This window comes from Cornus florida, unplaced genomic scaffold (assembly GCF_030987335.1).
Source record: "Cornus florida cultivar Cherokee Brave unplaced genomic scaffold, ASM3098733v1 CherokeeBrave_3.0.0_Hap2_Chr01, whole genome shotgun sequence".
NCBI classification, from domain to species: Eukaryota; Viridiplantae; Streptophyta; class Magnoliopsida; order Cornales; family Cornaceae; genus Cornus; species Cornus florida.
In genome coordinates this window covers 104,124,454-104,268,632 of record NW_026775571.1, presented here as the reverse complement: position 1 = coordinate 104,268,632, position 144,179 = coordinate 104,124,454, and the positions used below count along the sequence as shown (strand labels likewise).

General features: G+C 34.6%; 15 protein-coding genes, 1 non-coding gene and 4 pseudogenes across 24 annotated transcripts in view; 8 read left to right on the top strand and 12 right to left on the bottom strand.

The window, feature by feature from the left end:
• Positions 1–393, bottom strand: part of LOC132279542 (agamous-like MADS-box protein AGL62) — an 813-nt gene extending 420 nt beyond the window's left edge. Inside the window, exon 1 of the mRNA XM_059781545.1 lies at positions 1–393. This exon is cut by the window's left edge and continues 420 nt beyond it. Within this exon, the coding sequence (XP_059637528.1) occupies positions 1–393 (393 nt within the window).
• A 1,823-nt stretch (positions 394–2,216) lies between these two features.
• Positions 2,217–3,293, bottom strand: LOC132312534 (agamous-like MADS-box protein AGL62). Its single transcript, XM_059810963.1, has one exon. The coding sequence runs from the start codon at positions 3,146–3,148 to the stop codon at positions 2,441–2,443; it is 708 nt and encodes a 235-aa protein (XP_059666946.1). The 5' UTR covers positions 3,149–3,293; the 3' UTR covers positions 2,217–2,440.
• A 5,322-nt stretch (positions 3,294–8,615) lies between these two features.
• LOC132311230 (chlorophyll a-b binding protein of LHCII type 1-like) lies at positions 8,616–9,629 on the top strand. Its single transcript, XM_059809058.1, has one exon. The coding sequence runs from the start codon at positions 8,703–8,705 to the stop codon at positions 9,495–9,497; it is 795 nt and encodes a 264-aa protein (XP_059665041.1). The 5' UTR covers positions 8,616–8,702; the 3' UTR covers positions 9,498–9,629.
• A 13,511-nt stretch (positions 9,630–23,140) lies between these two features.
• Positions 23,141–23,764, bottom strand: LOC132279535 (agamous-like MADS-box protein AGL29). The gene has a single exon (XM_059781534.1). It carries the CDS (start codon positions 23,762–23,764, stop codon positions 23,141–23,143), a length of 624 nt encoding a protein of 207 aa, XP_059637517.1.
• Positions 23,765–28,028: 4,264 nt separating this feature from the next.
• On the bottom strand, positions 28,029–33,153 carry LOC132311248 (mitochondrial ATP-independent inner membrane protease subunit 1a-like). The gene is made up of 5 exons (XM_059809079.1): positions 32,956–33,153; positions 32,650–32,874; positions 32,446–32,556; positions 31,142–31,204; positions 28,029–28,257 (listed from the first exon to the last, which is right to left on the bottom strand). Exons 1-4 carry the CDS (start codon positions 33,121–33,123, stop codon positions 31,157–31,159), a joined length of 552 nt encoding a protein of 183 aa, XP_059665062.1. The 5' UTR covers positions 33,124–33,153; the 3' UTR covers positions 28,029–28,257; positions 31,142–31,156.
• Positions 29,436–30,512, top strand: LOC132311236 (chlorophyll a-b binding protein of LHCII type 1-like). Its single transcript, XM_059809068.1, has one exon. It carries the CDS (start codon positions 29,531–29,533, stop codon positions 30,323–30,325), a length of 795 nt encoding a protein of 264 aa, XP_059665051.1. The 5' UTR covers positions 29,436–29,530; the 3' UTR covers positions 30,326–30,512.
• A 1,582-nt stretch (positions 33,154–34,735) lies between the features above and the next one.
• On the top strand, positions 34,736–38,838 carry LOC132311203 (transcription factor bHLH144-like). Of its 6 annotated transcripts, none has more exons than XM_059809041.1 (4): positions 34,736–34,889; positions 35,414–35,489; positions 36,029–36,213; positions 37,376–38,838. In XM_059809041.1, the coding sequence occupies exon 4, from the start codon at positions 37,698–37,700 to the stop codon at positions 38,415–38,417; it is 720 nt and encodes a 239-aa protein (XP_059665024.1). In that variant the 5' UTR covers positions 34,736–34,889; positions 35,414–35,489; positions 36,029–36,213; positions 37,376–37,697; the 3' UTR covers positions 38,418–38,838. The 6 variants fall into 6 exon arrangements, with proteins under 6 accessions (XP_059665024.1, XP_059665016.1, XP_059664997.1 ...); XM_059809033.1 differs by having other exon boundaries at positions 35,414–35,502; XM_059809014.1 differs by having other exon boundaries at positions 35,414–35,525.
• A 5,128-nt stretch (positions 38,839–43,966) lies between these two features.
• On the top strand, positions 43,967–44,046 carry TRNAL-UAG (transfer RNA leucine (anticodon UAG)). The gene has a single exon. It is a non-coding gene; the product is annotated as a tRNA-Leu (tRNA).
• A 2,889-nt stretch (positions 44,047–46,935) lies between these two features.
• Positions 46,936–47,987, bottom strand: LOC132311182 (chlorophyll a-b binding protein of LHCII type 1-like). The gene has a single exon (XM_059808968.1). It carries the CDS (start codon positions 47,896–47,898, stop codon positions 47,107–47,109), a length of 792 nt encoding a protein of 263 aa, XP_059664951.1. The 5' UTR covers positions 47,899–47,987; the 3' UTR covers positions 46,936–47,106.
• A 2,826-nt stretch (positions 47,988–50,813) lies between these two features.
• Positions 50,814–51,597, bottom strand: LOC132311188 (chlorophyll a-b binding protein of LHCII type 1-like; annotated as a pseudogene).
• Positions 51,598–51,650: 53 nt separating this feature from the next.
• Positions 51,651–52,692, bottom strand: LOC132311196 (chlorophyll a-b binding protein 21, chloroplastic-like; annotated as a pseudogene).
• An 840-nt stretch (positions 52,693–53,532) lies between these two features.
• LOC132279524 (uncharacterized) lies at positions 53,533–58,124 on the bottom strand. The gene is made up of 2 exons (XM_059781521.1): positions 57,254–58,124; positions 53,533–54,517 (listed from the first exon to the last, which is right to left on the bottom strand). Exons 1-2 carry the CDS (start codon positions 58,040–58,042, stop codon positions 53,693–53,695), a joined length of 1,614 nt encoding a protein of 537 aa, XP_059637504.1. The 5' UTR covers positions 58,043–58,124; the 3' UTR covers positions 53,533–53,692.
• A 3,275-nt stretch (positions 58,125–61,399) lies between these two features.
• LOC132311179 (chlorophyll a-b binding protein of LHCII type 1-like) lies at positions 61,400–62,399 on the top strand. Its single transcript, XM_059808954.1, has one exon. It carries the CDS (start codon positions 61,467–61,469, stop codon positions 62,259–62,261), a length of 795 nt encoding a protein of 264 aa, XP_059664937.1. The 5' UTR covers positions 61,400–61,466; the 3' UTR covers positions 62,262–62,399.
• Positions 62,400–63,355: 956 nt separating this feature from the next.
• LOC132311167 (probable starch synthase 4, chloroplastic/amyloplastic) lies at positions 63,356–86,863 on the bottom strand. Of its 2 annotated transcripts, XM_059808935.1 has the most exons (16): positions 86,583–86,863; positions 81,403–81,640; positions 80,647–80,728; positions 79,473–80,526; positions 79,297–79,348; positions 73,856–73,978; positions 73,695–73,770; positions 73,395–73,579; positions 73,092–73,286; positions 72,921–72,992; positions 70,399–70,608; positions 69,087–69,212; positions 64,505–64,654; positions 64,272–64,333; positions 64,103–64,178; positions 63,356–63,915 (listed from the first exon to the last, which is right to left on the bottom strand). In XM_059808935.1, exons 1-16 carry the CDS (start codon positions 86,726–86,728, stop codon positions 63,739–63,741), a joined length of 3,024 nt encoding a protein of 1,007 aa, XP_059664918.1. In that variant the 5' UTR covers positions 86,729–86,863; the 3' UTR covers positions 63,356–63,738. The 2 variants fall into 2 exon arrangements, with proteins under 2 accessions (XP_059664918.1, XP_059664925.1); XM_059808942.1 differs by lacking the exon at positions 86,583–86,863 and having other exon boundaries at positions 63,401–63,915; positions 80,647–80,771; positions 81,403–81,484.
• A 1,033-nt stretch (positions 86,864–87,896) lies between these two features.
• LOC132311159 (pentatricopeptide repeat-containing protein At3g14730-like) lies at positions 87,897–97,687 on the top strand (annotated as a pseudogene).
• A 1,104-nt stretch (positions 97,688–98,791) lies between these two features.
• On the bottom strand, positions 98,792–101,191 carry LOC132311150 (probable purine permease 10; annotated as a pseudogene).
• A 3,372-nt stretch (positions 101,192–104,563) lies between these two features.
• LOC132311139 (protein REDUCED WALL ACETYLATION 1) lies at positions 104,564–114,817 on the bottom strand. 3 transcript variants are annotated; one of them, XM_059808883.1, is made up of 18 exons: positions 114,472–114,817; positions 114,275–114,330; positions 112,076–112,167; positions 109,584–109,724; positions 109,431–109,487; positions 109,271–109,343; positions 108,530–108,688; positions 107,873–108,022; positions 107,494–107,749; positions 106,897–107,012; positions 106,726–106,812; positions 106,540–106,628; positions 106,290–106,352; positions 106,085–106,141; positions 105,612–105,708; positions 105,340–105,498; positions 105,141–105,220; positions 104,564–105,021 (listed from the first exon to the last, which is right to left on the bottom strand). In XM_059808883.1, exons 2-16 carry the CDS (start codon positions 114,305–114,307, stop codon positions 105,343–105,345), a joined length of 1,626 nt encoding a protein of 541 aa, XP_059664866.1. In that variant the 5' UTR covers positions 114,308–114,330; positions 114,472–114,817; the 3' UTR covers positions 104,564–105,021; positions 105,141–105,220; positions 105,340–105,342. The 3 variants fall into 3 exon arrangements, with proteins under 3 accessions (XP_059664866.1, XP_059664875.1, XP_059664883.1); XM_059808892.1 differs by having other exon boundaries at positions 109,584–109,721; XM_059808900.1 differs by lacking the exon at positions 112,076–112,167 and having other exon boundaries at positions 109,584–109,721; positions 114,449–114,816.
• Positions 114,818–119,475: 4,658 nt separating this feature from the next.
• On the top strand, positions 119,476–120,507 carry LOC132279515 (uncharacterized). Its single transcript, XM_059781511.1, has 2 exons — positions 119,476–119,853; positions 119,941–120,507. The coding sequence occupies exons 1-2, from the start codon at positions 119,476–119,478 to the stop codon at positions 120,505–120,507; spliced, it is 945 nt and encodes a 314-aa protein (XP_059637494.1).
• Positions 120,508–120,950: 443 nt separating this feature from the next.
• Positions 120,951–122,140, top strand: LOC132279507 (protein ALP1-like). Its single transcript, XM_059781504.1, has 3 exons — positions 120,951–121,683; positions 121,765–121,789; positions 121,933–122,140. The coding sequence occupies exons 1-3, from the start codon at positions 120,951–120,953 to the stop codon at positions 122,138–122,140; spliced, it is 966 nt and encodes a 321-aa protein (XP_059637487.1).
• Positions 122,141–140,597: 18,457 nt separating this feature from the next.
• Positions 140,598–142,954, bottom strand: LOC132311128 (WRKY transcription factor 71-like). Its single transcript, XM_059808872.1, has 3 exons — positions 142,182–142,954; positions 141,921–142,064; positions 140,598–141,204 (listed from the first exon to the last, which is right to left on the bottom strand). Exons 1-3 carry the CDS (start codon positions 142,643–142,645, stop codon positions 140,844–140,846), a joined length of 969 nt encoding a protein of 322 aa, XP_059664855.1. The 5' UTR covers positions 142,646–142,954; the 3' UTR covers positions 140,598–140,843.
• Positions 142,955–144,179: the final 1,225 nt, after the last annotated feature.

Genomic DNA, 144,179 nt, shown 5'->3' with positions numbered 1-144,179 from the left:
CCCGGTTTCACTCGGTTTTCCTTGCTTTGTCTTGGCTTCTAACTCACCCAAAGCCTCCAAATATTTGTTCTTGCTAAGTTGCACTCTGAGCTTATTATCATCATGATCATATGGTGACACTGTGGAAGAATTAGGGTTAGGGTTAGGGTATTGGGCGAGGAAGCGATCGATGACTGGTTCGGCGGCCGGGCTGCCGAAGGTGTAGATCTTTTTGGCAGGTGACACGACTACAACGGCAACCTCCGCACCACACAGGACGCTCAGTTCACCGGCCTTCTTCATGAGACCTTTCCGGCGCTTCGAGAAGGTCACGTGTAGGTTGTTTTTGCTCGGTATTTTCTTCATCGGGATTATTTGTCGTCCCTTGCTCTGTCTCTTTGCCTTGTTCTCCATTGCTGATCGAACCCAAGTTTTAGTGATCGATCTTCAAATCCAAACCCTAGCTCCTCCCGAGGAAAACACTCTCTTTCTTTCCCTGTATGTATAATGAAATCTCGATCTTCTTTCTATAATAGTGTATTATATGTATATATATATATAGGCTTAGCCCAGCAAGGCCCAAAGCCGAACAAAGAAAAACAAAACAATCCGGTCTTAATAAGGATTTTCGTTTCTTTGGAACAAGAATTGACATCAACCCGAGAAACAAAACTAAACAGTATAGCATTAAGTCTCTGCTCAACATATAAATTTGATCATGTAAACATTATTTTTCCACAAAAAGGATCTTGTAAATAACAGTCAATTTCTATATTTATAAATATTAACGATTGTATAAAATTTCATCATTTTACTCAATGTTAAATTTACTTTACTTTATCTTTGAGACAAAAAAAAAAAAAATGATGTATATATTTAAAATAAAATAGATAGATAATACATTAATGATATTTATATTAACAAATGGACAATCAAAGATGTCTCCTTCAGACTTTTTGCCATAGTCCACATTTTTTTGACCCTTCTAACTTAGCATCCTTGTGCTAACTAAATAAACAGACAAAATGTAACCATTATTAGATAAATTCATGTGAGATTTATATAATTTTTATCTTTTTATTTTCTCTTCTCTCATTCACTTCAAATGGTTAAAATTTTCACATGTAAAATCACTTAAAATATAGTTTTTTTTTCATTCATTTATTATTAACCCACCATTGCAGAAGACTGACTATTGAAAAAAGAATCATTCAGCAATTCAGCAAAAGGATGATATATTAGAGCAATATAGTCGAAGGGGTGGACTCTTAAGGCAATGAGGAAGAAGCACTACACCGATGCATACTACCTGTGCCTCTCTGGATATGAGTCACCTGATAATCTTTTCTTCAAATGCAGTTTCAGTACATGGAATCCACTACAGTTCAATGTTCACAAGCTTCTCTTTAATGCCGCAGTTTACTTCCTATGGTTGGAAAGAAATACAAGGGCATTTAGGAACAAAGCAGCATCGCCACAAAATATCATTTGCCTCATCAAAGGTTGTATTTGCTGCAGTCAGTTATTCTTGCAGGGATGTGCTTTTGTAGTTGTTATATATATGTACTATGGAATTCCAATCCTTCATTTGGGAAGTTTTTAATTTCTTTCTTGTTATGTTTAATTGATTTCATTATGAAAATATTGAACATTTTTGTTTGATATATATAACTATTATAGCTTGACCATTGAAGATTTTGGAAAGAATTTGATTAGATAAAATTGGATTGCCTAATGTGGGAAAGGCCAATAGATTGAAAAAAAATTATTTGGTAGATTTTTCTTAATGAAGCTTATTGATCTGTTGAAATTAATTTGGCAAAAACTCATCCCATTTTTGCACAATTTCAGTCAAGTTATTTTAAAGTTAAATATTCGGATTTGTTATTAGATCCAGCAGAAAGTTTAATTTAAAAAAAAAAAAAATCAGAATTGGAAAAACGCACAACTAGATTAGTAAGTAATATAAAGAAATTGATTTTTTATTTTTTTTCCTAATTAGAAGAAATTGATTTGAAAAAAACAGAATTTCAAAAAGTGTAAGGACAAGAACTTTGTTCAAAATAATGTCGAATATTTCGTCTATCTCGGGTGTTTCATGTTGTGTAACCATGACTAACCACAACAATGTCATATATACATTTTGTAAAACATTAATTAGGACAACAAAAGGCAGAAAATAATGGAGGAATTAATTAAAGTCCATCATAAGACTGCAATAGATATATCCTCTTAAATTTATATGACACGCCTACTCATGAAAGGTGTGCTAATGGTGGGATACAAAGATCAAACCCTAGATTTCATCAATTTTCCCAATTAACATCTTGAACACAAAACAATAAATCTAGGGTTCATTCTCACATCATAAGCAACTTCAAACCATAACACAAACTTAAATAACTATGGTAGTATAAAAACCTTATTTAGTTCATTTGTTCAGAAATCACTGGATGCCACCTTAGTCATAGTCATAGCTTGGAGGAGCAGCAGAAGGACCCTGGCTTGGACCTGAAATTACCGGATAACCTGCACGAGCCGAGGACGAAGACGAAGTCCCCATCCCTACAGCCAACTCATTCCCTCTGTTGTAGCACATCATCTGCACCTCCAAAAAACGTGCAATCAATCTATCAACCTCTTCTTTGTTCAACCCATCCAAAATGGATGCATCAAACCAGTTCCGGTTTCCGCGACCTCTTGCAATGTGTTCTAGCATCTTCTCTCTCTCCTTTTCACCATCTGCCCTAGCTGTCTGATCATTGAGCTTCTCGTTGAGCTCGTTGACTCTAGCCCTGCGGTGAGCCTCAAAGAGCTGAGAAGCACTCTCATTTGGCTGAGGGTTGCGGCTCAAGAACTGGTTCGCGATGGACTCTATACTGGGATGAGCAAATGAGAATTGTTTCCCAGTTGGAGAAAAGATAACAACGCCAATGTCTGCGTCGCAGAGAATACAGAGCTCACTCGCCTTCTTGTAAAGGCCAGCTCGGCGCTTTGAGAAGGTTATGAGGCGGTCTTCTTCGTTCTCTCTCTTCTTCATGTCAATCTTTTGGCGACCTCTAGTTCTCCATGGCAATAGTTTTGATGGAAAATGCAGAAGAAAGGAAATGAAGTGAGAACTTATTTTTTGGGCAAGTGAAATGAAGTGATAATTGGCTCTCATACACATATTTATATATATTATTTAAGTAACGCTCCTCATCTAACAAAAATGAAAAATAACCAATAATCATATTCACATGGGTCGCAAGGAGTTAATCTCATTATTACAGACAAGTTCAAAATATATCGAACACACGTTTAAGATATATTACACATGTTTTCAAAAGTATATCGATTCTAAGATGAAGTGGATATTCAATAAGTGTAGCTCATGTATCGCATGTCAAAAAGTAATAATTTTTACAAAATATAAATTTGTTCAACATATAACATACAAGTGTTCAAATATATCTTAAAACCATTGATTCTAACATGAAAAAAACACGTCGTTATTAGAAGTATTGTCCGCACTTTTTTTTTGTCCATGGACAAGTTCAAAATATATCGAACACATGTTCAAGATACATATATTACACACGTTTTCAGGAATATATCGATTTTAACATGAAGTGGATATAGCTCCTGTATCACTGTGTCAAAAAATAATCATTTTTACAGATTATAAACATGTTTAACATAGATCAGACATCCAAAAATATCTTAAAACCATTGATTCTGAAATGAAAAAAAAATAAACACGGCATTATTAGAAGTAGCGTCCATACTTATATCAACCCCCAGTTGAACAATCGTATATTGCAAGGCAAGTGATCGATATTTATTAGATCTTTTCGTATAAAGGAATATCTTAGATCTTTACGTATAGAGGATGATCTATTCATATCGAACAACTCTTTTCCATTTTCAACCATTACTAGGTTGTGACATTATCTAACATGAACAAAATTCACTCCTCTGTATTCATTTTGTATAAATATTTACAACAGCTATGTCACCAAATGTAACTCCATGAAAAACTATGTAAGGTAATTGTTACAAAGTGATGTAAAGTTGTTATGTTATTGATGATAAGTTGTTGCATAAGCGATGTAAAAGTACATATCAAATATGAAAAAGACATAGGAGAGGATCCAAGTTCAAACATATATTGGACAATAAAAAGTTTCAATTTGTTCTAAATCTCTACCAACCAATGTCTCACAATTCCTTTCCTATTATTTAAGGAATAAACCTTGAAGAATTTATTTGAAATCCATATCTATATTTCAAATCAAATGATTTATGCAAATGCAGTTTAATTTCAGATCTTCCAGTTAGTTTGAACATATATTAAAATCAAACCTCTAAACTAGCCTTTTAATTTTTTTTCTTAAATGTCATGACTACTCTATAATTCTTTTAATTAATAATTTAATTATCTTTCTTTTTTGGATAGATAATAATAAATTCTCTAGTCATGACTCATGACTACTCTTTTGATTGATTATCTTTCTCTAAAATTTCAAATTTCATAATAATTACTATTACCGTATAAATACATATCGGATAATGTTAGATAAAAATTACTACTTTCCATCCCGAGGAATATAATGATTACACACAACTCATCAATGTTTATAACATTATAACATTTTCCCTCATCAATTTAATAAAGAGAATTGGAAAGATGCACATTAATAAGAAATTATATGAAAAAAATATGTTGAACCCCCACGTGGCAGATAGTTCTGAAGATTATAATAATACCTCTGAAATTAAAGCCGTTGACTAAGTTATTCTAAGTTGAATTCCTTACAGCTTGACACGCGACATTTAAAATATATCTACTGATGGGGTTAAACTATATCAACTAATTTAAAGAAAGTTTGAAAATTGCATTGTTTTGATATAAGAAAAATTTACCAAAGTTTTAAAACTATATCATTTTGAATTAAGGAAAATTCACCATACTCTAACAACATTTAACGTCGTTATCTCTCCCTCATCTTTTAAAAAAAAAATCCTCCCCCTATCTCCCCTTGGTCATTCCCATGATTGGGGGAATATTTCGTACAAAAAATGAATGTTCTTTGCCATGGAATTAAGACGGACGAAAATGTGATTGCAAGACATGCAACTTTTACTACAATAGTAATGATTGGAAGAGAATATATATATATATATATATATATATATATAAGCATAGATAATGATGGAGTTATGAAAATACAACCAAAAGTCCTATATATATATAGAAAAGATGAGAGAGAACGTGTGGTTAAAAGAGAAACTGAGACCATCGCGACTGGTTTAAGATAGGAATAAAGAAGAGAGAGAAGGAGGATCTTTTTTTGGAAAAGATGAGAGAGAGATAACGATGTTAAAAGTAGTTAGAGTATGGTAAATTTTTCTTAATTCAAAATGGTGCAGTTTTTAAACTTTGATAAATTTTTCTTATATCAAAACAGTGCAGTTTTCAAACTTTCTTTAAATTAGTTGACATGTTTTAATACCTCAATCAGTAAGGATTAGAGAATTCAACTTAGGATAACTTGGAGAATATTTAAGTTAGAGGATCCAAGTCCTTTTTTTATTTAACACTTATTGATGGGATAGCCAAAAAAACTTATTTTTCTTGAAACATCTTCGAAGAGGGAAATAAATTTATTTGTTTAAGAATTGGAAATGTAGCTTGTAAAGCATACGTCCAAGTAGGATATCAACTGGGCGGCTTAATATAATTTGACCTTGCAAAATAAATAAAGTGGTCTTTTATGTTAGAATATTCTCATTTGATGTTATATAATTTTTAAATTTAATTGGCACTCAGTTTTTTTCAATCTTTAGTTTTATTATTAGCTAATTGAATATTACTTTGAATTAAATAACTTGCCACAAAAGACAAAACACTATATCCAAATCTTTTGAATACACGTGACATTTTCTATAATGTTTCTTTCCATTAGTAATTTTCAAATATAATATGTACGTAGTTGAAAAATGCCTAAAATTTTCATCTTTAGGATAATTAAATCATTATATCTAATTTGACCATTTTTTACTAATAAATCTCTTATCAATATTTTTTCATTGTCCGAGGTCATAGATATTTTTGGGAATAGAATATGATTTTTTATTTCACTTTCTTCTTTTTTTTCTTTTTTTGTTGCTGTTTTTCATAAAGATTTTTCTTATCACATATTTAGTCACTAATATCTTTTTCTTTCATTAATGTATAATTACTCTTCTAATTCCTCTACAAAACTTGGTTGTTCATTTATTAATTTTTCAGATTTAATTAGTCTTTCTAATTTTCTCTTCTTTTTAAGTTTTTCATATTCAGATTCATACTTTTTAATAAACATATTCAACAATAATTATAAAAAAATTATTACAACTCACAAACAAAATATAAGATTTTATGATAACAAAAATGAATAAAACTATAAAATAATTTAAGTTATAGAACAATAGAATCTGATTTTGAAAAATTTGATCCAAGGCTTCAACAAATTATTCAATAGAATAAAGTCTGCACAAAATTTTCTCACAGGTGAAATATTGAGAAAATATGTGAGGAATAAGAAAAATGAAAAACAAAAGAGAAGATAAAAATAAATATGTAGTAGGAGTCTTGGAAGAATATGGAAGGTTTCATCAATTCACACTACAACGTTAAATATATATGGGTGAAATGATCATTGGGAAATATATATATATATTAAAGGAGAATGTGAAATAAGAATAAAATTTTTTTAGGCCAACTATTAAATCTTTCTAGTTGTTAAGATCTAATAGAAATAAAATTTTTAGAAGAGTTTTAATATATAAAGGAGAAAAAATAATAATAAAAAAATAAAAAAATAAAGGTGAGAATGGATAGAGTTTTTTAAGCCCACTATTAAATGTCTCTATTTAACACAAATAAAAAATAAATTTTTTAAAAAGATTATAATATATAAGGAAGTAAAAAAATTTAGAGGCCTTCCTATTGGCTGGGGCCTCAGACGATCACTAACTCGCATAAAGCTCCAGCCGGTTTAAGTTGGAACACCCCTATTTCAAAAACATGTCACGCATATAAAAAGCTAGGTTGAGGTCAGTCCAACATATATTTATCTTGAAAAAAAAAATCAAATTTGAATAAATTTAAGATATATATATATTTTTTTTACAAAATTTAAGTATCATTTTTTTTGGAAAAAGAAAAACTATAATTAATAAAAAATATTTAGTTACATATTTATTATTAATTGGGGGTACAGGGCAGGATTGGTTTAAAGTATCTTCCCCAACTCCCCTAATCCTATTAAAAAGATCCCAAACCCGTCCCAATGGGGTGAGGTGGAGCGGGTTATATTGAATCCCGTCCCAAGAAGTCTGGAAATAATTGGTTGCTTTTCTTGTAATTAGTGTTAGATGTAAAAAAGAAACAAAAATAACACATTCATGTTGTAAAAATGAGAATGTTATTTTTGAAAAAGGAAAAAGAAAAAAAGAAATGGGAATGGTAAATATTAGTTAACAGAAAAGAAAGATTTACTAATAAAAGTGATAAAAAATAAAAATAAAAATAAAATAAAGAATTAACACACCACCTATTAGTGACAAAATAAGATAAGACTTAAATAGTATGACCACATAGAATGTAAACCATATGACGCGCCAATAAGAAAAATAAGATATATTTACATAAAAGGTAAACGACAACAAGATCGATCAAAACTAACATGGAATAAGATAATAAAAAATTATTTCAAAAAAATAAATATTATAGTCATGGCTATAATAAAATAAATAAAAAAAGAGAATTCATGTAGCTCACTCTATTCATGTAAAAAAAGGCCAAACCCAAATCGAGACCAAACTAAAGGAAATCAAACTTGAGAGAGCTTTAATTGAGTCAGCTGAGCTTTTATCACTGTACCAACCAATGACCCTTAGTTTTTTTTTTTCTCAAATCCTTCTCCAGTTTACCCACACATACACACGGATTCAAATTACTGCACTTTGATTCATTTATAACCCCATACTTAACAATCACCTTTTCCACTTAAAAAATTTACCCTGAAAAGCCTAACCCTTCCTACATCAAAGTTTCAAACCAACAACCCAAGGACAAGGATTAACCCATTTTTAATGTCTCTTTCCTTCTATTTCGGATTCTTTTTCTCATAAGCAGGTTTTAACCTTTTCATAGTCTATTGCTGTCAGTACTCAGTAATAACTTGAATCTACTATCAAATCTCATCATTTATCAATATATCACTTACATTTTCATAGTCCCTAGCTACCACATATGTAAGTGGGGTCTTAATCCATTTGTCATATTCATTTGCTGAATTGACAGTATCAATCGCAATGCTGCTGCGAATTATTGATTCTTTATCCATGAAGATGTAGCAAATATCCAACAGCATGCATAGTGGTGAAGTCCCATTGGTTGATGCAGAAACTTGAAATATTTCATGAGATTTTTGCTACATTGTGTGAACAAGTCCAAAGGGTGGTAAGTGGTGGAGAGAGTGCCAAGTGACAACTAGAGATCCAATGTCAAGCTTTCAAAATGCAACCAGCCAATAAGAGTAAAGATAAAGATCTCCAGAGATAAGGACCCTTGTGGCCTCAAGTTATATTAATACAGTGCTTGTAGCCCCATCAAACTCAACCCACAGCTAAACTACCCATAAGCTTTCATTTCTAGTGTTGTTTCTTTCAAAACTTTTTATTTTATTTCTTCAATGGCTGCTTCCACAATGGCTCTCTCTTCACCTTCTTTTGCCGGAAAGGCAGTAAAACTCTCTCCATCCACCCCGGAGCTTCTTGGTGGTGGAAGGATCACCATGAGAAAGACTACCAAGCCAGTCCCATCTGGAAGCCCATGGTACGGCCCTGACCGAGTCTTGTATTTGGGCCCACTCTCTGGTGAGCCTCCATCCTACCTCAAAGGTGAATTCCCAGGTGACTATGGTTGGGACACTGCTGGGCTATCGGCAGACCCAGAAACATTTGCCAAGAACCGTGAACTTGAGGTGATCCATTGCAGATGGGCCATGCTTGGAGCTCTTGGGTGTGTATTCCCCGAGCTCTTGGCCCGCAACGGTGTCAAGTTCGGCGAGGCTGTGTGGTTCAAGGCTGGAGCCCAAATCTTTAGCGAGGGTGGACTTGACTACTTGGGCAACCCAAGCTTGATCCATGCCCAAAGCATTTTGGCCATCTGGGCTACACAAGTCATCTTGATGGGCGCCATTGAGGGTTACCGTATTGCTGGTGGGCCGCTCGGTGAGGTGACCGACCCACTCTACCCCGGTGGAAGCTTTGACCCATTGGGCCTTGCTGATGATCCAGAGGCATTTGCTGAGCTTAAAGTAAAGGAAATCAAGAATGGCAGACTTGCCATGTTTTCTATGTTTGGGTTCTTTGTTCAGGCAATTGTGACTGGAAAAGGCCCATTGGAGAACCTCGCGGACCACCTTGCTGACCCAGTTAACAACAATGCCTGGGCCTATGCCACAAACTTTGTCCCCGGAAAGTAAGAGAAAAAGAAAAAATCTGGGTAGGGAGCTCATGAAGTGGGAAATTATTTAACTCAATTCAAGAAGAATACGAAGACTAGTGTGTAACGTAAATTGATGTGGATGAAATCTTAAATTCTAAATTTTGTGCAATATTCCTAATTTTTTACATTTTACTTTTTTTCATCTTCTGGCACTCAATTCTATGGTTGGCTTTTACATTTACTGCTGTAAGTTGTGAGGAATATGTGACTTACCACTAACTTGTAACCTTTTTAAAGGGTGACAATTTCAATCCCTCTAATCTAAAAAGTCTACAACCCTTTCTACCCACAATGAACTTCAAACTTAACAAACTTTCCATAATGTAAGCCACCATCAAATCAACAGCATGTAGCCTTATTGTTTTAAGTTATTTGCTATCGCATAATTTTATCAAGTAGAAGGCAAACTAACCAAAACAACAAACCAATTACATTCCATTAATCAAAAAGATAATCAATATGTCTTTTTTAATAGGACATTTCAAGAAAGGAAAAGAAATTAACATATTTGTATGCCTGGAGACATACAAAATTGAATACTAAAACAATGAATATTCATTTCTTGCTGCTACATTTCCTTTAACATATAACAATAAGATAACATTGCCTCTAGGTCATAGTTTCCACATTTTGGACACACAGCAATAGCAAAAAGTGAAGTAAAGAATATTCAACATCCAGAAATGGGAACTTAATGAAATCGATTGTGCGAAAAGTGTACCTTAAAAGATAAAATCACTGCATTCTTTGGGCTACTGATCCAAAAGCATTAGGTGGCCTAATCTGTACAAAGAATCTGTTAAGTTTAGAAATTATATTGAATTTGAAAAACAAATGATTTTGAACAAAAAAATAAAATATAAATGATAGAGATATTAACAAAATATTTATAGAATATGACTTTTTATGAGTTCCATTTCATTCAAGAGTAATACAACCCTATTTGCAAGCTCTTGAGTTACAACTCAAGTCTTTAATAAACCATAATCATAGTCCTATAGGGTTTATTGAATCAAACTAATCATCAACCATGCGAGATTGCATATAATAAATAAGATTAGATACGGTATTGGGATTGGTCTAACCGCTAAAGAGGCCAAAACAAATTGGAACGTAAGATTGACAATAACTATACAAGACAGTCAACTCAACTTGAATAATTTGGACTACTACTTGTTGGTTAATAACTCCCAAATGTCAATCCAAATGATTTCAATTATATCAATTGCTAATTGCTCAGTGTGTAAAATTAGTGAAATTAATAAATGAACTTGATTTACTAGTATTTTGTAGTATTTTGATAAGTTGGTATTTGACAAGCTCTGGGATGGATCATTGGCTGGGAAATTGGATTAGAACAGAGGAAGAGTACGCGAATTAGCGCACTATGGCTTAAGGATCAGATAAGAACGCAAGCCATTTTGTATGTTTTGCACTCAACTTCCTTTGTGACTGGAGATACTTCGAGGCTTGATGATCAGAATAAAGAATAAAAACTCGAGGTAATAAATAATAACGCCACTACAGCTCTTGATCTCATGAGAAAGAATGTGTCCTTCTATTTATGAGGATTGAGAACATCATCCTAGCACTAACATAGCATTATATAAAGAGTTAAGCTCCTCTTTGGTGTTCGCCTGATGAAATGCACGAAAGTCCAGCAGTCAAAATCTACAATACCACTACTTCAAGATATTATCACGAGAATTGGCATCCACCTAGTAAAGAGTAACAATTATAACCAAGTAACAAGCTTGCCAGTTGTGACCAAATATTTTGGGGACCTCCAATTGATTCATAGAACAAGTAGTAAATTAATTAAAGGTTTTAAAAGCCTAGTTCATTCAGTTGTAGAGCTCACATGACTTCCTAATCGAATGTTAGCAACCAATTGATAATAAGCTAGTTAGCCAATAACACTCAATAATTATAAGACAAAACAGGGCATTGGCTTAATAAGAAATAAAGTAATGCTATTTAGACTTATTTTTCAGATGAGTTTAGCTGAAGGGTTTTAATCCATTTCATGAATTGGATTTTTCACTCCATTAAAGGAATAAAAACCCCTTCAGCCACACAACACGGCTTAAAAAATCGATTAAAAATATAATTATCCTAAGAAATAATAAGTTATTTGTCCAAGGAATGAATTATGACATGAACTTACATTTATCACATTATTAGAAAATTAAACAAGATAATTTAACCTTTATAAGCTTTAAATGAGATGAGTTAAAGATAGAGACACGCACTCTCCAAAAGACTTTTCCTTGAAGAAGACCGCAAGGAACAGCTCCAAGTTATATATCCTTCGACCCAAACATGTCCCTTTGGAACTTTCAAACAAACAAGTGGTATGCATAGAGTGATTAGTACAGAAATGGAAATCATTAACATAATGCCCAAAACCAGAATATGAAAGTAAACTCTGGCATTGATCATACAACACTAGTTTCGCATCTATCACAGCTATTGGGGTCCACAACGTAAGTAATACGATCATCCTCCATGTCCTTCACGCGCTTGGTGACAATCTTTCTAGGGTTTTCAGTTGGCCGGATGAGGGCGACACCTCCGGTACCAACTTTACCAAATCGGGTCGAGATTCATTCGACCAGAATCAGATCACCGGTGAGATTGAAGGTAAGGAGCATACTGGACCGTACACCTGCAACACTAGATTATTTCCATTCTCACAATTTGTTTGATTTATTTTATTTTTTGTTTTGTTTTCTTTTGGAAGAAAGTGTGAAAAAATAGTTACCAGCTTGTTCCAGTGCCTTCTTTGTCTATGTTAGCCCGTTTTCGGGGTGGATGTGATCATTTTAGGTTAATAAAAAAAAAAAAAAAAATTTGTATGAGAGATTGAGTTTGTATAATTCACTATTTGAGATAGTGAATTGATTTGTCCCCAACCCCAAGTGTCTTATTTTATTTTTGTTTTTCAGGTAAAAAATACTAGGGCTATTATATATTTATTATTGTATTACTTTGTGCCATTATATACTAAATTTATTTAAAAATTAATAAAAAAGGGAGCAAGTTACACCACAGCGCAACTCTCTATGTTGAATTTTGAAAACATAATAGGAATTAATTTAACATGTATGTATATTCATTGCCAATTTGACTAGTACACATTTTTTATTTATTTTTTGGCCACGAGCAGCAATGAAGAAGAAGCCTTCATCTCATTAATATTCCTTTTTAACTCCTTATGGAGCTCCACCATTGATTCCTTCAATTTCTTAAGCTCATGCAAGACAAGCTTTAGTTAAGTTGATTCGATCACTTTAGCCTCCTAGAGATCGAGACTCATATATCAAACTCAAGAGTGCCACCATTAGGTTGTTGAATTTGATACAAAAAGCGTTGAACGACAAACTCGATATTAGGGTTTTCATATGAGATGGACGCAAAAAAAGGAGTAGATCGAAGGCTCGCTTGCTTTCTTGTAAAGTCCAGTTCTTCGCTTTGAAAACGTGACTTGCCTCGAGTTGTTCTTAGTTATCGTCTTCATTTTAACTTTTTATCGATCGGGTCATTCTCTGTCTCCTTCCTTCTCTACGACCATAAACTTAGGAGGTCAGAGGAATGTAATTTTTAAATTTGGTTTTGATTTGGACATATAAGGAGGATCTTAGGAGAAGAAGAAAGCAATGTTTTGAACATACATACATGGTAGTTGCCACACAATTCACAAATAGGTGTACAATAATTAATAGTTCGATGGTATTCCAATCCACAATTTGGGAAGTTTTTAATATATTTCTTGTTATGCTTAATTGAATGCATTATGAAAAATTGAATTTTTTTTGTTTGATATAACTAATATTGCTTGACCATTGACGATTTTGGAAAGAGTTTTGAATTTGAAATAATCTTAATTATCTACCATGCATGCATCTACAAAAGAATTGTTGCTATTTTGTTACTCCTCAACCTCAATATTACATGGCGCCCTAGCTATTTTAGACATCAGCAATGATTCTCAGTGTATATATAGAGTAATTTTATTTATTTTAATTAAAGTAAAAAAATAAAATTTTAAAATAGACTAAGTGTTGTTTTCCTTTTTGCTTTTCATATAAATATGTTTAAATGTGAAGTATTGTAGTCAACAACATTACGGGCCCATTTACTGACGCTTTCATTTTTTTACTTTTGCTTTCTTCAAAAGTAAAATCATACTTTTCATTCCTAAAATTGAAATATAAAGAAAAATTATGTTTACTAACTTTTTATAGTTTCAATATTTTCAAAGTAAAAAATTAAAAAGTAAGTTTAATATAATTATAATTTTGATTTTGCTTTCTATTTCACCCCAACCGCATCTCATCCACAAACCCACCTCACCCCAACCCCATCTCAGTCTCTCTCGTCACCCTCCTCTTCGACTCTCTCTCTCTCATCTCACCCCACAAGACCCCAAAACCTGGTTCCTCTCTCTCCCCACCACTCTCCACCACCACTACTCCACCGGTCGAACCATCACGGTCCAGACCACCTAAATCACCCCCCAATTGAAGTCTTCGCCATCCAAAAACTTAGAAGTGAATGCATATGGTTCTTACAATTATCATTGGGCATCAGTTGAGAGCAGAAACTGATGAAGTCAAAGACGATTAACAGAGTTAATATACCAACAGCTAGAGAGTGCCACATCCAGAAGTTGCATTACGTTTATCTATAAAGATCAGAGAGAACCAAAAAATAAGTGTTGATGCAAATTTTATAGCAAAATTGAGAAAATTTGTTACCGAAGGCATGTTAGAAAGATTAGATTATCGGGAAATGAATTATCCAAAACAAGTTGAATGGCAAATTGGCAGCGGCCTTGCTGCAACTAGAGGGAGCCCTAGGACTATAGCTAAACGCTAGCAATACATCAAAAAATGATTTGAGCATAATGTCACGCCCCGCCTATGGAGGTTGTGCCACGCAGGCGACACGCAAACGCTGAGGAGGACGCTGCATGGCAAGTGGAGTTTCTAGAGTCTTCCGGAATAGTCTAGAGTTATGTGGAAGATTCTAGATATGTGTAGAAATGTGTAGAAGTGTGTGGAAGGTTCTAGAGTTCTCCAGAGTTTTGTGGAGTAGTATGGAGAATTCTAGAATGTTGTAGATACTAGTAGATAAGTATGTAATTGTGAAGAAGGTGGGAGAAGATTCTAGATAATCAATCTCCACCGTTGGTTAGAATGCATCCTAGCCGTCCATTAGGGATGGGGATGCCTATAAATAGAGGTAGGACTTCATTTTGTAGGGAACAAGTCCTAGAGTGAGTCTTGAGAGCCTTGTAGAGAGCTTGAGTGCTAGCCTTGTACAAAGCATTCTTTGAAGTAATAGAAGTGTTCTTTCCTTGCCAACTTAAGTGTCTTAGTGTGTGTGAGTGTGCAAGCCAAGTGAGGAGAGGGCGAGTGCAACTACAACACTAGTAAGCGCACGAGGGGAGTGTGTTGGCTAAGGTGTGCACGGGAATTAGGCTGACCAAGTACTTGCGAGAGTGGGAGCAACGTCTTGGTGCCGCACGGGAGCAACTAGAGTGGTGCTGAAACTCTAAGCCCGTGACAGTTGGTATCAGAGCCAGGTTCGTCAAGGGAGCTTTGTTGGAGTAGACATGGCTAGCGGAGGAGACCACCAAGTCCACATCTTAGAGCAGAGCTTGGAGGAGAAGCTTGCCATACACTTGGTCTACACGGAGACTAAGTTTAATAGGCTCGAGAGAAGGATGGCGGAGCTCTACGAGCTGATTGATGGCATCGCCAACAAGGCGCAAGAGAAGGAAAGGGACTTGCATGATCTGGTAGACGACTTGCGCGTGGAGATTGCCGAGTGCAAGAAGGAATTCTCCCAGGCGCGCGAGGTCGTGGTGAAGCCAAGGAAGAAGAAGGCGCCGGAGCCCAAGGAGTACGATGGGGCGAGGAATGCGCGCCAGATTGACAACTTCTTCTGGCACATGGAGCGGTACTTCGAGTGCATGGAGATCGAGGATGATGAGGAGAAGGTGCAGATAGGCACTATGTACCTCACAGTCACCGCCGCTCTATGGTGGAGGCAGCGTTTCACCGGTAGGGGCGCAAGAGCAGTTGATACATGGGAGGAGTTCAAAAGGCAGCTCAAGAGGCAGTTCTACCCTGAGTGCGTTGAGGACCTCGCCATGATCAACCTAAGGCGCCTGAAGCAGAAGGGCAGCATAAGGGAGTATGTGAAGGAGTACTTCAACTTGATGCTGGAGATCCCAGAGATGCCGGAGCGGCAACGCGTGTGCTTGTTCATTGATGGGTTGCAGTCTTGGGTAGCCACAGAGCTGAGAAGGAGGGAGCCTAGAGACTTGGCATCCGCAATGGCTATAGCGGAGCGCCTTGAAGACTTTAGGCACGATGACAAGAGGGCCACGTCTCCCAGGAGGGACCACGGTAAAGGTGGGGGAGACCGTCGCTTCAAGAAAAGGGGCTCGCCCAAGTCAAGTGATGATGAGCACAGCGATGAGGAGAGACGCCCACGCCATGATAAAGGCAAGGACCATGGAGAGAGGTCTAAGGCTAGTGGCAAAGGGGAGCGCCGCGATAAGGGCAAGTGGGAGCCGAAGTGCTACTTGTGCGAAGGGCCGCACATATTGCGACACTGCCCCAATAAGAAGACCATGAGCGCCCTTGTGAAGGATAAGGGCAAGGGCAGGGTGGACGATGTGGGTAGTGATGAAGATAGGTGCATGGGGGCTATGCAGATGCTGAGTAGCATGGCGCATGACACCAAGAAGAAGGGCAAGGCAAAGAAGGTAGCTGGGGTGCGCTATGTGGATGCGCAGGTTGGTGGCAAAACCGTGCAAGCGTTGGTAGACACGGGCGCTACACACAACTTCATTACCCCAGAGGAGGCGCAACGACTTGGCTTGGAGATGCGCAAGACGGAAGGATGGATCAAGGCCGTCAACTCCGAGGAGGCACGCGTGAGTAGAGTGTGCAAAGAGGTGGAGCTATGCATGCAAGGATGGAAGGGCAAGGCCGACTTCCAAGTTGCGGAGATGGACGACCATGACATGGTGCTGGGGCTGGAGTTCATGGACAGGAACAACGCCGCGCCACTACCATGCCTTAGTGCGTTGATGATACTTGGAGGCGAGGAAGGCAAGGCCGCATGCATGGTGCCGCTCGTGGGCAGGAAGGAGAGTCCAGAGGTGGCAATCAACACGATGGAGCTCGTGAGGACCTCACATCTCCCGAAGGGCGCTCGTACGTTTGGGCCAAGGACATATGCGCAAGTGCTGATGACCTGCGAGAGGCTGGGTCAGCTGAAGAAACCGTGACGAGGGCGTCACGGAAATGGGTGGGGGAGAATGTCACGCCCCGCCTATGGAGGTTGTACCACGTAGGCGACACGCAAACGCTGAGGAGGACGCTGCATGGCAAGTGGAGTTTTTAGAGTCTTCCGGAATAGTCTAGAGTTATGTGGAAGATTCTAGATATGTGTAGAAATGTGTAGAAGTGTGTGGAAGGTTCTAGAGTTCTCCAGAGTTTTGTGGAGTAGTATGGAGAATTCTAGAATGTTGTAGATACTAGTAGATAAGTATGGAATTGTGAAGAAGGTGGGAGAAGATTCTAGATAATCAATCTCCACCGTTGGTTAGAATGCATCCTAGCCGTCCATTAGGGATGGGGATGCCTATAAATAGAGGTAGGACTTCATTTTGTAGGGAACAAGTCCTATAGTGAGTCTTGAGAGCCTTGTAGAGAGCTTGAGTGCTAGCCTTGTACAAAGCATTCTTTGAAGTAATAGAAGTGTTCTTTCCTTGCCAACTTAAGTGTCTTAGTGTGTGTGAGTGTGCAAGCCAAGTGAGGAGAGGGCGAGTGCAACTACAACACTAGTAAGCGCACGAGGGGAGTGTGTTGGCTAAGGTGTGCACGGGAATTAGGCTGACCAAGTACTTGCGAGAGTGGGAGCAACGTCTTGGTGCCGCACGGGAGCAACTAGAGTAGTGCTGAAACTCTAAGCCCGTGACAATAAGCTACGTATATGTGTGTATGTATGTATTTATATATATATATATATATATATATATATATATATATATATATGAAGAATCATGTTCTCTCTCTATAGATCATCACTCTGCAAAACAAAATTTTCCAAAGAACCAGACCCAACAACCCCAACCAAACACCAACTCAACCCCACTCATCCACAAACCCACCTCACCCCAACCCCATCTCAGTCTCTCTCATCACCCTTCTCTTCGTCTCTCTCTCTCATCTCACCCCACAAGACCTAAGTCCCTTTCATTGCCGAAAACAGAGGGAGGAAGAGAGGGGATTTTGTCCTAAGGATGAGAGAGAGAAAAAAAATTCAGATTTGAGGAAAGCATAACTTACCTAAGTCCCTTCATCGCCGATATGGTGTCGCCGGCGATGCCAATCGGCGAATCGTCCTTGTCGGAGTTGCGCATCTGGTGGCCATCATCGTGTGGTACTTGGGAAAAACAAACAGTGGGTATTGTTATAAACGAGCCGAACACAGCGTCTTTTTAAGTTCCGCTACAGTAGCAAAAGTAATTCCTCTGCTACAGTGGAGAAAACAAGAAAGTGAAGAATTTTTGTTTCCTTTTTCTTTTTTAAAATGTGAAAGTACTTCCTTAAAGTAAAAAAGTAAAAATATGTTAATAAACATAATTTTTATTTTTATTTTTTATTTTCAGGAATTGACAGTAAAAATCAGAAAGTAAAAACGTTACTAAATAGGCCCTATGTGAATCCAAAATAGCATGATAACTATACTGAAGTACTTTCTAAATGTGTTTGTTTTTTTACTTAGGCGGATTATTTTTATTGATTAGGATCATATGATAATTAATTTCTCCTCAATAAATGCCTTTAAAAAATTTGTCAATCATTTTTTGCTTTTCTTGATAAAAATATGTCCAGTTTCCTTATCTTCCAATCTTATCAAACAATGGAATTTATCACCTCCTTCTATTTCTTTCCACTCTCAACCAAATAAAAAAAAAAGAAGAGAAAAACATGCATCTTCTCCTTTTTAAGAATATTTGATTCATCCTTCCAATATTTCTTTACACTTAAAAGAGAATAAGCTCCTCGTTCAACTCTTTGACTAAATATTTTGAAACGTTTCCTAATTAAGAGATTGATTTTAAAAACACAAAATTTCAATAAGTGTGAGTTTTAGAGAGAGAGAGAGAGATAAATTGATTTTATCAGTCAATTGCTTGGTAATGAGTCAATTTAGACACATGGTGTTGTTTGATTGGAGGAGAAGATATGTACCGTGTTATTAAATAGGACTCCTATATAAAATTAGAGTCTAAAGTCAATAAATTGCCTACGGCAATTTTATTCCATAATACGATTTATTTGGATAAATTTAAGACAAAAGGCAAAAGGTGGATAAGATTAAGACAATGGTAGTTTTTATAATTCAAATGATGATGGATAAGATTAAGACAAGGATAATTTTTATAATTCAAATGATATTTGAATTTAAAAAGAAAACTGATGCTATAAGGTTTCTCTATAAATAGAAACAGTAGGAGTCTGTGCAAAAGGTCCCCGACCAACACAACGCATTTTCTTACAATGTGGTATTTTCTTTATCCATATTTTTCATTCTCTACAATTTCATACAGTTCTTTAATTGTATTTTACTTCATAGGAGTAGCCTCTAGTGTTAGAATTCCACTTTTTGTACTCTATATAAGAATTTTACTTATGAAATAAAAGTCGACGCTTGGCATTAGTCCCCTCTACTTTTATTTTCTAAGTCTCTTAGAATAGATGAATGCTCGTATAATTTATTTTGCTCACTTCATCCATTCTACTTATAGTGCTGAAAGTCCTCTTTATTAAGGCGTTGAAGAATCTGAAGGAAGAGGTCATCCTTACCTTCCAACAATCGCCTGATTCACTAAAAGCCAATTTTATATTCGTTTAGCACCAAGGATAGTTTGGCTATCCAACCCCTTGGATCGAAAGACTTTGGCACGCCCTTAAAAAAAAAGCCAAACAATTTGGCACGCCCGGTGGGACACCGAAAGCGTCTAAATCTATGCCATTTACTCGGTCTCAGTTGTAAAATTTGCCTGAGAAACAGCCTCAACATTAGGAATAAGAGGCTGAAATCGAAGTAAATCAATAGCCAAGTAATCAGATGTTGGCTGAAAATATTAATAATTTAGTGCAACGGATGAAAATTTCCAGCCGTACCTTTTATGGAGCACCCGAGCCAATCTATAACACATTGGTTAATTTGAATAACTCTTTGACTGTCCTATCAATACGGTTTGATCAACACCTTATGGCACGGTCAAATACTACGAATACTTTGTTGCATGCACAACAACAAGTTCCAGTGCTTGTTGGGGTTCAACAGAATTACGACCAACAACAGCGGCAAGGGTTACAGCTGTTGCATGGACAGTATCCACCCTACGCTAATCAATCGCAGGCTAATCAGCCGCAACATCAGACACCAGCGGAGTACCAACTAATTGGATGGGGCAATCAGAATGTGAAATGGCCACCACTTAATCTGATTTATCAATACCAACCGCAGGTATGTCAGCCTCAAGAAGGGCGAGATAATTTTAATGTTGGTTTTAATTTTTCAGCGCCTCAGCCTCAGGCGTCGTATATGTCTCAGCCTCAGACGCCGAATGTGTCTCAACCTCAGGCGCCGAATGTGCCTCAGCCTCAGGTGTCGTATGTGCCTCATCCTCTGGCACCTTATATGCATCAGCCTCAAGCACAACAGCTAAACCATCAATCCCTTATGGTTGATAGAGATCAATTGGCCAATTTAATTCAAGAAACTTATGAACCATCCCCAAGAAGAGTTGGTCGCCTTACATATAGGAAGTCATATCCGGGTTATATAGACCGATATGAGTTTCCAAGAGGCTATAAAGTTCCTGATTTCGTTACCTTTTCGGGAGAAGACTCCACTTCGACCATAGAACATATTAGTCGGTTTAACATTCAATGTGGTGAAGCTAGAGTAAATGAATTTTTAAAATTAAGGTTATTTGCTAATTCCTTAAAGGGACCGCATTTTCTTGGTATATAAGTTTACCGGCAAATTCGGTCTATACTTGGCAACAATTAGAAGAAATGTTTCATACCCAATTTTATAAGACCGAACCAAAGGCATCGATGGCTGACTTATCTAGGCTGTCCCAAATGCCTGGAGAGACGGCTAAAGCCTTTATTAGTAGGTTAAAAAGTGCGAGAAATAAATGCCAAGTAGCCCTTTCAGAAACAGAATATGTGAGTCTAGCTTTGAATGGTTTAGACTTTGAATTACGAAGGAAATTCGAGGGAATGCAATTTCGGGATTTGTTCTAACTAGCTTCTAGTGCTACAAGATATGAAAAGGTTCCGAAAGAAGAACAAGATAAAAGGAATGCCTCTAGGGGTACCTATTATAGGGACCCAAACTATGAAATTCATGTGACAGAGGTATCGAATAATAATTATGTCAAAGATCCTACTTATAAGAATCATTTGACAAAAGCTGAAAGTGGCATTAAAGTTGAAGCTGCAGAATTGATAAAAATCAAGCGTTACATATGTCGAGTGTTGAAAAAGCCTCTGAAAAGGGTTAATGGTGTTCAGGTGTTGAATTCAATAATCATAAGGACACCAAAAGAGGCTGAAAAACAAAATAATTTTGAACCAAGGCTTACTTGGACTTGGGGGGCAACTCGTTCGGCCCTAAGAAATCCCAAGAGGCCGAAAGAATTTCCGTACAATCCGGGAGGACTCATTAGGTTGTTCAACCACTTGGGGTACCAAAGAAGAATTGGTTATTGTAACCAATTAAAATTATGAGTTGTTGATTGATAGCCAAATATATACATCTTGGTTGCAAATGTCAACAATTTAGTGCTGAGATTGGAAATTACCCGGGGGCTAAACACAATCAGCCTCTACATAATTCAATCTTGCACCTAGACCACTTACTAGTCACGTTGATAGTAAGGTTTGATCAGTCCCTCAATCGATTAAGTACTCAAAACGATTGTATAGTGAATGTGTCGTAGTTAGGATATGGTTGAAAGATTGCTTATAAGCGAAATAAAAAAAGGGGCTGACGGCAATAAGGTGCTGATCGGAAAAGCAATCGAAGAATTGCTAGAAGATATAGGGACTGGTTAGTTATGCAAAGGGCCGAATAAGAGTGACTGATTTAAATTGTGATCCTTCAATTTAACTCTTTAAAATTTCAGTCTGCCCTTATTTCAAAGAGCTGGGGGGGGGGGGGGGGGGGGGGGTCGGGGGGCATTGTTTGCACCATAAAAATAAATTTTTTAATTTAGACACATGGTATTGTTTGATTGGAGAAGAAGATATGTACCGTGTTATTAAATAGGACTCCTATATAAAATTGGAGTCTAAAGTCAATAAATTGTCTACGTCAATTTTATTTCACAATACGATTTATTTGGATAAATTTAAGATAAAAGGTAAAAGGTGGATAAGATTAAGACAATGGTAGTTTTTATAATTCAAATAATGGTGGATAAGATTAAGACAAAGGTAGTTTTTATAATTCAAATGATATTTGAATTTAAAAAGAAAACTGTTGCTACAAGGTTTCTCTATAAATAGAGACAGAAGGAGTCTGTGCAAAAAGTCCCCGACCAACACAACGCATTTTCTTACAATGTAGTATTTTCTTTATCAATTTTTTTCATTCTCTGCAATTTCATACAATTCTTTAATTGTATTTTACTTCTGTTCATAGAAGTAGCCTTTGTGTTAGAATTCCACTTCTTGTACTCTGTATAAGAATTTTACTTATGAAATAAAAGTCCACGCTTGACATTAGTCCCCTCTACTTTTATTTTCTAAGTCTCTTAAAATAAATGAATACTCGTATAATTTGTTTTACTCCTTTCATCTATTCTACTTATAGTGATGAAAGTCCTCTTTATTGAGGCGTTGAAGAACCTGAAGGAATGGGTCATCCTTACCTTCCAATAATCGTCTAATTCACTAAGGGTTGATTTTATATTCGGTCAATACCAAGGATAGTTTGGCTATCCAACACAACAGTAACTTGTGTTTTCTTTTCGGTGCCAAAGCATATAAACTTCCTGACGTCTATTTTAGAATATTTAATTGAGACATTTTATTAGTATTGAAAAGTATAGCATAGTACAAAAATAATCACTTTGTTCAAAATAATATATATTACATATATGTTTAATTTCATGTTGTGTAACCCACCCTAACTAACGACAACATCACAGAATTTGTAAAACATTAATTATGGAGAACAAAAAGCAAAAAATCAAAGAGGAATTAATTAAACAGGACTGCAGTAAATATACTTTCTTTTTTTTTTTTTTTTAAATTTATATAGCATACCTAGCTACTAAGTAAAGAAGTAGGTTAAAGGTGTGCTAATGGAGATACATAGATCAAACCCTAGATTTCATTAATTTTCCCTATTAACATCTTGAACACAACGTACAATAAATCTAGGGTTCATTTTCACATCATAAGCGCAACTTCAAACCATTTAACTGATAACACAAACTTAAATAACTATGGTCATATAAAAACCTTATTTACTTCTACATTCATTAATATATTCATTCAGAAGTCACTGCATGCCACCATAGCCATAGCCATAGCTTGGAGGAGCAGTAGAAGGACCCTGGCTTGGTCCGGCAATTCCCGGAGCAGCAGAGGACGAAGACGAGGCCCCCATCCCTGCAGCCAACTCATTCCCTCTGTTGTTGCACATCATCTTCACCTCCAAAAAACGTGCACTCAATCTATCAACCTCTTCTTTGTTCAACCCATCCATAATGGATGCATCAAACCAGTCCCGGTTTCCGCGAGCTCTTGCACTGTGTTCTAGCACCGTCTCTCTCTCCTTTTCAGCATCCGCCCTGGCTGTCTGATCAATGAGCTTTTCGTTGAGCTCGTTGACTCTAGCCCTGCGGTGAGCCTCAAAGAGCTGAGAGGCATTCTCATTTGGCTGAGGGTTGCGGTTCAAGAACCGGTTCGCGATGGACTCCATACTGGGATGAGCAAATGAGAATGGTTTCCCAGTTGGAGAGAAAATGACCACTCCAATGTCTGCGTCACAGAGACTGCAGAGCTCACTCGCCTTCTTGTAAAGGCCGGCTCGGCGCTTTGAGAAGGTTATGAGGCGATCTTCTTCGTTTTCTCTCTTCTTCATGTCAATCTTTTGACGACCTCTCGTTCGCTTGTTCTCCATGACAAAAAATTTTGATGGAAAATGCAGAAGAAAGGAAATGGAATGATAAATAGCTTTCACAAGCACATATTTATATATATGATCATTTTTGTAACGCTGATCAAATAACAAAGACAAGAAATAACCAATTCACATATTCACGTGTAATCTCATTAATGCTTATGGATTATTTTCATGTGAACCTTATATGCCAGTCAAATATTGGATGGAGTTACCTATTGGAGTGGTCTCCCTACCATGTATGATTATACTTCCTAATAAAGATTTCAAAATGACATTTTTTACCTATGATAAAGTACAGTTGATCGAACACAAGTTTGAGACATGAGTAAGAAATATGTAACAAACACTTTTAATTAGACATGTACTAAAAGATATATTTAATAATTTAATTTTATTAATAATATAAATATTTAGCATTGTGCATGTTTCTTTCTATTTAGAGATTTAAAATGTCTAATGCATTGATACAGACTCATATTCATCACATGCAACATCAAAGTGCATGAATATGACACAATATGAATAAGTTAACAATAAAAATCTTACAGAAAAAAAAATAAAAAATAAAATAATAATAATAATAAATTGACTACCCATAAAAGGTGTGTCTATTATGTACAACAAATATTATTTCATACCAAGTAGAATTCATAAAATGTTACTCTAAAATGAAATAATCTTGTTGTGCAGGAAAATATATATTAAGAGCACCAAATATATTTGTATGTCAGATATGTGTGTATATATACACACATAAAATTTTATACTTCCGCCGTTCTAAATTAAGTGTCGTCACTGTGAACTAAATGTGAGTCACGGTTCTCAATGACGACACTTAATTTGAAATGAAAGAATTATCTTTTTCTTTAAATGAGAGAGTTATTATCATTAGCATGGAAGTAAATATAGAGCGTTACTCATGTAAAGTAATCATTTTTACAAATTATAAATACGTTCAAGATTTATTAGACAAGTGTTCAAAATTATATCTAAGCATCGATCATAACATGAAGTGGATATCCAATAAGTGTAGTCACGTGTGATCAAAAAGTAATCATTTTTACAAATTATAAACACATTCAAGTTATATTAATTAGACACGAGTTCAGAACTATAACTAAAGCATTGATTCTAATATGATTAAAGTGGATATTCAATAACTGTAGCTCATGTATCACGTGTCAGAAAGTAATCATATTTAAAAAATATTAACATGTTCAACATATAACAGAAATATGTTCTAATATATCTTACAACTATCTATTCTGAAATGAAAAAAACGTGACGTTAGTACTAATATTTTTGTCTATTAATTATGGACAAGCTCAAAATATGTCGGACACATGTTCGAGATACATTAGCTACATTTTCAAAAGTATATAGATTCTAACATGATGCGGATATATTTAATAAGTATGGCTCATGTACCACTTGTCAAAAAATAATTATTTTTACAAATTATAAACATGTTCAACATATATCAGACACGTGTTTAAAAATATCTTAAAACCATTGATTCTAACATGAAAAAATAAACGTCATTATTAGAAGTAGCATCCATACTAATATCTCCTGAGTGAAGAATGATATATTTGCAAGGCAAGTGATTGATATTTCTTAGATATTTAGGTACATATAATGATATATTGATATTGATCAAAGTCTTCTCCATTTTCGACTATTACTAGGTTGTGACATTATCTGTACTCATCTTGTATCAGTAATGTAAGACGACATCATAATAGGACCTAAATCGATTCATTCAAATCCTTCAACACAAATGAATCCTATACATTAGAAGAAAAGGAAAGTACTCGTGAGACATTGATTGGTTGAGATTTAGAACAAATTGAAACATTTTTTGTTGACAAATGTATGTTTGAATTTGGATCTTCCCCTATGTCATTTTTAGTTGTATCTGTTGTGTACTTTTTTACATCACTTATGCAACAACTTTACATTGTTATGCAATGATTACATTAATTCAAGAAGTCATTTGAAATCTTAAAGGAAATCATTTGAATTATAATACATATGTTCATTTCAAATCCAATGATTTATGCAAATGCAGTGTTAATTTATGATCTTCCAACTTAGTTTGTGTTGGGATATGTGAATGAAATTTGCATGCACATGCATATGGCTTTGATTATCTGTGTATTACGTTATATTACAACGTGAATGCCAGCCTATGCCGTATTGTTAATATATTAAATTAATAAAGGTTTTAGTATTCACTACTGATCCTTTAACTTATCATTTATGTCAGCCTATGCAATGTAAATATATTAAATTACTAAAGGATGTGTTCACTATCGATCCTTTAACTTATCCTTTAGTTGATGATTGAGAATGTTGAATCATGTTCACCTTGTGAGTTTGGCTACGGAGGTACATGTTTAGAATAAACTCATGCATTACGTTGGTTGGTAACTGGTAGTAAATCAACCATGGATGCGGTGGATAGGTGCATTTGTGAATGGTTGTGTGTTCAATCAATAAGCATAGTTGCAACTTATTAGAGAGGATGTGTCTGGTAATGAAGAGACACATGCAACTTTATAAATACCCTCAGGTTGTCATTTGTAAAATCGTTCAATTCTTTTTTCTTCTCTTCCTTTCTAGATTTGAATCCATTCCAAATGGATTCAAATCATATGTCAAATGGTCCGAGTCACTTAGATTTTAATCCAATTTCATTAAGTCATAGTAAAATCGGTCTGAGCCATTTGGTTTGGATTGCACCCAATTCATTATTTATATAGTATAGATACATTTTTTAGTAAGAGATAATGTTACACAAAGAGGTTCACCATATCCACGAGTTTGAAATGCTGCTATTGGTGGATGTAAATCATTGTATCCCGAAAGACAAACACCAAGGAGTTCGCTACTGATGGACGTAGACCATTGTATCCTTATAAACAAACACCAAGTAGTACATCAACACTATATGGGGTGTAAATTGTCTTAAAGAACATAATATCAAGTACTAGCCTTAGTTCAGGTTCTTTATTTTAATATTGTTAATTTTATTGCATTATTTTGCATGTTTAATTAAATATTAAGTTAAATATTTAATTTAATTATTTCTTTAACATATTATTAATTATTACATGACATATATTAGTCTAAGATTTGTTATATATTAAATATTAAATATCACATGAAACCTATATATTTCCAACAGTTTATTCATATATTAAAAATCAAACCTCTAAACTAGCCTTTTATTTTTTTTACTTAAATGTGATGACTATTCTGTAATTCTTTTAATTAATTATTTAATTATCTTCCTTCTTTTTGTATAGATAATGATAAATTCTATAGTCATGACTCATGACTACTCTTCTGATTAGTTATCTTTCTCTAAAATTTCAAATTTCATAATAGTTACTATTATCATATAAATACGTCCTTAGATATTGTTAGATGAAAATTACTCCTTTCCATCCCAAGATGGAAAATAATTAATACACACAACTCATCAATTTAATAAGAGAATTGGAAAGATGTACATTAATAAGAAATTAAGAACTGACATTACGTTGAAATTACTACTTTCCATCGCCCTCCAATCTTGTGCTACTGCAGAGTCGTGGGTTCTGAACACTCCGTTGTACATATATGGTGGAAAAAATGCAAACAAACTTCAACAAATTTAAAATAAGTTTTTGTCAAAAAAAAATTGTTAAAATTTAAAATTATCAAAAAAAAAAAAATATTTATTTATATATTTATTATTAATTAGGGGTTGGGGTGGGAAGAGTTTTAAATTATCTTCCCAAACTCATCCCTAACCTTATTATAAGGTTCCCAAACCCATAAACCCATCCCAATAACAAGGGAGAGTGGGTTAAATTGACACTCCTCTATCCCAGGAAGCCAGGAAAACAATGGGTTGTTTTTTAATTTACATTTTGATACCACATTCTTGAATGGGTGTGTTAGATATTAAAAAACAAAAACAAAAACAACACATTCGTGTAATAGAAATGAAAATGTTACTTTTGGTAAAAAAAAAAAATGATATTATTGAATAGAAGTTACAAGAAATGATAATCTTCGAAAAACAGATTATCAGAGGCAATATTTACACACCCAAAAAAAAAAAAAAAAACCACTGTGATGAAAAATTAAGAACACCGCCTTAAAATAAACTTAGCCGGTATGAACAAATAAAGTAAACTTTTTAATGTGCCCGTGAGAAAAGGAAGATTAACTTGCATAAAAGGTAAAAGACAACGAGACCAACCAAAACTAACCTGAAGATAATCAAAAATAAATTCAAAAGATTAAATAATATTGATGTATACAGAATATAAAAGAAAAAGAGAATTTATGTGACTCGCTCCATTCATGTGAGAAAAAGGCAAACCCAACACGAGACCAAAATAAAGAAAGTCAAGCTTGAGAGTCATCTCAAATTAAGTCAGAGCGGAGAAAGCTCGAGCATCCACATGTTTAGCTCCTCTCTGGTTGTCTGCAGCCTATTTCGGAACATGTTACGGTAAAGTATTAAGCCATCAAATGAATTTGATCATAGAACATGTAAAGTTTTTAAATCTCATATGAAAATTCACAAGAAATTGATAATATTCAGAATAACATGTTGTTTTGAGCTCGTTTTCCTCAGAAGGATGTGTCAATTGATCGACAGCCCCTGCTTCTGCTCCATTCATAAATAATATATACCGTGGAAGCATAAACGTTTAAATAATTGAACATCGTAAAAGCTTCCATAGTGATGAGAAGTGAGGGTATGAGTCAAAGGACAGCACCAAGTAATAGATCTGACCTTCAAATTGAATAGAGACAGACCTAACATCAAACATAATGCTACATAAAGTTAACTCTCAAATTGAACTGATTTACTGAAGAATTTTTGAAAAATGACTTGCATCATCATTGTGTCAGCACGAGCTTTTATCATTGCACCAAGCAATGACCCCTATTCGCCCCCCCAACAAATCCTTCTCCAAACACCACACTTTAGACCATTATTCAAATTACTGCACTTTGATTCATTTATAACCCCAAACTTAACAATCACCTTTTTCCAAAGTTGAAAATTTTACCCTGATAAAACTAACCCTTCATACATCAAAGATTCAAACCAACAATCCAAGGACAACTATTAACCTATTTTAGTGTCCCTTTCCTTCTATTTCGGATTCTCTTTCTCATAAGCAGGTTTCTACCTTTCGTAGTCTATAGGTGTCGGTACTCAGTGATAACTTGAATCTCCTCTATCAAATGGTTTTGGGTTCCAATCTCACCATTTATCAATATATATCACTCTATAGGTGTCTGTGGCTAACAGTCCATCACAAGATTTGGAGGATAACTCCCTACCACATATATAACTGGGTCTTAATCCATTTGACAATATCAATCACAATGCTGCTGCGAGTTATTGATTCTTTATCCATTAAGATGTAGCAAATATCCGATAACATAATGGCAGAGCCTCCATTGGTTGATGCAAAAACTTGTAATATTTCATGGCATCTCTGAAGAAGTCCAAAGGTTGGTGAGTGGTGTAGAGACTGCCAAGTGCCAACCAGACATCCAATGTCAACCTTTCAAAATGCAACCAACCAATAAGAGTAAAGATAAAGATCTCCGAAGATAAGGACCCTTGGGGCCTCCAAGTTATATTAATACAGAGCTTGAAACCCATCAAACTCAAGCCACAACTACCTATCCATAAACTTTCATTGTACTGTTGTTTCTTTCAAAACTTTTTATTTCATTTCTTTAATGGCTGCTTCAACAATGGCTCTGTCTTCACCATCTTTTGCCGGAAAGGCAGTAAAACTTTCTCCATCCACCCCGGAACTTCTTGGCGGTGGAAGGATCACCATGAGAAAGACTACCAGGCCAGTCCCATCCGGAAGCGCATGGTACGGCCCAAACCGAGTCTTGTATTTGGGCCCACTCTCTGGTGAGCCTCCATCCTACCTCACTGGTGAATTCCCAGGTGACTATGGTTGGGACACCGCTGGACTATCGGCAGACCCAGAAACATTTGCCAAGAACCGTGAACTCGAGGTGATCCACTCCAGATGGGCCATGCTTGGAGCTCTTGGGTGTGTATTCCCTGAGCTCTTGGCCCGCAACGGTGTCAAGTTCGGTGAGGCTGTGTGGTTCAAGGCTGGAGCCCAAATCTTTAGCGAGGGTGGACTCGACTACTTGGGCAACCCCAGCTTGATCCATGCCCAAAGCATTCTGGCCATCTGGGCTACACAAGTCATATTGATGGGTGCGGTTGAGGGCTACCGTATTGCCGGTGGGCCGCTCGGTGAGGTGACCGACCCACTCTACCCCGGTGGAAGCTTTGACCCATTGGGCCTTGCTGATGATCCAGAGGCTTTTGCTGAACTTAAAGTAAAGGAAATCAAGAATGGCAGACTTGCCATGTTCTCCATGTTTGGGTTCTTTGTTCAGGCAATTGTGACCGGAAAAGGCCCATTGGAGAACCTCGCAGACCACCTTGCTGACCCAGTTAACAACAATGCCTGGGCATATGCCACAAACTTTGTCCCCGGAAAGTAAGAGAAAAAGAAAAAGTCGGAGCTCATGAAGTGGGAAATTAATTAATTTAATTCCAGAAGAATCTGAGACTAGTGTGCCATGTAAATTGATGTGGATGAAATCTGAAAATCTGAATTTTGTGCACTACTATCTGAGTGAATGTTCCTAATTATTTTAAATTTTACTTTTTTCATCTTCTTGCCCTCAATTCTTATTGTTAGCTTTTACATTTAGTGTTGTACGTTGTAAGGAATATGGACTTGACTTACCACTAACTTGTAACCTTTTAAAGGGTGACAATTTCAATCCCTCTAATCTAAAAAGTCTACAACCCTGTCTTCCCACAATGAACTTCAACTTAACAAACTTCCCATAATGTAAGCCACCATCAAATCAACAGCATGTGGTCTTATTGTTTTAAGTTTATTTGCTATCGCATAATTTTATCAAGTAGAAGACAAACAAACCAAAACAGCAAATGTGAGATAAAATTGCTTTGCTTAGATACTGCAAAAGTCGTAGTACCAACAAACCAATTACATTCCACTAATAAAAAGAGAATCTATCTGTATTTTTCAATAGGAGTAATAGGACATTTCAAGAAAGGAAAAGAAATTAACATATTTGTGTGCTGGGAGACATACAAAATTGAATACTAAAACAATGAAAATTTATTTCTTGTTTCTATATTTCCTTTAACATTGAACAATAACATAGCATTGCCTTTAGGTCATAGTTTCCACATTTTGGACACAAGGCTATAGCAAAAGGTCATGTAAAGAATTTTCAAGACCCGGAAATGGAAACTTAATGAAATCAATTGTCCCAAAAATGTACCTTAGAAGATAAAAATCACTCCAATCTGTGGGCTACTGATCCAAACGCATCAGGTGGCCATATCTGTAGAAAGAATCTGTTTTTAGAAATTATATTGAATTTGAAAAACAGACATGATATTTTGAACAAACCAAATATACATATGATAGAGATATTAACAATACATTTATAGAATATGACTTTTTATGAAATCCATTTCATTCAAGAGTAATACAACCCTATTTGCAAGCTCTTGAGTTACAACTCAAGTCTTTAATAAACCATGATGAAAGTCCTATAGGGCCTATTTAATCAAACTAATCATCATGTGATTCCCTTCAATTTGAATATAATAAATAAGATTCACTACGGTATGGGATTGGCCTAGCCGCTAAAGAGGCCAAAACAAATTGGAAAGTAAAATTGACATCGCATATTGTAGGATTAGGACAACTATATAAGACACTCAACTCAACTTGAATAATTTGTACTATATGTTATTGATTAATAACTCCCAAATGTCAATCCAAATGATTCCAATTATGTCAATTAGTTAATTGCTCGGTGTGTAAATTTGATGAAATTAATAAATAAACTCCAGGTTTAATAACTTCTACAGTTCTCGATCTCATGAGAAAGAACGTGTCCTAATTATGAGGGGATTGAGAAAGGCATCCTAACACTAACATAGCATTATATAAAGAGTCAAGCTACTCTTTGGTGTTTGCCTTGTGAAATGCACGAAATTCTAGCAGTCAAAATCTACAATACTACTACTTCAAGATGGTATCAAGAGAATTGGCATCCATCTAGTTAATTCAAGTAACAATTATTATCAAGTAAAAAGCTTGTCAGTTGTGACCAAATATTTTGTTGACCTCCAACTGATTTATAATTTTATAGAACTAGTAGCAAGTTACTTAAAAGTTTTGAAAGCCTTGTGCATTCAGTTGTAGAGCCCACATGACTTCCTAATTGAATGTTAGCAACTTATTAGTAAGAAGCTAGTTAGCCAATGACACTCAATAATTATAAGACAAAATCCCCCTAAGTAAGCTTTCATTAAACAAACCAAAAGAAAGAATACAAGGCTAAGGTAGAGGGCATAACCTCAAATTACAATTGAATAACACTATTCCAGAAACCAGAAATGAGAAAGAAAATCAAGAGTATGACATAAACTATGAAAGGTTGTTTAACTGTGACAGACATTTATATCGAAGATCACATCGAAGATCACAAAATTAGAAAAGTAAACCAAGATACCGAGTAATTTAACACTTGTAAGCTTTTAACGAGATGAGCTAAAGATGAGAGACACTCACTCTCCAAAAGACTCGGCCTTGAAGAAGACCATAAGGAACAGCTCCAAATATTCTGGAATCGCGGGAAGCATATGAATTATCTCCTTCAACCCAAATATGTCCCTTTGGAACCTTCAAACAAACAAGTGGTGTGCAAAAAGGGATTAGTACAGAAATGAAAATCATAAACAAAAAGATCAAAATAAACTATGTGATTGATCATACGACAACAGTTTCGCATCTATCGCCGAAATTGGGGTCCAAAACGTAAGAGACACTATCACCCTCCATGGCCGTCACGCGCTTGGTGACAATTTTTCTAGGGTTTTCAGGTGATCGGATGAGGACGACATCGCCGGCACCCACTTTACCAAATCGGGTCGAGATTCGTTCGGCCAGGACCAGATCACCGATGAGATTGAAGGTAGGGAGCATACTGGGACCGTATACCTGCAACACCGGATTATTTCCATTTCCACCAATTTGATTAACTTTTTATATTGAAGAAAAGTGTGTGAAGGTTGTAGTTACCATAGCAGTGGTGCACAGGTAGGTGTTTGTGATGTGAAGACCACAGAAGAACTTTGCTACCAATACTGTTTGGTCCAATGCTTCTTTGGCTATGTTAGCCCATTGCTTCAGATTTCCCACACCCATCTCTCTCTCTCTCTCTACAAAACAGAGGCAACTGTGTGGCATTGTTTCAAGCTTTTGCCTCTATAAAGATTGGAACTTTTTTTTTTTTTCAAAGGGTAAGAGGAATTAAAAGATATGTGAATAGTCTGTTTTAGACCTAGAAAGAAATTAGAATTTTAAGATACTAAAATAGAGGAAGAGCTGAGTAAATGGAAATTTTACTATCCAAAAAATTGGAAATTTTACTTAATCAAAGCCTTTGGTGAAAATTTACTTTAATTAAATTTAGAATGATGTTGCCTTTCAGGTCTAAGAAACACTGGATACGAATATAATACAATATAAATAAGAAATACTTCTCAATAGCATACAAATTCCAAGAGGTATCTCCACCCATTTTTTTTATTTTTTTTTTTACATCTCCTCTTTTACTAATTTGGCTTATATTTTTTATATGAGAAATGAGAATAATGCTTCTGGCAAAAGAACGATAATATAAATATAAATAAATGCATTTATGTTGTTGTTGTGCTTTTAAACTTACTTTTTATTTAGATTTTAAAAATTCTAGTCAAACCCTACAATTAAAAATATATATATATATATTTACAATTGACCTACCATGACTTTGTGTAGCTTGACTTTTGCATATTAGAGCCTTGTCCTAAAAAATAATTATTAATTATTTAAAAATGTAGAAACGTCCAATCGTTTAGTTGTTCATCCAGAATTGATAAGGACTTCCCATTTTTAGAAAAATAAGACATTTGACTAACGCTAAATTTTAGATTTTTTTAAATAATATTGCCCTTATCTTTCATAATTATTGCAAGTCTTCCAAAAAAAAAAAAAAAAGAGAAAAAAAGAAAAACAAAATGTGAAGGCAACAGTGTTGGAGGGTGACGCTAATGCAGGTCAATGAAATAGTGATTACGGTGGAAGGCGACGACAACAAAAAAGCGGTAAAAAATACTTTGAAAGAAAATACCAACATATTTTCTTTTGCATTGAGTAACTCATGCTTCTTAATTAGTGTCACATTTGGACGATTGCAAAAGGTTTGCAAATTGGATCAAAATTTTCTGCAGTTGATTTCCTATATTCTCCTTTTGGGCATATTTATCATATTTATTTTTGTAATTTTATCATGATAATAGATTAAAAATATATATATATATATATTATCTTTTAAAGTAATAAAATTAAAAAATGACATCACAATAATAAATGGATAGTGTAATGCTTGGTGCGTAATTAAATTTTTAGAGAATACAATTTAAAAATGAAAAATAATTTTAAGTCTTGGAAATTAAAATAAATTGTCCAATCTAAAAATTTTACTTGATCATGTATACAAAAATATAAAATCATGTCCCAATCATTTTCCAATACAATAGGCTTACTATCATTTTAGATTTTTAAATGTATCTTTTATTTCTAAAAGTTTTGATTGATCATGTCTTCCCTGTATAATGGCAAAACTGAGCAATCAAAACTAATTGCCAATTCACTAAAAGAACTGTAGACACCCTATTGTCAAACACAGGTGAGTTGTGAGCCCCACACTCCATCACGCGCGCCAGATCCAACGGTGATAAATCGGTGACAGAAACAATACCCCATCTAACGGCTCCAAATCTCCTTGTTTGACTCCACCATGTCGTAGCCTTGGCACATCCTCCTATAAGTCAATAACAAAAGAGCCAGAGAGGGAGAAAGTAACATCCAGGACCTCCACTTCCCAATCTCTCTCTCTCTGTTCCGGAAATCTAGCGTATTCGAAAGCCTGTGGTCTTCAAGTTTTCATCTTCTGAGAAACCCTAATTTGAGTATGTGTTTTCTCTCCTAGTCACTGTGCTTCTAATTTATTTATTCCAATTGCAGCATTTTATTCTTTACTTTTCTTTTAATTTTATATATACACGCATAGTACGTTTGTTTCTAATGGATAGGAACTTTATTTTTTAGATAATTTCTTGTTGATTTCCTCCAAGATCGTGTATATTCATATTCTGGTTCGTTGATTATTTACATGATCTGTTCTTTTCGTGCAATCCAGAAAATTGGTATAATATCTGCAGTGTATTGTTCTCGATTATGTTCATCATGTATAGCTATGCATACAGTTGTTTTAGGATTCTGACTTGATAATGACTGTAGAGTTGTGGATTTCTTTAAGAATCAATTGTTTTAGTTTGTGCCATTTAAAGTTTTTTTTTTTTTTTTTTTGTCTTCTTCAGTTTATTTGTCTTTTGAGGGTTTGATTTTTTGTGAATGTTGTTGATTTTTCTATTTTATGTATGAAACAGTTGTATTCGTACTGATTATTGGGATTTAATTGTATTGTTTGAAGACAGCATTTCTAGTAATTTGGGACTGGAGGAGTCTTTCAACATGCCGTGGTCTTCGTCTGTGAATTATTGCTGGAAGTGCGTCCTCTTGGTGGTGTTCTTTCGTGTGATACTGTAATTTGATTTGTTCTGGTGAGAAATGTCCTCCGTTTAGGTGTTCAGTGTTCTATTCCAAATTTCAGCTTCATAATTTCATAAATTACTTAAGCATTTTGACAAATGTCATGATTTAATTAAGGGGAAAACTACTTACCAAAGATATGAATAAATAAGGGGAAAACACTAAATCATATTGATGCTTTTCCTTTTATGCCCTGTTTGATTGCTGAGAATCCATTGAGAGATAGAAAGAGAGAGAGAGAGAGAGAGGAGAAGAAGAAGAAGAAGAAGAAGAAGAAGAAGAAGAAGAAAAAAGAAAAAAAGGAAAAAGAAGAAGAGAATTTCGTGGACATTCTGATTCTCGAACACCAAAAATTGATTAATATGCTGTTTGTGATCAGAATTAGCCCTCCAACAGTGGGGTGCGCTGTTACCCAAAGAAACTATAAAAATATATATATATATATATTCAACAGATTGGTAATTGCTTATGAGGGTTTTTGTGCTTACTTTTGTAGGTCAATCAATCCCTTTGATCTGTGAAGGCATTCTGTGATTTTATCTTTCCCATCTAATATCGGTTGGAGGAGTGAGAATGTACATTGCGGTCACACTAAAGAGATATAGAGCAGTGAAAGAAGTTGGGAAGATTAAAATGAGAGTTGGGTTCATTGCTTATTACCAATTGATGCAAGTTTGTCAGGTGAGTACTAAGAAATATTCTCATTTTCATGTACTCATGTACTAATGTGATTATTATTTTTTAAATGGCTTATGTAAAATAGGTTTCATATTTCTAGTTAAGCAACCTAGAATGTTAGGTCCTGCCTGCTATCTTTCTGGAAACTATTTTTTATTCTCGTTTTTGTTTTTTTGTTTTGTTTTTTTTTTTTATTTTATTTTTTATTTTATTAAAATGAAGATAGGAGAAATATGTTTAATGATTTATTTTTGGGGAGAGAGAAAAAAGAATTCAATACACTTGTCAATATGTAGTGAATTATTTTATATAATTTTCTCCATTTTTAAAAATGTAGATTAGTAGTTACTGAAAATAACCTCTATTTTTATCTAATTTTCAAAAACAACTTCTTCTTGTTTTAGAACCTTTAGTTTCAGTGTGTAAATGAGGTACTATAGTAGTAATATTTTTATTCATTTATGGACACGATAGCAGACACTTTGTGCAAAAGTTAAGTCTATTTCCAGTTCACTGTAACTCTGTACCTATTCACCCCTTAGTTGGGATGAACAATGAGTGATGGCCTATAGGTGAGATGGAAGAAGTTGCAATAAGGATTTATATTCAGCAGCAACCTTTTCTTCTATCTGTTTGTCAATTTTTTTGTTGGTGGTGTGTTCTAACTTCCATCCTTGTATAACTTGAGGATTTTGTGCAACTTTCTGTTCTTTTAAAGTGTGCCATTTCATTGTCTAACAGCTATTGATAGAATTTATTTTTGCATTAATTTGCAATCTTACTCCTTGTAATCAAAATGAATCTCATTGCTTGAAAAGTCTTGAAATTGCATATGTTGTGTCTGATTGAAATTAAATTTAGAATTCTGCGAATATCACTCCAGCATAAAGATCCTAGCTCAATTTGGAAACACAAATTGATTTCAATTAGGTTATACCTTGTTGACAAACATGCCTACATGCTTTGGATGTCCTTTATCAGTGAGCGCTATGTCTTTATAATTTGATAAGATGGTGTTGAAATCGAAGTTTTCGTTCAGTTTGCATCTTGGTGTTTCTCATTCATCACTTCCAAGATGTAAATTCATATTATGAACTCTCTCTCTCTCTCTCTATCGTCTTGATGGCATGTCAGTAATACTCATGGCTTGTCATTTGCTTTGCAGGCTGAGTATTTCCGCCAGTTGCTGAAACCTGTTACGTAGTCTAGTATAAAAAGCCTTGGGACATTGGGGCTCACTATCCCTGGTTTTCTTCATACATTAGAAGGCGGTATTAAGTAATGAAACATTAATTTGATAAATGTGAACTTGCAGTAGACACCTCTGCCACAGACACCACTATTATTCTGTAATGGAAACAGCTTAGGTGTATTATTTAGTGTTCTCATTGCTACAAGAACTTTTATTTAATTGAATCTTGAATAATCCGGTCCCAGAAGCCATAGATTTGTCTTTCAGCAAACTTGGTTATTCAGTAGGACTAGTCATGCACTGTGACCAACAAGTTCTCCATCAGGAGCCAGTGGTCCCTCTTTCAAATCAAGTGAGAGGTAGTTACATGGATAATGAACCCATTATGTCCACCTTTGGTGGGATAGATTTACCTTCAGGTGTAAAGCACCCAAGGCCCTTCCATGGAGTTGAATTTCAGCCCTTTGAGTTCTGCCCAAAGAATTTCATTATCGTTGATCAGAGTGATAAGAGAAGCCAGATTATGTTCCACCCAGCAGCTGCTCCCAAATTCTGTTATCCTGGTTTAAATCTTCATTCCTCTTGCTTCCAAGATAATGGTGATAGGAATGATGCACATAATGAGGTGAGAGAAATCTCCTCATTGCTGAAAGAAGATTCAGATGATATTGATGCTTTGTTGAGCTTGGAAGAGGTAGAAGAGGAAGAATATGATGAGGAAGAGGTCAGCACGGCACGGAGTCATGAAAACTGTGAACTGGATTCTGCTGATTCTTGCTCCACTTATGGTTCAAAAACCAGAAAGAGTAGGCTATCATCTTTAGAGAATTTCTCTAGCAGTGGTAGGAGCTTTAACAGTGAAAGGAAGCGCCAGAACATGAGGAAGACAATGAAGCTACTGAGAGGAATCATACCTGGTGGTGGCAATCGAATGAGCACCGTTGCTGTTCTTGATGAAGCTGTTAGGTACCTCAAGTCTCTTAAGGTAGAAGCACAAAAGGTTGGAGGCAATTAGAATAAATATGCATCCCTGCTGAGTTAACACAAATTGAACTCTCCTTGTATTACTAGTATACCATATGAGTTGTCCTTCAAAGGATTGGTCTCTCTTTCTCTCAACAGGTTGGTCATAAGAGAATAATGTTGCCTAGTGTTCTGCGTGTGGTTTTGGTAGAAATTCTGGGTATTGCTGCTGAATGGTGAATTTGGGCAAAAAAATATGAATTCTGAGAGTACGGTTTATGGGGGAATTTGGGGGGAAGGGTGGGAGTTGATGTGTGCCATGCATACTCTATCCTAGTTGATGGTTGTAATGACTAAATTTCTGGCCTGTTTCCTACCGCTGCTTTAAATTTTTTTATTAATGCACTCTCCTGTCATGTACTCATGTACTCATGTACATTTAATTAATTAATTAATTTATATTTTGTTGTTAATCATGGGTAGTTATTATTTCGTTCTGGACTCATAAATAGTTTATAATCTTATTGGATACTGATTACTGCATATCCAACCATGTCTTGATCAAATCTTTCAGTATTTCCTTTTCTTTCTAATGTTTTAGTATCTTCTGAATGCTGAGGATTTTGAGACATTAAAGTTATTATTGTGCATGCATCATGTTCCCTGGCCCCATTTTCCACTGCGGCCCCAATAAGTAGTGGTGCACTACTGATTCTTTTCAACTGCTTGCCCCAATTGTTAGGGTTCTACTCTCTTATGTCAATTAGACAGTTCACTGAGGAGAATCCGAAAGCTTTCCGTTGTGTTGCTCATCTGATTTACACCCTCTTTCTTCAATTTGCTTTGGTCGGATCATGTGGAAAGTTCCTTTATCGGTCACCCTCCCCTCTCTCTTCTCCTTCAGCACGTGCCTGCTCTCATGTGAGCAAGTCTGAAAACAACTTTTGGATCGTCTTGCTGCTGTCCCACGTATTTGCATGATCTGTATATGTGGATTAACTCCATAATGGATGTTGGTATGGTTTTGTCTACCATTTGATTACTGCTTGATATGCATTAGGTTGCTGGATTAGCCTTTTAACGAGGTACATTATTGCAGAAGAGGTTTGATTCAATGAGAGAATAATTTCAATTGCTTTAAATCTATAGCTCTTAGGTTGCTGAATTAGCATGTTATTTTCTTCATGCCTCATTTGTCGTAACAATCCATAGTGCTCGCCTTTATATCAAGTTTGCTATATGAAATGCATGGTTGGATCTGTTAGCAATCGAATGCGCGTTTTTGGTGGGATTTAATTAGGGCGAATTGCTCAAAACTCCCCTTGACTTGTAGCGCAGGGCAGTGCAAAATCACTCAGGCCACTGACAAACCACCACCACCGCCATCATCGTCGTCGTCCGACTTCCACTTCCACCACTGCGTCCTTCACCTTCTCTCTCTTCAAACATCATCATCACCCTCTCTCTCTCTCTCTATAGACGATATACTCTTCTCTCTTATTTTGCTACAAACACCACTACTTTTAAAAATTCCAAAACATAAAACATCAACAAAATCTTTCACCTGCCACTTTACCGACCCACCACTAAGGTAAAAATAATAATAATAATAATAATGCATAATCAATTTCATCTTCCTCTGCTTCACATCATTACCACCGGGCGGATTCAATTGCAACTTCTCATCTCACCAAATTATTTAATTTAGTTGTGGGCTAAGTCCCGAACCATGACTGAATATAGAAGCTTCCTTCAAAACCTTATCAAATCCTTCAAAGTCAAACCTTATATATATATATATATATATAATTTCTTGATAATAGGTGTTACTTATCTTTTACCCTTAAAGTCAATTTCCGACAGGTGGCCACCTAGCTCATGTCAAAATTATGAAATGTTTGAATGATTTTACTTGTGTGTAATACTTTCAAACTATAAGGGTTCATTTGGTTAGAGAACTAGCAAGAAAGGAAAAGAATAAAAAAATATGTAACCTTTTTATGAGTTTGTTTAGGATGAAACGGAAAGTTTTCAAGAAACTGGGATTCCCGAAAGTAGGTAATTTTTTCTAAAATGCGCGAAAAAATTTGTTTATCGGGAAAGTTGTGAAGTTATATTTTAAATTCCTATTATACTCATAATTATCAGTTGGGTTTCCTTTATCTTTTTCTCCCTTTTTGAGAGACATTTTTTTTTTTTTTTCTTTCCAAAAGTAAATAAACTCATGAAATTGGGGAACATATATACATATAACATGTTATGGTGGGTATTTTTTAAGTGCATTATATTAATTTACAATATGTATATATACATATCAACTAAATTTTAGAATTTGGATACGAAAGTTATTATAAGTTTTAGGGAATATATATGTTTATTGAAAAGAATAATACAAAATATTCTATAGTTATATAATTTTAGTTGAATTCAAAAAGAAAACCCTCATGAACTTGGTTATTATATGTAAAATTCTATTGGTATTGGTTATTCTAATATAAACAAATATCTAGTGAAACAATCCTAATCTTATTCGATTTCATCAAAGTCCTTACAATTACTATATAAATTGTAATATCCAAATTATATATATATATATATATTTAAGTAAAGTAATTCAGGTGAGACTTGGTGTCTCATACAAATTCAGAAAATTATTATCAACAAAATTTGATGCATGAATTAATTTTACTCAAATTTATTTATATCTTTAGTATTTAAAATTATAAGGGCAATTTTGACAAGTATAATCAATTTCTTTTTTCTTTCATTCCATCCAAACTAACAACATAATATTTTTTCACAACTTTCTTGAAAAAAATTCATACTAACCAAATGCACCATGGAAACTTAATTTTCTTTTCATTCACTTCACTTTCTTTCACTTTCATTTTTCACCATCTATTTCTGTCTAACCAAACGAACCCCAAGAGAAGTCATTATAATTTACCTTTCAAAAAATAAAATAAATAAATAATAACTATAAAAATGACTTTGTTTCAAAACATAAAACCCAAAATCCAAAACCACAATGTCACGTGCACCAACTTTTCGTAATATATGCGTTACACCAATACTAAAAATGTGCATATGACCATGAACTCTTTTAGTCTAGGGAGTTTTGTACTTGTAGACACTAAAATTTTAGTGGGTTTTGGTTTTGACAAATGGACCCATTAAATATGGACCTAATGTTTAATTAAGTTATTTAATTAGTTCAAACTTGGTCCACTTAAATTATTTAATTAATCCAGCCTAGATGGTTAAATAAAAAAGATAATTATTCCTAATAAAATATATTTAGAATAGTTATTATTTTATCCTTATCTAGGGAGATGACACTTGTCATTATCCTATTAATCCAAGACACCTATAAATAGAGGCCTGAAGGAAGAAGGAAGGGACATAAATTCAGAGTCCAGAAATTCAGAGTCAAAAAATCCAGAGACTCAGAAATCCAGAAGGTCCAGAAATTGAGAGAATCAGAAATCCAGAAGGCAAACCTGAAGGCGAATAACACCAAGCACATCCAAAGTCGTGTCGTTCTTCACCAAATTCAACAAATCCTCTCTGAAGACGAAGAACAACAACTACATCAAATCGTGTCGTTCTTCATCCAAATTCCACGGTAATCAACAAAAAGCACATCAAATCGTATCATTCTTCATCCAAATTCCACGGTGATTCAAGATCAACCTCGTGCAGCCCTTGGATCCAACCAACAAAAAAGGAGATCGAATCAGAGAACCTTATTCTTTGTAAAGATTATTACAGAGGATTGGACTCCATCTTTATAAATTAATAAAAATTTATTTGCTCCCAATTTTGTTTCTTATTTACAGATTACAAATTTTGTGTGTACAGTATTCCCAACTAAAAAAAAATGTTTTTGTCAATATACATTCCACCTGTGTAGATACTACCTGATTTACACATTCTCCTCTTTCAAAACTCGTTTACACAATTAAAGTGTTCCACATATAAATGTTAACAACTTTCTCTGTGATGCACTAGGTGACAACCACCTCCTCTTGGGCTCGAATAAGGAATATGGGCCATCCAACCTATCTCGACAAATGCAACAAATAATCTTTATCTCAATCTTTTTGAAGTTGTTGGTCCAGTAATAAAAACTAAAAACAAAAGAAAAACTCTAAAAAATAAGCTCAAAAATAAATTCTCTCTAAAATACAATTTGGGTCTCTCTTCACAAAAATCACCATTGCCTGTGTTGGACACGATTAGAGGTGTTCTAAATTTAAATATTTAACATGCATCTCGTGACAGGAGTAGATTTATTGAATGTCATTATTTCTCTACACTTAGTACAAAAATAAATAAATAAAAATCGAACCTAACTAGAAGAAAATCAAACCTTAAATTGACATTACATAGCACACTCCCTTTGTCCAACAAAAAATGTCCACACAATAAATAGAATACTTGGAGCTTCATGAAAACCCCTCCAAACCACACAACAAATTTAACTTTATAAATTGTCATTTATCTTTTCAATACAAGTTTCTGTATTTCAATTCATTTACATTTCCAAATTGCACTTTGTTGAAGCCATATTCTACACGATCCGAAACGCTACCCGTTTTCTGCATCAAAGAGGTGAACCTTGACCAACATCGACGTGGTGCCTTCCAAAAGCTCTCCGACGATCAAGTTAATCAATGGAGCTCTCAAGTAAAAACAGGAATTTAATGTGTTCAATATTCCGTACCTCTTTAGTTTGGCCAGCCTGTCCTTTGTAACCAGTAAGTCGAGCTGTTGTGATCCTATAGGATTCTATGAAATCCCATCTTGAATTTGAATTAATAGTTATCCTTGTAATCTTGTCATCTAGAACCAGCTCACTATTTAAATTATGGTCGCCCCTTTGAAATATAAATGCGCAACAACGGCTTATCTCTATTCTTACTTCAAATTTAAGCAAAACCCGTCTTATCTGCTTATTCGTGGCTATTGGGCTAATTGAACTATTCGGTTGGAATACTAATTTTGAATTCTCTTATCACACTTCAATTTTTTTTTGCGTGACATGCACTTACTTTTCGTATTGTATTATATTTCCTAATTTAGCATTGCTCTCTTCAAAGTCTTTTTTCATTATCATTTTCATCCAATACTTTAATTCTTAGGTGGTGCGTTCAACCGCTATATTTGATACGAAGAACTCCTTCAATCGAATAGCTAAATGCATAATTGACATTTGTCATATAATTAAATATGTCAAATTTAACAAACAATATTTTAATATACAAAATGAATTATTTCTATTATTTTAATATATGAGTTTCACGTATAATTAAAATTTACATTTTGGAAAAACTTGATAGATCTTAATAAATAAATAAATTTAATAAAACATTAATAAATTTAACTAGTTCTTATATATAGATATATCAAAATTTCATATCTCAATTTATCATATCATTTGACATATAAAATTTTGAAGATTTGAGTGAAAATACTCTAAAAGAACATTAGTAGAAGTTTTGTCTTTCCAAGGCTTTGAAGTAAAAGTCCGATACTTAACCTACTTTAACAAAATAACAATTAGATGTCAAAATCCAATTTAAGTTTCGAGTAACATCAGACAGTTTGGCCGAGTGGTCTAAGGCGCCAGATTTAGGCTCTGGTCCGAAAGGGCGTGGGTTCAAATCCCACAGCTGTCACATTAAATTTTTTTATTCTGGCATTGCAAATTCCTTACTTCTTGCACTTTCAATTTTTTTATTCTGGAATTGCAAATCCCTTCTTGCCACATATCTTCAATTGTAGAACCAAGAGCATTGTCATGTAATTGGCTAAACATGATATTCATATATAGACAGACTCAACGGGCATCTAAAACAATCAACGACTTCTTGATTTTGAAATGGCAACCCATAAATCTAAGAGCATATCAAATGCAATTATCACTAATTTGTTTTGCGCTCCAATTTTACTGTTTCATTGTCACATTATGCCATTGACTTTTGGTTATTAGATTTTACTCCACAGAAACATGTTCATCTTATTTATAGAGTTTGCATATACATCTTATTTATAGAGTTTGCATATACATCTTGAAGAATAACATTGACCTACTTAGCAAAAAATCAAGAATAACATGGACCTAATGAGGGAAGTATCTCTGAATTTTTTCACACCCTATTCAAGCCTTGAGCATCTCTTTGCAGAATGCAATTCCATATTCCCTGACTCATTGAGCACTACTGCAACCATACCACTTCGTTCCATAACCCACTCAGCCATCAACATCAAGCTTGAAAAACTAGGGTTAGGAGGGCGCCACAAGAGCGAGGACATTCACTGGGGACTTTTTCTTCCTTCCACTATGCCCTTCTTGAGATAGCACCATACTAAACTCATCAGCTGCCCTGTGGAGCAACATCCGCAACCTGTAAAGGATGGCATCTGGACTTCGCTAAACAAAAACTCACTGCAAGATTTCGATGACCTCCAAAGGATGTAAACAGCATTATATCCCACTTCTAGTCCAACAACTTCTAACTTCCACCAAAATCTGCCACCAAGAGTTCACAAATTGAGTTTCCAACAATGAATATTGAAGAGTACTAAACCTGTCTAGCAAAATAACATTTGCTAAACAAAGTGAAGGATTATATCTGGTCATTCATTACAGGAAGGGCTAAGATCCCTAATTAGTATGCTACAAAATCAACTTATCCGAATCCCCCACTCTACAAAAAGGAATCCGTGTCATCTTCAGTGCATTACCCTCATGGAAGATTTGATATACTAGATCTTCCTTCCAACCACAAGTAATTTGATCAATGAGGTCTGAAACGAACCACACTCCCGAGCAAACTCATTGCTTGGACCTAGCTCTGAAAGTGATCTTACCACACATTAATTTCTTTGCCATTCCTCTCCCTCTATCTAATACCTGCTGCAGAGCTTCCCGTCCTATAGAATGCTTTGCCATATCCAAGATGGGCTACTTCCATTAGTTGCATTCGTAAAAGAGCAATGGCAGTAATATCTTCCTTAAGTACCTTTTGCTATTGTTAACCAACAGGCAACAGGGCAAGGTTTAAGGAGGCTAGGTCCCTAAATCCCATACCCCCCCTTCACACTTTCCATCACCTAGTTTACTTCAGCTAACCTAATGTAGTTTCCTCTCATCCCTTTGTTGCTCCAATCACGAACCACTCAGCGTAGAATTTACAGATTTACACAATCAATGGGCCACTCAAAACAAGAAATGATGCAGGTGTGAAACACAGACGCCCCAACTTAAATAAACTCCTCCTTATCTGCTTGCTAGAGTTTTCCTCTCACCCCTAGTTTTTGCCTCCACAAGCTCATCAATAGGCGCAAATAAATCTTTCTTCAAATATTAACCATTGACTGTAAGTCTGTAACGTAGTGCATAAGATAAGCAAACATCTATCAACAAGTTCATAAATTTGCTACAGATGATCAAAGAGTAAACCATACTTGTTTATAAAATGAGATCTTTGATGACACATGAATACAATAAAACAGTGAGAAGGTGCTCTCATGAAGTTGTTCTATAAAAGAGACCTATTCCTCTGGTGGATCATTCTGCAAGAATTCTTCTATAGTTGAGGGGAACTCAAATCCACCAAAACCATCACTACCCTCTGAAACTAAAGCAGCTTTCCCCAAAAGCAAATGAGCCAACCTCAAAGGTTCAATCTTTTCTTCCCCACCATCATTCAAAAAGTGCTTAATCCATCCCTCCAACCTCTCCACTTCCTTTCCACACTTTGGCCCCTTCCTTCCAACAATCTTGGCCAAAAACTCCTCATCACAACCACGATCGCCGCCATCATTCTCTAAACCCAAACCAACCCATTGTTGCTCCTCTTCTTTACAATCTGATAGACCCAATAATTGGATTAACAATTCAATGCTGTCAATGCCATTCGTATCAACTTCATTCATTGTTTGTGGGTCTTGTTCATTGTTTGGTTGAGGTGGGTCTTCATGGGTTGGTGGGAAATCAGGGGAATTTGAGAGGAATTGTTGAGGGGGTTCACTGTCTTGGAGGATTGAGCTGCTGCTGTTGGTGGGTTGGTCCAAGTTGAGGTATATAGGGGTACTGAGAGACTCTGTTGATGTATAATTGCTTTCCGGTGGTGGTGGAGGAGCAGGGTTCTGTTGTTGATGTGGTGGTGGCGGCGGCGGCGGCTGCGGCGGTTGTGGGGAAGGGGAGTGGGAGGCTGTGATGGGTGTTCTAATTTCAATCTCTTCTCCACCTGTTCATGTAAATAAGATAATTAAAAGCACATATGCATTATGTGTTATGTATATATATAGAGATATTGAGAGATGGGGGTTTTGAGATTTACCTGTTTGAGAGAAGAGAAGAAATTGGTGTGGATAGATGGTGGTAGTGGTCGCATCTTCCTCGCTTGATGGGTATGGTATGTTTAACCATCAAATAGCCTTTTTAGGGTTTGTATCTCTGAATATATGTTTCACCTTCATGGATTAAATCTTTTTATTAAATCACAAGTCTCAATTTTCAACAGTAAATGTAAAAGCCAAATAAAGAGATGAGAGATTGATTGAAGGAAAATTAAGAACATTCATTCACACAGATGAGAATCTGAGATAGTTACTAGTGGCAAAACAATCAGAATTTCAAATTTCACTCACACAAATTTACATGACGCACCATTCTCATATTAATTCTTTAAATTAAATTGAACTCACAACTTGAGTCTTTTTTTTCTCTCTCATTTCCCGGGGACAAAGTTAGTGGCATAGGCCCAAGCATTGTTGTTGACTGGATCCGCAAGGTGGTCAGCGAGGTTCTCCAATGGGCCTTTTCCGGTCACGATGGCCTGGACAAAGAACCCAAACATAGAAAACATGGCAAGTCTGCCATTCTTGATCTCCTTCACCTTAAGTTCAGCAAAAGCCTCTGGGTCATCAGCAAGGCCCAATGGGTCAAAGCTTCCACCGGGGTAGAGTGGGTCAGTCACCTCACCAAGCGGCCCACCAGCAATACGGTATCCCTCAATAGCGCCCATCAGGATGACTTGTGAGGCCCAGATGGCCAAAATACTTTGGGCATGGATCAAGCTGGGGTTGCCCAAGTAGTCAAGTCCACCCTCGCTGAAGATTTGGGCTCCGGCCTTGAACCATACAGCCTCACCGAACTTGACACCATTACGGGCCAAGAGCTCAGGGAATACACACCCGAGAGCTCCGAGCATGGCCCATCTGCAGTGGATCACCTCAAGCTCACGGTTTTTGGCAAAGGTCTCCGGGTCAGCGGAAAGGCCAGCAGTGTCCCAACCATAGTCACCAGGGAATTCACCAGTGAGGTAGGATGGTGGCTCTCCGGAGAGTGGGCCCAAGTACAAGACTCGGTCTGGACCGTACCAAGGGCTACCGGATGCCTTGGGGACTGTCTTCCTCATGGTGATCCTTCCACCTCCGAGAATCTCCGGGGCGGACGGGGAAAGCTTGACTGCCTTTCCGGCAAAAGATGGTGAAGACAGAGCCATTGTTGAAGCAGCCATTGAATAAGTGAAGTAAAAACTATTGAAAGAAACAAAGAGTTAAATGAAGGGTTATAGGTGTGGGTTGTGAGTTTCATGGGTTACAAGCACGTACTGTATTAATATAAGCTGGAGGCACAAGGGGTCCTTATCTTTGGAGATCTTTATCTTCATTCTTATTGGTTGATAATATTTTGAAAGCTTGAGATGCATTCATTGGATGTCCAATTGGCAATCTCTACACATGGACTTGTTTACGTACACACACTACTAGTGTACGCAAAATCTCATGAAATTTTACGAGTTTTTGCATCAACTAATGGGACTCTGCCACGTACTGTGTTACCAGATATTGCTACATCTTGATGGATAAAGAAAGCAATAACATGCTACTGCATTATGCAATTAAATAATTGAATATGACAAATTGATTGATACTCGCTCAGTTTTCACATGATGAGATCGATTTGAACCCAAACACCAATTCATAGTAGATTCCAGTATTTCCAAAAACAGTTAATTAGGAAAAAGAACCATTGTTCATGCAATTTATGAATTCATCTTTTCACCTTCTTTTGGTCTCATAGCTACAACATTTTCACAAAAATCCTCCACATATTTCTTATATTTAAAAACTTTATTGAGATTTATTAATTTATGAATGGTTTGATTGGGGTAAAAATTGTATTAGAGTTTTATATATCAATTTTGTCTATTAAAGATTAAATCGGTGAAAATAGTAATTCATTCCTTCTCGACCTATTCGATCTCCACTTTCTAGATTTGTTTAGGATACCATGATTGATAATATCAAGAGTTTTAACGAGTTAGCTAGGATTTGATAATATCAAGAATTGTTGTTGTGAATCACATGACTAAACATCCAGTAATAAATTCATACTTTTTTAACACCAGCTTTGAATCCAACACTCTTGCTTTAGTCTTCGTTTGTGGTGACATAAATTTCTCTCTACAACTCTTGAACAACAAGATCTAAACATCCAGTAATAAATTCATACTTTTTTTAACACCAGCTTTGAATCCAACACTCTTGCTTTAGTCTTCATTTGTGGTGACATAAATTTCTCTCTTTCAAGTGTAAATTCAGTTGTACCATTTGGGATTTTGTACAGCATGCTGCAGGCTTCTACATCAAACCAGATTCATGGAGAGACCTGATTGCTTGGTGCTCATCAACATGGACACAACAGCACTTCATCACTCACAAGCTCCTCCTTTCTTGTGCCATATACTTCATTTGGCAGGAGAGAAATTCAAGAGCCTTCAGGAACAAGTCTGCAACAACCTACCAAATCATTAATCTCATCAAAGGATGCATCAGAGCTAGATTTGCCTCTCTCAAGTTAAGAAATGCTGCTGAATTGAGTAAGATTGGCAATGTAGAAGCTATGCAACAACTCTTCATACAAGGCTGTGCGTATGCAAGAGGTCAATCATGGTTTCTACTGCAACAATGACTGCTTTCGTCTGTCACAACTCTTGATAGGCTCAGATTAGTAATAGTTCTATAGACTATGTAACATGTTGGTGTTTTTGTAGTGTTCTAAGCCATGGAAGTTCTCCTTCTTTGGTTGCTTTGTTGTACATATTTCTTATTTATAAAGCTTACAAAAAAAAAAAAAAAAAAAAAAAAAAAAAAAAAAAAAAAAAAGAAGAAGAAAAAGAAAAAGAAAAAAGAAGATCTACTCAACATGAATTACAATGCTAATGTTTTTTACAAAATTATCAACTAATTAGAATACTTCATTAATATACGCATGCAGACTATAGGTTTGGATCTCTTCATGTTGCATGTAGTACGTCTTGGTTACGAATTAGGATTTCTAATCCACCAACATTCAAAATTAGTGGTCATTTCAATGGAACCTTTTTTTTTCTCTCTCTCTCTTCGGTAATTTTCACATTATTTTTATAAGACGATTGTATTAAGACTTAAATTCAGAGTTGTTAAGCTTGTCAGATAATTTTTTTATCATTGCAGTAAGTAATAGTCCATACTTTATGAAATTGTCAAACTGTTGTATGTACATGTAGGTATAAATAATTTAAAAAATGAAATAAATTAAGCTAGTTTCATCTGCACTACAACGTAATTTCTTATAATTGCAATTCAAAAATTACTTTCCATGATCGTATTTTGAGCAATTGATTCTTTAAATTAACGTAGAAATAATAAAACTGAGTAATTCTTTCCCAAGCCAAATCATAAAGAGCATAGTTTTTATGCTGAATATATTATTGTTATTTATATCATGTGTGGTTGATTTTTAAAATTAGAGTACGAGGAGCATAAAATTGTAGGAGTACATCGCAGAGGATTTGAGCCTTATAATAATGTAACAACAGTGACAACAAGGGTAAAACAATATATATATATACATACACACAAATACACTCTTATATATGTGCATATAACTATTTGAACTAGTATGCTTTTTATATAGGTAACTATATATAGATCAAATGCTTTTAAAATATGAATTAAAAATTGTGATAACATATACACCAAGGTGCTAGGATTGATCGAATTTTACCCCCCAAAATAATTGCAATAATAAAATTAAATTGAATTAAATAAAACAAGGTTCTACGTGTGATCTATATATATACTAGCGAGTGTTTACTAACTTAATTGTGAAAAGTCGAGTGCACAATTCTCTAACAACTTACAACGGTAAATGCAGAAGCATACGAGTTGACGGAGAGATGATGAGAAATTGTTGAAAAATTAAGAACATCCACTCAGATAATGCACAAAATTCAGAATTTATGTCTTCATTCACACCAATTTACATGACGCAAAGATTTACCCAAAAAAATAAATGAATTACGTAACACCATTCTCATCTTCATTCTTGAATTAAAAATTAAACTCCCACTTCATGCATTCACAACTCAGACTTCTTCTTTTTCTCTTACTTTCCGGGGACAATGTTTGTGGCGTAGGCCCATGCATTATTATTAACCGGGTCAGCAAGGTGGTCGGCGAGGTTCTCCAATGGACCTTTTCCGGTAACAATGGCCTGAACGAAGAATCCAAACATGGGAAACATGGCAAGTCTACCATTCTTGATCTCCTTCACCTTAAGCTCAGCAAAAGCCTCTGGATCATCAGCAAGGCCCAATGGGTCGAAGCTTCCACCGGGGTAGAGTGGGTCAGTCACTTCACCGAGCAGCCCACCGGCAATGCGGTAACCCTCAACAGCACCCATCAATATGACTTGTGTAGCCCAGATGGCGAGAATGCTTTGGGCATGGATCAAGCTGGGGTTGCCCAAGTAGTCAAGTCCACCCTTACTGAAGATTTGGGCTTCGGCCTTGAACCACACGGCCTCACCGAACTTGACACCGTTGCGGGCCAAGAGTTCCGAGAATACACACCCGAGAGCTCCAAGCATGGCCGATCACCTCGAGCTCACGGTTCTTGATAAATGTCTTCGGGTCAGCGGAAAGCCCAGCAGTGTCCCAACCATAGTCACCGGGGAATTCACAGGTGAGGTAGGATGGGGGCTCACCAGAGAGTGGGCCCTAGTACAAGACTCGGTCTGGGCCGTACCATGGGCTGCCGGATGGGATGGGCTTGATACTCTTCCTCGTGGTAATTCTTCCACCTCCGAGAAGCTCCGGGGCAGAGGGGGAGAGTTTGACTGCCTTTTCAGCAAAAGATGGGGAAGAGAGAGCCATTGTTGAAGCCGCCATTGAAGAATTAAATTGACAACTGTTGAAAGAAACAACAGCACTGTAAAGAAGGGTTAAGGATAAGTGCTTGCGGCTTGAGTTTCATCGGTGACAGCAATGGATTTAATATCAAATACACACCCGAGAGCTCCGAACATGGCCCATCTGCAGTGGATCACCTCGAGCTCACGATTCTTGGCAAAGGTCTCCAGGTCAGCGGAAAGCCCAGAAGTGTCCCAACCATAGTCACCTGGAAATTCACCAGTGAGATGGGATGGAGGCTCACCGGAGAGTGGCCCAAGTACAAAACTCGATCTGGGCCGTACCATGGGCTTCTGGATGCCTTAGTGACAGTCTTCCTCATGGTGATCCGTCCACCTCCGAGAATCTCCGGGGCGGATGGTGGAAGCTTCACTGCCTTCCCGGCAAAAGATGGTGAAGAGAGAGTCATTGTTGAAGCCGCCATTGAAGAATTAAAATGAAGCAATGGAAACAATGAAGGGTTATTGATGGTTGCTTGCGGCATGAGTTTCATTTCATGGCTTACAAGCACTGTATTAAATATAACTTGGTGGGCCCAGTGTTTCTTATCTTTGGAGCTCTTTATCTTTATTCTTATTGGTTGATAACATTGGACGTCTAGTTGGCAATCCCTACACCACTTACCACCTTTTGGACTTGTTTACTTACCACACAATGTAGCAGAAACAAGTTTTTTCATCAACCAACGGGGCTTTGCCACTGTGTTTCCGGATATCATATCTACATTTTCATAGACAAAGGATGCAATAACGTACATGCGACAGGATTATGATTCATACTGCCCACTGAAGTAAATGAATTTAGAACCACTTACAATTGTGATGGGGGAATAATCCTGCAAATATGGTGATGGTCAGCTCAATTTTCAATCAATTCAATGATAGTAGGTTCAAGTTATCACTGTGTACAAACACCAATGTAGGATAAAAAGATAAAAATACAACCTGCTGGCTTATCAGAAAAAAGAATTCCAATGAGTAGAAGGGAAGAGAAGCATTAGGGCAACATGAATTTTTTATTTGTTTTCCATTATGATATTTTGGGAAGTTGATTCTTTAAATAAATGTAAAAATAATACAAACTGAATATATAAACATATATAAATTTCTACTAACATATATTAAATATATAAAAAGTTTAAGGTTAAATAAACAGTCTCTTTTCAATTCGTCAACTGTGTGAATTAATTTAGCTATAATATATATAGGATCCCGTATTTTAAGAGTAATATTTTTTTTCTTTAACCTGGCGATGAAAATTTGACAAATCATAATAATTAATGAGCTATAAAAATAATTTGTTTATTGTTTAAAGAACAACACAATTGAATTTACTCCATAACTAATTATTGTTTTGTGAGCCAATTTTTCATAAGGGTCATGTCCAGTATTTGTTGGCCTCTAACACAAATTTTTTGAACTTTTTGGCATTTCGTGCTTCCTAAATTACTATGGATGTGAAGTGGTAGAGAGTAAAAAAATAAGAAAGAGTCAATTACTTTACTTTCTTTTGGACCTGAACATCCATTGTCCATACAATAAAAAATTATCATCTTAAAATGTTAGATTTTTCGAAAGAAAAACTTTGTATCTTAAAAGTTTATTTTATTTTATTATTATTATTTTTTTATGGTCAGATATGGGTAACTATAAATCAACTATAGATCAAATGCTTTTAAAGTTTATGAATTAAAAAATGAGAGAACATACCAAGGAGCCATGATTGTTCTACAGTATTGTCATCCAAAAGCCATTTCTCCTTGCAACTGTTTCTGTTTCGCTGATTGATTTTCAGAAAGAGACACAAGTGTTTACTACCATATTTCAGAAAAACTCAAGTCCACGTTCCTCACAACTTACAACACTAAGTGTAAAAGCCAACCATACGAATTGAGGGCAAGAAGACGTAGGAAAATTAAGAACATTCACTCAGAAAGTATTTGCATAAAATTCAGAATTTAGCTTTCATCCACAACAATTTACATGACACACTATTCTCATATTCATATATATTCTTCAATTAAATTAATTCCCCACTTCATGAGCCCACAATTCTAAGACTTCTTCTTTTTCTCTTACTTTCCGGGGACAAAGTTTGTGGCATAAGCCCACGCATTGTTGTTTACAGGGTCAGCAAGGTGGTCGGCGAGGTTCTCCAATGGTCCCTTTCCGGTCACAATGGCCTGAACAAAGAATCCGAACATAGAAAACATGGCTAGTCTGCCATTCTTGATCTCTTTCACTTTAAGCTCAGCAAAAGCTTCTGGATCATCAGCAAGGCCCAATGGGTCGAAGCTTCCACCTGGGTAGATTGGGTCGGTCACCTCCCCTAGCGGCCCACCGGCAATACGGTAGCCCTCAACAGCACCCATCAAGATGACTTGTGAGGCCCAGATGGCCAAAATACTTTGGGCATGGATCAAGCTGGGGTTGCCCAAGTAGTCAAGTCCACCCTCACTGAAGATTTGAGCTCCGGCCTTGAACCATACGGCCTCACCGAACTTGACGCCATTACGGGCCAAGAGCTCGGGGAAAACACACCCGAGAGCTCCTAGCATGGCCCATCTGCAGTGGATCACCTCGAGTTCACGGTTCTTGGCAAAAGTCTCCGGGTCAGCGGAAAGGCCAGCAGTGTCCCAACCATAGTCACCAGGAAATTCACCAGTGAGGTAGGATGGAGGCTCACCGGAGAGTGGGCCCAAGTACAAGACTCGGTTTGGGCCGTACCATGGACTTCCGGATACCTTGGGGACGGTCTTCCTCATGGCGATCCTTCCACCTCCGAGAAGCTCCGAGGCGGATGGGGAAAGTTTGACTGCCTTCCCGGCAAAAGATGGTGAAGATAGAGCCATTGTTGAAGCAGCCATTGAAGGATTAAAATGAGAAGTATTGTAGGGTATATGTTATGGGATAGGTGCTACTGCTTTGAGTTTCATGGGTTACAAGCACTGTGTATTAATAGTAGCTTTGAGGCCCAAGTGGTCTTATCTTTGGAGATCTTTCTCTTTGCTCCTATTGGTTCATTACATTTTGAAATATCCACGTAGGATGTCTAGTTGGCACTTGTCAATCTCTACACCACATGCCCAAACATCTCATGAAATATTCAACCAATGGGCCTTTGCCACTGCGGATATTGCTACCTCTTCATGATAAATAATGCAATAACATGTGACAGAATATTCCACTCTGTCAATTTTGCTTATTTAGATTCATTCATTTATTTTTGAATTAAATTCACAAACCAACAAACGCCCAGTTATAGATAAGATGAGGTGTGTTTTGTGTCACGATTAAAATACTCTTTTAGATCAAATTCATAAAAATTCTTCTACTTCCAAATTTTTACACTTTAACATCTCCTGTATTATAAAAATTCATAGATAAAATATAATATATTACACTATATAAGTAAAAAATAACTAAAACTTTCTAAAAATATTACCTTATATAATAAAATAATAATTATAAAAGAAATATATTTTACAATAATAGTTTTTTATAAAATAATATACCTATTTAAACTTCATAATATGATATTGAGATTTTAATTAGTTATTATAAATATTTATAATGTATTATACAATAAATGTATAATATAAACTATATAATATGAAAGAATAGTCTAAGATTTGTGTGTGGTGTGTATTATATATAGTATTCTTATTTTATTACATAATATGATTATATTTAGGACCCTATTCCTATAAGATAGCAATGATAATGATAATTACAATATAATTTATATATAATATTTAACTCTTTATTTTTTACGTTTAGATTTATTAATTAATTGTGTTACATTGTTTGGATAATTAGTGATTGGTATTGCAAATCCTTCCAGATATTTGTTTACTCTCAGATTGAAGCAAGGGCAAACACATCCAACAATATATACACATGCATGAATAATTACCAAAGGAAGTTTGACTATGTTTGGCGGTATGAAATTGGAGTATTGTAATTTGAATTGATAGAATTAGAGAAAATTTTGGTTCAATTTTTTGAGTTTCTTTTTCCCAATTCCATCAATTCGAATTCCGAATCACCAATTCCATATCTGCCAAATTGCAAGGATTTGCTCATTGTTAAATTCTGAACTGTTTTATGAATAATGAGGATTTCTAAGTATTGTGAAAAATTTCACATATTTCATAAAATAATACAAAGGACAATCCATCAATATATCCATACATGATGATTCAAGGCAAGAAAAATAACATCAATGAATAATTAAATAATAATTCTTTCATTAAATTGAATAATACATCATTTGAACAACATGACTATAACAATGAGCAATAATTTAACAATATAAATAATTATGCAATAGAGGATAAATATAATAATATAAATTAAGAAGGAAAACGACATAGTAAAATAGGTATGAAAGTGGTGGCCTCTTATTGTTGACGCATGTGTAAATATATTGACCTAAAATTGATAGTCATTCAATTTGTGTGGGTATTGGCAAAACTAGTCAGTTCCAAGATACAACCCAATCAGTTCGGAGCGACGTTTCTTTCATGTGCACGACCACAGGAAGACTAGGTTCAATTGTATATAAAAGTCTAGTTGCTCACAAATTCAACATCGATCTAAAATAGTCTCAAACACACAATACACATATAATTATATGATAAAATAGAATGGCAAGATGAAAAACCTTTTTTTTTTTCAAGAGTATCACTCGCAGTTGTATATATATCTCCACACATAAATTTATAAAATGATAACATCTAACCCTTTTATAATATAAAAGAGTAACGGTTATGGCAGCATAAATAAAGAATCTATATATAATTATACCATGAATAAATCATTATATTAATTATTGTTTAATAGTATTTAATATAATATAACTAAATATATATATTTAATTTTATTAAAATATTAAATAGCGAGGACGGAAATACTAAGTTATTTTTGATACGAAGACGACATATTTATTCTACACGTTTAATTAAATTGGTCATTTTTAACACGACACGTTTAATTAATTGGGTTAATAGTGTCATAATCCTGTTTACAGTGTTAAACACTACACTTTTGGTTAGCGGGTTAATTCGTGTCGACACGATTATAATACGAACACGATTAGCCCAAACCCTCTTATATCGTATTGTATTAGCGTGTCGTGTCAAATATTATTACCTCTATTTATAATATACCTCACCTTACCCATAAACGTACATGTACTATAATATTTATACATACATCTACAGAGTGGAAGTGATATATACAATATTACTATTTATGCTTTATATATGGGTAACTATAGATCATATGGTTGTAAGGAGTGAATTAAAAATTGAGAAAGCATGGTATGATTAAATAGTTATGGTATTTCTCTTTGCAATTGTTTTGCTGAACGTAGTAGCAAGTAGTAAGTATTTACTACCTTGAAGTCCAGTCCATATTCCTCACAGCTTGCAACAGAAATGTAAAAGATTGCAAGGAAATTAAGAATATTCACACCCATATTGATGCAAAAAATTCAGAAATTCAGTTACATTCACACCAATTTACAAGACGCAACATTCTCATATATATATATAAATTCCTTCTTTCTTGAATTAAATTCTACTCCCACTTGATGAGCTCACATGCAAGTCCGACTTTTTCTTTTTCTCTTACTTTCCGGGGACAAAGTTTGTGGCATAGGCCCATGCATTGTTGTTTACAGGGTCAGCAAGGTGGTCGGCGAGGTTCTCCAGTGGTCCCTTTCCGGTAACAATGGCCTGAACAAAGAATCCAAACATAGAAAACATGGCTAGTCTGCCATTCTTGATCTCTTTCACTTTAAGTTCAGCAAAAGCTTCTGGATCATCAGCAAGGCCTAATGGGTCGAAGCTTCCACCGGGGTAGATTGGATCAGTCACTTCTCCTAGCGGCCCACCGGCAATACGGTAGCCCTCAACAGCACCCATCAAGATGACTTGTGAGGCCCAGATGGCCAAAATACTTTGGGCATGGATCAAGCTGGGGTTGCCCAAGTAGTCAAGTCCACCCTCACTGAAGATTTGGGCTCCGGCCTTGAACCATACGGCCTCACCGAACTTGACACCATTACGGGCCAAGAGTTCGGGGAATACACACCCGAGAGCTCCTAGCATGGCCCATCTGCAGTGGATCACTTCGAGCTCACGGTTCTTGGCAAAGGTCTCTGGATCAGCGGAAAGGCCAGCAGTGTCCCAACCATAGTCACCAGGGAATTCACCAGTGAGGTAGGATGGAGGCTCACCGGAGAGTGGGCCCAAGTACAAGACTCGGTTTGGGCCGTACCATGGGCTTCCGGATGCCTTGGGGACGGTCTTCCTCATGGTGATCCTTCCACCTCCGAGAAGCTCCGGGGCGGATGGGGAAGGTTTGACTGCCTTCCCGGCAAAAGATGGTGAAGACAGAGCCATTGTTGAAGCAGCCATTGAAGAATTGAATTAAAAACTAGTATTGAAAGAAACAAACAGTTAAATGAAGGGTTATTTGTGAGTTGAGTTTCATGGGTTACAAGCTCTGCGTTAATATAAGTTGGAGGCCCAAGGGGTCCTTATCTTTGGAGATCTTTATCTTCATTCTTATTGGTTGACAATATTTTGAAAGCTTGAGATGCATTAATTGGATGTCCAATTGGCAATCTCTACACCACTTACTAGCTTTTGGACTTTTTCAAACAAACTTCCAAGAATATTCGCACCACTTACAACACACAGTGTACCAAAAATCTCATGAAATATTACAAAATTTTGTATCAACCTATAGGGCTTTGCCAGTTGTGCTATCAGATATTGCAACATATTGCTGCATCTTAATGGATAAAGTATGCAATAAAACATTAACACGCAACAACATTATGTTTCTTATTTCAACATCAGTAATGAATATGACAAATGAATTAAGACCCATTTATATCTGTGGTGGTAAATACTTAACCATGATAATACTCCAAATCTGATGGTAGATGTTAGCTCAGTATCAATGAATTCTAGTGATATATATTGGTAAATGAGATAAGATTTGAATCATGGTTTAGCCGGTCATAAATTCAATATTATTGAGCTGGTCGGTTGAGGTACTTATCATTACGTAGACTAAGAAATAGTCCATTATTTATGAAATTATGATGTAAACTGAGAGAAAAAACGAAAGAGCTTTGCTACCAAAAGTCGACATAAATTATGTTGATTGTTGTCATCAATCGCTTATTTTGATGGGTTAAAATCAGTCCAAGTAAGTAAGCATACGCACATGGGGTTATTTTTTTTATTTTATTTTTTTCTTTAATTCTCTTGTTTTAAGAGACGCACATTGTAAAGAGAGTTTTGACTTACTGAACCAATTATTGCATTTTCTCCTTCCCTTTAACTAGCATTGCATTTTCCTTTCTTTTTACTCATCTGGTAAAAATAACCTTGAAGAAGATGACCATTTTATCTCATCATCACCAAATTCAGTTTACTACCCACAGCAAATTCGTTCAATCATCCATTTTTTGCCGCTCGATCTAATAGAAATATATATTTTTCCCCTCTTCATTACCAAACTCAGTCCAATAGAATTACAGTAACATTCGACATTATGAATTCTAATAGAAATACAGTAGCACATTATTGCGTTTTCTCCTTCCCTTTAATCGGTTATTGCGCCTTTTTTTTTCTTCCTCATCATCATCAAACTCAGTCCAATAGAATTACTGTAACAATCGACATTATGAATTTGAATAGAATTACAGTATCACATCAAGTAAACCTATTGCCAATAAAGTGTAAATTAAACATTCATCATGTAAAGTTTGTCTACATCCATAGACAAAATATTACTACATCAATTTCCCAAAATAAATAAATAAATAAATAAAAATAAAAATAAAAATAAAATTCTACATCATTATAATTAAATGTAAATAAAATCCCATCACATCTCAAAAGATTACTCCGTACATGAACAAAATAAACATGCCTCTTTATAAACGAATCATAGCTATTTCTCAACAAAAACCTGCTTCTTCATAAACCTGAAATTTTCAAAATTTCAAATTATCAAAAATCAAACATCATTTTTTTATCTCTTTCATTAATATACAACACTATTTTTTCTGGTAGGTAAGTAAGATGCATCTTGTGTATTTAAAAGAAAATTATAACATTTAATGCATGACAAACCTACACTTCCAAAGGTTTTCTCTTCCTCAACAAATGAAGATTAACCAAACCAGAGACTTTCAGTATGCTTAGGAATCTGCTAAACCTGAAAAAATGGAATCGGATGAGTGGCCGGGTTGACTCAGTGAATTGACACGACACGAGTGGTGGTTCACCCGGATGACGTTTTTAGCCCAGACGTCGTGATCCATTGGATCGAGCGGCAAAAAATAAATGATTGAATGGATTTGCTGTCAGCAGTGGGCTGAGTTTGGTGATGATGACGAAAAAATGGTCTTCTTCTTCAAGGTTGTTTTTACCAGATAAGGAAGAAAAAAAAAAAAGTGCAATGACTGGTTAAAGGGAAGGAGAAAAAGCAATAATCCGTTCAGTAAGTCAAAACTCTCTTTCCAAAGTATGTCTCTTAAAACAAGATAATTAAAGTAAAAAAAAAAATTGGCCCCATGTGCGCATGCTTACGTGGGTTGATTCTCAGCGATCAAAATAGACGACTGATGGCAACAGTCGACATAGTCTTCAAATAGTCGACTGTTGCTAGAAAAGCTCAAAAAAAAAATTTATAAAATGAAATAAATTATTTTAGTTTCACCAGTATTTCAAATTTTCTTACAATGAATCTTCAAATATTGCTTTACATGATTGTAATTTGTGCAGTACTTAACATTTCAAAGGCGGAGATAATACAAAGTTAGAAAAAAAACATTTAACAACTACGAATTATATGCTCCACTCTAAATCATTACATTTGACTTTAAAAACATTTTTGTTCAACATATGAGCAAACATAATTTCCTTTACGAGGAACCCACACATGGGAAGAGTCTAAACACAACTTAAACATAATACAAATGTCATTAAACACCACCTTCAAAGCATCTGTGGAAGCTTGCAATTGCATAACCGGAAGACACTCCCCTTCCACAGCCACATTGTGGTAACCCCATTGATTGAGCAAAACCAAAGACTCTCTCAACACCAGGCTCTCCGTCATAGATGGGCTACAAATATTTTGAAAGAACATTATAACAATCTTAATAGGGAAGCCTAAATGATTTCACGCATTCTATTTAATACTAAAATTACAATAATACAAATTGAATAATACTTTAATACTAAAATTACAATAATACAAATTGAATAATACTTTAATACTAAAGTTACAATAATACAAATTGAATAATCCTTTCCAAACCCAAATCATAAAGCACACTCTTTTTATGTTGAAATATTGCTTTTCATGATTATATTTTGAGGGGTTTGATTAATATTCTAAAGATTAAAGTGAATAATTGAAATTGGAAAATCATTCCAAAGGCATATGCACGAGGAACATAAAACTTTAGGGCTACACATTTGTAGAGGAATATTGCCTAAGATTAGTGGACCCCATCGTTGGCACTTTGGTCTCTTCTCAATCTTACACACGGAACACCCATTGGCTCAGCTGAGATTACAAGCAATAAAATCTTAGCTTAGATGAGTTGGTGGATTTGAAATGCCAAATGCCAAGTGTCAGGTACAAAAATAAAACAAAAATCTTGACACCCAATGAGAGGAGAGGTAAAGATAACATAAGATAAGAAACTCTCTCACAATCTCTATATTTAAACCACCAACTACCCCATCTTCTTCTTCCCACTCATAACCCAAACAAGCCGCCATCAACACAGTGCCCTACTCTTCTTCGCCCATGGCTGCTTCAACAATGGCTCTCTCTTCACCTTCTTTCGCCGGAAAGGCGGTGAAACTCTCTCCATCCACCCCGGACTTTCTCGGTGGTGGAAGGGTCACCATGAGGAAGAGTTTCAAGCCCGGCCCATCCGGCAGCCCATGGTACGGCCCAGACAGAGTCTTGTACTTGGGCCCACTCTCCGGTGAGCCCCCATCCTACCTCACCGGTGAATTCCCCGGTGACTACGGCTGGGACACTGCTGGACTTTCCGCTGATCCGGAGACCTTTGCCAAGAACCGTGAGCTCGAGGTGATCCACTGCAGATGGGCCATGCTCGGAGCTCTCGGGTGTGTCTTTCCCGAGCTCTTGGCCCGTAACGGTGTCAAGTTCGGTGAGGCCGTGTGGTTCAAGGCCGGAGCCCAAATCTTCAGCGAGGGTGGACTTGACTACTTGGGCAACCCCAGCTTGATCCATGCCCAAAGCATTCTCGCCATCTGGGCCTCACAAGTCATCTTGATGGGAGCTGTTGAGGGTTACCGTATTGCCGGTGGGCCTCTCGGAGAGGTGACTGACCCAATCTACCCCGGTGGAAGCTTCGACCCATTGGGCCTTGCTGATGATCCAGAGGCTTTTGCTGAGCTTAAAGTGAAGGAGATCAAGAATGGTAGACTTGCCATGTTTTCAATGTTCGGATTCTTTGTTCAGGCCATTGTTACCGGAAAGGGACCATTGGAGAACCTGGCTGACCACCTTGCTGACCCAGTTAACAACAATGCATGGGCTTATGCTACAAACTTTGTCCCCGGAAAGTGAGCTGTAGAAGATTGTTGATGTCAAATTGTGTGAATTAATGGAATATATATATTATGAATTTTCTGTTTTAAAACTGAATCTGTGTTCTGTTTTACATTTTTTATTTTTAATTGCATCAGCTGCTTACAGTTGTTGATATGGCTTAGTGCAAACGTAATCCTCTCCGTCTGTTGGAAAACTTAATCTTAGTGAAACAAGAAATAAACAAAACTAATAGACTTTAATCTTTAGAGAAAACAATAGATAAAGAAAGCCTGCAAGAGAAACAAATAATAGCAATAGATAGATAATAGAATGGAAAAATCAAGTTATATATGTTTCTGAAAAATTACATAAAAATGGCATTTTGGCCTGAACTCTTTTTTAACATTTTTAAGTTTCCGAAAAATAGAGTTTTGAAAAAAATTACAAAGACATGGAAAATCTATGTTTAAAACTTTAAATTTTGGCCTCCCAACTTACTTTTGTGTACCTCCTGTTAAATGGCCCATGGTCAAAGTTCAAATTATGCGGGTGAAATTTGTGGGACCCTTTATATGAGGCTAGGACCTCAAATGGCATTATTAAATCATTAAAAAATGTGTCTACAAAGTGTAATTGTCATTAAAAAAAAAAATGGCTAACTAATATTCTGGGAAATTATTTTTCTACGTGCAAGTATTATTTTTGTGCAAGATGTATCATTTTTCGGGCATGCAATATCATCAACCAATCAATGATTTTCTTTGTAAATTACCAACAGATCAAGTATTGGACAGAAAGTTACCAACGGATAGCTCACATTTTGGTTTAATTTTCCAACCGTCAAAGTTATAAATTATGCACATTACGTGTGATATAGAGAGAAAAATAGCCCAAAAACCACCAGAAATGCTTGCTCTTCTAAATTTCTAATGAATGGTTTGACCAGAGAGAGAGAGGTGTTTGTTTAGTAAAAAATTGAGGGCATGATGGTCATTTTGTGGATAAAGTGAAAAGGGGAATGAGTTTTTGGTTATGTAAATATTAGAAAACTCCATTTTCAGAAAAGAAAAAAAAAAAAAAAAAAACACGTCAATTTTAACTCCATGACAACGTAATTTGACACCTAAAAATCCGTAAATGCATAACAATTATCTATCTTATATTTGCCTAAATGATGGTACAAGAATATAACTTTAATATAACTGTAATGTACATCAGCTGCAATATGAACAAATGAATGGTGAGCTTATGTATACAGACAAAAAATGGGGAAGTCATAAGGAGAGAGAATTCTAATCCCACTTCAACAACAGACTTCAAAGCTTTTTGCTCTCCAACTGAAGATGTATCATGTACTTGTCAGTCTTCTCCATTGTAGAACATATAACTGGTCAAGCAATTTGATATCATCAGTTCATCTGGAAGCCATTCTAATCAGACCTGGTGGACAGATTCGTACGTCACAAAAGAACGCTTTCGCCAAAGAAATGGGACAACTAGCACCAACACAAGATCAAGCACGAATTGCCGCCCTAGCTCTGGCAACAGATTTCTCGTATAGTTCCTCATATTGTAATGCTGACGAGTCCCAACTGAAGTCTATACTCATGTCCTTCTGAACAAGCTGTCGCCAACTCTCACTATTGTTCCCGTAGTGTTTAAATGCACGTTCCAAAGCATTGTTGAGTCCCTGTGAATAATTCACCGGTTTCAGACGAAGAATTTTTTAAAAATGAAAATCCTTCTATTGATTTGAAGCCATGAAAAGAATAGTGGGACAAATAGATACACCTAACAAAGATGTCAAGAATAAAAAGTAAAACAGAACTAACTATAAATAATAGGTTAACACTATAGCAAGCATGCGACAAGGTTACCTGTTCATCAGGTGTCAGAAATGTAAATCCATTTCTAAACTGTAATGGTATGGTATCATCGTCAAGATCAAAAACACTGCATGGGAATCAAAAGCATGAGTAAAATTTTCTGGGAAGAATAATTCCCAATAAGAGAGAGCTTTATATACATGTCAGGCAGTGACCCCACCTGTCATTTAGACCCCCAGTTTTTCTTGCAATAGGGATAGCACCATATTTCATTGCTATCATCTGCCAAAAAAAAATAATAATAATAAATAAATAAATGAATCACAGAAGGGTTTATACTTGGGACACAATTCAATGATTTACTGAATCCAAGTTTGAATTATAGTTATCATTTGTGCAAATCAGGCCCACATAATTGGTCAAGTAGTTTTCTGTTCAAGGTGCAGACTCTACCTGTGTAAGGCCACAAGGCTCAAAGATAGATGGGATGATGAACATGTCAGACGCTGCATAAATTGTATGGGAAAGAGACTCATCATATTTCAATATCAACCGAACGTGTTTGTGACTCAGAAAATGGTTTGCAATATCCTCGAATTCCCTCTACAAAAAAACAACAGCCTTATAGTTAATAGAAAAATTAATTAAAACAGTTGACAAATTTAATAGAGTGATAACTGCAATCAATGGAATAACAAAGTAAAAAGCAACTATAATTAGGAAAGAACATTCAGATTAAACTTCAATATATCTGAAATTAATTTTCAGATATTAATGAACAGGCATATGCATGACAGCCAAACTGTTAACTGCTGAAATAAAAAGAATGTTCTATGGGCACGTCAAAGAGGGCTGTATGAATCGGAAAAGGTTTATGAGTAAATTACGGAAGGAAGAGAAAGTTGGCCATTCGAATGGTGTAATTATATTCATAATAAACCAAAAGGTTCCATATGATTACCTATGTGATCTAACATAGGGTTACAATTCTTCCAACAAAAGTTGTATAAGAAAGTAATTGAATTCAAAAAATCTCCACCAACTCCACTAGGAAAAATAACACCACCACCAAAGTTGAGATCCAACATGAGGAGGTGCATGGATTCCAGTGTGATACCCAATCAATTAGGCCAAAATCTCCCATCTGATCACCTTTGAAAGTGATGGTAGTATTTCCTAGTTGGTGTCTTCCTTGTAACCAATTTACAATTTCCACAATCTCAGATATGATCCCTCACAGATCAACATTAGATCACGGACATGGACTCAGATGCGCACGCTTTATGAAATCATTTTCTAGCTTCACAGTTCCATGTATATTGCGTGTGACACAAATCCATGTGTCTTAGTTTCAACTTTTCACGAAGTCAATGGCGCCAATACGGTACAAGGGAATCATAAGTCCACACCTTCAGTGCTATTTACAACTCCAGTTATACACATCGGTAACCCAATATAGTGACATGCACCTGAAATTTCAATCAAGAACTTCCTCTTAGACCCAATACAGAGATTTGCTTAATGCACCTAATCAGTGTCTTTACACCATTCGCCTGAGTGGTTATAGAATTATCTCGACGTGCTTCAAAGTGGACTTTTAAACAACCATTACCTCACTATTATCCTCTACCTTTCATCCAACAATTCTTCGTCCATATAAGTAGAGCAACAACTCATCATTCATCCATTCATCTTGGATGTCCAGTAGATCTTTTCTACAATATAACCATATAAAGTTGCAATAGTAGGTGATTCTCAATCACATTGACATTCCTTCATCTCAGAATTCCTCCATAGACAACCCCTTGGTTATAGGGTCGGGCAATATCTAGTCAATATTTATTCCATCCCTCTCCACTATATCATGTATACTGTATACAGTGATAACTGACATCAACCTATCTTCCCAGTTTTTGTTGCATATTTTATTAAAGAGATGGTAGGTTTGTTGACACAAAACAGTATTTATTGGTCTACTATGTATACTTAATTTTGAATCATCTATGAAGCATTTTATCCATACTGTTTTTACCGATGTGCTGCATGCTATTCTTTCATCCTCTGTAGTATGCTTTGCAACACAACTAGGGGTGGCAATTCATGTTCCCATGTTGTATTTGTGTTGTTTCTTGTCATGAGCATTTTACTATATGGGTTGACACGAACACAACATCATTATTATTCGTGTCAAGGAATCTTGACACGACACAATTACTAAAGAGGTAACAAAACACGGCACACATAACCTGTTTAATAAATGGGTAAAGACCCGACATAACATGACATGTTTAATGAAAAGTCCATACCATTAAAGTAATTCAAATACGAATACGACATGTTTAATTAGCGTGTCAATTTGGGTCGACATGATTACGACACAGACAAGATTAAGCCAGACACAAACCCCTGACCTTCCTCATTTTCATTTTTCCTCCTCTTTATGCAGGAACATATTCTTGTTAAAATTTTGACCCTTCCAGATAGGATTCGTCAAATGCCTTTTAGTTGTCCATGTTGAAATTTTTGAGCTCCTTTTTCTTATCTCTATTTCAAATCCCGTGCTCTGTTGCTGAACGAATCGAAAAAATTCAGAGAGATTTTCTTTGGGGTGGAAAAGGAGAGGAGTTTAAGTATCATCTTGTTAATTGGGAGCAGGTTTGTAAACCGTTGAAGTTTGGCGGTTTAGGTATCCGGAAGTTGGTCCCTTTCAATAGAGCCTTACTGGGGAAGTGGTTATGGAGATTCGGTAAAGAGCGTCATCATCAATGGAGAAGACTTATCTAATGTCGTTTTAGGGAGGAGAGTGGAGGTTGGTCCTCCCGTCCTGTTTCGGTTACCGGGGGCGTTAGCGTTTAGAAGTTCATTCGGAAAGGTTGGGATGTGTTTTCCACCCATATTCGGTTCAAGGTTCGAAATGGTAGGTATGTTAGATTTTGGGAAGATTTATGGTGTGGTGATCAGTTGTTGTCTCTTTCCTTTCCTCGTCTCTTTAGCATTGCTGAGAATAAGCATGCTTACGTAATTGACTGTTATCATCTTGATAACAGTGGAGTTATGTGGGATGTGCGGTTTAGGCGTTCTTTTCAGGATTGGGAGATAGCTGAAGTTTGTGTCTTTTTGGACCTGTTGTATAAACAGAAGGATGTTGGCAGAGGTTGTGATGATATTTTGTGGACCCCCTCTCTTCATGGTAGATTCGAAGTTCGATCCATGTTCTTGTGTTTGTCTAATTTTATTGGACATGATTTCCCATGGAAGTGTATTTGGCGATCTAAAGCTCCTCTTAGAGTTGCCTTCTTTGTTTGGACAGCCATTTGGGGAAAAATTCTAACATTGGATAATTTGCGTAAGACAGGTACTATAATTGTTAACTGTTGCTGCCTTTGTAAAACTGATGGTGAGTCCGTGGACCATCTCCTTATGCACTGTCCTGTTGCAACTGATTGCTGGAATCTCATATTCGGCATTTTTGGTGTTCAGTGGGTAATGCCTAAGCACTCTTTCCAATTAATTAATGCTTGAAGAAGATGCCTTGTTTCTGGTCATGCTCGTGATTTTTGGAGGATCGCCCCACACTGTGTTTGGTGGTGTATTTGGAGAGAGAGAAATAACAGACACTTTGAAGGGAAGGAATCGTCTTTTGCAAACCTTAAGTCTCTTATTCTACGCTCTCTTTTCTGTTATGTTAGAGGCAACGTTTGCTCCTCGATTGATGATTTTTTTGTTCTTTTGGACTTTGTTGGTCCATAGGTTTGGCTTCTGCTTTTCGTTTTTCTGTATTAGGCACGCGTTCCCCTTTTTGAACTTTTTTCTAATATATCTTTACTTATAAAAAAAAAAGATACTGTTCCTAATCCATATATGACAATTTTGAATTTCTATTCAGTGGAAATATCCAATATCCTTCATGTCAATTTTGGATTTTTTTTAGATATGATTATGCTCTCTGCGTCATATTTGAACAATAACCTGTCAACAAACAATCAGCAACATAAAAAGATAATGTGGTTGTGTTAGCTTAGTACTTCCAAACATATACACAATGAATCAAAGGACTCAACTGAAACCCTATTCTTTTTCTAGAATAGCTTGGTGGAACTTAAAATAGCATTCTTCGAGGACTGTTTAAATCCATCCAGGGATATTTACAACTTGTCAACTTTGTACTCGTGTTCTTTATTTGAAACCCACGGGGTTGTTCCATATAGACAACTTCCTTCAGTTCTCCTTTGAGGAATGCAATCTAGAAATCTAACTTTTACAGCTAAAGATCCATCTTAGTTACTATAGACATGATTATCCTTATCACTGGTGAAAACATCTACAAAGTGTATCCTGAGCTTCTGAGTGAAGCCTTTGGCACGAATTTTGCCTTATACTTGCCCAAGGTCTTGTATGCACTTTTTTCTCAATGACTCACTTGCAACCAATGTGTGCGAGGTAACTGAAATGTGGAATATGTGAGGTCAGGAGAGCATAAGCAGCGTGTGCCACCCCTCTAATACATTAGAAATAAAACTACGAATAAAGTGACTTCCTATGAATAAAGTACATGTGTACCCATACTATTCTTCATGCTACATGACCATGGCCTAGTTCCCTGGAGTTCTCGTTTTAATTCTTTCAAGGTATAGTGAGGGTTATGTAAATGAGTACGCTTTATGCACATGCATGCCCACTTTTTCAGATAATTTAAGTGGTACATAACTGGAAGTAAAGAGAAGATTCCAATATAATACCAATTATGGAATGGACAGAAGATTCACTAGTTATATTAAATTAAATGGAAGAAACATTACTAGAAACTTTTTAGTCCTGACCTTGATCAGCCACAAAAATTTGAAAAGAAAATAAAAGAACAAAAATCAGAATTCCATCCCTAAAGCAACACATAGACATTGTCTAAGTGAGATTCCTATTTTTTTTCAACAAATTAATTTATTGAGGTGAGATTTTTGTCTTACATGTCATAGTCTACTGCATACAACTTCCGGTTATCAAAGTCTTGATAGGAGAGAGAACAACAGAAGTTTACCTGAATGTGTGGCACTGGACTTGAACCAAGAAGTACAAATTGTCCTCCCAGCTCTAATGTCCGATATATTGCATGCCTAATAAGATGTACACCTTTCTGTGGTACCAATCTTGTTATGCAACTAACCTATAAAACAATGGAACAGACAATGTCAAACAAGAAAACGATATCCATTCAGATAAATAAACCATAAATTGGGCTTCCACAAGGAGAAAAATCCAACCGTGCAATGTAATAACCATGGATATACTTTTTACTAGATATAGTATGAGAAAAGGTATCACATTAATTTATTGGCCATTCAACTTTTACCATTCATCCTTGATATCCTTATTGCTAATAATTCCTCCTTCTGATGTTAATTACTTTTTAGCATCTTTTGTGTTAATATGGCGTTTCATTTTCTTCTCTTTTCTTTTCTTTCTTTTCTTTTCATATTTTCAGGTTACTTCTCTTTGTGCAAGTCAAGTACTATAAATTAGCACAAGCAGCACATTCAGACTAACTAATATCTCATATCGATCATCAATTAAAATGAAACCAGAAGCATAATTGCGAACTGCTAAACCATGTGACAATAGCAAATCTCACCACTCCGCCTGAATAAACATTGTTGTATGAAAAATCAAGGCTGTTCCACCGATAATATAGACGAAGAAATTAACAACCATTAAGACTTATAACTGCGAGAGCATGATATATGGTATCGGGCCCATTCCTAAACAGCTTAGGATTTTAAGGAATGGACCCAACAACATATATCTAGCATCACACCCTCACACACATGCAACCCCTTCTAGCAACTCATTAGCAAGTAGCAATTATTCTTTCCATGCAATTGTGAATCACAATATCAGAACAATCTGCATATAAGCAGAAAACAATAGAGATGTATATGCAGTAAAAGCAGATACAAGTTAGTTTTCCAAGTGAAAAATTTTCTAGTTAACATGAAACAATGAACATACAGCTGCCCAACTCAAAATCCCGCTTCATAATACAAAAGTTCTGTAGTTGATGCACCATAATTATTTATTTTTAGTTTCATGCCTACAGTTCTCCAACAAATTCATGTTTATAGAAAAATGATAATAAGCTGCTATGGACTCAAAAGGTCACTCCAGGATACACTATACCATGGTTGATGCATCATAAAATAAAGCTGCAGTAATGTACTATATGGAAGTAACAAGTATAGCACATTACCTTCTTATAGAAGGAATTTGCTTCAAGTTTGGAAAGTTAAAATGACAAAAGTGAAGTCTCTTGCATCACAAAATTAGTCATTAAATAATTAAGTAAATAACATTACCAATGGTTGTCTCATATCTGCAAAAGAAAGCCCTAGATGCCTTCTTATAGCTTCTTTATTTTCTGCTTTCCCTTGAAGATCATTGGCGCTGTACTGGACTTTGAGAAAAGCATCAGTTGCAGGATTCCACGCATCAGTATCAATTCCATTTAAAATTCCTACGAACTTCTTGGAGTTGGAATTTAGGGTTGCATGAAGGCCTTTTCCTCCCTGTAGAACATTAATGAAATATATTAAAAAAGCCTTCATGAGGTATCAAAGACATGAACTGAAAGATTCTTTGACTATGAGACAATAAGAAGCTTTGGAGAACCAAACCCATGTATCTTATCCTGGATAATTTTGACAAGGCTAACTTGAAATATGTTCCAGCATTTTATATAATATCAGTACATAACAACTTGTGTGGTTGAGACGTGCACAGGTGAAAGTTAATTCCGTTTTTCCCTCCCTGGTTCGGCAATCCAAAAGTACTAATGAATTTAAAATTTATTATTATGAAAGATATAGTAGACACATGGAGAAATGTGTAAAGAGTCAAAAGGGTAGCAAAATTAGAACAAAATATATGGAATGTAAATTCAGTAACGTTACAATAAAGAACAATAGAATGATAACAATTTAAGGTCAAAGGATTATTTCAAAATAACCATTTTCGGTACTTAGAATCAATGATAAATAAAAAATATTAAAAATAAAAAAGGACCGGGAAATAGATGACGATGAAATATGCTTGATTTGGACAGGTTTCGCGAAGTGGCATCCTATGTGATAAAAGAATACCAAATATGTTAGAAGAGAAATTTTTATGATAGTTATTAGATCATCTATTTTATAAGGAGCAGAATTCTATGCACTAATAAAGAAACAAAAGCAAGGTTTTCATTCCATCGAAATGATAATGTTAAGATGGATGATAAGAGTAACTAGATGAATCAAGATTAGTAATCAATATCTTAAAGAAAGACTAGGATTGGCACCAATTAATTATAAAATAAAACAAAGTAGACCCAGATAGGATGGACATATATAATGTATACCAGAAATTGCACCAATAAAGAAAGTGCACTAATAAAGAAACAAAAGCAAGGCTTTCATTCCATCGAAATGATAATGTTAAGATGGATGATAGGAGTAACTAGATGAATCAAGATTAGTAATCAACATCTTAAAGAAAGACTAGGATTGGCACCAATTAATTATAAAATAAAACAAAGTAGACCCAGATAGGATGGACATATATAATGTATACCAGAAAATGCACCAATAAAGAAAGTAACATTAGTTAAAAATTAAAATAAAAAGGTGAGGGGCTGAGAGGTAGACCAAGACCACCTTAGAACGAAGTAATAAAAAAAGATCTTTAATAATTAGGTATAATACGAGACATAACTCGTACTAGAAAATAATGAAAAAGAGAATGCATGTGGGCAACCCAAATAAACGACTCTTCAAAAGTATGTGAAATAACAGTGCCAATCACACAACACTTGGACAAGGTGAGTGTAATTTGTCCGACACAATTGGTTGGACATGTACCTTGAAAGCTTTATTTAATTTTTTTTTATTATATATAAGTAATAATTTTATTTAATTTAATTATTGCTTCAAAACGTGTTAAATGACTAATTTGGACACTATGTTACATATAGATGTTATTTTACTCTAAAAATAAATGAAAGATATTAAATAATATGAATATTTAGAAGTGACATTTCCTTCTGTTTGACCATTTAATACATCCAACACTCCCACAAAAATCTGAATCCGATACACGTACCAAAGTCCAGGTAAAAAGCTGAGAAGGCCACCATAATAAGGAAAAAGTAAAATCTCCAAAAATTTTGATGATATCAAAAGACATTTATTTGGGATAAAATTAAAAACTGTTTTGACCACTTTCTGACAGCCCAAAACCTTTACATCCAGAACAGGACCATGAAAGCTGACAGAGCTGCTAAAGCCCATAAAGAGACCATAAGTCTTCTAAGCGCCTAAATACTTGAGCATAACCCAAAAAGGGCCATTCAGTAATCAAGCAAAATAATGGTTGCCCAACCCTTGCAGGGTTTCAAGTATTGACCAGCGCAAGTATATGAGATCAAAATACATAATGGTATACTTTGCACAAATCATAAATCATTATTTAATACTAAATTTAATGGAAAACTATGTACAATTTATCTCAAGTATCAAACAAGGAATTGGCATATTGGGATCTGGGTTATATGTCACCTATGCTGACAGGTATTAGCTGGTAACATATAAGGCAACATAACTTTATGAGGTGATTTACCAAATCAACTGTATCAAAGAGTAATGTGATTCCACACCTTTAGAAGATAAACAAAAGAATAATAAATCCTCTAACAAACAAAAGCATAACAATTTTCTTCTAACTTGGAATTTCACATAAAAACACCTTCTTATCAAAAGATGACTCTGAAAGCAGGAGAAATTATGAAGTAGTCTTACACAAATAAGCATTATTAATAAAGTACAACCACAAGGTATATCCATACCTCCGCAGTCCGCACCTCTTGTGCATAGGTCGGTGAAACTGTTGTTACAATGTTTGAGAACACAACTGCACCCTGAAAACAATAGGATGTGAAAACAAAAAGAAAAAGAAAAAAGAAATACAAAAAACAAACAAAACTAAGTTGGTTAATCATGACCGATAGTTTGTCTACCTTAACGGGATTGACCCTATCATGTGCCGAGTTGTCCTGCATCCTATCTGGTCTGTTAAGCTGATGAACATCAAGACCACAGGATGCCAATTCTGAAGCTGGTGCAGTCCCTTGATACTCAAAATTATGGCATGTAAAACATATTCTAGCTGAATTCAGTCCTTTTGGTGCATAAAGATCCCAATAAAGCGGTGCCTAGAAAAGACAACTAAAAAAATTTAGTTGAGATAAAAAATAATCGAAGTCAGGCATTACTTGCTAAAGAGATGAATACTAGAGGATTAAGATTTATATTGTCCATACAACAAAAGCTGTCTGCCAATCATGGCAATGAATTATGTCTGGTTTCTTGCCAGCTTGAAGAATCAACTCAAGTGCTGCCCTGCTAAAGAATGAGAAACGTTTGAAATCATCATGCTCTCCATAAAACTGTCCTCTCCAGAAGAAATTACCCGGATGATGAGGCTCGATAAAGTAGACAGGAAGACCTGCCAAATCAAAATTACAATAAAATGAAATACTATATTATGTTTTTATAGGAAACTACTTAATATTTATGTATATGTATGTATTATGAAAGTAAGTGTGATAAACATTCTAAACCTTCGACAGTGCCAACCCAGATTTTATTTTTGAATAGCCGGCCATCAAAGTATGACTCTACCACAACATCTAGTGCCTGTATAATATCAGCAAATTAGGTTATCAGAAATTGTTAATGAATCTCAGGTTATTATTATCAAGTTGTCAAGCAATGAGCATACCCTTAAGTCACGAACACGATCATACTGCATGCAATCATACTTGGGAAGAACAATCTCAACGAGATGTCCTCTCTTCTGCAGTGCTTTACCAAGACCAGCCACTACATCCCCCAAACCACCTACCTTTAACAAAAGGAATAAAATAAACTTTAAGCAAATTGTGAAGTTAAAAATTGAAACTATGCCATAAAAAAAGTGAAAACGATTTAGTGCACAGCTGAAATTAAAAAATTTCCTCTCGCTACATTAATATATATATGTATATGTATGCATGTGTGTGTGTGTTTAATTTTTCAGTAACAAAAATTGTTGTCATGTTCTATAGAGATGCATTTTCAGTACCTGTGTAAAAACACATCATGGTGTTGAATCTAGATTAAGTAATTATTACGCCATTTTTATCCGCATAAAATGTGGCACAGAATATATAAAGTGAACAATCTTGAGGAACATGATATTCTCCAGATATGGATGTCCTATTATGATCAATAAAATAAACTAGGAAATTATTTTTTATCACAGGAACAATTTGCATCCACAAGGGAAATAGTGAATCTGGAAGGTGCAGTGAGCCACACATTCTTTGTAATCCAGAGCTGAGAGGACCAAGATCCCAGGCATGACAACCAACCCCAAAAAAGTAATGCAAAATGAAAATATATATAATTTTTTCCTAGTTGGGACTCACACACACTGCCTCCACTGAGGTTCAAACCCCTGACCTCCCTTTGGAAAGTAGGAGCCTTGTACCGCTAGGCCACAGGCCTGTTGGTAATGAAATTTTTTCTATATCCTTCAAAACATGTTTATGATATCTTATATGCAATTTTTTTCAGAATATTAGTTGGAAGAGTAACCATAGTGGGTTGCTGTGAGGTAAGATGCAATAAACCACATAGATGGTGCTCCAAGGGTTTTATCTTTCCATGGGCCCTACTCAACCCCTGTATATAATGATACCCAGCAAAATAAAACAAGAAAAGAAAGAAGGAAATTAAAAAGGAAGATGAATGTTCCATTGGATAAGATCACAATAATATTAGCAATCCTATTTTATAATGCATAGCGAGTGAAACACGCTATGCCATGTAAACATACAATCAAAGAACTCAACAAAAACAAAAAATCAATCCGTATGCTCTTAAAGAGTGTCGCCAAAGGAAGAGCTTTCTCACAAATATATGCTCAACCTCAAAATAAAGGACTTAACATCATTAAAATTCCTCAATTTATCTCCTTGAACATAACAAAGCCAATCACCTCTTCAAACACCTCCATCAACCTTCTTTCACCATTAATCCACCATAGCGGAAGTAACTCAAAAGTTGTTGGACACAACAACCAACAATCCCCAGAAGACAATATACAATCCAGCAACCCCAACTTCAGAGAACAATCAAATATTAAATAATCCACCAAGTCAGCTACCTCCTGACACATATTGCACCTATTTAGACGTATATCAATCACAAATGGTCCACTGTTGAACCCTTCTCCCTCACCACCATCCACCAAAGAGTGCCACTTTAGTGAGAACAATAGTTATCTGCAGCATTTTCACCGATAATGTGGAAACTATAGGTAATTTCAACAATAAACCAAGATACTTTCTAACTCCCAAAAATGAAAGTTCTTCAATTAACAATAATAAAAAAACACTACAATGCATGTCATTCACCAATGCACACCACACTATCTTCACCCAGGTTTTTTCCCCAAATTATTTAAGAAGATTCAACAACTCATCTAGTAGGAAGCATCCCCTCAGGTGTCTTGAAAAAAAATTAAATTGCATACGCTCTCAATCACTCGGATGATCCACCACGTCAGTTACCTCTTGACACATAATACAACTACTCAGAAGTCCAATAATCACAAACTCTCCACTGCCAAACCCTTGTGTCTCATCATTGTTCAATACAGATGCTGCCTTTTTGGGAACTCTAGGCATTCGCACCTTTGTCAGCAAAAAGTAAAATTCAAACTTGAGAACGCCTCATAATAGACTTGTAATAAGATGACTCCATGGTCCAAAAAGATGACTTCACTTGTTAATGGGGCTGTTCTTTAGACAATAGCCATATATGGTAGAACAGTTAACGGGGCTGTTCTATAAAACGGTTATTAGGCCAGCAATGTTGTATGGGGTGGAGTGTTGGGCATTGAGAAAGACACAAATACAATGCATCCATGTAGCAGAAACGAGGATGCTACGTTGAATGATAGGAATCACTAGAAGAGATAAGATAAATAATGAAGGTGTGATAGGAACACTAGGTTTAGCGCCTATAAGTGATAAAATTAGAGAAAGTAGACTTGAGTAGTATGGTCATGTGACTCATGTTCAACGTAGTCCCAATGATGCACATATGAAAAGAGGAAGAGTTGTATAATAGGAATTGAAAAAGAGAATTCATATGGCTGACCCCATATCTATGGGATAAAGGCAAGGATGATGATGATGGTAGAGGGGATCTACCATAATGTTACAACATCATAAGAGCATATTTCATTCGGGAGTCAAATGATGTCACTTTGAGCCAAGTTGCTACAAGAAGAGGCATCTCGACAAATCTTGGACTTTGGCCACCAAACCAAGCAACTCCTAGAATCCTAAGAAATAATAAAATGTCCGATTGTATCAAGATGGCCTATGACGATAATAGAAGATAGGCATATACCATATCTGTGTATTCCAAGATGATCCATGACAACAATTGCAAACCTTGTTGTAGATGCCCCCCAAGTCATGTTCTAACTCAGGCAGTGGACAAGGTGCTTCAGGGTGTCTTTGGTGTTCAAATGCAGTTTATATAATGATAAGAGGTCCTCAAGGTGAGGCTAAAACGAGAAGAGGTCCTTCCTATGGTGAGGCTAATATGAGGAGAAGAGGTCCTCCCCATAGTAAAGCTAGTATGAGGAAAAGAGCTCCTCAAAAGCTAAGATGAGGAGAACAGGTCCTGTTTGAAGATGGCTATAAAGAAGGCAACGACACGTATTTGAGAAGTATATATCCTCACATCAAGGCATATGCATATGGGAGGAGAAGGTTAATTCTCATGTATATATACACCAACAAAAAGGCTTAGCTAAGAGGATGAAATCCTCAACAATATAGTGCCTACAAAGAAGGATAGAGGCCCCATCAGAGATCACAAATGCCAGTAGAGAAGGCGGTAATGTCTATCTGCAACTAACCTGCATAATTATATAAGACTTGGGATGGTTTTTTACACCACTATTGTGATGGATATATTCAGAACCCTTCATCACAATGAGAAAAAAGTTATGCTACTTATAAGATATACAATCCCGACAAGAATCTATAAGTTGATGAGGATAAGATAACACTTATTGAAGATGAGCTTGTTAGGGTGATATCAAATGAATATATAATCAAACATAAGCATATGAGTTGCATCAAGGTGTCTTGGGTGTCGATTGAAGTTTATCTAAGGAGGAGAGATCAAAAGCTGAGGCTACTACAAGGAGAAGAGGTCCTTTCCATGGTGAGGCTATTATGAGGAGAAGATGTCATTGCCATAGCAAAGCTAATATAAGGAGAAGAGATGGCTGTAGTGAAGGCTGAAGCACCTGTTTGAGAAGTTAACATCCTCGTATCAAGGCTTATATGAGGAGAAGAGGTAATTGTCATATACATATGCCAACAGAAAGGCTTATCTGAAAGGACGAGATCCTTGATAATATAAGTGCCTATAAAGAAGTCAGTAAGGTCTTTGCAACTAACCTAACCTGCATAAATATGTAAGACTAGCATTTTTTTAGAGAGGCCAATTTCAGGGCGAGAGAAGTGTGCATTTGAGCAGTGTTGAAGGGCATAAGCCCACTAAAAATGCCAAGTTCTTTAAAAGAAATCAACACATAAACTGAGGTGAATGATATAATTAGAGACAGATGTCAAATTGTAACCCGTCACCTTGAGGAGAAAAGAAGCTTTATGATAATCTATAAGCCTGGTGAGGTTAAGATACACTTGTCAAAGATGAGCTAGTTGAGGTGATAATCAAATGAATATCTTATCAAACATAAGACATACTAGAAGCGAAAATAATAGGTGTGTACAAAATTTAAAATTTATGATGAGTCAAGGTCCGAAAGTGCCAAGTGCAGCATTCAGGAAAAAAATAAATAAATAAAGTGCCACGTGCATTTTGTTCTTAGTAATACTACATAGCTTCACCTTGATTTTAACCTTGAGATTATGGGATTTCGACAACATTTTGGGTCCAGACATTTTGTTCCATGAAAGTTTCCATGTGCCAATTTTTATGCATGATACATAAGCTATGCATGAAATGATTCATGACAAAGATAAAGTGCCACATAAGCAGCTGCTTCTTCACCACAAAGAGTGACATTAATATCCAAGAGAAGAAAACACATCTAAATATTGAGGAACTTGCATGACCAAAATAAGTGAAATCCACCACTTGCTGAATCTTAATTGAATCTTCAGGTACAAGCGTGCAACTTACATTCGTTTGTATAATCAAACCACAAGAAATAAATTTTTACCCAACTCAACTAAAAGGTATTGCAGGCTTTGCAGCCATGGTTTGGCAAACCGGCCGGTTCGCTACTTACACTCGTTTGTTTCTAGTTCTCGTTTACAGTTTTAGTTTCTACTGGTGTTTTGGGTAATTTACATAGTCATGACATTTCTGATTGTAGTGGATGCAAACTAACTAAATATTCTGCAGAGCCTTTTAATAAGAGTTCTATTACTTCTATGGCACCATTTGACTTGGTTCATGTCTGATCATCGATTCTCTTTCAGTTTGATTTTGCACAACTTCAATTTTGGACTTCTTCATTACGCTGTTTCAACTCATCATCTGCATCACAATCTTGCATCTTCTTCTACAGCGACTCACTGTTTGCATCAGGACCTTGCAGCTTTGGGACCTTTGCATAATAGTAGAACATCAGTGGTCTTTTTGGAACCTGTTTACATTGACTTTTGGGTAGTGATAATACAGGTTATTGATTGACTATTTCTTTAAGATGGCTAGTGGTAATACAGACTCTCTCCAAGCTGTTAGTGTGAAATTGACTGGTGAAAATTATGTGTATTGGTCATATGTAATGAAAAAATTTCTACAGGGCAAAAGCTTGTGGGGTTACGTTGCCCGGTCTGTGACCATTCCGTCTGATAAAAAGGCTGAAATTACATTGATAAATAATTCTGTTTGATCAGTCGATTGGTATGCATTTAGAAATATTCTCTAACATATATATATATATGTATAAACAAGATTGAGAAATTTTACAATGCTAACCACATTTCATACATAAATCTGGCATCAACACATACCAAACATTGAGCAATCTAAAATAAAACAAAGATGACTCGAGTCATATAAGTTAATAGTAATAAAGCAAAGAAAGCTAAAATGATCGGACTTCAAGTTAAAGTTCACCTTAGCAACTGGTGCCATCTCGGCTGCAATATGAATAACATGCAATCCTGGACTAAAAATCAACAAGAAGCACAAGTTAAAAACAGCATATATGCACAGAAATTTGTACCCATAAATTGTATGGTGTCGGTAGCAATGTCCTTAGAAATGCAATTTTTTTTTCTATAAACTAATACCGTGTTGATGCTGATGTCAGTCTGAGAAATGCATCAATAGCTTCATGCTCGTTCATTTTTCTGCATGTCATGTATGCATCACGAATACGTCCATCTCTCTTCCAGATCATTTCTCTCAACAACTTTGCATCGTTGGTTGATACTTTCTTTTCAAGTAACCAACCATCAATTATAAGCAGTAAACGACTCCAAAATTCCCTAGGCATATCATTCACAGGTTCATCTGGTGCTCTTCTCTTGCTTTCTTCCTTCAAACTATTAAGTGCATCTTGAAATTCCTTCACAGATTCTTTGTATAACTGAACATAAGAACTTATCTCTTCATCAGACCTTTGAAGATGCTCTTCCAGTAGTTTTATCTTCTGATGCATTAGTTCATTATATTGTTGCAACTTCTCCGACGAAAGCTTATAGACATTAGCCTCTTCAAGAGATTCTTCTAACCTATCAACCTTCTTCCGGAGCTCCTGGTTTTGTTGCAATGCTAAAATAGCTTCATCTGCCTGTTTGGTTGCCTTATCTAGCAGTACTTGCATATCATCTACCTTTTCCCATAAGTTCTTACATTCGGATTTCAGATTAGAAAGTTTATAAATTTCTTTCTCAGAAACAGTAAATTTGAACTCCAACTCCCTTACAGCAGATTCCAAAAGTAAACGTTCTTTCTCCAGCATTACAACGCGTTCATCCGTTCCCTTGACATTAACAAGTTCAGTTTTCAGTGCTTGTATATCATCCTTCAGTGACATATTTTCTGTCCTCAATGAATTAAGTTCCTCACTAAGAGATTGATTGCTACTATTAAGTGAAAGAGGAACTACATCATGCACACTCCCCCCACCACCCCTATTAAGTTTGTTTTGCAGCTCCTCCATCTGGTCTTCCAGGTGTTCAACATGTATCTTTTCTTGGGCAGCCACTTTAATCCTTGCATCAGTTTCTGCCAGTCTCATCTCCAAAATGTTGATTTCTCCTTGCAACACCTGCTTCTCATTAAGAATATTTTCAAGATCTCCAAGTGCACGAACCCGAGCTTGGTTGAGAAGAAGGATATCTATCGTATGACAAAAAGAAGAAGTAAAATACAGTTAAATATACCTCTGTAAGTTAACAAATAAAATAAAATATGATATAGTGTAAAAATGAATTAAACTTTAAGGAGGAGAAGTCCTACTTTTCTCTGCATTTTTTATCATGAATATCAAATCCTGAAGATGAACACTTGAGAGCTGATCTCTACCATCTGCATCCATGGACTGTTAAAAAGATGATGATCATTCTCCCGATACATCTCTAATTCTTTTCTCGTTTAGATGAACGAAGACAAGAGGTGGAGAGAGAGAGAGAAGAATGGCATTTGTCAATTAAAATCTAAACTTGAAAATCATAAATGTAACTATTTTATTTTGCAATAAATTAAGAAGGGATTTGCATTTATCTAGTACAACTCATATAAAATTTATCCAGTTCAGAACATGAATAAAAAACAGAAAAATCTAAAAGTAAAAAGAGAAACCCTCGAAAAAGAAGTGTATCCTTCAGTTTCATATCTCCCGACTCATATATCAATCAGATCACTTATAAAGTAAAAATTAATAAAAGTTCTCCGTGGTAGAACTGAACATTATATTTATTATCGGTAAAAATTTAAGGGTAGAATGTGCCTCATATTAAAATTTATATTCATACCTCAGGTTAACCCCAAATGGTTGGGATGACTTTTCAGTTGGGTTCAGTGGAGTTAATCTCCAAAGTTTAGAATAATTAGTTGCCATTTAGGGAATGCTTGAGATGCTTTATTTCTTGTGAGATTTGGTTTGGCCATTGCAGACAAAATATACATCGAAAGTGTAAGAATAACAAAAAAAGGAGCACCAAACTGTATTCATATACTTTCTCATTGTAGACTACGAGGTTATTAAACGTATACCGAAGATTCAATCTTGTTCAACAGAGTCAGACATTTCAAATCTTCCTCACTTGAATCCTCAGAAGCCACAGTGGTATCAACATCTTCATTAGATATGGTTTGATGATCTAGCCTCAAAATACTTTCCATTGAAGAATTTTCTGATTCAGAGTCTTCATCTCCATGAGGCTGAAATTCTTCATTTGTTGAAAGCCGTTCAGGAGACACTTTCTTTGTTTGCTGTCTCTTATGTTGTGAACTGCACAAATTCAAATTTGGAGAGCATAAGGTATGACTACTCCATACAAATATAGGAATGAAACTTCTATCAAATGCAGATATATATCAAAAAAAGATGAAGAAAAAAATATATAAATAAAAATATATATATAAAAGGAAGGCAATATGACGATGATCCAACTGCTCTCATATTCAATAAAATAATCAAAAAGTAATCAAGAGAAAGGGTAAAAAGCAAGGTAACATTTCAGTAATCCAAGCACATAAGTCTATGTGCAAGAAATCTTATGTGCAAGAAATCTTTGAGGTAGAGACTATCTTTCTTTTTATGAAAAAAGTAAAAAAAAAAAAGGTTGGGTGGTGTCAGTACTACAGTTCAATAAAGTTCAACTAGTCTCATATTTAACATGCAATTTATTATCTTTGGTCCTGTTTAATATCGATATTCAGCGCTTAACACAAAACACGGTAAGCAAATTTTTAAAATTAGCATGTTTGATAACATTTAGGTTACCACTTAAAATATTACGCAGTAGCTTAAAACAAGCCAAAATTTTAAGCGACACGGAACTTGCTTAACGCTTATTGCAGAAGATCGGTAAGTGATTTTAGGTTTTAAAATATTTTGTTAATGACAATGTTACCCTCAAATATTATATTTTTAGGTTCTCCATCACTTGTTCTACTCTTGAAATTAAACGTATTGATGGTAATCTTGAAATTAAACGTATTGATGAACTTTCTATTTCCACTTTGCATTTCTATTCCCTGCTGGTGAATTTTTACTTTTAGTTTACTCCAATTTCTCAAATGTTTCATTGTACTTTTCTTCTCAAATAATGTAAATATAAATAATATTCAACAAAAAAAATTATACATATATATATATATATATATTTTATGATTCACTCAAGTTTATAATCAACAATCATGCAATGAAATCCTCACACCATTTTTATGATGCAAATCTACTATATAAATAAAAATCGAATGATTTGTGCGTGAATTCTAATCTCTTTCTCATAAATATTTCATTTTCATAAGTTATTCATTTTATATGTTGATTTTGAAATTTTTATGATCAGTTTTGACATTAATATCCATGGTTAAATTGATATATTTCTTTGGTGAAATTCATTATTTTATATATATATGTTTATGTTTTAATATAGTATCTTTTATAATAATATTATGTGTAGAAGATATTCAATGCAAAAATGTAATATATACAACATTCAAATTTCATCTTTTGCATTTACAAACAATCTTAATGAATTCAGCGCTTAAAGTTAATATAATATCAAACAAGTTTACAGATTAATATATTCAGCACTTAAAATTTCAGCGCTTAAAATTCAGTACTTGAAATTTTCAGTTTTATCAAACAGCACCTTTGGCAGAAAAATTCAATAGCTATCCAGATGAAAACTCATTAGTTCTCCGGAAATCCATTTCCTAGAGGAGAAATACGCTTCAGAAATAGGAATCCAAGACACTATACACTATCTAAATGCGTCGATAGCATTCCATATTTACTCATAACTACACTACATATGTATATATGCATACACACTCCTTTTCGACTTTAATTGAAACAATGAAGCCCGAATAGAAACAAATATAATGGTAGTCAAGTAGTCAACTTTTTATCATTTGAGAATTTAAGTTCATAAATAAAAAACGAAAAATGTTTTATGCTTGCCTATTATGTGGATTATTTGTAGATCAAGTTTTTCATTAATAAGAATGCAAATTTTAATTTTTTTGTATCTCGTGGGAGCCTTGAGGAACCCCATAGCTATGGCTAATGAGCCACATTACTTGATATCCAAACAGGTAATACTATGATTGTATTTTAGTTTGAACACAGTCATGTAACTAAGGATTCTATCCAAAAGGGAAAAGGTGAAAAACATAAATAGATAAGAAAATGCACCCCAGTCAAGTATTCTCAAATTCTTCAAAGCCTAAAAGAGTAAACTGTTAGCCCCAGGTTTCATCCGAAGTGAAACTTGATGATTTTGATGATAACAAACTATTAATGAGAGTACTTAACAGCCTACTTGAGTGTAACGAATTTCAGGAATATTAATAAATCTCAATTATTAAGTTGATCCATGGATGGTGCATCAAGAATATATTTAATTCAAGCTCATGGACACAAGCTTACAGCTGGACCCAACACATGGCGAAGGAACTACATTTATTAAAGATCAAGTTCAAGACCATGGGGCTTTGGTTTAGTGACTGTTAAAATCAATGTAACGGATTGGTTATGTTGCAATAAGCAAGGGCATTGTAGTCATTAAGGGTGGTCACCTGGTATTTCACTTTATGGAGGCAGAATGCTTTAATTCAAAATAAAGTGAAAATAGACATTTTCTTGTTTGTACAAGTCGCCCTTATCCAGTGACATGGTCGAGCTTAAAGGATAAGATCAATAGTACATTGCACGGGCAATAGGACATTTGGCAGCACTACTAAAGAGACGCTCTCCTTTGCTGAACTGGCTAACAGCTGGAACATGAAAATGCTCTCAGATAGTCCAGCAAGACATTTGCTCAACATGCAACAGACAACTTAGTGTACTGGAACAGGCTTATAAGCTGAATGTTTTACACGCTCCATTTACACCTGTTACCAAATAGTCTCAAAACTATCTAACGGCTATAATCTTCACTCAGACTATAAAAGAATTTCCTTATTCATCTGAGTATCACGAATCACTGTAGAAATCTATTGAGAGAATTTGTGAAAAGGCTTTTTAAACTTTCACTCAATATCTTTTGAAAAAGCTTAGAGAGAAAAGAAGGAAAACAAAATTTCAGCTCTTCACTAAATATTCAGCAGAAGTCTTTAGAAATCATGTTGTAGAAGTTGATTAGATCATTTGCTTCATCCATTACTCTAACCGAAGGTCTGTGAGATCTTCAGAAGTCTGAGAGAGTGCTGATCCTCAGCAAGTAAAGATTATCTCTGAGCGTGTGAAAAGAGAAGGTTGGTCTTAAGACTGTGAAAAGGACCAGTGTAAAGGTTTCTTCTCTACCAGGTAAAGAGAAGAAGATAGTGACATTTGTGAATCCTCAGGAGGCTATCCTAAAGACAAGGAGTAGGCCGGTGTCGAACCTTGTAAATCGTTGTGTTGACTGTTTGCAATTTCTCTATCCCTTAAACTCCTTATTTGTTGTGATTTGCAATCTCTGTCATGTGCCTTCTTTTATTTCCAATCTGCTTGCACAGCATAGACCATTCTGTTTAGTCCAGCTAGCACACTTTGATTTTCATCTTCATACTCGGCCTTGAGATAGATAACAAAACACCCAGTTCACCCTTAGCAGCCACACAAACAACCCTTAGACAGACTCTGTTGTTGTTTAGCCAGCCTTAGTCCAAGCCTTGAGAAAAGTTTCCGAGCTTGCCTAAAAGACTCTATTCACCCGCACTTTGAGAAAAGTAGTGTAATATCTCTCTAAGACCACTGCAATATTTTCGGATTTATCCAAATTATAGATGTGACCTTCTTCTCACTATCCCTCTTTGAGAAAAGACGGCCTGAAAAACATAACTTACTGGATGAGGGGTTTCACACTTGTTCAGCGTGAAATTGATATGCTCCTATATAGCTTTTCCTGCCATACTGTACACCATCCTAATGCAGGTCCTGCTTATGAGAGGTGTTTAGAGGAGAGGGCTAAAGACAGCCCGAGCTTTTATCAATGTCCCAAGCAATCGCACCTTCAGGCTTCAGCCATACTATACACAAGCATCAAAAATATTTCAATAGCCAATTACCTTGTTGGCATTCATTTTACGTTAAGATCACCTTTTTTTTTCCATCCCGACTCATATCACACACTTACACTGTGTCAACAACTCAATACCCTTATTGCATGGGCATCATGCATTAGGACATTATACTGGGGAAGCAAAGTGATCCAATAACCAATCATTACCTCTCCATAGAAATGAAAACTTATAGGAAAGTCAAAATTTATCTCAATACTGCAATTACCTATTGAAAGTTGTAACGCACTTTAGTATTATTTCCTGTGTGCATCTTTGGTCAAAGCACTTTAACCCTAAGCAAAAACTTAAGGCATGAAAGCTGGATAGGCAGGGAAGAGACACCCCTTTAATAGTCTCTCAAGCTACCAACTTAAGCCAGCTGGAACTTCAAGATTGCCTGTTAAAAGGTTCAATTTTTTTGAATAATTATGAAGTTCCAAAATTTTCTTTTCAATAATCATAACTCAGAAGCCTCAGAATTGCAAAAATCCAAATTCAATATTCGGTGGTCATATCTTTTTGATAAACTCGAATGCCAGATCCAAATCAAACCAAAATTAACTCGGCCGTTTTCATACAATTGATTACTTCCTTTCTGGTGATGGGCTATTTTTCATCATCATCGGTGAATCATCATCCATCAGTATGTTAAAAGGGAAAATTTGTACTGTGAACCAGATGTGAATACAGGGGCAATATTTGATAATGCAAATTCGTAAACAATGAAAAAGTAAACAAATGCTTAGTTTTTGGTAAAGCACGCAGTATAAACTGAGAGTAATGTGAAATATAAGCATGCCATAAGAAAAATCATTCACCATATATTGATTGATCTCAATCAACCTAATTTATAACAAAACAACAGAGATGAAATTGGACAAATTTGCAAGACCAAAACGAAACCCCAAGAAAGAACAAAACATCTAATTGAATTCAAGTTCAAACACATAGCCCCTAATTTGATTCATACACAAAAATAATAAAATCAACCAAATCCAAGTTGCCAAACAGCAAAAGTTCAATTACATTGAAGAGTTTAACTTCAAAATGGACCAAAAAACACTCGAAATGTCAAGAAATGCGTGTGACATTAGTGATTGGTTCTGAAGAAATTTTTAATGAAATCAATGACTACGTAGTGATAAAAAAAATAAATAAATAAATAAAAAGAGTACCTGAGATTACGCTGCCGCATCTTACAAGATGCAGGAAGCAAACGGCAATGAGGTGATCGAGAGATGTAAAATCGCACGTTGGAGTTTCTACAGTTTAGGTCCGTCAATCCATGATTCAAGAAGCAATTCGATAGCTTGCCCGCCATTGAAGCTCCCTGTCTAAAATGAAGAGAATAAAGTAGAGAGAGAGAGAGAGAGTGGAGAGAGAGCAAACCGTTCCTTCGCCACAACGACAACTTGGTTGTTATTTGTTTAAAAAATGTAGGAGTAGATCATTTTATCTCCCTCTCTAAAGCTTCTTCGTATTTGAGAAGATATTTACAACTTGCGGGTGCAGATAAATCGAGGAACTTAGTGGCCACTTTGAACACGTGGCGATGATTTACTGTAACATTATCTTAATCGAACGGTGATGATTGGTGGACCCCGTGAAGTGGGGTCCGCTAATTCTTACATCAATGAAAATGATAATGCTAAAGAGTTCAGACGTGAGGCATGTGAGAGTACCTTATAAAAATTTTCCCATTAAATGCGTCTCCAATCTCACAATTTGCTACTTTTACTCCGTATGTTTTTTCTTTAATGGACAAGAAAATTATAAGTGAGAAAAAATTTGCTACTTTTACTCCGCCATTTGATTTTGTTTTATTTAAAAGATAAACAAGAACTAAATTAAATTTTTAACTGTTATAACAAAATTGAAAATTGAACTGTTTAAATTAAATCAAATTATTTTGTATTAAATTAGTAGGTTCCACGAATTTAGCTTAATAACTAAAAAATATAATTTTAAAATGATTAAGTTATCTTGCACAGAGTATCAAACTCTACTTAAATTTAACTTTAATAACTAAAAAATAAAAAATTACTTCTAATTTTTTAATTTATTAATTATAGTAATTACTAATCACATAGTAATAATGTAATATGCAAATAAGAGTTAGAAAATTATATTTACGAGAATCAAGGGCTCTAATTTGTCCTTTCTTACATTTCAAAATAAAATGTTGGGGTTCAAGTTTTTAAATAGGAGATATATGAGGGTTAGTTTCTTAATAGATTAATAATAATAATGAGAAAAATATATTTAGTAATATAATAATTATGCAATATATTATATTAAAATATAAAACTAAAAGTTTACGATACCATTGAATTGAAAATGAGTCCTTATACAAAAAAGTGTTGGGTCAAAATATAGCGAGTAAAAAATCTACAAATTTTTTGAACTCTTAAGTGAATTTTAACATCATTATATATATTGAAATGTTTTTTTTTTTTTTAGAGCAAACATATTAGATTAGAAATTGAAGGTTGAAAGGCTTGATATCGGTCCGAGAACAACGGAAAGCACTCTAATTGCTGGGCTTCATATATTTTTAAAGGTCTTTACATATATTTTTAACGCAATATTTATATTGACCTTTTTTTTTTTTTTTTCATCAAAATGTAATGCATTAAAAACTGACTTACCATGTTGAAAATAAAATGTAACGTGTGACAAATTATACACAGCAGAGATTCCGGCCCCACACATATTGAACTGCTCTCTCCCTCTCATCGTCCTCGGAGCATATTGGACACGAAGATTCAGACAGCCATCTGAAGCAAAACCCAAATGCACATGCTTCACTTCACGTTAAATGATCAAAAGAGCAATCTTTACAAGAACACCAATCAATACCCATTTCCATATACTTCTCAAATTCTCATCCACATCTTCCACAGCTCAATCTTCCTCATGTCTCGCCGACCTCAGGACCTGCATTGCATCACTGCAAGCATGTGCCCACCACAGGAACCTCACAGCAGGCAAAAAACTCCACTCCTACATGCTCATCAATGGCTTCCTCAGCTCCCCATTTCCCATCACGAGCCTAATCAACATGTATTCCAAGTGTAATCGCATCGCCGAAGCCTTATTAGTATTTGATTCATCGACCCATGATCACAACGTGTTCGCTTATAATGCAATCATTGCTGGGTTCATCGCCAATGAGTTACCAAAACCCGCAATTGATTTTTATTGTAGATTGCGGTGCACTGGTGCTGTGCCGGATAAATTTACATTTCCATGTGTAGTTAGAGCTTGTTCGGATGTTTTAGATGTTTTAGGGGTTAGGAAGATTCATGGGTTGTTGATTAAACTTGGGTTGGATTTTAATTATTTATAGGAAGTGCTTTGTTTCATGCGTATTGGAAATTTGGGTTCATGGAAGAGGCAGTAGAGGTGTTTGAAGAATTACCCGTTAGAGATGTAGTACTTTGGAATGCAATGATTAATGGGTATGCACAGATGGGGCAATTTGATATGGCTTTGGAGGTTTTTAGGAGGATGGGTGAAGAAAGAATTGTTCCAAGTAGATTCACAGTTACTGGGGTCTTGTCCGTTTTTGCCATGGTGGAGGTCCTAAATAACGGGAAGGCAGTTCATGGGTTGGTAGTGAAAAGAGGGTATCATTCAGGCATTGCAGTTTCAAATGCCTTGATTGATATGTATGGAAAATGCAAATTTGTTGAAGATTCATTGGGGATTTTCAACACGATGGTTGAGAAGGATATATTTTCATGGAACTTTATTATATGTGTTCATGAACAGTTTGGAGATCATGATGGAACCCTAAAGCTTTTTGTAAGGATGTTAAGGTCTGGATTTCAGCCTGATTTGGTCACAGTCACAACCATCCTTCCAGCTTGCTCTCATTTGGCGACATTGATGCAAGGTAAAGAAATACATGGATACATGAATATTAATGGGTTGGGCAAGGATGGTGATAATGTATATGTGAATAATGCTGTTTTGGACATGTATGCAAAATGTGGGAGTATGAGGGAAGCTCGCTTGGTTTTTGATAGGATGGGCTATAAAGATGCAATTGTTGGAAACGGGGGCATTAAAAACATAAACTTTGGATGAGATTTGAAATAGATTCCGCTAATAATTTTTTACGGATCTCTAGACAAGCGCGTTTCTCTCCGCAAGGAGATGAACGTGGTATATTTACTTTCTGAAATCCATTTCCGGATGAATGAGAAATTAGCTCCAAAGTGTAGTGTTTTGATAAGCCTAAATGGGTATGCAAAATGTGGGAAGTGTTTGTCCCACATGGAAAAAATGTTGAAACAAATTGAAATTTAAATAAGCTGAGTTTAGGATTTGGGCTTGGGCTTGGGCCTAATTGTAAAGTCCAGATTATTCTTTTTTTTTTTTTGGAATTTTGGATTGGGCCTAATTTTGGGCTGGGCTTATTTAAATGGGTTTCACAAATGAGTAGGGTTTTTGGGTGGTTGGTTTTTTAAATTAAAAAAACTACTTTTTAGTTTTTCTAAAAGGTTACACCTTTTAAATTAAAAAACCATATTTTAGTTTTTTCTAAAGGGTTACACCTTTTAAATTAAAAAACCACTTTTAGTTTTTTCCAAAGGGTTACACCTTTTTCCGAACCATCATAACCTATAGTTGCACCCACTCGAAAAGGCACATTGTAACCTATTGGAATGGATGTGTCTATTGGTGAACAGACACCATGTGAACCATTGCAACCTATTGGAATGGATGTGTCTATTGGTGAACAGACACCATGTGAACCATTGCAACCTATTGGAATGGATGTGTCTAATGGTGAATAGACACCATGTGAACCATTGCAATGGTTGTGTCCAATGATGAAAAGACGCACCCCATCCGAAAAGGCATTTCTATTTCTATAAATACCCCCCTTTGGATCATTTGCAAGTCATTCATTTTCATTTTCTTCTATCTCCCTCTCTAGACTGGAACCCAACCCAAGAGGATTCAAACCATAGGTTAAGTGGTTCGAGCCACTTCGACCCTAACGGAGGAGGTTCGCCGTATCCACGAGTTTGTAGTGCTGCTACTGGTGGATGTAGACCGTTGTATCCTGGGAGATAGACGCCACTGAGTCCGTTAGCACCATAGCGGGGCGAATCTGTCTTAAGGACATAGTATTCAATACTAGCCTCGGTCCAGGTTCTTTATTGATTATTATGATTTTATTAATTTATTTTGCATATTTAATTAAATATAGAGTTGCATATTTAATTAATGATTTCTTAACATATTGTTAATTATCTAATGACATATTAGTATAAGATTTGTTATATCTTAAATATCACATGAAGCATATATTTTTCCAACAATCTTAAGACAGAATTTTTCCTTGCGTAGATTTTATTATATGTTTCTATTTAAGATATAAACAAGTAGATATTATACTAATAGTTGAGATATGATAAAATAATGTTATATACATTATTATATGATAATATGTTAAATATTTATGCATTCAATATTATGTGAAATTGAAGCATGTTATATAAGTAGATTATTGAATTATTCAATATTGGTTAAATTATTTAATTTTGTAATATGATATTATGAAGTATATGACATTACCTTAAACATGTACCAACTAGAGGTGGAACAAAGTACTTCGTTACTTTTATCATTGGTTGCACAAGATACCGTTATGTGTATTTGCCACGAAGCAAAGATGAAACCTTAGAAATGTGACATCATATGAATTATGAAAAGGTTGAAAACCTTTCTATAAATTCTTAAAAGTGTGAGGGTGTCTATTTAAGGTTGCAGATCCTACTCCTATGAAAGGTTAGAGTGGACCTAAAATGTGACAACCTTGTAGGTGAGTGTGTCGTGGACGGGTGCAAAAGGCACTAACAGGCTACCACACTAGGCGAGCTACAAGTGCACAGAACCTAAGAGGAAGATGGAAAATCTGTTAGTTGGTTCTAGCTCTCAACTTGATAGTAAAAAACACGAGGGTGATGAGTAGCTATTTTAACCATAAGCTATTTGAGCTATTCATCATATCTGCTCATGTAGGAGGGAATAATACTACTTATAAAGTAGTAGTTTTTGAAGAATATTCTTCAAAACAAATTACTCTACTACCAAGGTAGACTACTTAGATAAGTGTACTAAAACTATGAACTACTAGAATTGATAGCTAAACAAACTTAACTTCAAGCTAGTGGTAATAGCTAAAAAGTGGGTGCTCATCATAACCTAGCAGTGAAATATGAGAAGAGTGTACTTAATCTAAGCTAGTAATGATAGTTAAGAACTCACTTTTGACTAGTAATGATAACTGAGAAGTGAGTGCTCACTCTGTAGTGATTGTATCCAAAGCTTAAATAATAAGATAATTATTTGCTTAAATGATTGAGTTATGTGATGTGTGACACATGAAAAGTTATAACATGTTAATATGACTGACTTAACATGAACCTAAACATGAATAACTCAATTTACAAATATAAAAAAAAGTAAAAGCAAATATTAATTAGAACCCATTGTAATTAATATCTTTAGCATTAATTCACGGTAATGTCGGTGAATTATTATAACAATATGCTAAAGATAAAGTGAGTACATATGCACTAGAGACTATTATATATGCTTGTTGAGAAGCGAATATGGAACCTTAAAAAGGTAGATGATGTGAAGTATTTAATATATGGTACTTTCATAGTTGACAAATCATAATAAATACATTAGAGATAAAATTTCAGGATTATCCCAAAGTTGTGGGGAGATATTATCCATAGATGAAATTTGTTACGAGTCACTCATCTTAATATAAATACTTATAAATGTGGGGGGTTCCAAGTCTTAAGAGCTTTAGGATAGAACCAAAAATCATTTATATTATTATAACAATAGTACGTGCATATTATTTTCTACGAGGAAAATATTATGGAACAACTAGAAGAGTTCTTTTTTTCAGTTGAAGTGCTGAGTTATTTGTTCCAGTTGAAAAGTCAAGTGTGTAAGCTTATAAGTTCTTGAATGGATTAAAGCTACTACCGAGACAATGACATAAATGTGATGCGTAAGTCATTGTATGCCTTAAAATATAAATGATATACTGATTGGTATATTTGATATGAAAGATTTAACATCTGATAATATAGTATATTCTCAATAGAGTGAGATTGAGATAATACTAGTTATGATAACAAAAGCCTAGCTAACTTTTGTAGATGTAAATCTCAAATATATATACTAACCAAAGTATATCATTGGTTGAGATTGCAAGGCAACTTAATAACTGTGTTTAATTGCACATTTTCAATCCAGGATCGGATCACTAAAAAACAATAAATTGGGTAGTTGAGATACACCCTAAATCCAATATTGCATAGATCGAGGTATCTAACTAAATTGGAGGTGTAACAGTGATGCAATCTGGATATGGGATATTAAAGACTTCAAATCCAATAGTGGATATGTCTTTTATATTAAAGGTGTAGTTCTATGTTCTTAATATAACTCAAAGTTAGAAACTTTGAATAAATCAAATAGGGAAGTCAATAGACTTCACTTAGAGGAAAATTCAAAGTAAGTCTACACCTGTGCCACTAAAGAAAATGATATTGCTAACAATAAGCAATTTTAGGGCACAAAGTATACAGTTGCTCTCACCTGGAGAAATCTCTGCAGAGTGTAATATTTCTAAACGCAACCTTGTGGCCACATATAAAATTGAAGGTTGTACTAGAGAGCAATTGTACAGTTCATCGAGGGGAATGGGGTTTAAAGCCGAAAGTTAACGAGTCACCTTAATGGAAACCCAACCTAGCTGACTGGAGATCCCAAGATCTAGGTTCAAAGGGACAACAGAAATTCTGAGTGACTCACCAAAAGCACTGGGAAGATATAAATCTTCTACCCATTTCTATGATGAGACAGTGCTACCTACAGCGATGATCAGGATAAGCTACGCTTTTAATGACTCTTATACCTTGAAAATTCAAGTGGGGTTTGGTAGGATACTCTTAATAAGAAGTTACCTATATGAGTGTGAAGTGGGGCCGCTTCTATGAGAACTATAAAGGCTAAGTTTTTTAGAGCACTCATTGAATACCAGGACTTGTTCAGGGCCAAAATGAACACAACAATGAGAACCAACTTTGTGAGGAAAGCTACTGTGTGTTTGTTATTGTCTTGGTTTACACAAACGGCTGAACAGTTCAAGACATCGCGTTCACTGGTTAGCCAATAAATCCGATAGCAATACACTAGGGAAGGTTCAAAGCCAAAAGCCACCTATCCTGATGCAGTAACTTTTCGATTATACTCTCTCTAGTGTCTGCATAATCATCTTTTGCATTTTACGCAAATTTCCATTCATGTGGGGGATTGTTGGAAACGGGGGCATTAAAAACATAAACTTTGGATGAGATTTGAAATAGATTCCGCTAATAATTTTTTACGGATCTCTAGACAAGCGCGTTTCTCTCCGCAAGGAGATGAACGTGGTATATTTACTTTCTGAAATCCATTTCCGGATGAATGAGAAATTAGCTCCAAAGTGTGGTGTTTTGATAAGCCTAAATGGGTATGCAAAATGTGGGAAGTGTTTGTCCCACATGGAAAAAATGTTGAAACAAATTGAAATTTAAATAAGCTGAGTTTAGGATTTGGGCTTGGGCTTGGGCCTAATTGTAAAGTCCAGATTATTCTTTTTTTTTTTTTGGAATTTTGGATTGGGCCTAATTTTGGGCTGGGCTTATTTAAATGGGTTTCACAAATGAGTAGGGTTTTTGGGTGGTTGGTTTTTTAAATTAAAAAAACTACTTTTTAGTTTTTCTAAAAGGTTACACCTTTTAAATTAAAAAACCATATTTTAGTTTTTTCTAAAGGGTTACACCTTTTAAATTAAAAAACCACTTTTAGTTTTTTCCAAAGGGTTACACCTTTTTCCGAACCATCATAACCCATAGTTGCACCCACTCGAAAAGGCACATTGTAACCTATTGGAATGGATGTGTCTATTGGTGAACAGACACCATGTGAACCATTGCAACCTATTGGAATGGATGTGTCTATTGGTGAACAGACACCATGTGAACCATTGCAACCTATTGGAATGGATGTGTCTAATGGTGAATAGACACCATGTGAACCATTGCAATGGTTGTGTCCAATGATGAAAAGACGCACCCCATCCGAAAAGGCATTTCTATTTCTATAAATACCCCCCTTTGGATCATTTGCAAGTCATTCATTTTCATTTTCTTCTATCTCCCTCTCTAGACTGGAACCCAACCCAAGAGGATTCAAACCATAGGTTAAGTGGTTCGAGCCACTTCGACCCTAACGGAGGAGGTTCGCCGTATCCACGAGTTTGTAGTGCTGCTACTGGTGGATGTAGACCGTTGTATCCTGGGAGATAGACGCCACTGAGTCCGTTAGCACCATAGCGGGGCGAATCTGTCTTAAGGACATAGTATTCAATACTAGCCTCGGTCCAGGTTCTTTATTGATTATTATGATTTTATTAATTTATTTTGCATATTTAATTAAATATAGAGTTGCATATTTAATTAATGATTTCTTAACATATTGTTAATTATCTAATGACATATTAGTATAAGATTTGTTATATCTTAAATATCACATGAAGCATATATTTTTCCAACAGCAGCATCATGGAACATCATGATTATGGGTTATGGCATGCACGGGTTTGGCATTGAAGCATTAGATATGTTTTGTCGCATGATTGAAGTGGAATTGAAGCCTGATGAGGTCACATTTGTGGGGGTTTTGTCAGCCTGCAGCCATGCAGGTTTTGTGAGCCAAGGGCATGACTTCCTGGCACAAATGCCATTGAAATATGGTGTTGTTCCAACTATTGAACACTATACTTGTATTGACAATGCCAATTGATGCAAACCCAGTAGTATGGAGGGCTTTATTAGCAGCATGTCGACTCCATAGAAATGAAGCCCTGGCCAAAGTTGCTGCAGAGAGGGTGTTTGAGCTTGAACCAGAGCACTGTGGAAGTTTTGTATTGATGTCAAATGTTTATGGAGCAGGTGGTAAATATGAAGAGGTATCGGAGGTGAGACATATAATGAGGCAACAAAATGTGAGGAAGACACCAGGTTGTAGCTGGATTGAACTCAGTAATGGTGTGCCTGTTTTTGTTACTGCTGATAGGACTCATCCTGATGACTGCTTTATTTATGCTGAATTAAATTCCTTGACTGCTAGTCTGCTTGATCATGGATATGTGCCAGATATCTAGCATAAATGTGAAGAATGTCAAATTCTTTTTCCCCAAAACGAGCTGAAATAAAAGTATCTTACACAACAGATGTAAAATATCAGAGAGTGCTATAATTGGTTTGGTTTTACATTCCAGATGAAATGATTTCTCATGCGTGTGCATGTATGATGGCATCAAAATCATACATTTTACACATCAGAACAAATTTGTAGACCAGTGGAAAGTATGGTTAGCTGTGCAGCACTAGGACCGGAGTATAAATCATGCTGCCAATCTGCTTATTAAAATAGAAGTTTTAGATTAACCCATCTGCATTTTATTTGTTTCTCAAGGTACTTTAAGGGCTTTGAATGTGCGTTTCTGATTTCAAGATGATGGCCTTGGAAGTACCATGTGACCTATCCTAATTTTGAGTTGCAACTTGGCACAGTTGCTTGTGATGTAAAACAGGATAGATAGAGGTGAATGGTGCAAAAAGGTTTCGCATAGCCAAAGAAAAGTAGTTATGATATAAATTTTTGTTTACTGAAGTATCCTTTATCAAAGGATTTATGCTTAGATTCTGAATTTAGAATGCTTATTATTAGAAATCTTTTTAATTTAGTTTGGTATCTGACCTAATTCTTACAGTGTGAATTTTTTTGTTTAACCAAACCCTTCTCTTCTCTCTATGATCATTTGAATGTTGTTTTTTATTTCTTTTTAATGCAGTGGCACTTATTTTGGCTGAGAATGGTGGACTTTCTAAAAAAAGGAAGGCAATGGCCGTTGCTTGTCCACTGTGATGTCAAGGATCTCAATTTTTCACGTCACTGTTGGTATCGCCTTAATTTTTGTTTATGTTCTGTATGTTATATGTGAGGGCATCAAACCACTTTGTACCACATCACGAACTGTCATTTGTCAATACCTCATTGTCCTGGGTCCAGATGTGTATGTTCACGGGTTTGCCATCTTCTCCCCATGTCATAAAATCATTACCCATGACCCTGTTCTCATTATTGGCTTTGATTTTAATCAGGGGTCATGCACTGCAAAAAAAAAAAAAAAAAAAAAGAGGCTTATGTCAACATGTTACATTGATGCTGCCGCTGATGATACCAGGCTTAAGAATATGCCCTTGTCTGAGAAATCTTTGGTTGATAACAACGTAAATTGCATGAACAAGTTATCTGGTAATTTTGTTTCCTTGTACACGTGATAACTTTCATAGGTTATGGACCACACCTTCCTTTATTCACTGCTTAGCTACGTATTTTAAAATGAATAAATAGTTTGGATAGGAGAGGAAAAGACAATTCCTAATTATTTTCGACAACCATTGAAGAAAATTTGTACTTCTTGTGTTGGACTACACTATGTTGGATATCCTCGTTGAAGATTAGTGTTTATTAAAATGACTCACAACAATGTCAAATTTGGAGCAACTTTCTATAGTTTGCTTGTTGTGCTGGTGAAACCTATGGCTGACAAGTGATGTGCATTGGAGTACGAGAGAGGCCACTTGGTGCAATAGCCTTCCCCTCCCAGCACCTCACGTAAGGGGCAACCAGCACTAGGTAATGGCTTTCCATAACTTGCATGACATGTTAACCTTCAATCTCCACAATTCACGGAAGGTGTGTAAAATTGGAAATTTCTGGTTCTGACTTGATTCTCGTTTTAGGAAACAATATTGTTTACACACATCACATTTGAGTATACCACCTATTATCCCTTAAAAATGGTAAATTTACATTAAAGGATGAATTGAGAAGCACATCCTTAAAAATGGTTTCCTCTGGAAGTCAATGCGTCTATCATGCTTATGTGCCAAATATGTTCCCAAACCATAATCTTTGTCCTTAAAGTGTGAAATTCCATGAGCTTGTCCTAGTATTATATATTTCAGAGATTTTTTTTTTTTCCCTTAAATGTATGATATATGTCAAACGAAGTAATTGTACAAAGAGGTAAAGTAGATAAATGTCCAAGTTGTGGACTGGAAATGTGTCAGTTTAAAAAATAAACTTCTTAACTTTGTTCTTCATCCCTTGACAGTTGAAGTGCTTGAGTTCATTGGTCATTAAACTATTTGGAGATGACTCCCTTTACCTATTGATCCTACCCGATCCCAACATCATCCTTAGCATGTTTATTATGTGGACAAATTTTTATGGCCAGTTTTTAATTTTATCTTTCGAATGTTGATGGTTTCTGATACGCATGACATGTTCAAGATGGATACTGATATGATGAGCCTTTGTCCAGCCCATTTGGTATCACTTGGTTTATGTGGAAGTGTGTTCCTGATTAGTTGGTGAAATTCTGCTCTTTTCAATTGATAGTTGTGGAAGTTTTTTTTTTTTTCCCCTTCTGAGTTTAGTCTTTCCCTTGGATGTAATATAAGTACAGGACTGTTATCAAACATCATTAGAGATTGGAGTTTTTGTTTCGTTATTTTTTCCTGGTATTTAAAGTTCTTGCATAGAGTTGCTAGTTTATGTAGACTCATCTTTGTACATAATTTTAGAATTTAATTTTCTTTTTTATATCATAAACTAGGAACAAGGTCAATAACTTGATATGATAACTTTCAAATATAAGGTGGTGTTATTTTGGTCTTAATTTTAGGTGATCAATTTAGATTATGCCGACCTCAACTATATGGTTTTGGCTGGAGAAATATCGTGTAGCCATTTCCACATGATTTTACTCTATATGAGGTTTGTATCATAGGCTATCATAGATATTCTTGATATCTCAAAGTGCCATTTTGGCTTTCGCCTTGTTCTTGTACGTACCTTGACCTTAGACCATCACTTCATAGTTCATACTGCTCAGTTTTTGGGTTCAATTGTAGATGACCTAGCCAACAATGCTAGTTTATGGTGATTGCCTCAATTTTCTTTTCCTTGTCTTTGCCAAATGAAGAGTAGTACTTCTTTTTTTATGTGCTCCCTGTGGCATCATGATACATTTTTTATTTTATGTCATGCTTCTTATTTCCTTTTATTACACTAATTCCGAAATTAAGATGGTTATTAAACTTAGTCTACTCTCTATATACCGACATCCAAAACGAGTTTTGGAAATATATGGTCAATCCTTAAAATCACTCGGGAGGAACACAATTGCTGAGATTAAAGCATAATAAGAACCAGGCGTGTCTTATGATAACAGATGAATGCTTAACAATAAAAATAGAGTAGGAAAGAAGTAGGAACAGCAGTCTTAGAGCTAATCGTAAGTTCGTAAGTCTTGTTTTGTCCCATGTATTGGAATATCAACTTTTTCCAATGAGGGAAGCTTGGGAAAATTCATCCACGGTCTTGGTCTTCAAGTACTCGAGATAATGTTGATAGACATACGAAACAAACCCCCGGCCAAATGGACAACAACATGGCACTTGCTTTCACTCCATTCATCTTGTCATCGAAAAAGATCACTGCTAGAACCGGAACAATTGGCAAACATAAAGTGCTAATTACATTGCAGAATAGGGAAGACACCTCAAAGATCAACCCTATAGCACCAATAGAGAAAACCTGTCAGGTTACAGCTGTCCATACCAAAGTCATCACATAGGATAAGTTCCCCAGTCCAAACTCCTCCATCTCTCTATTCAAACTTTTCCACTCTCCGCTTGCAAAAAGCCCCACCAGAATTTCACAAGTTGCAACTAGAGACGTGAAAATTATCATTTTCAAAACCGCCCTAAAATTTCCATTTTTAATAATCTTCCTGAAGGATACCTGTGTTAAGCATAGTATCAATGCATACCCAGCGGCTGCCCCAACAGTACATAGGAATCCAATCGCCTACTTCCCTTCAGAGACTTCAGTTGAATCTGTGGAGTCGGTCTGGAATACGAGGAGGATGGAGGAGATGGTCAGAAGGACCAGCGAGTTGACTATGAAAGGGGTAAACTTCTGTGAATTGAGGAAGAAGGAGAAAAATGCATTGAAGCCCAACTGGCTTGCACAGATGAGAGAAAAAGTAGAAACCGGAAGATATTGGAGGCCTATTGAGAACAACATGGCATCTGCTGCTAGGAATATACCAAGGAATAAATAAACTGATGCAAGGATTAATGCAGAGGGTGATTTTGTATGGTTGTTGTCTGCATTTTGATTTTTGGTTGGTATGATGAAGAGGAAGGGAAGGAGTATTGGGAAGCCTACAGGTTGCACAAGTGTTGCTATCCATTTGCTCTTTCTGCCTTTTTCAAAGTAGAGTCTTCCCAGGAGTGTAGCAACTGACTGACCGGAGAGGAGAAAATTTGCATAGATGGCTATCTTGAGCCACCACTTATATTGACAAGACCGACGGCCTGTTGATTGGAAATTGACATTCGCATTTTGGGTCGAGTCTGCTTCTTTGGCCTCTTGAACTGGTAAAACAACACGTCTAGGAAGATCAACATTGAAAAACTAATGTACCAAGAAAAGGATTAGGAAAAAATGAGGATAAAGTTAGTTCAACACTGGTAAATTTTTACTCTACACTACTAATTTTTTTTAACCTACTTAAATTTATTTTCTGGACATGTTGCCATAAATTCCTTTAAAATCTAGGTATATTGTGGTTTTATATACTCTCAGTTTTCAAATGCTTTCCCGACTACATAATTTCAGTCATTCCCATGAATGATTGAAAACCCATTTTCAGTTTCTGAAATTGCAAAAGGTCATTTGGAACCAGAGCGCAATACTCCAAAGATGACCACTAGCTTTTTGGTGAGGCAGGGCTAGTGACTTGCGTGGAGTCGTAACAAGGTAGCCGTACTGGAAGGTGTGGCTGGATCACCTCCTTTTTAGGGGTAGCTAATGCTTGTTGGGTATTTTGGTTTGACACTGCTTAACACCCCAAAAGAAGGGGGCTACATCCAAGTGAAACTTGGCGATAGAAGTCTTCTTTTGTTTATCAACAGTGAAGTAAAACCAAGCTTATAAGCTTATTATCCGATAAAACAATATAGGTAATAGAAACTTGGGATCAAATCTAAAAAAGTACAAAAATAAAAGAAAGGAAAACGAATAAAATATGCAAAACCCAATAAATTAGAAGACCTGTAAGAGCTCTCCTAAGGAAGTTTTTAATACTAACATTCAAAAAAAAAATAAAGTTTTTAGTACTGCACAGAAAATTTGAAGATATTGGACTTGATGTAGTTCTGCTGTTGACCAGTACTAGAGAACATCCATCACTTGGCATTATTTAGAATATAAGTTATAAGGAATAGAAGGAACCTTCTGCTACAATCACATGAGCTCGGTTTTTTTTTTTTTTTTTTAAATCGTTTCTTATTAATGCATGAATGATGCAAGGAATCTAGTAAGGAAAGAGAAAATTCGAATTCTGTTTTCTTTTTCCTTTTTCCCACCCAATTCACTCGAAATCTGAGAAACTGACTTACCTATGATGTGTAGTTGCAGTTCTTGAGCTTCTGCCATTTCAAGGATGTAGAACTCTATTTGCTACACAGCCAATGCTTGAAGAAGGTACCATTAATATGCAACTCTAGCAGTTGGTGAGATATTTTTTAAATGATTGTAAAATGTGCCATTAGCACGTGTCAAGTCACTGATTTAAAGCCCTAGTACTATTGCTTCATTCACCCATGGATAGAAAAAACAAATACCTGGCCAGGTTGCATCACAATCTTTCAGTCAGCATCATCCATCCAAAGGTTTCTCATTCAATTTTCTTCTCTTTTGGCTCATCAGTATTTCCACAGGCAGGTGAGACATACATATTAATGTCATTATTGCTCCTAACCATTGAATTTTATGTGGGATATGGACATCAAGGAGCCCCTAGCTTATAGGCATGCCAAAATTGGTGGGTCCCACAAGGTCCTCTAGCATCATTTTAGTCATATTGTACACAGTTGATTTGAATATGTTATCTTTTCATTTTTCTAAAGAGTTTGTGGTTTGGATGGAGAATGTTTGCAAGCATGCAGACTTTGATGACTAGAATATTTATGAGTTGATAGCAAGGAGGTGCCATGTAATAACTGATATTAGGGTGCAGCAACACAATGCTCTTGTCATTTTTCATGATCATATGATAGTAAACAGATTAATTTTTTATTTAGATTCTAATAATACATCTACCAGGTGATTGTTATGAACATTCATGTCAATCATTAGATTGCAACTCTATTTCTTTTGAATTGTGGAGAAGTTATACATGGAAGAGATTTTCCTATCCTTTTTAAGTTCAATACCTCTGAGGTTAATTTATCAGTAAATGGAGAGTGTTATCGATAGCTACCAGGATATCGTAGCGTATTTAGGATTTTCACTTTCAAAGGGAAAATCGTGAGGAGGATAACCCAATTCTGGCAACGATTCACAGAACAAAAGGGAATGTTGTGATCATTCTTGCAATACGGCGTCGAAAATAGGGACTGTGACATTCCACATTGCCTTGGGGGAGGTTGTTGGCACTTATATGTGTAGATGCCTCTTAACTGTGTAAACGCATTTTGAAAATCATGAGCACGAATAATGCGTAAAGCAGACAATATCTGCATAGCGGGGCGGAGCGTGACAAATGATATCAAAGTCAATCTCTAGCCGGAAAGGGGAGCGTGCGCAAGCCCAGTCAAACCAACGAGGACGTGGGTCCCAAGAAGGAGTGATTGTGACGTCTTACATCACTTGGAGGGAGGTTGGTTGCCAAATAATATCTACATAACTTAGCGGGTTGTGACACTATTCGGATATGGACATTCTTGCTTTGATGAAACTTAATTGAGAAGCACTAAGCACATTTTGAGCATAGTTGCTTAAGAAGATGAGTCTAGAAAGGAATTTTTTTGAGCTTGGTTGTTTAGAAGAGGAGTGTAGAATCTATAGTTTTAAGCAATAGAGTTTGAGTCAGCATCATTATGCAGTCTTACATGTGTGTTTTATGGAAATGATACCATTAGAAGCATTAAGGTTACATCTACTCACAGACACTGCGTCTATGACAATTATTGTTACTTCATGACTTCAGATTTTGTTGACAGTTAAAAAAAAGTGGAAAATGGCCTTTTAGAGAACTTCCTCATAGTAGTGAATTCAACGCTTACATCTAGATAAGGTTTGTGATGGACAAGCAGTTTCTAAAAATAGGGCATTGGCATGAGGTATGTGAAGTAAGACAGTATTGCTTATGGTGGTTGGTTAATACAAGGAGGTCAAAATGGGTGATCAAATACCCCTTTAAATAGTGTCGGCTTGAATGTCCTTTTCTAGACTAGTTCTAGGAGTTTAATGATGTCCTGTACCATTTTCGGCAAGAACGATAATATGGCCCCTCGGTAGGACACCACCTGACAGGCACTGTGCTTAAATTCATTGTTTTTTTCTTTTTTTTCTTTTTTTTTTTACCAGAATAATATTGATGATGAGGTTCTGAGAAGGGAATTCAGATTATTTTGGAAAATTCATTGTGAAAACAAATTTATCATTGTTTTTCTATTCGGGACAAATGTTCCTGGAGTTGTAAGAGCCTATTGTCTAAAGATATATTTAAATTATGCAATTAAAAAATTACATTTAAGAGAAGACCTAGTATATAATTAAAAAGAGGACTGCTAATTGCAGTCGCCGTATATGATTGGTTAAAAAGGTAATTATAATTAATACAGTGTTTTTACTTTTATGGAGCATTGAAATCTTATTTTATAAGACAATATTACTCTCTTTGGTTTATTGACTAATACCGTATATAGCTAAATCTTTTTTTTTTTTTTCGTTTGAATTGTCTTTAAACAGGTGGATTCATTATTTCCTTCTTCGTTTTTTCAGTAGTCTTTTTATTGATGATGAATTTTGCATATATTAAATATTATTTATTTATACTTTAGATGTGAATTTTCATAAATGTAAATTTTAATAGAAGTAAATTATAAAATTAAATTTTCTTTGACGTAAAATTGTATAATTGAGTTTTAGTTTCTTTATAAAAGATAGAAGTGAATGATTTAGTAAAGAAAGAAAGGGAGAGAGAAGTATAGTGGCGATGGGATAATCACACTTATTGAATTTTAGTTGAAGTAAAATTGTATAATTGAGTTTTTGTTATTTTTAGATTATAGAAATGAATGATTTAATAAAGCAAAAAGAGAGAAGTTTAGTGGTAATAGGAATCACACTTTAGATATAGTAAGATGGTTTAAAGAGTGATAGATAATTATAGATGATATATAACAAAGATAAATGATTGATTTTGATATAATAAAAAAAAGAAGGAAATAATGCATTGACAGAATATTAACTATATACATATATATGTTATATATATAGAGACACAATTGAAGGAGGGGAGAATAATATTCAATAAACAAAAGAGGGTAATATTGTCTTATAAAATTAAGATTTTAATGCTTCAAAAAAATAGGAGAGTGTATTAATTATACTTACTTTTTCCACCAATCACATCTGCAACTGTCCAAGGATTACTGCAATTAGCAATCCTCAATTAAAAATATGAAAAAAGAGAATGGCTGAACCGTCCATATGTAATAAAGTTAAGGCAAGGATAATAATGATGAAGAACTTTGGTTTCCATCCTTGGCTCATACGAGTTCAATATGGAAGAACTTTGGTTTCCATCCTTGATTCATACGAGTTCAATATGGTCTGGATTTTTAGATTTTGCTGAAGTCCAGAATTGTAATTGACTGAGCTAATTTTTCACTGTTCCACAAGGCTACAAGAGTAGCAATATACACCAAGTCACGCAGCGAAAATGAATGTAAGAGCTAAAACGGCAAAATCTTAGTCATACAGAATGAGAACGCGAGTGTGAGCACGCATGGAGAGAGACTGGCACCATTTGCAAAACAATTGTGTGACTTAGTATATACATAAATGCCACTCTTTAATTAAAACTCGGCATGAAGGTAAAAATGTTTATTCTTCAACTCTGTGGGACCATTACTTGAGATTTATTGAACTACCAATTGCTAAAAAAGTTTAAACATAACAAAGTGCAAACTTGCAGAATTTACACACAAAACATATTGATCTCACGTATGACTACATTTTCTTCATTGTTTTTTTCCGCTAAATGTATGATTACATTTTCTCATCATTGATTAACAACGAAAGGATATTAATGAGAGAGAGAAATGATGTATCACTTTACAGTACTACAAAAAAGATCCTAATCCAGCTGCCATCTTTGTCCTCCGCCGAACTTCCCGAAGCAGATAGAACGTCATTTTGCAGCAATGGAGAGTGTGTTTCCTCACTATTGTAGGCAACACCAGCTTCCATGAAGAATTCTCAAGAAAAACCTTCCAATTCCTATTACTTTACTCTGTCTACATTCCTTTTGTATGACTAACGGGAAAATCTCTTTTTAACAATCGTTAAGAAGCCTCTGATTTGTCAGGCCTGTAAGAATAGGTCGTATAAAGTAGTGGTCGTTAACATATAAAATGAATCAGGATATATGTGTGTGTGTGTCTATGTATATATATACATATATAACTGAAACTGCAGATGCACCATACATCATTATTGGCATCCAAAATCCAATTCCTTGCCATCGTTCTACCACAGTTGATCCATTGATAGGATAGAAGTAAGAAAACTGCATATATGGGGCAATTGTCATTATAAAAGGATAACCAGGAACCACGAACTGTGTGTGTGAGTGTGCAATATACACGCAATACGCAAAAAATCCAAAAGTCGAAAACGAAGGCTTACTGGTTAGTAAGAGATCAGAACAAGAATGCATGAGATGCAATACAAACTGACTGAAATTGCAGTCCCGGCAAGAATATTGTATAGCAACCGCCTGTTGTCTCTTGTAGGTATAAAAAGTGCCTTAAGTGAGTTGGTTAGTTCAAAGAGCCTATGGGATATCTGCGGAGGCAAGCCAAAGATGGTAACATAATGCAAAAAAAAAAAAAAATTAGTGTCCTTGAGTACCTTTAGCTCTTTAAATTTCGAAGATTGAATAAAAAAGAGTTGCTCACCAAGATATAAATCGCAGTTGTGAGCATGAAGTTGAGCATAGGATATTCTGGGATAAGAGAGAGAAGCCACTTAGGCTGTCCGTTAGGTACACTTGATCTGCACAGACATGCCAAGAAGTAAAATATCAACCTTGGTTTTAAACACTAATCAGATGAAAGAAATAAAACCTTTGTTCCTCACATATTTTCACTAATAAGAATGTGATAAATGATCTTGAGCTTAACTAGTAATAAAGCAGATATTAGCATGTCAATACTTTTGGTGTAGAAGTTATTTGCATCCAAAGAGAATATATCGTGTGTCTAAAAGTTTTAAAAAAGAAATATCTAAATTTAATAAATAAATAAAAATAAACATTATACAGCTTAAATATAACATGAGCATTTCATTCACTTACCCTTCTTACTTTATTACTATACTATAATATAAATGCGGCAAAGAGTAGATGAGAAAAATGATGAACTTTGCACACCTCAGCCAGATGTGGAACTGGGAAATATAGGTCTCCAAAGTGACCTTGCCGAGCCACCTAGTAGCACAGAGTAGTTTATACTGTTAGAAATATCCTAATAAGCTTTAAAAAGAATAATAATTCTGAAAAAAAAAAAAAAAAAAAAAATTTGTTAGGTGCTTCATGGTCATATAGCTTTAACCGGACAGGTCAAAGGAAATCTTACGCAAAGAGAGTCAATGAGAAACTCCGTAATTGCTGAGTGAAATTCCGCAAGCAAATGCAAACACTGAAATTAAAGTAAAGCAAGCAAAAGGTGAGAGTACTAAATAAGAACTTTCTATGGGACAGAATGCTGCACATGCCATGTTATCAGACTCCTTGCATAAATTTTCAGAAAAAATAAAATAAAAATGATGGTTAGAAATCAAACAAAATAATAAACAAAGATTAAAATAAGAAATCTTAATGCTCACGTGATAGGTATCCATGATGTGTAGGGATGGAACTTGTTGTATGTAACCTTGTCCAGCTTGTATATAAATTCATACCACAAATACCCAACCTAAAAAGGATAAACAACATACAATTATTGATAGTCCAATCAGAAGAAACTGGCACGGATACAAGCACACTGCAATCACAGAAGATATGCAACTCACAGATGAGGAAACCAGGACAACGCACGTTTTGATTATGCGTCGCCGCCTGGTTTCAGATTCCTCCAATTTCTCCATCCACTTCTCAACCTAATATTACAAAAAAATATAAATTTTAGCAGTTGGCACAACCAATAAGCAACAAAAACAGTAAAATAACTTTCAAAAAATTACATTGGGGTGAAAATAAGCATATATCATCCCGATAATCCATATATAGCGATCAAGCCCAGATCTGAAATGCCATTCATGTAATCGAGGGAGATCTGGCTTTAAAGGATCGGTGTACCCTGCCATTGTGAATAACAATTTCTCAGGTGCTCATGCCAGCAGGTATACATGCACTTTGAAAATTTGAAAACCCAGCTCAACTTGGACATTTGCGGGATCACCCCAAGAAAATTCAATTCAATATAGTAATTATTTACAAACATTTTTAACCTCATGATATCATATAATACCTTTAAAATCATATGGACTTTATATCTTTTCAGGAATAAATTGTAGCTAAAGAAACAGAAAAATAAATAAATTAATTAGAAGGGCATTTCAAGGACACGTGCTCACCATTCATGAGATCAAAGGACCCTAGTCTACAACTTGGAACTGGCAATTGACCATCCTCAAAATATACTAAGTCAACTTATAGTTGGATCCAGAATAACCTTACAATGTGTGGAGACCCAGTTGAGCTCCAGATTAAATTTGTCAAGTTCAAGATTAGAAGCACACATAAGATACTTAGTGTAAAAAGTTAGGTCCATTACAAACCTAACAGGAATGCCAAAGGGGCCCATAAAATGTCAAACGTTCCAGGAATTTCCCAAATTGCAATAACCACAAGAAAGCAAGTGAAAATCTTTGCAGCCATCACTGATCTTATCTCATTATACTTGTTGAGAATTCCAAGGGCTCCATAAACCATAACAGTGAAAAGCGTGTGCATTGGGCAGATATAGTACAACATATAGTCGTTCTTAAGAACAATGCAACAAAATGCCACTAAAAAATTTAGCCGCCACATCATCTGCATAAAAAGGACAATAAAGATATAAAAACATCTTAAGTCATTAAAATGGAAAGAAAACTAAAAGTTGCCAGGGAATGTCTTATATGAAATAACAATATGATCCAAATTCAATGATGTTACCTGAGCAAACCTAGCAACGCTAAAATCCTTTCGAATGTAATAATAGGAAAAGTTTCCAAATCCAGTCATCCAAACATATGCAGCTATAAAAACCCGTATTGCATTGTACAACTCCGTTGCAGCAAAGTAATGATACATTAAAAAGAGGACCTGTTGACAATACAGCAGGAAACACAGCCTTATAAAAGTACTTGCAATTGCTTGTCCCACACAATGTATATAAGGGTACTTTATAAATTGAACATAGCAGCAGACATGGAAAATATCTAACATCCAACACAGAGTTGAAAATTGTAATGTATAGGCATAACTTTTGCAGGTTTCGATCTGAATCTAATGAGTGACAACAAAAATCATATGACAACACATCTCGGCTTTCCAATACATGATGACTTTATAAAAATTGCAGAGAAAAACTGATTCAAAAATACATCCTGTCAAAATAATATTATCAGAAGTCAAGAAATAACTATACTAGTCTTCCATCAGATGATGCTGAATAGTGCAACTAAAACAATATCTGCTTAAAAAAAAAAAGTATTGTAGCTCAACATGAGTCGAAGAAAATGCTACAGAGAGTGTGTACAATACATTTTTCTTTAACTAAGCTGAAGCAATAAGAAGTTAGAAATAAGGAATTTTAAAAAATATACTTGCCTGCATCCATCCTTTCCACTCCTCTGTCTGATGCCGATTAAGGTAAAGTATGGATTTTCCAGAAAATGTTGACTTGTCATGATGTTTCTTGAGAGAAGTCAATGCCGAAACTATGACAAGAAGAATGTAGAGGAATAGGAAAAGATCGCGATTGTATTTCTGTCAAAAATAATAATAATAAATAAAATTGATCAAAATCAACACAGAAATCAGGAAGATAACTGCCTTAAAAGGCTGGAGAGTGCTCTGTTATTCTATTCTATCACAATACTAATCATGGAAATAAGATATCCATTCAAAATATTAATAGATAACCTGGTCCAACTAAGGGATAACTTTTTGAATTGCATACAGACAGATAAGGCAACATTTATACATATATATATATATATATATATATATATATATATATATTTGGGCAAACATAACACAGCATATGTTGGTTACATGGAATTATGAATACCCAAACTCTATTGTTCAATTTGCATTCCATCCCCAAGCTTGTAAAAGTGCATCTCTTATTGCAAAAGTGCGATTGAAAGCAACATACAATAACTGCTTACAAATATACTACTCCAGCACATTTAACATAATCATACGCATTATTATAGTTAAATTAAAAACTTGCCAGGAACAAATAAAAAATAAATAGATAAGTCAAGAGGAGTGTTTCAGAGCAAAACCATTGCAAAATAAAGTCATAAATGTGACTGTGAAACAAAACCCAGAAAAGGAAAGCACCTTAGTAGAGTCTGCAAGTAAATCTGTGCGGTCACATATATAGAAATATACCAGAATCGCCCCAAACTCAGACCTACATAATATTTTATCAGTACATATACAAAGGAATGAAGAGCTGTCAAATATTTATTATCATCGCCAATGCAATAACACAACTCACATTGCTCTCAAAGTTGCCCGATTCTCTAGCAAAAAGGAGTCGTCCATTATTAGAAACCTTGAAATTCAAGAGGTCGAGAACATAAGAAAGACTTCTACGGAAACAATGAATATGAAACTCCACTGAAATACAGCACATCAAACAGTAAACCACCTAATTAAGTTTCCTTTAATTGATGAAGCATAGAGCCTTGTGGATGCTGATCTTGTGAGGCCTCCTTCCAGCATAGCAGCCCGATCATCTTCCCTGATTTTCATATTTTCCAATTCAGCTAGGTTACTGTCTGAATGACTGCTGCCCAGAAAGTAAGAAATTCAGTATCAGAAAGCATCCAGACATCACATTATTTTCTTATAATGCTGTATGAATAAGAAGGCATAATATTCCCAAACTCAAAAGAAAGGAAATATAAAATGACTATTACATAAGTGATTGTTTAAATGACATATGGTAATATATTTTATCCATACAGATTAGACTAATTCTAAAAACACATATAGTTTCATATGCATGTATATAATATATTTACTTTCTTATGTGAATATGCAAGTGACTGATCTCCTCTACCTCCCAAAGTGGATGATGAGGGTCCAAGTCCTAGGGGCAAATGGGCTCATGAATTTCTTGCCAATGGAAAAAAAAATCTTAGAAAACAACACTTTCAACAAAAAGAAATTAAAATGGTGAAATATTCATGGAACGAATGCTTGCAGGTAACTTCCAGTTGCACAATTTATGATAAAATTCTGGTAGGAAATTACAAATTAAATGGAAAGTATCATCCTCCGATCCATATTTAAATATATTGAAGGGTGCAACAACTTCCAATTTTAGTGGCACAATAATATCTTAGCCTTCCAATAATATCGAAGATTACGAAAGTATAACGCATGCATGAAAGTTAATAAAAAAATCAGTTGATGGCAATCAAAGTGTACATTCTCAACTTCAATCTTTAATCTGTTACTTCTTTCCTTCTGCTTCTTTTAAGATCACTTAATTTCAAATAGAAAATAAACAAAATACTGTATCTCTTGACTCATCCAAAAAACCTCTCAAAGACTTGTTTCTCCCCCATTCCACTACTATTATACATGTGCATATCATATCACTAAATATTTCTATATATTAGGTGAGGATCCACCAAGTAGAGAGAACAAAGAAAAGAAAAGGTGAGGGTCCTACTTCAGACCCTCAATTCACACAAACCACACAAAACCTTCTAAAACTGACTCCTTTTGTACAAAACTGTTTGTAACAGCATAGCCTAAGCACTTTCCACAACAATCTCAATAATCTATGCAAAACTTTCTCAACCTCGAAAGAATGGTATGAGGTCATTCAGAAAGTGTATGACCTTCATTCAGCCAATGCGACTAGAAGTAAGCTACAGGCTGGTAATTCAAGCCATCTTTCAATAATGGCCAAGGACATGATGTAGAAGGATTGAAGAAGTAACAATCTAAGGTAGCACTGGGACAGCAACCAATAGAAAGTTTCCCTCTCATAGAGAGTTGAAGAGCACAATTTAGTATAAAATTTATAAATTATCCATAAAAAGGGCTAGTACTATATTTTGGAATGAGAGAGCCTCAGATAGAACTCAAAGGCCCTCCATTCATCTTTCAGTTAGTATTGTATTTTTAGTGAGAGAGCCTCAGATCGAACTACAAATTCTATTTGAGTTATGAGGCTAATTTACCTACCATTATTGCCTAAAACATGTGGATTTGTGATCCACATAACACCTTACATAATTATGAACTGGTGTCTTCTTCTATATTTCAATTTCATACATTAAAGCTTGTAATCTAATCTTCTTCTTTTTTTCCTAATTGATACACACACATGCCTCACTGAGGCTTGAACCCCTGACCTCCCTTTGGGAAGTAAGGGCCTGATACCGGTAGGCCAATGGTCCGTTGGTGCTTGTAATCTAATCTTTAGAATAAACAAATTTTAGATGAAAGTTCACAAGTGATCCAACGCATTGTGTTCATCTATTTTCACATTGTTAACTGTTATTTGGACTAGTCAGATGCTATACTAGGTGTTTGATCCACCACAAGTTAGTCTTACTCTCTCCAGTTCAGTTGCATTCTATTTCAAATCCTTCCCCTTATATGAAAGCCAATGTTTCCAAACTCCCACCATGTTTATTAAAAAAAAATAAAAATAAAAAAATGGATACTCAAATTGAATTGCATATATTAACACAAAGTAATGAAATAAAAACAGCACTTCCATAAGTTCATGTGTCAAACCTGATATTCTATAATTAAATAAACCACCTAATGCACATGCAAGTGAATTTTGAATTAACTTGCTGCAGATGAGTTCATCTTTTTGCATTATGAGGATAAGTGAGAGGTTTTGTGTTTGAGTTTTTTGTTATAAAATTCTTACTATCGAGAGGAATTCGGGAAAAATGATAGGAGGAAAAACAACAAAGAAAAAGAAAGAAGGGTAGAGGAAGAAAGAGAGAGATACAGTATATATATATATGTATAAACATTTCTATATATATAATATAATATATATATATATATAGAGAGAGAGAGAGAGAGGTCACAAGTTACCACCAAAGATTAAAAACAGCCTAACCAATCAGTCCATAGTTCTCGTTGTTGAAAAATGAAACTTACACTTTAGATGGAGATGGAGGCTTCTTATATTCTAACAACTCCGAATATATCCATGCAATGAAAATAGGGATAAATCCAAGCAAGAAAGACACCTGAGACATAATAAGAAAAGCCTTTATTTAATATGCCAGGCGAAATTATTTGGAAGAGAAACAGTACAGAGAAACTCGAAGGAAAAATATTTTAAAAAAAAAAACATGAAACAGAACATGCAGCTAAATTGATTGTCATTGGGCCCAAAATAACAGCTAAAGGCATAAACATATCTGTTTCCTCATATATATTAGTTAAAAGCTAATCCCAATATAACAATGCATTATAATGAGCAAATAGAACTCAAATGCATCGTTACTTGTCCAAAAAAAAACTCAAATGTGCCTTTCCCCCCGTTAAAGTATCGGACATCATGATAGAAACTCAACCATTAAATCTAATGTAAGTTAGGACTTAAGAACACTTGTCTTTTTCTTTTCTTTTTTCAATTAAAAGTGCATGAAGAAATGTTTATACTTTATAATACTTCCCTCATCCCATGGTTTCAATGGGAGATACTGTTACAGGATTAAAATTCATGCAACCATTTCCCAGGTGCAAGGACTGACAAAAATAGGGTGGCCAAACAAATCCATCACTGTCGGTGTTATGTTTGCATTATCAAATGTCACTAACTTGTACCAAATTCCATAAAGAGTTCTTTCCAGCACAAACAAAATTCTTCAATTAGAACGTATCTATCTGGAAGAATTGCAGACTGAATATTAAATTACTCCACACAACAGGGTTAGGATCTGAGCTAAGGAGTGAATAATGTATAGCTATAAGCTAAATTTTTAGGTATCTGAATGATGATTCCATTATTGGCTAAGATCAAATATTGTTCCTTGATTCAAACATTTATGTATTTTCTTGATATCTTATGCCTGTGCATGAAATATTAGTAGATAGTAAAATTAGTGGATTATTATATCTAGAAACAACTTTTCCTGCTGAGATGTTGTAATCAGTACCTTAGTTGAAAACGTTTTACCATCTATCACACACACACACACACACAAAAGAAGAAAACAAAAAGAAAGGAAAAAAGAATTAAATTTATGTTTAGGCCAATGTTAGGCATCAGCTACTGTTTTGGTCTTGAAATTATAAAATAATGGAAACAGCAACCCTAGTTGCCATCTTTATATCTGGTTTACTTGTAAGTTTTACTGGTTACGCTTTATATACCGCTTTTGGGCAACCTTCCCAACAACTAAGAGATCCATTCAAGGAACATGGGGAATAGTTGAAGTAATGAGCCTCCCAATATTGGGAGGCCCATTACTTTAATTGAGATAATGAAAAATCATTTCTTCTTTTTAGTTGGAACTTTAGGTGGTTCTCGAAAAAAGATGGCAAAAAATTATCCCTAGAGTCGAGACTAAGAGGAATGTATAAACCAATACTTCCATAGATTTGATCGTCGACCTCATGGTTTACAATTATAGCTTCCATACGTGTTTCTTTTCATTTTTTGGATCATCTACCGGATAAAGAAAAAGCAAGAGTCAAAGATACTCCGTTATCCATCACCCTCGCGCAATGTGTTAAAGTGAAAATTTTCATGAAAGGGCTCGTATAAACAGTATAATATATTTAGAAAATTGGCACTATAACAAATGGATTCAATTCTCTAAGTTACACATATAATTAACTTATTTGTCATAAGACTTTGACAGAAAGCTAGAGCAATCACCTTGTTTTACTCACTCAAACAAGTTGAGTTGACTACACCCTGCGTATGTGATGATATTTACTCAAGAATATAAATAACAAAGTGAACTAGTAAATTGGATTTCTTTTTTGCATTTCTGAACTTCAAGCAGCAACGAATACATAACTTCAGGAGAGAATACTTCAAATGTTCAAATGCATATATACTTACACACGCACATAATGCGTGAGAATACAAGAAGTTCTTCTACTGTTACCATTCTTCCCCATCAAAATCATAAAAGAAGAAAATGCAATCATCACCAAATCAATCCCGATTTCAATAATTACAAACTAGAAATTAGCCTAATTTTTAGGGCCAATTACTATTATAGTATTATGAACACAGCCAGATCAATTGGTGACCAAACAAGTGATTCTCTCAGCATTGAATCAAAATGATCAGAGAAACCTAATCACACACACAGTGATTGTGAAAAACAACGATACCTGTCCTGGTGTTATAGGTCCAGAAACCACCATATTGTTGCGAAATTGATTCTAAACTGCAAAATGTCGAACAGTGACAACGCGAATCAGTGAACAATAAACAGATAATACATTTGGAATTGAAGAGAGAGAGAGACTGGAAATGAAGAGTTATTGCGTCGATCAAGAAAGAACCTGAATGTAGATCAAGAAAGAACCTGAATGTATAGTGGTGTCTGTATTTGTGTCTCTCTCTAGGACATCGTCGTCATAAATACAAAAGACGAAACCCTAGCATGATCGAAGAAGAAGAGATCTGAAGCAACAGATGTGAGTGGACGTCATCGTTTGCTACTTTGCTTCAAGAATTGAGAAAATATCGGAAGAGAAGTCCCTTTCACTCCCTCTCTATATCTTTCTATCTCTGCAATGCGCTATGCTACTCTCTCTCTCTCTGCTTTTCCTAAACCGACCGTTGATGGTTGTTGTGGTATGGTTTCAGTTGCTGTATTGTTTTCGCCAGAGCGACAAAATGGAGTGTACAGAGAGAAAAGGGCGGACGTGGATCCCAACTGTTGAGTTATTTTTAAAAGATTGTATTATTTTTGGTAAATAAAATTGTCGGTCTCAAATGTTTTTATTTTTATTTTTTAACATATCTCTCAAATGAGTTGATGTGAACACAAGTTTGGACAATGAAAAAAAAAAAAAAAAAAGCATAAAAAATTGACAATAATTGTGAAATTGCGGTGATGGAGAGTGATTGGGTATAAATGAGTGGATATGTACTACTACTCAGTTTGAGTTTTTAAGTAAATAGGCAAACCTCCACCGGTTACAATTGGTATCAGAATCAAACCCAGTCCTTGATCCAATGTCATGACAAGCGTTAGGCCCAGAAAGCGTCCAAGGGAGCACCCCGAGCAGGGGCGGAGCCAGGATCTTGAGGTTGGGGGTGCCAAAATTATAAACAACATTACCTAGCTAGAACTTTTGAAATATATATATATATATATTACGTAGGCAAAAATATTTTACTATTTATTATATTCATACAAAAATATATCTATCTAAACTTAAAAAACACACTAGTTATTTAAATAAATTTTTTATCAAACTTTCTGAACAAACACAAATAAGATTTATGCCAAAATTATAAATATAAAAAAATTAATTAAATAACTTTCTTTATTTACCGAAAAGAAAAAAAAACAAAAATAATTTTAAAAAAAAAATTGAAAATTTAACAAAACAATAACAATGATAAAAAAAAACACAAACAAATTAATAAAATAAGAATTTAGATTCTTAAATCATCCATTTTTGTTGATATTCAAAATTTCAAATGAAATTTTTGTTCTAAATTTTATAAAAATTAATTTCTTATAGAATCTTTATAAAAGCATTCCAATATAAACAAAATAAAATAAAATAAATAAATAAATAAATAAAAAAGTGATGGAACGAATCATGTATGAGATGAAATTTTAGGATAATAAGGTTATGGAAAAAATCATGCTTGAGTTGGAAGGATTTTAAAATAGTCACATTATGGAAAGAATGGTGTTTGAGTTGAAATTTTAAGATAGTCACATTAAATTTTTATCAGATTTTATAATCGTCAATAAAATCACTTTCTTTTAGATTATATATAAACTATTTTTTGTTAAATGCTAATTAAAGAAAGAAAAAAGAAAATTATTAGGGGGGCCAAGTATAGATTTTATACCATATATGCTATACTATTTTATTAAGGGAAAATTAAATTACGTATAAGTGGTCTTAGCATAGGTATATTACCATTACATGAACATAGTTTGCATATTTACGAGAACATGAACTAAAAGTCAAGGCACTTTATTTGACCCCTTTAGTAAGTTAAAATTATATTTTCACCCCTAGAAGTTTACTTTATGCACAATTTACCCAAATAACAACTTGTTTAAGTCTTAGGGCCCGTTTGGTAGCTGTTTTGTTTTGGTGTTTCTGTTGCAAAGCTTCATTTCAGGCCCAAAAACATGTTTGGTAGCTATTGTTTTGATTTAAACAGTGCTAAAATATTTTCAAAATTTAGGCCCAAAAGTGAAACACCAAAATGGTGTTTTTTGTTGTTTCAATACTGTTGGCCCAACAAAACCACTGTAGCGGAGGAAGTAAGTTACAATGAAAATTGTAGGGGAGGAAGTAAAAGTTTGCAACATTTGGCCCGACTACAATCTCTCTCCTTTGAAACCCTAGACGGCGATTTGGGAGGCGATGAAAACACGATATTGACTGTAAGAGCAGTAGCCCGAGATCTACCTCTGCAAGGCAAGGTATGCGTTCTTTCCCATTTTTTTCTTCAATACTCTTGCCGATAACGATTATTAGATATATATATATATAGAGAGAGAGAGAGAGAAAGAAGGGCTTCGATCTAGATAGAAAAACAGATATATAGATATATATAGAGAGAGATTTGAAATGGCGGAGAAACCCCAACCAGCCCGCTTCTTGTACTGCGGGATGTGCTGTTTACCTGTAGAGTACTGTGAGTTTGGACCAGATTTTGAATGTACCCGACCTTTACCCTGATCTTCCCAAAGGTCATCCACAACCTCCTAAACCCTAATCGTAAATCTGACACAATTATTCATATGTATACATATATATATATATATATATATATATATATATATATATATATATATATATATCTTGATATATAAAATAATTTGTATACTTTGTTTTTCTATTCATGTTTTAGAGGCAAATTCAAAGGAAGCTGATAAAGTCTCAGACCAACTCAAGTCTACTTCAATCTCTGAGGGCAAAGCCGCTTCTGGTAATTTAATTTCTAAGTGTTGAACTTTTTCTTATATATGAATATGAATTCGTATGTTATGTACTGTCTTTAATCTTGAATACCTTATATAAGCATATGCAACAAATGTTTTAAATCATTAAAATGCCAGTCAAGAGTGTTAGGTTCAATATATTAATCAAACCACAGTAAATCTAGGAGCAAGATTAAGAGGCATCTAAGGATAATTTGTTCCCTATTTTAGCATAAATACTGGTTAGCTCATGTCACTCGTATCTACTTGTTATAGAAGCTAACTTCCACCCCCCCCCACCATATTTTAATCATGGATTCAAATCGAATCATGATGATACTTTACTGGTACTAATTGAAAACGGGAACAAAACATTAATCAACTCTAAGTGTTTATGAATACAAGGTTGTAAACATGACTGTGATCTTGTCTGGTTTTATTGTCCTACCTTTTCAATTCTGAATCCTGAATATCTTTTCTGTTGAGAGGGGAATTATTATGTAATTTCAGTCAAGTGATCTGATGGAAAGGAGAATAAATAAAACCAATGGTATTGAATATATATCCTTTCGAAAATCCTTTTAACTGCCAAAGTGAAACAGGTTTTCTAGATGAGGGGAGGAGTACCAAAGCAAACTTTGAAACTATATAAACTGAGGAAGGAGTAAAAGGCAAGACGATGGATATTAATTGTGGGGAATAGAAATTAGTCCAGTTAGCATCCACATTAGTTGATTCAGATCGTGCTCTGTAATGGACAAGAGCAAATGTTAAATATTATATGTACGACAATGGATATACCAAGAGACTTAGGAATCTATTGTTGGGTTAACTTAAGGTTTCTCACATGTTGACCCTGAAGCAAATTAATTGGAAATTGGCGTTTCATTTAGGTGTTTGACATGCAAGTATTGTGTCTCTAACGTGGCTATAAAGTAGTTAAAATATGAATTTCCTTGTCATTTTCCCCTACGCATGTCACCGGAGATTATTACTGCAATTCTTTCTTTAGTGGCTATTTGTAGTTAGGCTCTCAAAGTCATTCTCTTTTATTTTTTTTGTCACTATGATTATGCCTAATTCATGTTTATGATAAGCAGTAGCATGTTGAAACATTAAACATAATCAATGCATTATAGATATATATTTAAATATTTAGTTACATTTTTATCATTCTTTTTAACTGGAATAATAATTGTTTTTACCTCTTCCACCCTTCCTTCTTGCAGCTGCTTTACTGAACTGGAGTTTGATATCTCTTGTTGAGTTGGTAGCTTTTCTTCTCATTAGATTCACAGCACCAAAAAGAGGTAAGCTTCTTATGCACACCCACCTTTTCTGGTTCAGTCTTTATCATTATGTCATTTCCCATACTTTTAAATATACATGCATAAGTTCAGAAGAATATCTGTATCTTTTACTCTTATTGAATTTATGATTTCTAGAATAAGAAAACACAATTATTAGTGAAATTTTGTGAGTAAGAGTGCTTCCCTTCTTCTCTCACGTATGTGTATATATATACAATTGCTATTAGAATGAAATGACCATATTTCCCTTTAGTAAAATACCTAATATTGTAATATTTATCACCAATTTCTCCTTTCTCTTCTTGTTTTTTATTTTTTATATTTTGATTCAATATTCTTTATTAAATGTGTGAACTTCTCGTAGGGCTTTCCAGCACTTATGCCATATTAACTATATGTATGTTTCCTAGGAACTAAGTAAAACCTAAAATCATAAGCTCTATCTAGCAAATGTATAAAAGGTGTCTTGTTCCTTAGAAACATCCAATTGATTCCCATGCAATGAAGGAAAAGAGTTTGAACAGACTTGTACTCCCTAACCTTTACATACAAATTTTAACATGTACAAATGATTATATTGTGGGTAATAGTGTCTGTGGTAGAATAACAGACTTGTTTTTGACTTGGACAAAGTTATTTTTCTTCTTTTAGAAAGAGGTTCTTTGAAATGTCAATTTCATTCTTTTGTTTGACCTATATTTCATAAAATGGTTGAATGCAACACACATAATTTATATAATTCCCTGTAGTTTGGAAAAACATATTATTTTGGGAAATACCAATCTCCAAAGAAAGCAGAGGCCTCTGTGGTTTAACCTATCAATTGATCATTCTTTAATACTACTTGTTTGTTTACCACAGTGACATACATGACAAACCTGTCTCAAATGTCAAAGTACTAACATTTTAGGGCGAATTTCACATACACCCCTAAGTTTGGATTACAATATCATTGAAACTCCTTTGAGTTTAGACAAATCTCACCCAAAATTATTAGTGAAATTTTGTGAGTAAGAGTGCTTCCTTTCTCCTCTCACGTATGTGTACTATTATTTTTTTTTTGTTATTAATTATTGTGTTGTTATTAATATATTAGATGGATATAAATATTGAGAATGTGGAACAATGCGGTGATTCTCTCACAATTGAAGAAGTGGCTGAAGTTACGAACAATGGAAAATTGTTATGGGATGAGTCACTCATTGAAAAATTCGTGAATATTATGGTGGAAGAAGTTAAGGTTAACAATCGTAGTGGCACAACATTTAGTAAAAGTGGTTGGAGTAATTTAGTCAAACAAATGAATGTTCACACGGGGAGAAAATTTGGTTTAACCCAACTTCAGAATAAGTTTAATGGTTTGAGGAAAATTTATACTGAGTTTAAGAAATTATTATCGGAGACTGGCGTGGGATATAACCATGAGACAGGCATGGTTATAGTTGAGGAAGAGAGATGGGACAGGTTGTGCAAGGTTAGTAATTTAATTATTAGTCATAAATAAATAATAAAATCTTGTATATTATTGGTTATGTGGTTAATATTGTAACAAAATTTGTAGGTTGTTACGAATGCAAATAAGTATAAAAAGTATGAATGTAATCATTTTGACAAGATGTCGACTATATTTGGGGACACATATGCAAGAGGGATGCATGCCAACCCATCCACTACAGCACCACCCACAATCATTTTGCCCACTCCCAATGATGATGATGATGAGGAAGAGGGTTGTGAGGTCAGTCCCCCACCTTTACGTAAAGGTAAGAAAGCCAAAAGAGATGCTTTATCTCCTGGTATAGCTGCACTCTTGTCAAACATGAATGAGAATTCTGAGAGGAGAGCTGAGAGAATGGAAACTGCAATAGAGAAAGCAGCTAAAGTATCTTCTACTTCTACTCGTGTATCTTCATGTGAGAAAGGAGATGATGAAGTTCTCTCTCCCTCAAAAAAGGATAGAGATTATGAAATGTTTGACGCCTCCATGATCCTTTTACAAAAAATACCTGGAATTGAGATGGCCCAATTCGCTAAGGTATCGAAGTTATTACATGATTCTGAGAAGTGGCAGAAATTTTTTCTTTCGGCACCTGAGGATATAAGAATTGGTTGGGCACTGAATGTTTGAGTTTTTCTTTATGGATGATTGTGTTTTGTGTCATCGTTTAACTTATTACTATCTCACATTTGGATGACTGTAATAACTTAAATACTTTTATTATCTCACATTTGGATGACTGTAACAACTTAAATATTTTTATTATCTCACATCTGGATAACTGTAATAACTTAAATACTTTTATTGTCTCACATTTGGATTACTGTAATAACTTAAATATTTTTATTATCTCACATCTGGATTGCTGTAATAACTTAAATACTTTTATTATCTCACATTTGGATGGCGATAATAACTTAAATACTTCTATTTCTTGGATGCCTGTTAGTACTCAAATACTTTAATACCATTATTTAAATGTTTGTTTTATTATTTAAATGTTTTGTTTATTATTTAATTGATTTGCTTATTAACTTAAATGCTTTACTTGTATTAAATCTTTAAATAGGGCAATGGATGTGTGGAACAATATAAGAAGAATAATTCAATTATCTGACGATGAGGAGGATAATGAGAGTGTCTTAATATTTGCTGCTCTTTTAGAAGAGCAGAACTTCTATCAAAAGAGGCGTTGTAGGGATTCCATTTTACAAGGGGAAACATATGTTATGGAGATTTTAAACGGCCATAAAGAAAGATGTTATGAAAATTTTAGGATGTACCCTGAAGTTTTTAGAATATTGTGTAGTACCCTGAAAGGTATAGGGCTGAAGGATTCTAAATTTTTAACTGTTTATGAACAAGTGGCAATCTTTTTGCTCACTTTATCTCATAATCAAAGGAATCGTGTTGTAGCAGAGAGATTTCAACACTCCACTGAAACCATTTCTAGACACTTTCATGCTGTGTTGCTTGCAGTATGTCAGTTGGGCACCCATATCATTACCCCTCCTAATTTTTCTGTGATTCCGAATAAGATTAGAGAGTCTTCTAGGTTTTACCCTTACTTCAGGCATTGTGTGGGAGCTATAGATGGAACCCACATTCCTGCAACTCTGCCAGCAAGTACACAACTTCCATTTCGTGGTAGAAAGGGTTATACCACACAAAATGTAATGGCTGTATGTGACTTTGACATGAGGTTCACATATGTGCTAGCTGGGTGGGAAGGCTCAGCTAATGATTCGAGAATCCTAAATGAGTGTACTGAAAATGAGGCAATAAACTTTCCAGCTCCACCAGCAGGTAATATTTTTTTATAAATTCACTTAATATATGGTTAGTTTATCATACTGTATATATCTTTATGTATTCTAAACATGGCAGGTAAGTATTATTTGGTGGACTCAGGGTATGCCAATAAGCCTGGTTATTTGGCCCCATTTCGAGGTCATACTTACCACTTTCAGGAATACCGTAGGACTAGACAACCTCGTGGGAAGTGTTCAATCATAGGCATTCATCTTTGAGAAATATAATTGAGCGATGCTTTAGGTTATTGAAGATGAGATTCGTTATTTTGAGGGCAATGCCTCCTTATAAGTTTTCAACACAAGTATTGATTGTAATGCCTTGTCGCACATTACATGATTTTATCAAAAATCAGCATCAGCCTGATGACATATTTGATGGTAATGATCCTCCTCAAAGTGATGGTGAAGATGATGAGATTGTTGAGCATGTGCCTTCGGCTCAGCTTTGAGAAATGGATCAATTGCGTAATACTATTGCTGATCAGATTTGGAATTCTCTTCAGCACTCTTGATCCTTCTGAAGGTGATGGTATATTTTTTCTTTTATATGTAATATATTTGTTGCTATTGTGAGCTTGCAATATATATATGTAATATAAATATTTTTTGCAGATATATAATTCAACTTAAATGCTATTATTGCAGATATGAAGTGTGTTGATGCTCTCTTGAAGGCCACATGTGCTGTTATGAAGATGATGTGTCGCTGCCATTGTTATCCACTTTATGAACTTCTTATTAATTTTTAGTGACAACTACGTATTGTTAATGCTTTGTTCCAAACATTTTATGTACAACTTAAACGTGTTTAATTTGTTGGTTGAATATTTCAGGACTTGTAAATGTTATACACTCTATTTCAATTATGCTTTCAATTGAGTTTGTTTTTCTTTTAATATTGTGTTGGACTATACAGGTATCAGGATAATAAAATTGAAGCAGGTTATTGCAAAGAACTTATAAATAGGTTATTGCAAATTTTTTTTACAAATGTTGACTCTCATGTAGTATAATAAAATGTGACTAGAGATTATTTATTTTTAATATTGAGTTGGACTATACAGGTATAATGATAATAAAATTGAAGCGGGTTATTGCAAAGAGCTTGTAAATAGGTTATTGCAAATTTTTTTACAAATGTTGACTCTCATGTAGTATAGTAAAATGTGACTAGAGATTATTTATTTTTAATATTGAATTGGACTATACAGGTATAATGATAATAAATTTGAAGTAGGTTATTGCAAATAACTTGTAAACATGTTATTGCAAAAATTAATATATATATAATTTGGTGGGGGTTTACATTTTTTTACAAAAGAGAAGGCAAGAATCTGTATTTTGGAGTTAAATTCCCACCAGTGCAGACTTACAAGAGTCGAAAATTATTATCAGAGCTGTGTAGTATTTTTTTTTCTTCTTTCGCTAATGCGAAAAATGAGCAAAATGAATGAAATACAAACCTATGGACAATCATCACCAAAGGAACAAACTATACCAAGAAATTTCAAATAACTTGAAGTGTAGTTTCAGATCAAGATAACATGCAAAATGGTTGAAATTATTGGTTCAATTATTAGAACTAACATTCTACATTTTCGCTAAAGCAGTTGCTTCTGTAATTACACTTTGGTTATATATATATATATATATATATATATATATATATATATATATGTTTGTGTGTTCAAATTTCAATAAATTTATTAAAAATATATAGACTATTTATATAGAAATAAATTTAAAATTTATAAAAATAAATTAAAAACAATGATAACCAAACATATTTTTTATTTCTGTTTTATTTTGTTTACAACAGTTGGAGTTACCAAACATGTTTTGTTTTTAAAATTCTTGAAACGCATGACTTACCAAACGTGTTTTGCATATTTTTGTTTCCGACATTTCTACAGCAAAACATCGTTCCCAAACGTGCTTCCGATTTTTGCCAAAACACTCTAATAGTAAAAACGTTATTTCTGTTTTAGCCAAAAACAAAACGCCTAAAGTAAAACGCATGCCAAACGGGCCCTTAGAATTTTGTCAAATCGCACTTAGAAACTGCTACATAACACTAGAATTAGGAGACACAGCGCGTAATCTACAAAGAAGAATCAAAGAACTCAGATCTAAAATTATAAGAATACAAAATATTTTAGAAGCTAGACGACAAATATTTTAGTTTATGAATAGACTCGATTTTAATAACTTATATACTTTTATATTAAAGAACAAGTAGTACAGAATTCTAGTCTAAATAATTTAGATAACAAGATAATATTAGTCGCAATTAAAGATATTGTTGAAAATCAAAAAATAATACTATTTAAAATCCCTTAAAACCGATATCCAAAGGTTATTACAATAGTTTTATGAGCACTAGTAGTCCTGATTATTTAACTGCGTTAGCTGAACTTTACAAAATTGATAAAGAACCCATAAAATTTACAAGTTTTAAAGCAGACGTACAATCAACCAATATACATATTAGACAAAATAACTTTTTAATCCAGTTATTACTCCAGTTATCTGATAAAGTTAATAAACTTGAAGAGAAATTAGAAGTGATACAAGAAAGTATTTCCAGAGAATCTTCTAAAGAATTATCCGAATTATCAGAAAAAATAAAGAAAATTAAGTTGTCGACCAATAATCAGTCCTTCCCTGCAACAACCAAGCGTGTAAATTTACTACAACCTTAACCTCATAAGCGAATACCACAATGGCCATTATCCTTAGAAAAGCCAAAGAAATAATGAGAGTAGAAGATTTATATGATAATGAATATGATGCTAAAAAATATATAAAATAAGGAATGAAGAAGGTAAAAAATAATGTTAATCTTTATTCCAATAATTTATTAGACTTCCAGAACAAGATATATAATCATTTTAGCCAACGAAAAATAGACCTTGTAACACCCGAAGCATGTCAAGAATTAAATGATAATAATTTAGACCTCATGCATTTAGGCGTCATAATGATAGGACTAGTAGGATTAAACATAACAGAAATGGGAACTAGAGCACTTGCTTATAGTTACGATGACAAACGGAATAAACATCAATAAGCACAAATAGCCAGTGCCGAAATAGATTTAGCTGACAATGCAGCAATAGTAGGATGTATTCCCAATTACACGATGAATATTAGAGAATTCAGTAAACATATTAAGATAGCTATATCTACAAAATGATACAATATGACAGGACAATTTAAAAATCTATTAGTTAATACTTTATTTATGGGAAAAACAGTTATCAGTATAACTTAAAATTTAAAGCCCAATTTAGTGAAATAGTTAAACCATTTAGTAGCAAATATGTCCAGATGATAGAAACTAGAAAAGTAAGTAGTATTACCCATGAAAGAACAGAATGAAAATTACCTAAACTTACTACTACACCTAAAAAGATTCCCAAAAATAATATGATATATGTTTCAAATAGCGGAGAAGCTAGCATAAGGTTTAGTAATTATAAAAGACAAGATAATTTAGTAGATGATACCCATGAAGATTTTTTAACTACACTGATAGAAATAGATTCTCCTGAAGAGATAAATGTCCTTTATGATAGATTAGAAGATGAAATTCTAGATTAAATAATGTACGATTTTGATAATTTAGAGTTAGAAACGTTGCAAGACAAGTATCCAGAACCTAAATACAAACTTATAGAAAGTATTTACTTAGGACAAGGAAATAATGATGACATTAAGAAGAATATTCTAAGCGTAGGATTTGAATCATTCTATACAGCATCAGAGTTAAACACAGTAAAAGAAGAGTAAAATGTAACAGAACATAGAGAAGGAAAAACACTAAAAGGATCAGACTTTCAGTCAATTGACCAAGAAATGACTGATCAAAGAAAGACTAGTGCCTTAGGAAGTAATACCATAAACGACGACTATACTACTGGACAAAGATTAAATCCCTCACATAAAACTTATGTAGAAAATAGAAATATACCAGATATGTATACATGGACACAATATCGTAGAAATTATGAGAATATACCAGCGCAATAAGCAGGTACAATCTTAGACATAGCAAGGCACGATCCCCAAGACTGGGCAAAAGTAATCAAAAATTGGGAACAAGATTGTATTAAGCAATCTATTTTGACCAATTTTGACAATAGAACTCAAGCCCTAACCTATTGTGAGACCTTATTAAGAGGAACCATCCATGACTGGTGGCAGTCTTATAAAGTAACTTATCCCAATGATTATGCCCTTTTACGAGATAATTTTACAATTCAAGGCTTTACCAGCCTAATTAAAAAGGTATTAGTTGGCGAAGATAGATTATTAGATGACACCTTAATAAAACAAAATGAAACTTTACGTAATTTAAAATTATTGCAGATTTGTGATTTTAGATACATAAAAGACTACACTGTGATACCCCTCGGATTTGAGACACAGGTTGATCAGGCCCAGGCCCAAACCCGAGGGATATCAAACAATTAATATGTTATAACGAACACAGAATACAAAATTGAATTTAAGAAATAAAGTTTAATAGTTGACGGAAACTAAATTAAATCCTTTAACAATAAAATACTTAAATTCGGTAATCCAAAACCTCCATAAGTTTACAACTCGGGAATCCTTCTCTAGTGGACCCCTAGTAAAAATCCCAAACTGAACGAAAATAAATAACTGAAGACAAAATCTAAATCCAATAACTGGAAAGAAGTCCTACATCGTCGGTAGAATAGAAAATCGTCTTTGCTCAGCCCGAACAAGCCCTAAGACTGGAACCGTCCGATACCTGAAAAATGATAAGTGGGTCAGGCCCACTAGCAAGTTCTATACTATTACAACCCAAGCAGAGACCCGATACGCATGTACATCCTAACCAATCCAACAATAACTAAATAGTCCGTAAATATAAATATATATATATATATATATATATATATATATATATATATATATATATAATCACACTACAGGACTCTCACTGGACTACAGGCCCGTCTCAACCTGACTAGTAGGCACCATGCAAAACGCACACGAAGTGGGCATGACTACCTAGACCTAGCAGGGTACACATCTAACCATCATAGCCAGCTATGCATCCCAATGCATATACGCTTCCTAGCCAACGACTCTGAGACTCAGGCCCATATCGTGGCACCATAAAAATATATTTAAATTCCGTTCCAAACCAGAAGTGTCACTCAACTATTTAGTGATCTGACACAACATACAGGTAGGACTTAACTTTTATAGTTAATCCATCCTTCAATCCAGAGTAGGTAGGACTTAGTATTTTTGAGCTAATCCCTCTAGTATGACACTGTCCCATACCGGTGCATACAATCCATTCATCCAGTTGATAATATAAATGACAGTAAATATCAACATATCCAATCTAAGCATAACAAGAATGTTTAACTAGCATGCTTGTTTAATACATCCAGTATATGATTCCCTGACAAGTTTTAAATACAAAGAACAAATATAACCATCCTGTAACTCACAAAAAGCATAATAATAATATTAACAGTAATTGCATGCTTCCTTGTAATACTTCACAACATCCCCCAAGTTGACATAAACAATTCTTGATCAACATCAATTAGTTTCTTATTAAGCATTAAGTGTAATTATATTAGTCGACATGCTTAATCCCACACCACTGTTTCATGATTTAAACATAAACTTCTTAATTCAATTAACAAGCAACTTGAATTGTCTCTAATAAAGTCGTCACACAAACTTCCTTAAGTGTCGTAAACATCAATTAATTCCCCGTTAAGCATAACTGACATTATATAATTTGAGATGCTTACTCCAATACCACGGTCATATGATTTACACATAAAATTCCTAATTCAATTGCTACTTTTAAAACAAGCAACTTGAATTATCCGCATCACCGTAAAACTGATCACTTCCTAAGAGTCTTCAGTTGTTCCTTATTTAGCTTCTTATGGTATAATATGAGTTACCATGCCATCATAGAATTTATCAAGGGTTTATTCATTACAAAAAACCCCTAGAACCATTCCTAAAACATTCTGGAACTTCAAAATTCCAAATACAGTAGCCTAGATTCGCAGGAAAAAAAAAAAAAAAAAAAAAAAAAAAAAAAAAAAAAAAACTGGAAAACTTGGAGGAGCCGGCTCCACACAAAGTGGAGCCGCCTCCAATTAATAGCGGAGCAGCCTCCACCAAATTCTAGAGCCGGCTCCACTTTGTGTGGAGCCTGCTCTGCGTTTTGAAAACCCAGATCCTCCCCTGTTGCATGATCTTCTCCAACTCAGGCGATGTTTGGCAACTCTGTTCTTCCAAACCAAGGTTCTGACTGATTAAAACTAAACCCCAGTGTCTTCCAGAGTTAATTATATCATTTACTTATTAACCAAATTCAATTGGAACAAGAGTTTAGAAAAAAACAATTCCCACAAGCCAAAACCAAAACCAAGAATACATATTGTATAGAACTTGTTTAATCCTTCCAACCAACTTTCTTTCTCATTAAAACTAAATACCAAGGTGCTCCAGAGTAATTTAAATTCACTTTCCATTGATTTAATTCAATTGAAACAAGAAATACACAAAATAGAATAAAAACAAACAAAAGACTTAATCGGAAACACAAACTGTTTTGAACAAATTCCTGCAACCAAGTAATTTAATTTAGTTTTTACTCATCCTGGGATTGTGTTAGAGACGCAAAGAACACAGGCCAAAGAGATAGAGTTAGTATAAAACTTGCCTGTGAGACTCGGTTTAGAAATCTCAGCGTCTTTCTTCTAAGTTTATCCGGCGCCCCTTTGGTTTTCCTTCTCTCTGTTTCTTCTGTCTCCACAACGTGGTTAGGGTTCTAAACCCTTGACAGCCTTATACAGATATATTTATAGGTTTATAAGTTTACACACAACCCTAGTTTAATTTAAACCCTACGCTAAATCCTTAGTCGACTCATATGAAACCTAATTAATGTTTAATTATGTCGGCTACATACGTGACGTCTAAAACCAAAACCTTAATTAATCCTACTAACATAAAACTCTATTTATAGAAAATCCATTTATACTAAATTAAATCATTCAACAATTAATTTAATTTCAAGAAAAGAAAAAGAAAAAATAATTAAATAATTAAAACCCAATTAAATAAACAATTAAATAAAACAATTAAAATAAAACAATCAAACAAAAACAAGTAATTTAAATAATTCACAAATAAATCAACAAATTCACAACTAAATCCATAACACACAATTTAAATAATTAAATAAATTCTAGAATTATCCTTGTTAAATTAGGGGTATTACATATACCAATAAGTTTTTTGAGTATTTTGCAGCCACTGGTAAAACAGGCGATAAAACATTACTCAATAAATATCTTCAGAAGTTACCCGGAAGTGTAGGAACTAAAATATGGGAAAATGGTTAGAAAATCCTAGACGTGATACGCTAACTATAGGAGATAGAGTTAATCATGTGTATAACATGTTAAAAGCATAATGTAGACAACGTAAAGAATCTAAACAAATCAAACAATAATTTTGTTAAATGTGTAGACAAATAGATTTTCCACCATGATTGTATGCCTCAGAAAAATTATAATTATAAGCGCAATAAACTAAAAAATATATAATCTACGCAGAAGTAAGACCTACAAGAACTTTCGTAATAAAAAACATATGTCAAAACTAACCCTAGGCAATTCAGAAAGTGGCCTTGGTATAAAAAGGAAAAAATAAATAAAGATAAAAAGGATAATAAGGACAAAACTAATAAGGTAAACACTTTACCCACAAAAGAACGACATTACAAATGTTTTTTTTGTGGCGATCCAGGAAATATAAGACCAAATTGCCTTTATCGATACAAGCAGAATCCTATCAAAAGGATACAAGAAAAGATTAACATACTTGAAGATATTGAAGAACAGATAGAAGAATTATATGAACTAGAAAATATTTATGATTCTGACGATGATAATGAAAGCATATATAGTATCGAGAGCTTAGATAGCAACTTTGATAATATTGAAGACTTTGAACAATAGCTCCATTCAATAGAAGATTTCGTTCACACTATAAGTAATCCATCATGTTAGTATAGCTTGGTTAATTTTCAATTTTCTTCTTATAATTGTAAACAGTGCAATAAATCTATTACAAAAGGTCATTACTGTGAAAACCATTGTAAAACTTTATTATGTCATAATTGCTATACAAAATATGAAGATAAGCAAGAAGATATTTTAGTCGAATCCATAAATTCAATATATAAACCATCTAGTCTAATTCAATTCCCGGTAACAATAGAATTTAGAGAAAAATTAGTTCAAACCTCAGCTATGCTTGATACTGGAGCATCCAAAAGCATAATTCAAAAGCATTTAGTACCAGATGAAGCCTTAGTAAAGTTAAACTATAATGTTAACATGAGCCAGTATAATAATGAAAAACTTCCAATAACCCATTATGTTCAAAGCATTCCTATAATAATTAATAATGAAAAGTTTGTTTTACCTCAGACTTATGTAGTCAATAATATTTCTAGCACCTATAATTTTATTTTAGGATTAAATTTTATAAACTCACTCACAAGAGGATTCATGTATACCCCTACAGGTTTACAATTATTTAAGAAATGAACCTTTATTTCATCTAGAGATCCTTATATTCCTCAAAAAGAAAAAGGAGCCATTACTGAAGCTTTAATGTTTCTTAGTCATCTAGATAAACCAAAGATTTTCCTTAATAATATAGCTATATTAAAAAACCTCAAATTAAATATTGATAATTTTATAAGACTAACTGAAACCATTGAGATTCTAGGCGAAGATCCCTGGAAACACTGGTATAAAAATAAAATTGAAACAAAATTAAATATAATAAATCCTTTTATAACTATAAAGACACAAGATAATCCTCATACCCTAGATGATCAAAAAGAATTCAAAAAACAAATTAAAGAACTTTTATTACTAAAAGTAATAAGAAAAAGTAATAGTAAGCATAGAAGTCCAGCTTTCATGGTTAGAAATCATACAGAAATAAAAAGAGGGAAAGCTCGTATGATTATAAATTATAAACATTTAAATGATACCACATACGATGACAGTCATAAGATTCCTAATAAAGATGTGCTACTAAATCGAATACAAGATAGAAAATGGTTTTCTAAATTTGATTGTAAATCAGGTTTTTGGCAAATTCGTATTGCTGATGAATCCATTGAATAGACAACATTCACATGTCCCGAAGGACATTATGAATGGTTTGTTATGCCTTTTGGATTAAAAAATGCCCTACAAGAATTTCAGCGCAAAATGAATACTATATTCAATAAACATTTAAAATTCTGTTGTGTTTACATAGACGATATTTTAGTCTTCAGTCAAACTAAAGAAGAGCATAGAAAACATCTTGAACTTATATTCAACGAGTTTATAACACAAGGCCACATTATAAGTAGTAAAAAGATGATATTAGAAAAAGAAGATATTGAATTTTTAGGTTTATACATAAAAGACGGAAAAATATAATTACAATCTCATATTGTCAAAAAGATTTTAGACTTTCCTGATAAATTAGAAGAAACCAAGTTGTTACAAGCATTTTTAGGATTATTAAATCATGGTCGCAATTTTATTTCAAAATTAGGACAATTAGTAGGACCTTTGTATTCAAAATTAGGAAAACATGGTCAAAAATATTTTAATACCCAAGACATAGAGTTAGTTAAGAAAATTAAATATATAGTGAACCTTTACAACTTCCCCTTGAAAATAGTTATAAAATAATTCAAACAGATGCATCAGCTCAAGGATGGACATGTTTACTTCTTCAAAGACCTACAAAAGAATCTTCTCGAGATGAAGAACAAATTTGTCGCCATACTAATGAAACTTTTAATAAAGCACAATTTACTTTACCTTCAACAGATCTAGAAATTCTCGGAGTAACAAATTCTATTGAAAAATTTCAGATATTCCTTGATAAAGAATTTTTTATAAGAATAGATTATGATAACATAGTTAAATTTGCAAACAAAGCAAAGCAACAACGGATATTTGCAAAACGATGGATTTTCTTTATTGATTGTATTACTGGAAGAGGTTTTAAACCCATATTTGAACATGTTAAAGGAAAAGACAATTATTTAGCAGATATTCTATCCCGTTTACTAATTGATTGTTAAATTTTACAGGAATGGAAATCAAGAGCAACAACAGCTATAGCCTTATACCAGGCAATTCTAATCTTCTTTTGATTATACAAAATCCAGCTCAACAGTTCTGCGCTAGACATAATCTTTTTCCTGACCAAAAACTTATTTTAGATAATATTTGGTTTTCTAGAAATAACCCCGATATAACCCTCGTTAGAAATCTAAATACTTTAAGTGAATATTTTGTATCATCTAATAAAACATATCAGAATTTACAACAAGAACATGAGACACTTATATCTCATTATAAAAAGTTAAATTTAGCTTATAAAAAAACGACAGCAAATCCCACAGAGCTAACTATTGCTGAGCAACGGACTGATGAAGATGAAAATCTTCAGAAGGTTCAATTTCTGCAGGTACAAACCAAGTATGCCAAGTTATTACCCATATTTTCTCCCACATACAGAGAAATCCTGAGACAATAAGTTGAGCTCTTTCTGGAAGACATCAAAGAACTTATCCTTGAAGAGTTTAAGTTAGATGGGCTTAAGGAATGGGTTGATATCCAAAATTACCTCAGAAACAACAGTCCATCCAAAGGAACCCATTATAACTATTTTTTCTTACGATTTATACAGACAGGCAACCTTACACCTATGGCCATTATCTTGTTAGATGTAGATCCTATTTTCTTTATTCCTTTTGAAATAACTAGAAAACCCCTTTTTCTCTACAAAAACAACCATTTGTTATCTAAGTAAGCTGTTAGAATTAGAAATGATCTACAGTGTCACCATACCAAAGGACACGCCCTTAGAATATCTAGATTTTTTATGTAATTTTCCTAACCGTTTAAACCAAGCCATTGCCTTCAAACAGAAACTAACCTAAAATTTTATGCCAGACAGTCCAATTCTTCTTCAAATCCACAGTATTCCCCCAGAATGGGTAAAAGATGGAGCTATAACTCTGGGACAGCATCGAATTTACATTCATTCTGATCCCACAGAAGTTAAAGTTCTTACCCAACACATTGATTTTGTAAATAACTTTCGAAATGAGATAGAACCAGCTACATTTAACCATCTGGTATACTACAAAGCCTATTGTCAAGTTAACCTAAGCTATAATCCTGGTTTCAGACTCTATAATTATAATATCAACATGGAAATTTTTGTTAAAGCAAGAATTCCTCATGTCCTTAAGTCTCCTCCAGAGATTGAGATATCCCCAGAAGTTGAAGAAATAATAAATGAAGAAAAAATATTATTGGAATAGTTCGATCTCACCTACAGAAATGAAGAAACTAGCTCACTAGACAGTACTGATGAATACCTAGCCCACAGGCATGCAAGAGCAAGAGTTGACAGTCTAACAGATAGCACTACCGACAGAAATTTGTCCAATATGCAAGATTTCTAGAGGAAAAGCAGATTCTCCACAATGAACAGAAAAAAGCAGCTTCAGCATTCAAGAAAAGTGGATTCTCAACAATGTACAGTTAAAAGCAGATCCACCGAATGCAGATTCTCAACAATAAAAGTAGATATAATTCTCCAGAAAAAGACATCAACAATTCAGCAATAATTCATGTCATCTTATCTCTAAAGCATCTTGAATCTCAACCATCCATGTAGCATCTTCAAGCTCAGCAGCCGATTCCTCCCTCTCTTCCTCTATAAAAGGAACCTCTTTGCTCAAGTAAAGATCATCGAGTTTTTAGAGCAATCAAGTCTAGAACCATCAAGCATTTCAGCCTTCAGTTTTCAGTGTGTTTTCGTTCAGTTTCCTTTGTACAATAGTGTGAGAGTGTATCCATGCATAAACAGTGTGTATCCATGTATATATTTTCCATGAAATAAATCATCCAGTTTACTCTTGTTCAAAAATTTTATTTCCTTTATCTAGTATTTTTAGTACTTTCGGGTAAAGGACTTTTATCGACAAAAAGATCTAATATATAGATTTTATTTAGCCAGACAGTGTGGATCCTAGAATTTTCTTGAATCCAACCAGTACAAGCTGCCTTAGTATTAAATTAGCAATTTCTTCTATGAGTTGACTCGAACTGTTGGCTTGTTGGTCCGTTCTTGCTGGTGTTCAGGCGTTTGTATAGGACGTTATCAGAGCATTATCAAGTTCGGCAGTCATTTCTGTGATTTAATTGTTAAATTTATTCTATGTTATTTTGCATGCTTCTATCTGGTTAGATCCAACTCAATTTTGATATCAGAGCCTATATTGTTTCGTTAAATTTAATTTATATATAAGATCTTTTGTCTAAAGAAGTCTCTAAGTCCATATTAATATATTGTAAAATTTTACTTTATTTCTTAAACTATTCAAGGATCATTTAGCAAGTATATTCCAAAATCTAAGATCATTATAATATAAAAGTATTGTTAGGGTCTCTTCTAATAATATAGGTTATTGTGTGGTTTAAAGTAAAAAGTATAGTCCATTTTAGAGAAATATTGTGTTGGTCAAACCAATAATTGAAACTTTAAGACCTTGTTTTCATTTTAAAGTAACATTTGGGCCTTAAGCCCATGTATTTATAAAAATCCCTTTTATTTTTACCTATACTAAAAAAAAAAATCCAAAAAATTAGGGGGGAGGGGGGTGACATGGCCCCCGCCAGCCCCCCTTCCCTCCGCCCCTGACCCCGGGTGTAACAAGGATCATTTATCCCATATCGGATTCGGATGAAAAAGTGATTGGATATAAATGAGTGGGTATCTAGCACAACCCAACAACTTGAGTTTTGAGTAAATAGATAAGCGTCCACTCCTTATAGTAAGGAAGAGAGTGAGAGAAAGGGATCTACTGTTAAGTATCTTATTTTTTTTTCTTAAATTATATTAATATATTCGTGCTATATGTATCTATATATCTTTGTTCTATTTTTTTATTTTATTTGTGTGTTTGATGAGAAAATCTTCAATTGAAACCTTGATCTTTCTTTAAATCTTTTTGTTAATTTACACAAAAAAAAAAAAGATGGGGTTTTTTTTTTCACAAAAAAATTGTTCATGTTTTCTTTACTAAAATGGTATTTTCTTTACAAAAAAATATTGTAAAGAAAATATTGGATTTTCGTCATGCGGTTTTGGTTTTCTTTATTTTCTTTACTAAAATGGGGTTTTCTAAAAATGGATTTTTTTTTTTGTAAAGAAATCTTTGTTCCTTTTTCTTTATGCGGTTTACAAGATGATTGCGTCAAAATGAAAGAATAGAATAAGCAGAAAAGCCCATTACTCCTTTTGAAGGGCAAGACCTGGTTAAAGCATATATTGGAACCTGTAGAAATATATATATATATACAGTCTATATTCTTCATCTATTATGAACAATTTATGCGTACCAATATTTGATAAAGTTAAAAAGGTCAACTAAATGGTCAAAGGACAATTTGGTCAATTTTTCATACTAGTTGGCTTCCAGGGTGTCTTTGTCCACTTTTTAATCTTTAAGGAGTGTCATTATCCACAAAACAGGTAAGTTTCATCTAAGTGTCATTTTGGCAAACCTCAAGAGTGTTAGTATACTACATCTTCTTCTTTTCTTTTCTTTTTTTTTTTTTTTTTTTTCATATTAAAATCTTTTGCCAGATTTTTACGGTTACCCGAAACCACCCACATAAATGAGATAAAAATAAAAAATAAAAAATAAAAAATAGAAACCACGTAAATTTATGTGTTGTTTATATAACGTAAATTTTTGGTTAGTATCTTTTTGTTCTTTATATGGTGTATTTACTCTTTTTAGATTTTTAACTGTGTTCTTGATTTGCAATATTTTATAAAAAATATATAGTAAAAAAAAAAAAAATTACTATAGAAAATAATGTTCTATTGCATGATTAGAGTGTGAATGTTTGGATCTATTGTGACATAGCTATAAGGCGCTCAACGGACTTTTTTAATCTTATAAAACCTTTTCTGAACTTTGGATTAATGCAAAAACGACTTTTGTTGTGCAACCTAGTGTGTATTCATATCTCAATTAGAAGTTCTTAGATAGAGCTGCTTCAGGTTTTACATAGAGCATATTATTATTATTCTATTCCAAATCAGGCGAGCAACCATTAGTCATTATTAAGAGACATCCCAGTATCTATATTTAGTCATCCGAAAGTCTCTTTTAGTAGCTTTAATAGTAATTCGTTTTTAAAAAAAAAAAAAAAAAAAAAAAATAGATTTTGTGCTTTATCCGCATATCATTTATCTCATCCTTACGAAATACCAAATGAAATATAATGATCTTAGAAGGGATATAATGAAATTCTTTGATTGTTCTTACAGAAGAATGATCTTCTTTTTTTTTTGACTGATGGTACCAACAAACAATTAATTATAATATAACAAATATAAATAATAAATAAACAGGGCGTTCTTTTATTCGAAACGCCTCGTAATCTTCAACCAAGAATTCCTTAAAAATCAAAATGACAAAATCAGTGGTTACACAATTGGACAACACTTGCTACTTATCATAAGTAGATTATTCCTTCCAAACACAAATGCACAAATAAATTGTGATTATAAAATCAGAAAAATGATAAATAAAAACAATAATTTTATTTGGAATAAAATTCAATCACTCTCTCTGATTTTTCTTATTTATCAATCTACTGATTATTTAACTTTATTTGAAATAAAATTCAGTCATCCTATCTAATTAAATCGGTGAGTAGGTAAATTTTGTTCCCCACAAATTATTTCATTCTTTGCCTGGATCCTTTCACTTGCGAATATGGGTGCCTTTAAGATGAATTGACGGAATAAGGAGTCAAAGCAATTTTAGTATAAGATCTTTGACACAAATCAAAAACTCTAACTCTAACTTTTCAACTACTCAAACTAAGTTCTGCTAAAAAGTCATACGATTTTAAAAATCAAGTTCAACTCAATTCTCAAGTTAGCTTCAGAGTAATTATTTAAATAAATAAAAAAATTATAAAAAATAGTAGGATTTTGGAAAATGAATTTATATTCATTATAGATAATTATTAATTATAAATATAAATAATGGAGTTAAAATGGTTAAGTTGGGATTGCCGACACCTCAATCGAGCTCAACTTGTATTAATATATATATATATATATATATTTAAACATATATAAACCTATATGCTATATGCAATTTGTTGATTACAGTACCAAGTTTGGAAAATTAGTATACATCATATGAAAATTGAAGTCTTGTAGTTGTGGAGTACAGTAATGGGAACAGTGGATATAAGTTGATAGAACATTTTCATTTTATTATTATTATTATTATTATTATTATTATTAATGGGTCGTTCTTATTGATTAAACTATGTAGAAGTACAAATGAAGCAACCACCTCGATTATGTATTTACTTTGTGAATAAAATAAGTGCCTCATGGCTCATACTTGCTGCCTACAATAGACAGCTTCTCAATAACTCCAAAACTAGCTATGATTATATGGAGACTTAGCTAGATTGAGCAGGTGATTATATATATATATTAATTTCTTAATTATTTGCATGATCGTTTTTTTCCTAAAAGCCTAAAGAGTGTGAATGCTTTGTTTTCTTTTGACGCACGGCAATGTATACTTTAATTGGTCGTCAAAATATAGGTATACCACATTTTGTCACTTTTAAAGATTGTAAAACAGATTCAAACCCATCATTATCAACTTTTGGGTAGTGAACTTGAATTGGTCATCATCACTAAATTTAAGTTTTATATCAAATCATTGAAATGCAATTTCTTCTGCACTCTTCTTTAACAAATGTATCTCATATATTTATTTCAATAAATTAAATATATATATATTTTGTTGAAATATGATATGCTACGGAATAGGGTAATTAAGTAATCTTCTATTACACATAATCTTCAATAAGAAACGTTTTGTACAGTGTCTCGAAGTGTCTCGAAGATTAGTCGAGCAAAGTTTCAGAGTTAATGAAAACAAAAAGAAAGAAAAATATTTTAAAAAGTGTTTTATAAGTAGTCAGAGCTTCATAATAGTGGGTGCAGAACTTCATAATAGTGGGTGCAGCAACCTAAACTATCAAATAAAATATTTTTTGAACCAAACCAATAAGTGCAAAAACTTAAATGCTGATTAATGATACATACAAAACATTATGTACAGATTTATAATGTCATGACTAAGCATTCAATTTGTCAAACTCGGTTTTATTCAATTTGTGAAATCAGTGTGGGAATGTGGGATGGTGTCATAGGAACTCAAAAGTGAAGCATTTAAGTGTTTACTGTATGAAGTCAAGCATTCAAATATGTGGATTTGATTATGCATGCCTTCCAAAATTTAGAAAATATTGTTTTAGCGTTCATATCATATAATTTTCATAGAAATTGTGATTTGAAATATAAGTATTTGAGAAATGGTTTAAATAGAACAAGGTTACAAAACACAAATTATGTAAAGCCCAGTTTAGAAAAAGAAACATTGACCATAAACACAAACTATTGATAATTGAAAACAAATTATGTAAAGCCCAGTTTAGAAAAAGAAACATTTACAAAAAAATGAATATGCAAAATTAAAATATAAAAGTTGAGCAAGGGCACTTGCCTTCACTTTCTTCAATTGAATTGCAATGTTTTACCGATCCAAATTTGCATACAACTTGTTTTTTCCGTGGTGCCAAGTCTTTAGTGTTCTACTGTGGTCTAAGTTCAAATTAAAACTACCAAATTAGCCCTTGTCCCTAATGCCTTTGTGTTATAAGGGGAAGTTTGGCCCATATCAGATTTGGATAGAAAAATAAATAAGTATAAATGGGTGAGTATGTAGTATTATCTAATAATTTAAATTTTTGGGTAAATGCACAAGTACTCACCCGTTATAATCGGTATCAGAGCCAGACCTAATCCTTAATTAGTGGCATGTATGCAGTATTATTTTTGAGTAAACGGACCCAATTACATATTTTGTATATTATCTTTAATTAAATAGTATATTCTGTCATTACATTCTGAAGCTAACTATCAACCATCTCCCATTTAGTATTCATATAATCACACTCACAATAGTAGCATTATTTCTTGCTGTGCCAAAAGTTTTGACCATTTACCCTCAAGATGCGAATTTGAGTATGAAAAGACATTTATTTGTACAAATAACAATACAAGTTTGACTTTCAGGGAATAAATAAATAAATAGAAAATAACAAGACAAGTTTGGTTTTAACCAAAAAACAAGACCAGTTTGGTCTATATTGATCTATCCTCCCAACAGTGAATTAAAACACAAACTTAATTTTAATAATCAGCAAATTCTAATCACAGTGTAATTAGCCACAAACAAAACAATAGTGTGTTTGGATAACATTTTGTTTTGGGGATATCTTATCTAAATTAAATCACATATTCTGAAAAGAAAAAAGGGACAAATTATTGTTTTCCATTGACTTTTAATCAACTCACTTGTCACATTAAGAATGAATCAATGATGAAAACTAGGTCAAGCAAATTAAACATTCACCCTTAAATATTAATAAAAATATGGTAATTTAGTTGAAAGAGTTCTATCTTGAGTAGGAAGCATCCAAACTCGTAGTGCTAATTAATGCTTCATATTCAACAATTTCAATTTAATATAATAAAAAGGCCCTAATGAGTTTCACACCATAAATCCAACATCTCATTTGCACTATTCACCAAACCTATTAGAGCAGAAGTGTGATGTTTTTTCAATTATCTCTGAATTTGATATGGAAATTGAATCAATAAATTCACTAGCAATAATTCCCTTAAAATGGCATATTAAACTCATCATTGTTACATATGAAACTTGATTTTTATTTTATTTTATAAGCATTTCATCATTCTGTATTGCTCTTACATGCATGGCAATGCAACCTTGTTTTGCAGCATCTCTTAGGAAATTCTTATTTTAGGTATCAAAACCTCATTTAATTGTACCAAACCACACCATCGATCCCCGGCCAGTACATAAAAATATGAACTTCATGCGGTATTATGGTCGCATTCACCATGCATGGATATCCTATATATATATATATATGGTCCACAAAGCTGTATCAATTAATCAGAGTGATGATCATATGTATGTGATCGACAATCTCATGAAGTAATTTCTCTCCATTAACTAAAGGTGGGGTGAGGAGTTGATGCAGATTGGGGTTATAATACCTGTTGCATTAATTCAATAGTGTCATCCCGGGACCTATATGTGCCCGAATCTTACAGAAGTCCCTAAATTGCAGTAGATAAATTAACCAAATACTTTCTATATTAATACCACACATACATAGTTAGGATCGAGTTCATTTCACATCTAAATTAAGTTCACGAACTGCACTAAGTTTATCTTCATATGTTCTCTTCTTTTTTCTTTATTTATTTTTTAAATCTATCTCATCCTTAAATGTTATTGATAGTACGTATTTCAGCTGAATATTCTCAAGTACAATAATGAGATTTTTTACTTTTAATTTTTCTCGAAATTCAAGATAATACGACCTGCATTTTCTCATCGGGACTCTATATATTCATGAACCCCACATATAGTTTATGGCTCAATACTCGCAAAAATTATAAAAAAAAAATTTACCTTATAACTGCCATATATCATGCTGATTTGATGATCCACATGCATTTGACAGAAGAAGATTTCTAGCTTTTCCCAAACACACAGTATATACCAATTAATTCGACGTACAGCATTAGAACTGAAACACACTCACTATATGTGTGTGTATTTGATAGGGGTTTCTTAAGTTCAAGAAAATTAAGTAACTCTATTATATAACATGAATTACAGATAGTTAACCAAAAAAAAAAAAAAAAACATGAATTACAGATGCATACTACTAAAAGTTTAACTACGAGTATGAGAGATAGAGAGAGAGTCTCTTGGGATATATATATATATATATAAAAGCCCTTGGTCTGGAAGTTAAAGTTTCGATCAGAAGAGGGGGGGTTAAACCTTTTTAGAGAGAAAGAGATCGATATCAGAGAGATTCATGGCTCTTGTTTATGCAGCATTGAAGGAAGCATGTCTTGGAGAAGTCCATTGTCCGGAAGTGCTTGAAGCTGCTGAAATGGGGTTAGAGCCTGCTGATAGATAGAGTTTGCGCCACCATGGTTGTACATATGAGGAGGCATCTGAAGCATCAGTTCTTGAGGGAAGCTCAGCCCAGCCATCGGTGACTGTGTTAGCATCGGATGGGACAGCATTCCGGCTACATTTCCTCTCAGTGTCGCGGGTATGGGATGGTTATGCTGCCCTTCATATGTAGTGATCACAATTGATGGATCCTGGAATGACCTCTCCACACGTTTCTTAACAGTACACTTTTGAGTAGTGCACCGATAATAGCTTCTGCAAATAATAGTGAATCAAAATTGTTTCCTAAAAACAAAAATCTTGCACTAAAGAAGATGATTGTATCCATAATTTTCCAATGGCAAAGACAGTAATGAAACTGATCAACATCAAGAACTCGTTCATTTTCATATCTTCTATGATCTTTTCTCGGAGGATTGGAATCCCAATTCATATGAGGGGAGATCGAGCATCGTTAGTAATGGCTTCTAAATGTAGAACTGTTCCTTACTAGATAAACTAGAAAGCAAGAGCAGGCAGTCTCACTCTATTCAGAAACAAAGTCTTGAACCAAAGAAAATGATTTTTATGCAAAATTTTCCAATGGGTTGCTGAGAAACAGCAAAAGGAAAGAAAATAATGAAACTAATTAACATCAACAAAAGTTACGTTTTTTTTTTTAGTTTCCTTTATCTTCTTGACAACCACATAAAGCATTATGTGTTTTTTTCTGCAAGGTATTATATTTTGTCTGATAGCTAAGAAAATCATGGAAATGGAAAAGAAAAGTTGAGTTTTAGCTTACTACTTTCATTCCTTCTCTAGTACCTTTAATTTTGACAATACAAATGAAAAAAAAAAAGGAAACTAATGTGAACACACACTAAACATGATGAAGAATCTTTGAAAATGATTCACATATATACAATTATACACACACAAAACACACAGAGTCACACATATAACATGTATAAATTAATTGAGAAACCGACCTGGGATAAGGGCTATTCTTGACTGCTTTCTGTCCATATTTTCTCCATCTATATCCATCTTCTAGATGATCAACTTCACTCTTGGTCATGAAAGCAAACCTTGGTTCTTTCTGCTTTTTCTCTCCTTTCTTTTTTGGTTTGTTCCTGTTGATATTTTGATTAGTCAAAGTTACATTTCCATACGCAAAAGCAACAAAGATCATATCAAAATTTGTTGCTACAATACTTTACAAGGGGAAAAAAAAAACCCAATTCACTTACACAGTCTTAGAGCTCTCTCCACCATCTTCTGAACCTTTTGGCTGCTGCTCTTTCTTGTTCTTGGAAGAGTCCTCATCGCCACCGGCCTCAGTGGACGAATACGAGACGGAAGAGTTTGGAGTGACCGGAGTTTCATTACCACCAACTAGGTCTCCGGCTTCCACCACTGGCGCCTTTTGCTCATCTCTGAGTGTAGAAAATGAAGAAGAAGAAGGCGACAAGCCAAAGGCTCTTGCAAGGGTGTTATAGTCTGTGGATCCTTGTAAACACTGATCACTAGGGCTCATGTATGAAGAAGGTTCAAACCCTAGATTGTGAGCCGATGAATCGGCTATGGAGGAAGCCTTGTGAGTATACATATAAGAAGAAGTGTTGCCCGAGAGTGAGAAATCGGTTTCACAGTTGCCATTTCGATCATCATGGAATAGGTAGTGATAGTAAAGATCTCTGGGCTCTTCAGACATAGGGAATATTAAGAGGAGGAGAGGAGAACAGAGCTTTGACAGGAGCTTTGGTTAAAGTCTTTATTTAAGCTTTGACAAGGAGATTGGTTGAGGGCTATTTGTCTTATTTTTATGTTGATATAGAGAGAGAGAGAGAGAGAGAGATTATGTGGCTTTGAATGACAACTGCTAGCCTAACCTTTATGAAGAAAGTTTGACAAAAAATTAGTCCATGCATTTCTAGGGTTGAGTGTGTTTTGTCTTAATGGCTCCTCCCATCTTTCTTTCTTTTGTGTGTGTGTGTGTGTGTGTGTGTGTGAGAGAGAGAGAGAGAGAGAGAGAGAGTATATGAAGCTTTGAATGATAACTGCTAGCCTAACTTTGTGAAGGGAGGTTTGACAAAAATTAGTCCATGCATTTTTTTAGGGTACCATGTAGAACTGTTGTCTTAATGACTATCTTCCTTGTTTTCTTTTTCTTTTTCTTTTTTCTCTTTAATTAATCTCCTTGGTCATGATTTAGGTGCAAGTTATAATTATATTATTCATACCTTAAGTAGAGAAAGGAATATTATTGCAAAGGATAAAAGGGCTCAAGAGGGTAGCTAGCTATTACATGAAATTCATTGTCACATTAGTTATACTATTAGATATTCAATAATCCTAAAATAGTGCCAATGATTTTTTTTAAAAATTATAAGTTATACATTGATTTTGTAATATTAAAAGTTAGGTATGATAATTTTACGAACAGTGAGTTTTGACTTTAACAATAATCAGTAATCACTTTGTGTGTATAATATCTTGATTTAACAATCATACTAGTTGGAACGAAAAGAAAATTAAGAAAGGAAGCAAAAATAATTATATCATCCCTTAGATGCATTGAATGAGGCCAATCAATACATTTAAGGGATAAAAATTCAATTGACTGACACTTTCTAAAATGTGCATAACTAAAGTCCTTTTTGAAAGCATTATCTACCATAAACGTAACGTATGACAATTTTGTGCCATAGATATATATATATAGAAACCCTACTTTCAATCTATGTATAACACTTGATTGATCGAAGAGAGAGTGATTGAGGCTTAATGAGCATTTTGAGATGTCTATTTCGAGATTTAAAAAGATGCTTGTTGTTGAGGAAGGGATACAAAAGTCAACGACGACTGGATGGGGAGGAGGGTGGGATTGGGATTAATACTCAATAGTCAGTCACGAGGAGGAGGGAGAGGCTTTTGGAGTGACACCACAGTGGTCAATGTTTCAAACTTTGTAATTCAGGGGCTTACACGTGTCCCCACTTGCCACCGGCTTTTGACCGTAGCTGACACATCACTTGGCACGTGGGAGACCCTCTGTGGTTTGTTTGGCTACTAACATGGCCTTGCCTTGTACTGCTGATGGGGACACAACGTCAGCATCATCTTCCTTACCCCTCCCTAGAGTCCCCTCCCTAATCATGTCACCCAAAATAATTTCCCTTTTTCTCACATAATTGATGGGTCACGTGGACGGCACGTGTTTGGAATATATATATATATATACATAT

Bases quoted from the DNA above. Each gene is read 5' to 3' on its own strand.
- LOC132312534 (XM_059810963.1), bottom strand. From the start codon at position 3,148: ATGTGTATGAGAGCCAATTATCACTTCATTTCACTTGCCCAAAAAATA.
- LOC132311230 (XM_059809058.1), top strand. From the start codon at position 8,703: ATGGCTGCTTCCACAATGGCTCTCTCTTCACCTTCTTTTGCCGGAAAG.
- LOC132279535 (XM_059781534.1), bottom strand. From the start codon at position 23,764: ATGGAGAACAAGCGAACGAGAGGTCGTCAAAAGATTGACATGAAGAAG.
- LOC132311236 (XM_059809068.1), top strand. From the start codon at position 29,531: ATGGCTGCTTCAACAATGGCTCTGTCTTCACCATCTTTTGCCGGAAAG.
- LOC132311248 (XM_059809079.1), bottom strand. From the start codon at position 33,123: ATGCCACACAGTTGCCTCTGTTTTGTAGAGAGAGAGAGAGAGATGGGT. The intron at 32,875-32,955 runs GTAACTACAACC...CCGGTGTTGCAG, and splicing joins ACCTGTGCACCACTGCTATG to GTATACGGTCCCAGTATGCT. The intron at 32,557-32,649 runs GTATGATCAATC...GTTTGTTTGAAG, and splicing joins ATAGATGCGAAACTGTTGTC to GTTCCAAAGGGACATATTTG.
- LOC132311203 (XM_059809041.1), top strand. From the start codon at position 37,698: ATGCACTGTGACCAACAAGTTCTCCATCAGGAGCCAGTGGTCCCTCTT.
- LOC132311182 (XM_059808968.1), bottom strand. From the start codon at position 47,898: ATGGCTGCTTCAACAATGGCTCTGTCTTCACCATCTTTTGCCGGAAAG.
- LOC132279524 (XM_059781521.1), bottom strand. From the start codon at position 58,042: ATGGCTGCTTCAACAATGGCTCTGTCTTCACCATCTTTTGCCGGGAAG. The intron at 54,518-57,253 runs TAAGAGAAAAAG...ATCCCATAACAT, and splicing joins CAAACTTTGTCCCCGGAAAG to ATACCCTACAATACTTCTCA.
- LOC132311179 (XM_059808954.1), top strand. From the start codon at position 61,467: ATGGCTGCTTCAACAATGGCTCTCTCTTCACCTTCTTTCGCCGGAAAG.
- LOC132311167 (XM_059808935.1), bottom strand. From the start codon at position 86,728: ATGGCGGGCAAGCTATCGAATTGCTTCTTGAATCATGGATTGACGGAC. The intron at 81,641-86,582 runs GTACTCTTTTTA...GAATTTGTGCAG, and splicing joins ATGCGGCAGCGTAATCTCAG to TTCACAACATAAGAGACAGC. The intron at 63,916-64,102 runs GTAACCTTGTCG...AATTATTCACAG, and splicing joins TTCTGACACCTGATGAACAG to GGACTCAACAATGCTTTGGA.
- LOC132311139 (XM_059808883.1), bottom strand. From the start codon at position 114,307: ATGGTGGTTTCTGGACCTATAACACCAGGACAG. The intron at 108,689-109,270 runs GTGCTTTCCTTT...TATTTTTGACAG, and splicing joins TACTTGCAGACTCTACTAAG to AAATACAATCGCGATCTTTT. The intron at 105,709-106,084 runs GTGTGCAAAGTT...ATGTCTGTGCAG, and splicing joins CAGTTCCACATCTGGCTGAG to ATCAAGTGTACCTAACGGAC.
- LOC132279515 (XM_059781511.1), top strand. From the start codon at position 119,476: ATGGATATAAATATTGAGAATGTGGAACAATGCGGTGATTCTCTCACA. The intron at 119,854-119,940 runs GTTAGTAATTTA...CAAAATTTGTAG, and splicing joins GATGGGACAGGTTGTGCAAG to GTTGTTACGAATGCAAATAA.
- LOC132279507 (XM_059781504.1), top strand. From the start codon at position 120,951: ATGGATGTGTGGAACAATATAAGAAGAATAATTCAATTATCTGACGAT. The intron at 121,684-121,764 runs GTAATATTTTTT...TAAACATGGCAG, and splicing joins CTTTCCAGCTCCACCAGCAG to GTAAGTATTATTTGGTGGAC. The intron at 121,790-121,932 runs GTATGCCAATAA...GCGATGCTTTAG, and splicing joins TATTATTTGGTGGACTCAGG to GTTATTGAAGATGAGATTCG.
- LOC132311128 (XM_059808872.1), bottom strand. From the start codon at position 142,645: ATGTCTGAAGAGCCCAGAGATCTTTACTATCACTACCTATTCCATGAT. The intron at 142,065-142,181 runs GTAAGTGAATTG...AAATATCAACAG, and splicing joins GGAGAGAGCTCTAAGACTGT to GAACAAACCAAAAAAGAAAG. The intron at 141,205-141,920 runs GTCGGTTTCTCA...TATTATTTGCAG, and splicing joins AAGAATAGCCCTTATCCCAG to AAGCTATTATCGGTGCACTA.